The sequence below is a fragment of the Heloderma suspectum genome, chromosome 3, assembly GCF_057233095.1.
Source record: "Heloderma suspectum isolate Gila_16-S chromosome 3, 16-S_ref, whole genome shotgun sequence".
In the NCBI taxonomy this organism is placed as follows: Eukaryota; Metazoa; Chordata; class Lepidosauria; order Squamata; family Helodermatidae; genus Heloderma; species Heloderma suspectum.
In genome coordinates, this window is record NC_139460.1 from 320,243,083 (window position 1) to 320,361,194 (window position 118,112).

Sequence of the window (118,112 nt, forward strand, 5' to 3'; positions counted from 1 at the left end):
CAATGCTTGCTATTCCAACTGCTATACACTCCTTACGAATGTGTTTGCATAACAGCATCGAAACTGGCTCCTAAGGACTCCTCCAGCAAATGTCAGTGGAGAGCAGACCATCATAGTTAAGCCAATGTTGAAATACTTTTATGTTTGCAGCAGCCTTACCCCCTGCCTTTCACCTTCCGTTTGTTTGGAAGGAGGTCCAAACAAAGGTCCACTGACCTCTGTGGGAAAAGCCTCTATGCAGGTTTGCTCAGGCTTGCAGCTTTTCCTGTCTGATCTTGCCTGGGTGCAGCAGCCACTGTCTCGCGTGTACAAGCTATTCCCAACTTGTGCTCAGGCTGAAGAGAGTTTGTATCTGATGAATCAGATTAGCAGGATTTATTAGATCAAATAATCAAACAACGTTAGCATAATGCGTTTCTGCCACTTGGCTTTCATGGGGGCAGCCACTTAGACCAGGACTCGAGAGAAGTACAGTCCTTGACCTTGGAGCATCCTACAGTGGTCCCCCCATTCTTCCCTCCCTCCCCCCCACCTGGCGGTACTCCTCAGCCCTTCCATCCCCTTCAGATGTTTCTGTAGATGGCAGTGACGAGAAGGAAGATAAACAATAGTCTGCTTGTGGAAGGGTGATATGGGGGGGGGTCATTAATATTGCCAACTTCTTTTTGTTGCCTCTTTCCCCATGCCTTTAGTTGCCTGGCATGCAGCACTTTTACAGGTGAAGCTTTCCCTGGCATCTTCCGGATCCCTTACAACAAACCTGTGAGGTAGGTCAGTATTATCTTCCCTGTCTTGCAGATTGGGGAAATAATGTTGTTGTTGTTGTTGTTCAGTCGTTCAGTCGTGTCCGACTCTTCGTGACTCCATGGACCATAGCACGCCAGGCCTTCCTGTCCTGCGCTCTCTCCCGGAGCGTGCTCAAGTTCATATTCATTGCATCCATGATGCTATCTAGCCATCTCATCCTCTGCCGTCCCCTTCTCCTTTTGCCTTCAGTCTTTCCCAGCATCAGGGTCTTTTCCAGGGAGTTTTCTCTTCGCATTAGGTGGCCAAAATATTGGAGCTTCAGCTTCATTATCTGTCCTTCCAATGAGCACTCAGGGTTGATTTCCTTTAGGATGGACTGATTTGACCTCCTTGCAGTCCAGGGCACTCATAAGAGTCTTCTCCAGCACCACAGTTCGAAAGCATCAATTCTTCGGCACTCAGCCTTCCTTATAGTCCAGCTCTCACAGCCATACATTACTACTGGGAAAACCATAGCTTTGATTAGACGGACCTTTGTCGGCAAGGTGATGTCTCTGCTTCTTACTATGCTGTCTAGGTTGGCCATAGCTTTCCTCCCAAGGAGCAAGCGTCTTTTAATTTCATGGCTACAGTCACCGTCTGCGGTGATCTTGGAGCCCAAGAAAGTAAAATCTGTCACTGCTTCCATTTCTTCCCTTTCTATATGCCAGGAAGTGATGGGGCCAGATGCCATGATCTTCGTTTTTTTAATGTTGAGTTTCAAACCAGCTTTTGCACTCTCCTCTTTCACCCTCAACAAGAGGCTCTTGAGATCCTCTTTGCTTTCTGCCATTAGGGTGGTATCATCTGCATATCGGAGGTTGTTGATAATTCTCCCAGCAATCTTAATTCCGACCTCTGATTCATCCAACCCGGCATTTCTCATGATGTACTCTGCATATAAGTTAAATAAGCAGGGTGACAATATGCAGCCTTGTCGTACTCCTTTCCCAATTTGGAACCACTCGGTTGTTCCATGTCTGGTTCTTACTGTTGCTTCTTGACCCTCGTACAGGTTTCTCAGGAGACAGGTAAGGTGGTCTGGTACTCCCATCACTTTAAGAATTTGCCACAGTTTGTTGTGATCCACACAATCAAAGGCTTTAGCATAGTCAATGAAGCAGAAATAGACGTTTTTCTGGAATTCTCTTGCTTTCTCCATGATGCAGCGAATGTTGGTGATTTGATCTCTAGTTCCTCTGCCTCTTCAAAACCCAGCTCGTACTTCCGGTACTTCTTGGTTTGCATACTGCTGAAGCCTAGCTTGTAGGATTTTGAGCATCACCTTGCTGGCATGTGAAATGAGCGCAATGGTGCGGTAGTTTGAACACTCTTTGGCATTGCCCTTCTTTGGAATTGGAATGTAAACTGACCTTTTCCAGTCTTGTGGCCACTGTTGAGTGTTCCAGATTTGTTGGCATATTGAGTGCAGCACTTTAACAGCATCATCATTTAGGATCTTAAATAGCTCAGCTGGAATACTGTCATCTCCACTAGCTTTGTTGTTAATAATGCTTCCTAAGGCCCACTTGACTTCACTCTCTAGGATGTCCGGCTCAAGTTCAGTGACCGCACTATCATGGCTATCAGGGACATTCAGATCTTTCCTGTATAGTTCTTCTGTGTATTCTTGCCACCTCTTCTTAATCTCATCTGCTTGTTAGGTCCCTGCCTTCTTTGTCCTTTATCATGCCCGTCTTTGCACAAAGAGGCTGAGAAATGCTGGCTTGCCTAAAGCCATCCAGTGCATTGGTGGCTAAACTGGAGAGTCGAACGGATTGCTCTATCCGCGCCATTCCCAGTTCATCCTTCATTCTTTCAGCTGCTAGACTAATTCTGCCTCGCAGCGCTGTGTAACTGGAAAGCTTAACGGGAGAATACGAAAGTGGGCTCATTATCTTGTGCCATTGGCCCTAATAAAGTCATTGCCCAATTGTGGATTGTGGATTTTTTTCTTATCCATCAGCACAGGTTCCTTTGTTGTTGTTGTCATGCCTTAAATGTTCTGTATCTTACAGAGACGAAGCTCTGCAAAAGCAGCTTATAAGGAGAAAGAGACCCACATCTTAGCAGAGCTTCCTATGAGAGTAAGATGCCTCCTTGCAAGATACAAGAATGAAAGATCGATGATGCAATCTTAGGCCTGGATACTCAGAAGTAAGTCTCATTATGTTCAATGGGGCTTATGCCCAGGGAACTGTGCACAGAATTGCATTGCAGTCCAGTTCTCCAGTTAGGCTGAAGGGAAGAACACAGCTGCTCACGGCCACAGAGTGGTCAACAGGCAGTCATCTAAAAGAGGGAAATAAAGAGCAGCCTTCCACAGACCGGCGACTCCAGATGGGTTGGACCACAACCCCCATCACCCACACCCAGCCTGTTTTGCTGGCCAGGGATGATGGGATCTGTAATATAACACCTCTGGAGGGCACCAAGTTGGGGAAGGCTGCTTTACAGCTGGGATGGGCAGAAAGTAGATCTCCAGATGTTTTGGACATCAACTTCCAGCATTCCTGACCATTGGCCATGCTGGCAGGGGCTTCTGGGAGCTGAAGCCCAAAACATCTGGAGCTCTCCCTTCTGCCCATCCCTGATTTAGAGGGTTTGGTCATTGTTCTTAGGATCTCACCACTTGCTGAACAAGATGCCTAGCCCGGCGCTTGTCAAACACAAAACACTGGCTTTCATAGAATCATAGTATAGTAGGGTTGGAAGGGGCCTATAACACCATCAAGTCCAAACTCTTGCTCAGTGCAGGAATCCACGTCTGCGCATCCTTGACAGATGGCTGTCCAGCCTCATCTTGAAGGTCTCCAGTGTGGGAGAGCACACCACCTCCCTAGGGAATTGGTTCCATTGTCGTATTGCTCTAACAGTCAGGAAGTTTTTCCTGATGTTCAGCTGAAATCTGGCTTCCTGTAACTTGAGACCATTATTCCGTGTCCTGCGCTCTGGGATGATCAAGAAGAGATCCTGGCCTTCCTCTCTGTGACAACCTTTCAAGTACTTGAAAAGCGCTACCATATCTCCCCTCAGTCTTCTCTTCTCAAGGCTAAACATGCCCAGTTCTTTCAGTCTCTCTTCATAGGGCTTTGTTTCCAGTCCCTTGATCATCTTTGTTGCCCTCCTCTGAACCCTCTCCAGTTTGTCTGCATCCTTCTTAAAGTGTGGTGCCCAGAACTGGACACAGTACTCCAGATGAGGCCTAACCAGTGCTGAGTAGAGGGGAACTAGTACTTCCTGGGATTTGGAAGCTATGCTACGATTAAAGCAGGCCAAAATTGCATTTGCCATTTTTGCAGCCACATCACATTGTTGGCTCATATTCAGCTTGTGATCGACAACAATTCCAAGATCCTTCTCACTTGTAGTGTGGTTGAGCCACATATCCCCCATCTTGTAACTGTGCATTTGGTTTCTTTTTCCTAGCTGCAGAAGAACTTGGCATTTATCCTTATTAAAATTCATTCTGTTGTTTTCTGCCCAGCACTCCAGCCTATCAAGATCACTTTGAATTGTGTTTCTGTCTTCCAAGGTATTAGCTATCCCGCCCAATTTTGGGTCATTTGCAGATTTGATCAGCATTCCCTGCACCTCTTCCTCTGAGTCATTAATAAAAATGTGGAAGAGCACTGGGCCCAGGACTGAGCCCTGCGGTACCCCGCTCGTTACCTCTCCCCAGTTTGAGAAGATCCCATTGAGAAGCACTCTTTGAGTCCGATTCTGTAGCCAGCTGTGGATCCACCGGATCGTTGTTTCCTCTAGCCCACTTTGAGCTAGTTTGCTCATCAGGATATCATGGGGCACTTTGTGGAAAGCTTTGCTGAAGTCGAGGTATATGATGTTTACAGCATTCCCACAGTCCACAAGGGAGGTGACCTGATCCAAAAATGAGATCAGATTGGTCTAGCAGGATTTGTTTTTGACAAATCCATGTTGGCTTCGAGTAATCACTGCATTGTTTTCAAGGTGCTTACCCATGGATTGCTTTATAATCTGGTCCAGAATTTTCCCAGGTTCAGATATCAGACTGCCTGGTCTGTAGTTCGGAGGTTCCTCCTTTTTACCCTTTTTACCCTTTTTGAAGATAGGGACAACATTAGCCCTCCAACACTCCTTTGAATAACTGGATTGCTGCTGCTGCTGCTGAAAACAACCAAAAATTTAATTTCTAGAAAAGAGTTGTCAGGGGTCAAATCTGTCTGGAAATATCCCCCCCCCCCAAATCTGTGTCAAAAACATCAGGGGGTTGTTACTGAGTTTTGGCAGCAATTGCTACAGAAGGCAAAAATGTCCAAATTTAGCTTCTTTTCAAGCTAAATTTGGCCATTTTTAGCCTCCTCTGGCAGTTTGCCAAATCGGTCACGAATCCCTGTGGGGGTTTCCCTGCCACTGCCGATTTTGGTGGCATGGCAGCAGCAGCAGGAGTGCAGCCCACAGGGGGTCCAGGGTGCAAAAATGTCCCCCAGAAAACCCTGAAGGTGCTCAGCCCTGCTCTAGGACATGGGTGGACAACCTTTTCTCTTCCAAGGCCTGCGTTCCCTCCGCAGTACTCTGTTGGGAGCTGCAGGCTGGGGCTGGCCAGACCTGGAGCCAAACATAGGTGAGCCAGCCCTTCTGCTCTCTTGTTCTGACACCCCCTTCTCTCCCCCCACCCCCGCAATTGAGTGTGCTGCTGGGGACAGAACAGATCACTCTTGCCAGAGGTCTGAACTGATCGCTTGCAGAGGGCTTTTGAAATCAGAGCGAGGGCTGCATAGAATTCAGCAGAGGCCATCCTGCAGCTCTCGGGCTGCCGGTTGCCCATGCCTGCTCTGGGGCTCACACCTGAGCAGCAGGGGCAGGTACTATCTTGCTTCCGGCAGTCTTCCCTCCCGGGCTGGCCGTCATTGACTGCTGCTTCCCTCGTTTTTTCAGAGGCGATTGTGTGGATGGTTCTGGAGGAGAGCAAGTGGTAGCTGTCAGCCTGGGCAGTTCTGGGCAATGATCCTGCTTACAATTAAGTTGCTGAAATCTCATTAATGCTGATGGGATTTAGGACGCTGAACAGGGCACAGGCTCACAGCCACACTTGGATGGATGCGGTGATATTTTCATCGACAGCGGTCTCCAAATGAACCCGTGGAGCTGCCTTAGAGCGAGTCCAGCTGCCAGTCGCCCCGGCTGTCCATTCTTGGAGTGGTTCTCCAGGGTCTCTGACAAAGATCTTTCACCCTTCTGCTATCCAAGATCTGGGACATTCTGGTGTGCAAATATGCCATGTCACAAGCTGTCACTCAATGGCATTTAGTTTTTGATAGTGGGCAGGTAGAAAGCACTGTCAAAGGTGAAATGCCATTGCATGTCAGATTGCAAATACTGTCAGCTGTCAAAGACTGAAAGCAAATATTCAGCAAATATTGAGTGTCTGGCAAATATTTAAGGGAAAGAACCACAGCCCAGGGACAGAACACGTGCTTCGTAGGCTCAGTCCTGCTGCCATGCCCAGGGACGGGTCTCAGGTACACAGCTGGGCAAGACCCTTGCTCAACACCATAAAAAGTAGAGCTGGGATGGGCAGAAAGTAGATCTGGTAGATCTCAGGGTGATTTTCAGGAGATTTATAATTACATTATTTATTATTATTACATTTGTAGCCCACCTTTTTTCCTCTTGCAAGGAACTGAAGGCGGTTCATATGGTCCTCCTCCTCTCCATTTTATCCTCACAACAACCTTGTGAGGTAGGTTAGGCTGAGAGTCAGTGACTGGCCCAAAGTCACCCAGTGGGTTTCATGGCCAAGTGGGGACTACAGCCCAGATCCTCTGAGTCCCACCCAGCACTCTATCTACTACACCGCACTGGCTCTCAAGATTGGCACGGCTTTCTGAATCCCCAACATCAAACAACAACAGCAAAAGCTCCCCCTACACCACAATTAAGTTGCTGGACAAGAATGTTTATTTATTTATTTATTGCATTTATACCCCGCCTTTCTCCCTCTCGCAAGGAACTCAAGGCGGCTTACATTATCCTCCTCCTCACCGTTGTATCCTCACAACAACAACCCTGTGAGGTGGGTTGGGCTGAGAGTCTGTGACTGGCCCAAAGTCACCCAGTGAGCTTCCATGGCCAAGTGGGGACTAGAACCCGGATCTCCCGGCTCCCAGTCCGTCACTCTCACCACTACACTACACTGGCTCTCTGGTTTGTGGGGAAACCAGGAATAGATTTTTGTGTTAAAGGACTTGTGAGTTTTTTGTGTGACAGGGATTGTGAGCTCTGGTACTGATCACAAATCCCCAGACTGAGCATGCATCAGAGGCACCTGTTCCTTAATTCCCACCACACGCCCATTGCCTGAGCCGCTATTTTGCACCTGGCTCTGTTTGGTGGACCTCAGGTGAGGATCTAATAAAATGCAAAGTGGTTCTCACAACAAGCCTAAATCCTGCCCACCCTTGAAGTGGCGAGCACCAGTGTTCTGACTAAGAGTAAGGCAGTTTCCTTGGAGAATATTTGGCATAAATCTTTGCAAAGTTATTCAGTGCAGGACAGCAGATGTGGATTTAGTACACATGTACTATGTGGATTATGTGGATTTAGTACACATGTGGGATAGTGAAAGCGGAGGCTGTGGCTCAGTGGCAGAGCCCTTGCTTTGCATACAGAAGGCCCCAGGAACAATCCCCAGCGTCTCCAGGTAGGGCTGGGGAAGAATCCTGCCTGAAACCCTGTATGGCCACTACAAGTGAATGCCGACAATACTGGGGGTGGGATTCCCCACAAATGTTTTACTCTGAGCTGGCTGCCTCTGGAGGTCATTAGTGATACATGAGGTTGTGGCCATCCAGCAGCCATCCTGGAGCTTATCAGAGAAAAATTGGACTTTCTGAGACTGCTTAAAGTCCGATTATTTTCCTCAAGTCAGGTTCTCAGCAGGCTAGATGGTCTGACTTAGTGTAAGGCAACTTCCTATGTTCATAGAATCATAGAAGAGTGGGGTTCGAAGGGGCCTATAAGTCCACCAAGGCCAACCCCCTGCTCAATGCTGGAATCATGTTCCTTGCTCGCTCGCTCGCTCGCTCTCTCTCTCTCTCTCTCTCACACACACACACACACACACACACACAGAGTTACACCGCATCCATATTCAGCAGTGCACACAAGGGAGAGAGCGTGTTTGCTGATGCCACTGCACAACATGATGCCAGGGTTCTCCTGCACTTTGCTTCCTGCCAAGTTCATTGCAGGTGGCAGACAGAAGCATCCCGAGAAGAGGTAGACCAGTCCTTCTGCCCTGGAGATATTTGCACGAGTCGGGCGCTCAGGAGATGCTCTGTGTGTGGTTGTTGCTGGTGGACAGGTCATCAGGGGCTGCAAGGAGCAGCCCCCCAGCCTCTCTCATAGAGAGAGCCTCTTCCCATGAGCTTTGGCAAAAACGACCGTGTTTATTGTGGCTCCTGTAGACCAGGGTTCACTTCTGCACAAGCTTTGGTGCCACCATAGAGATGGGACTGGGCAACTGTATGGCAGCCCTCAACAGCCAGATGCCCTCCAGATGTGGTGGACAACAATTCCCAGAATCCCCCAGCCAGCTGGGAGTTGTAGGCCAACACATCTGGAGGGTACCAGGTTGAGGAAAGCTGCCTTATTGAATCTATGGTGCTCAGCATGCAAACGTCTTGATTGGGGTCATGGATTTTTATTGCGCCGAGAGGCACTAAGCCAGCCTCCTCCAGCCTAGTGCCCTCCAAATGCATGGGACTGCAGCTCCCATCACCCAAGCCTTCAGTCTCCAACAGCCTGGCCACTGTCAAGTTCCCAGTTTTCCTCGGGGCTTGCCCACTTTTGGAGACTCAAATTTCTGCTTTACACCGCAGCTCTGGCTCCTGGTATTATACTGTGTATGCAGAAGAAGGGTGGCCGAGGCACTGAATCAGGGCAGAACCAGGAAGGAAGTGGCGTTTCAGAGGGAGAGCAGTAGGGGGCAGCTTCAACGGGAATTTTCAGGTGCTCCCAGGCCCAGTTTGATTTCAGCATTCAACAGCAGCTGCACATGAAAACAACAACAGCCCCTTAATAGCATCATCTGCGTTGCCCTGAACAACAGAATTGAGCTTTTTTGCAGGTTTTGGGAACCATGGCACACAAGAAAAGGGTTGACTTTTTTTTAAAGCATCCATGTGCAAACATGGGGGTGAGGTGGGGGTGGGAAGAAAAGGCTAAGCTGTTTTCCTTTATGGTGTTGGGGGGGGGGAGAATTGCCTTGAAGCTGCCAGATGCTTTCTCAAGCTGGAAAATCAATGCAAAAACTCAATTCCTTAAGGAGGACTCATAACACTCCATGCTTAATGCTCATGTCCGAGAGAAATTCACCACCTGGGTACACATCAATATCTCTGCTTGAATTATCCTGCCTTGGCCTTTCATAGAAATCATAGAATTACAGGGTTGGAAGACGCCTACAAGACCATCGAGTCCAACCCCCTGCTCAATGCAGGAAGCCTGATTCCCAGGCAGTCGCCCATCCAAGTACTAACCAGGGCTGACCCTGCTTAGCTTCAGAGATCAGACAAGATCAAATGTCTCAGTGTGTAGGGCTTATTTTCTTTCCCCACTGTAGAAATGTAAGCAGCAGTCTATGCCTACTCAGCTGGGGGTAAGCCCCACTGAGATTTACTTCCGAGTAGACCTGGCTAGGATTGCACCGTAAGCTCCTTAGAAGAGGGAAATGTCTCTGGGGGCCCTGCTGTGGAGCCAGGGTGTGCAGAAGGTAGATCTCCAGATGTTTTGGATTTCAACACCCAGCATTCCTGACTGGCTTCTGGGAGCTGAAGTCCAAAACATCTGGAGAGCTACCTGCTGCCCGCCCCAGCCATAGAGCAATTGGTTCATGGATGGTGCCATCAACATTATCCTTGGTTAGGGATACGTAATTGGCACCACAAGGCCTTCAGGGGCTTCCAGTTTGTCCTGCATTGTCACGACCTTTGTTCCCCAAGAATCCCCTTACTATCCACCTCAACCCCTCTCTCCCATCTGAGCCTAGACCAGCAAAGCTGGCTGGAGTTGTAGTCCAACACATCTGGGGGACACCAGGTTGGGAAACGCTGGCCTAGACCCAAGCAGAGGGCTTTTGATTTTAACTCTTTCCACCTCAGTGGAAACTATCAAAGAGGCTTTGAGGGACATTCCCCTTGCCATCAGATGTAGTTGAGCTACTCATTAAGCTGGTTCTCATGATCAAAACAAGCCACCGTGGCTTAAGCATGCACCATGGCTCATGACGGCTTAAGCCACCATGGCTTGTTGTGAGCTGTGGCTTGCGCTGGGGATGATTTGCATAATCACTGCCCAGACACGCCTTGTCGTGTTGTGTGAACTCGGGGAAGCATGGCTTTCTGGAGGGGGAAACAACCCTGAAATAACCCATGGGCTGTTTGGGGGCTGTTTGAGGGTTGCTTAACCCTCCAGCAAAGTATGCCCACCCGGGTTCACATGACACAACAAGCCACAAGTGGGTGGTGATGATCACGCCCAGCACATGCTGTGGCTTGTTTAAGCTATGGTGGCTTGTTTTGATTGTGCAAACCAGTTTGTTCTGAGACACAGGAATCCCCTTCACCTGACTGAACAGCACCAGAGTCTTTGCAAGGATTTTCCATCACCTTCCCCAACCTGGTGCCCCCAGATATATTGGACTACAACTCCCAGAATCCCTGACCAATAGCCATGCTGGCTGGGGCTGTTGGGAGTTGAAATCCAAAACATCTGGAGGACACCAGGTTGGGGAAGGCTTCAAGTGCACTCGTTACATTTTTGGAGGAATGGGGGCCATGTGCCCACCAGAAGCTGTTGGACTGCAATTACCATCCACCCTAGTTAGAATAGTCCTAGTGAGGGATGATCGGAGCTGCAGTCCAAAAACATCTGGAGAGACATATTTCCCCCTCCGAGATATACATCACCTATGTATGTATGTATGTATCTCTCTCTCTATCTCTCTATCTATCATCACTCTTATATCCCACCTTCCTTCCATCATGGAACTCAAGGTGGCTGCATGTGGTCCCCAGGTGGTCTCCCCTCCAAGCACTGGCCAGACCCAGACCTGCTTAGCTTCAGCACAGTGGCTGCCTCATGTGCCTTCAGACCATGCCCTGGGAACCAGAGCGAGTGTCTTGAGAGGTGAAGGAGGAAAGGGGATCTCCAGCAGAGCCCATGGTGCTGTTCACACTGCAGGGGTGATGGAGGCTTAAGCGCTCTTGGTCTGTTTCTCTGGTTCAAGCAGGCAAAACAGCTCAGCCCTTGCTCAGTTCAAACTCTGGTCCCTGTTAAAATTAATTGCCAGCTAGAGTCCTAGGATAACAATCCCATTTCTGGCTTATTTCACCCAGGAATAGAGGGGCTTGAGTTGAAAAATGGATGACTGCCCCAGGCTAGTCTTTCCTCACCTACTGATCACTCAAGCAGCAGTTTGCTCTTTCTTCTTTTTTTAAACCCTTCTTCATCAACCCATCAACCCACCCAAGGAGGAACTCGTCCGTGGTGCAGACAATTCTGGGGCATGTTCCAGAGTTCAGAGCCAGCTCACACAGACTGTTGGCTGGCTCCACTGGACCATGACCTTGGCCTACATCAGGGGTTTTAAACCTCTTTGAGCCCAAGGTCCAAATTTTGCAGACTCTCTCAGCAGGGCCAATTCGGGGGGGGGGGGGCTCATGGGGCAACTACCTTGTCTTGCAGTGGTGGCTCCGATGTCAGTGGGGTGGTGAATCCACTCTGGATTTCAGCCAGAACAAAGCTCCGCACCTTGGAGAGCTCCTTTAGAGTTCTGACTGGTTCTGACTGAACCCGGGAGCGCATTCACTGCCCCACTGACATCGGACCCACCAGCCTCCACTGCCACCTGGGGCACCAAATTCTAGGAGACGCAAATCACCCCCTGAAGGTGGCAGTGCCAGGGGCAGCTGTGTGCTGGAAGTGGGGGCAGTGGCAGGGTGGGCTGTGCTGGGAGCAGCGGGCCAAGGCCTGGCTCCAAGGGCTTCTCAGAGTGCAGCATTGGCCTGCCTGACACTCTATGGCACAGGCAGACTCCAGGGCCACCTCACCCAGAATGCTTTGCTAGGAAGGACCCCTCACATCGAGCAAGACAGTCAGGCAGTGGCAGCTACGGGGAAGACAAGGTGGAAGATGGTGGTGGCCGCTGGAGAGGAGGACGAGGGGGCAGTCGGGGTGGGGGGATGCATGGGAAAGAGAGGAGGAGGAGGAGGTGATGGCGGTGGCCAGGGTGGATGGGGAAGGGAAAGAGAAGAGGAGGAGGAGGCGGCACAGCTCGAAGGTAGGTGGGAAGCAGAGAGATGGGTGGTGATGGTGGTGGCAGCTGGGAGAGGAAGTGAAGAGCCGTTCGATATCTTGCTCTGAAATGCACGAATGTTCTTACTTTGGGATACTTGCAAACACTATAGCTGAAGTCTATTGCTCTTGACGTCTATTGGTGAGAGCAATAGACTTCAACTATGGTGTTTGCAAGTATCCCAAAGTAAGAACATTTGTGCATTTCAGGGCAACAGACCAAACAGCTTGAAGAAGCTCCTGAGGAAGGAAGCCTCCTGAAACGCGTCAAGCGCAATACGTTCTGTTTTCTTGAGCACCAGAGCTCGTCTCCCCCTTCTTCACCGGTGGCAGCTGGGAGGCAGAAGGCAAGGAGGGGGAAACTGGTGGCGGCAGGCAAGAGAGAAGAGAGGGTGGCGGCGCATCTACCTGTGGGGCACCAAAATAGGTCCAGACGATCCTGGCTCTCGGGGGTGGGGGGCACCTTCCAGTGATGGACAGGGCCGAAGGCTAAAGGGGCCAAAACACCGGGGCCAATAATGCGGTTTCTTGTGCAGGCTGCCATGCAAAAGCAGTTCTATTCTTTGTATTCACCTCTTTAATTGGCTGCGTGCACCACATGACAGGAGGAGCAAATCCGAATGGATGAAAAACATGGTTTTAAACTGAATCGCACTGGAAAGCATCTCTGTGTAGATTTCCCCTAGTCTTTAGAGTGCAGACTAACACTCTAGCCCTCTGTGGCTTTGCTAGGTAATTTTAGACTCTGGATTTACTTCACTTGTGAAGCATACAGGGAACATTTCTCTCTCCCCCACCATCCCAGGCTTTACAACTGCTGCTACATCCTTGATCTTTAAAAAATATATTTTTAAAAACACTTGCGCCTCCCCATCCCCACCCCCCGGCAGTACATTTTCTAGTCCCTCCCTAACCTAGAATTGTTAGTATCATCATCTCCTGAGGAACAGCTTGTAATCGTCAAGCCCAAAGATCTGCAGATTGAGGCAAAGGGATATTACAGATTCTGGAAGCTTAGCCAACCATCTATTTACAGAAATTATGTTCCATGATGAATTTTGGGTTGCAGCTGCTCAGCGAACAATATATCCAAACAAGGCTGAACAAATACTGCTGAGCATTGTATGGCTTGTTTTTACAAAAACACCCAACTACCAATAATCTGGGCAGAGTTTCCAGGACATGGGGGAGAAGGGAGCATTTTAATGCTCTTCTTAGCACAGGTGAGATGGATATATAGCAGTCACAAGCCCCCCACCCCACCCAGCCAAGACCCCACAAGCTGACCTGGGGGCAGGGAGAAGGATCCCTCAGCCCCCCATGACCTCATCTCTCTTACACATGAGTGAACTGTACAGGGACAGGTTGCAAGATCTCAAACTTGCACAGCCTGGCCATGAAGCCTTGGTGATGGCTGCTATAGGTAATGGATTTTGTGAACCATTAAAAGCAGCAGAGCATGAGATGCTCAGAGCTGAACTACGAGGTGCCACTCACTGGGCAGCCCTCTTCTACAAGCCACTATTCAAACAATCAGGATCAGTGTAAGGCCCTAGAGATAGCTTTGCAACAGTTGCTCACCACTCTGGTACCCTCCTTTTTGGAATATTCCAATGCGTTGTATGTGAGGCTGACTTGGAAAAAGGTCCGGAAACATCAGTAAGCTCAAAGTAGGGCAGGAAGACTGTGAACTAGGACTGGCCAATGTGATCATATCATGTCAGTACTTCTCCATCTGCGCTGGCTGCCAGTCTGTCTCAGGGCCCAATTCAAAGTGCTGGTTTTCAGCTTTAAAACACTAAGCAGCTTGGGGCCAAATTACCCAAAGGAATGCCTCCTCTGCTATTGATTTACCCAGACACTATGATCACCAACTGAGACCCTCCTCTAACTGTCCCCACCAATGAGATGAGGCAGGTGGCTATGAAAGAGAGGTCCTATTCAGTGGTGGCCCCTGTTTGTGGAATGAGCTCCCCAGAGAGGCTTGCCTGGCGCCTATGTTATAGTCTTTTTGGCACCAGGTGAAGACCTTTTTATTCTCCCAGGCATTTGAAGAACTGCTTTTAGTGCTTTCAGTACTCTATTCTGCTGCTGGTTTTATGGTGTTGCAATGGTTTTGTTTGTTGCTGCTGGTTTTATCTTGGTTTTATTCTGTGCTGTTTTTAATTTTTGTTTTAATACTTGTACGGTATGTTTTTAATGTATTCTACACCACCCAGAGAACTTCAGTTATTAGGCACTTTAAAAGTACAATCAATCATCAATCGATGGCATAGCATATACATCCATATGCCTGCAGGACCATGCGCTCTTACATGAACCAATGTGGCTTCACAAAAAGCCTAGAGATGACCTGAAAACAAAAAAGTACACATATAGGAAGTGGAGAGAAGGCCAAGCAACAAAGGAAGAGTACAGGCAGGTAGCACAGAATTGCAGGGATGGCGTCAGGAAGGCTAAAGCTGAGAACAAGCTGAGGTTAGCGAGGGAGGCTAAAAGCAACAAAAAAGCTTTCTTCAGCTACGTGCATAGTAAAAGACAGAGGAAAGAAATGGTTGTTCAGCTATTAAATAAGGATGGCAAAATGATAAGAGAGGACAAAGAAAAGGCAGAAGTGCTCAATTCCTACTTTGGCTCAGTCTTCTCCCAAAAGAGGGTCTATGACCCCCCTGGCAAAGGCGAAGTACAGGCTGAAGGGGCAGGATTGCAGCTTGAGATCAATAGGCATATGGTCAAGGAACACCTCATTACTTTGAATGAGTTCAAATCTCCAGGGCCAGATCAACTGCACCCTAGAGTAATAAAGGAACTGGCAGAAGAACTCTCAGAACCACTGTCTATTCTCTTTGAGCAATCATGGAGGACGGGTGAAGTGCCAGATGACTGGAGGAGGGCAAATGTTGTCCCTATCTTCATAAAGGGTAAAAAGGAGGAACCTGGGAACTACAGACCGGTCAGTCTGACATCAAGCCCTGGGAAAATTCTGGAGCAGATGATAAAGCAATCCATCTGGAAGCACCTTGACAACAATGCAGTGATTACTCGAAGCCAACATGGATTTGTCAAGAACAAATCCTGCCAGACGAATCTGATCTCATGTTTTGATCAAGTAACCTCCCTTGCGGACTGTGAGAATGCTGTAGACATCATATACCTCGACTTCAGCAAAGCTTTCGACAAAGTGCCCCATGATATTCTGATGAGCAAACTAGCTCAAAGTGGGCTAGATGAAACAACGATCCGGTGGATCCACCGTTGGCTACAGAATCGGACTCAAAGAGTGCTTATCAACGGGATCTTCTCAAACTGGGGAGAGGAAACGAGTGGGGTACCGCAGGGCTCAGTCCTGGGCCCAGTGCTCTTCCACATTTTTATTAATGACTCAGAGGAAGAGGTGCAGGGAATGCTGATCAAATTTGCAGATGACACAAAATTAGGCAGGATAGCTAATACCCTGGAAGACAGAAACACAATTCAAAGTGATCTTGATAGGCTGGAGTGCTGGGCAGAAAACAACAGAATGACTTTTAATAGGGATAAATGCCAAGTTCTGCACCTAGGAAAAAGAAACCAAATGCACAGTTACAAGATGGGGGATACTTGGCTCAACAATACTATGAGCGAGAAGGATCTTGGAATTGTTGTAGATCACAATCTGAATATGAGCCAACAATGTGATATGGCTGCAAAAAAGCCAAATGCTATTTTGGCCTGCATTAATGGAAGCATAGCTTCCAAATCCTGGGAAGTACTAGTTCTCCTCTACTCAGCACTGGTTAGGCCTCATCTGGAGTACTGTGTCCAGTTTGGGGCGCCACACTTTAAGAAGGATGCAGACAAGCTGGAGAGGGTTCAGAGGAGGGCAACAAAGATGATCAGGGGCCTGGAAACAAAGCCCTATGAGGAGAGATGGAAAGAACTGGCATGTTTAGCCTTGAGAAGAGAAGACTGAGGGGAGATAGGATAGCGCTCTTCAAGTACTTGAAAGGTTGTCACAGAGAGGAAGGCCAGGATCTCTTCTTGATCATCCCAGAGTGCAGGACACAGAATAATGGGCTCAAGTTCCAGGAAGCCAGAATCTGGCTGAACATCAGGAAAAACTTCCTTACTATTAGAGCAATATGACACTGGAACCAATTACCTTGGGAGGGGGTGAGCTCTCCCACACTGGAGGCATTCAAGATGAGGCTGGACAGCCATCTGTCAGGGATGCTTTGACTTAGATTCCTGCATTGAGCAGGGGGTTGGACCCGATGGTCTCATAGGCCCCTTCCAACCCTACTCTTCTGTGATTCTATGAACTGTACTGGATGTTGAGATTCTCTTCTGAGGTCCTTCTTTGGGTCCTCTTGCTGTTGGAGGTGAGGTGGGTGGTGCCACCCCATCCCTGGAACGCCCTCCCCACAGGAGGCATGTCCGGTGCCACCTCTCATTGTCCTTCCAGCTCTGGTGAAAATCTTGTTGTTCACCCAGCCCCCGGCATGTAAGTGCTTGTTCTAATAGAGGTTTTATTTCTACATGGCTCTGGCTTTCAATAGTGAAGGTAGGTAAATTGCTAACTTTGAATTTCATGGTCTTGCAGGGGCTTCCCTCTTTAGATGGTGATGTGTATTACTTCACTTGCTCCACCATGTGGTCAAAATGTACATTTTATTTATTTAGATCCCACCCAATCTCTGGGCTCTCTGGGCGGTTCACAAAAACTAAAACCACACAGTACAACATGAAACAATATAAAATATGAAAGCTTATTGTGAACAGCTCTGGGAACCCTTTGTGGTTGAAGAGTGGGGACAAAATGTACAAATATGTTCTTATACCCAACATGGTCTCTTAACAAGGTCCTTGGAGGAGGTTCCCTGCTGCATCCCACGGTGATCCTCTGCCCAGAGCTCACCTCTTTGTGATTCAGTAGGTGAACTCTGAAGAGAGGCTTAACAAGTGAACGAGGAGGAGTGGACTGCCATCAGAAGAGCCCTTTCTCACACATTTCTGTGTGAACCTCTCTTCTGAGCTCGCCTCCTGAATCACAAAGAAGTTAACTCTGGGCAGATCATCATCATGAGATGCAGCAGGGAACCTCTTGCAAGGACAGGTAATTCTGTGGTGTCTCTGCAACCAGAATGACTGATCCAGCTGGAGCAGAGGCAAAAAGAAATGGCAAATTTCCCCAATGGAGTCTGATCAGAAGGAGGGAAGGCCAGAGTAGAAAAGCAATTCCATCTTTCCTTCAGGCAGATAGTGTGGCCTCACCAAAGCCTTTAAATGCTCCATTTTCCCCATCACATTGATGTGCCCTGACAAATAGTTTGGGAATTACTGGTGTAGATGTTTGGAATAAAATGACAGAGCGATCCAGCCTTCCCCAACACGGCAGCCTCCAGATGCATTGGACTCCTACTCCCTACAGCCCCTAGCTAGCTAACTTCCACCTGAGGGGGCAGCCTAATGGTAGGGCTGGTCCTGCAGACAGATAATCATCTTAGAGTTCTGGAACTTCCCTCCCTGGCCAGAGTTAGAGGAAAAGGGGAAATGGTGCCAGAACCTTACTGGTCAGAAGCAAACGTGCACAGCTGCCCTGCCTCACAAAACAGCAGGGCCGGCCAAGGACACATTGCTGCCTGAGGCAGACAACAAGAAGGTGCTTCCCTCCCACCTCTCATTTTATGTACAAACTTGCCAACTGGATGGGTAGTTGAATCTCTCTTCTGCTCTGGCAACAGCACAGCATTCTCCACCACACCTGAAGGCAACAGGATTGCTTGGGGTGAGACAGGAGACCCATTCCTGCTCCATCCAACTAGCTGTTGTTCTTCTCTGAACAGGTGTGTCTGTGACTCACCTGACCAAGAGAAAAAGCAGCGGCTGTATGGACAGACAGCACTCAGCAACAGATGTGTAAATCCTAGTGGAGTGTTCTGGGCTTCAAGAGGTAATTTATATGGGTTGGGGTCCCCCAAACACCCCTCAAGCTAAATAACACAATGTGGTACCACAAAAAAATATATTTCTTACTCAAACAGTATTAAAGAATAGCAAACCTTTGCAATGATAAAACGAGCAAAACACATTACTATATGCAAGGCAGTTAGGGTGATTAGAAGCACAAAAAAAATAGTGGCTTGCATATTTCTTAGTAAAATTAAAGTTCTATTCCTCTCAACTAACGAAGCAGTCATCATTAAGATTGTCTACCTCTTTGGCAGAAAAGTTACCAGAGCTTAGGTAATCATGTCTGGTAGGCTTCTCTGTCTCTCAGGATCTCTCTGCCAACCAGATCAAACTCTTTGTTTTTTAACTTCTGTGCTGATGACCTCAACCAAAGTTTCAGACCTAGTCATACTCTTGTACTTAGCTTTAGCTCCAGTTCATTTATGCACCTTGATCCAGTTCAAGGTGGATCCAGTCCACCTTGAACTGGATCAAGGTGCATAAATGCATCACATTTATGCACCTTGACTTTTTGGACTCAGCCATAGCCAAGGGCAGCCCTAGACTGGCTGCCAGCAACTGGGGCCCCAAGCGAGCCATGCAGTCGGTGCCCCCAAACCCCAAGGGCAGGTCTAGGCTGAGGTTTCCGGTAAAATGGGAAACATTTTGCCCCTATTTTCCATTTAATGAAGAGGCAACCCCTCCCCCTGCATCATTTATAATGAAATGCACCCCAAAATGGTTTTATTTTGTTTTGTTTACTAAGCACTGTATCTGCACAGTGCTTAGTAAAGACCTCAGAGGGTCTGATAAAAACAACAAAGGAGACAAGCACTGCCATCCATTCTGCGAAGGAACTGAAGTCATCCACAACGCCCAAGGGAGGTCCCTGGAAGAAGGGTCCCGGTGGCATCCTTGGGGTGACACGGCCAACACAGCACTGCCATCCCCTAGGCTCACCCTCCAAGGGGAAAGGGAGCAGCTGCTCTCTGGGCAGCCTCTCACTCCCTGCCTCCAAGAGGGAGCAGCAGCGGAGCAGGAGGATATCCCATGTCACCAGATGGAGGATCGGGTCCCAAAGGAGGGTGGGAGGCCTGACGTAGCCCCACCATCCCCAGCCGGTCCCTCACTCACCTCCACAGCCTCGGCCATAGTCCCTCTGTACATGCACCGGAATTCAAATAATGACATCTTTGTTATTTTATTTGGTTTTGGTTTTCAACTTGTATTTCCCCCCTTAAATATGGTGCCCCTCTCAACCTGGCATCCTAGGCAACCACCTAGTTTGCCTATGTGGACAGGCCACCCCTGGTGATAGCTCTTGCTTGTGACTTCAGAAAGGCGTCTCCTTGATGCAGCCAGGTTTACTGGTGACTGCAGAAGCACCATATTTAATGGTGCTCCTCATGAGGTAACGAGCTTTTAGCTTTCAAGAATTAACTAACCCACTTGCGGCCCTTCTTCAGCCCTTGGGCTAAATCCATAAATGGCTCATTAAACAGGAGTTCCCTGCCAGGGCTGGCCCTACCATTAGGAAGAATGAGGTGGTCAGCTTAGGCGGCAGATGCTGGGAGGTAGCAGCAAGGTGTTGGAGGGCAGAACTGCAGGCCAAGGCGCCTGCCCTGTGCCCTCTAAGTCCTTCAGGTGCAGTGGAGGGCACTGTCCCGTTGTCCTTGTTGAAGAAAGATTCAACGGCCTGTCCAGTTGCTTTTTGGACATGGTGTAGGAGAGGGCGCCATTTTTTCCTTTGCCTCAGGCAGCAAAGGGTCTTGGGCCAGCTCTGTTGCCCACCCAAGGGCCAAGCCAGCCTTCCTCAAACTGGCAATTCCAGGTGGATTGGACTACAACTCCCAGGTGCTGGGATTTGTAGTCCAGCCAGCTGGAGGCTGCCAGCTTGGCGAAGGCTGGGCTACACTCTTCCTAGAATGTGGCACCCTGAACCCAACAGAAAACTAGCCGTAACGGTGCTGCCCAGGGAAGTACTGTTTGTTCCCGAGCTGTGGGCACAAGCCTTCTGTTAATACAATCGAAAATAGCACTGGCCTTTCCCAATACGGCATCACTTTGTTGACTCACGTTCAGCTCGCTCACCAGTCTTAACCCCTGAATGTTTCTTCTCCGCAATGTAGCTGCCCCAATCCCACTTTGCTACATAGTGTGGAAAACCAAACCATAGGACCGGACAGAGGGCCAGTTCGAACATATACTGAATGGGAGGCCTATATATGGTCAGGAATGGGCTGCAGAGATGAAGGGCTCCGAGGTGCCCAGACTTTGCGGGGAGCAATGTAGCTAATGTGTTGCTGGAGCCAATAAAACTTCTGAAAAGATTGAAAAGCCTGGCAACATCTTAAGAAAAAGCAGAGAAACAGAGTTCCAGCTCGTTAATTATCCATCTGGGGAGACAGTTAGTAGAAGAGGTATACCTTTCCTTGCAGTCTGCACAGCAGTGGTCATTTTAGAGCAGCTAGGTAATTTTAGAGCCTGCATCTAATGGGCACAACTTTAGACAGCCACCTGTATTACTTCAGTTGTGACTCACACAAGTAATATTTTCTCCCCCTACCCCTGGTCCACACCACTGCCAAGTGCTTCTTCATTCCTGGTAAGTTGTAGGGGGAACCCTGGTTTGCCAACCCGGAATGAAAGAAAGAAAGAAAGAAAGAAAGAAAGAAAGAAAGAAAGAAAGAAAGAAAGAGCCTCTGAGTACTCTGTGCAGTTTTGCATTTTAAACTCACTGAAATCATAGCACTATTGTGACTACTGGAATAAAGCAGGGTTTGCTTCTGCTGCCCTGATGCTAAACATATTTACGTGGGAATAAGCATCATTTGGTTGTTGCAAAGGCTAATATATTTTTAAAGTGCAAATAATAAAACAAGCATCTGTTCATGTTATGTATGTACATGCCCAGTTGGCCACCCCCAACTATAACATGTTTCCCAAAGGAAGAAGGAAGGGTCCTGTGGCAAGTAGTGTCAGCTGAGCTGGCATCCAGAGTAGGCATGTTTGGGCAGCTGCTGAGGACCCATGCCCAGCAGGGCCCACTGCCAAGAGCCCCCAGAACTTGCCCCTCCTCTGCACCATCACACCTGCTCGTTCACCTGCTTCTTGCTCTGGCCCAGACAATCGTGGTGGCAAGAAGGAGGAGCGGCAGATGTCCCGGCTGACTTGGGCTCTGCCCGTCAAGCAAGCAAAGGGCAGCAACAATGGGAAGAGGTTGAGGAGCAACAGCAGCTGGTGACAGTGGTGGTGAGAAGGACACTCACCGAGGGAGGGGTCCCATGGAGGGCATCTGGCCCTAGGGCCCTCCAAACCTGGAGCCTTAGGTGTGCCACTGCTGCAAAGCTAAGGTGCCATGTGTGGGAGCCAACAGGGCTCTTGAGGAATGGGAAACAGAGAGAGACTACAAAGTTCCCCTTGCAGCGTGCAATAAGCTTTATTTCTGGAGTACAAGACTTCCAACACTTTGTGCTTTTGACGCCACATTTTATCCCTGGTGCTGAGCTTAATGGATTACAACCGGGCTGGGGAATGTGGCAGCCTCCAGTTGTTGCTAGAATCCCAGTTCCCATAGGCCCCAGCCAGCCTGACCAATGGGGAGAGATAATGGGAGTTGTAATTCAATTGCATCTGGATTTGCAATTCCCCACAGCCCTGAAGTTAATAGGCAATGAAGATGCCAGAGCTGGGCGAAGTCATTTTGCTGCTTGAAGCGAAGGACCAGACAGTACCCCCTCCCCTAAATTCCACATACAACAGCCAACTGGACTCGGAGTTGAATCTTACTTCAACACTGGTGATAGGTGCCCCTCCTCCACTATAGCTGATGGCAGGAGGATAGCTTAGGGGGCGCAGGGCAGTCCATGCAGCACACATAGCTCGAACTTGCAACATTTCACCACTTCTACCTGCCCCTGAGCATCTGTTGCCTGAGGCAGCTGCTTCACTCTGCTTCCTGATAGGGGTGGCCCTGGAAGATGCCACCTCTCCGGGTGTCCCATGATTAAAATGCGCTTGTCAGGGATAACACTGACTGTGACTTATGACAATTACATTTTCAGTGAGAGGGGCAAAAGAGGGGTCCTGCTTACAGCTGAATGTATCTCCAGTCAAACATATCCATGGCAAGAGCCTCGGGCATATTACAATTTTTTAACAGGCGATGCAGAAGAAGACTAAGGGTGGATGGAACGGACTAATCCAGTTTGTGTCAATTTTGTACGCATTCAGCACTCAGTGTATTCTGTTCTGTTACTGTGGAGATTTTTTTAAGGAAAAAATACTTTAGAATCTGCACCGTTTGATCATATTTTAACCCTTTCAAGCACCTATGAGGTTGTCCAAAGGTGGTGCTTTCTTTTTCTTTCTTTCACCATTTCTAGCTGCTCCAAGCAGCTAGAAAGTGATACACCTTCCAGGTGAGTTGAAAATGCTTCTGAGGAAGTCCTGGAAGCAGGCGGCCCGTCTCTGGGGGTAAGAGTACAGCAGGGAAATATGACATATCCCAGAATTTATCTGGGGTAGATTGGGATGGCTTCATGTTCTAATAATCAGTGATGTCTAGCCTATAAATATAGACCAGAGCAATGACTACTCGGTTGCTCTTAACCCTGGACAAGAATAACTATTCTAGGAGAAAGAGAAAACAGCTATTTTGGTAATGCTGGATAATTTCAGCCAGATGAATAAAAACCTTCTCTATTCTCTTCATTCAGTTAGAAACCTCATTTGATGCAACCGTTTTATCTGAATTGCTGTTTTGCCGATCGCTAGTTTAACATTGATAGAAATATTTCACCCAGAGAATATTTAATGTAGACTATTAATCATTTAAGTGTTAAGTTCATTTCCTCACATAATCTCATTTTGATCTCCTTTCTTATTGCATGTTAGGTTAATAGTGACACATCGGGATGCTTATTTTGTCATAACAATTGATTTCTTATACCTGGACCTGCTGCTGTTATAACCAATTACGTTCCTTTGGATGTAATTTCACCTTTATTTCTAGCTCGTATGCTTGGAAACCCCCAGGAAATTGTTAGAATTCTAGATTAGCCTGATTTATGACTCAGAACATGTCAGTGGTGCTGGTGTGCAGACAGCTAACCTAGAGCAGAAGACCGTAAGTGGCCTGTTGTGCCCACCCAGCACTAGATGAGCCACAGGCAGTGGTCAGCCTTTGGCAGGATTTGGCCCACGGGCTGCTGAACTAGAAACTAAAGTATCTCTTTTAAGAGGAAATGGCACTGTTTGGGTCACCTCAACAAAATACAAACTTGAAAGTCCCCAATATTAAAAGGATAAGGGAGGAATTGCTGGATAAGGCTTCAAAGTGGGAAGAAAGTACATGGGCGCTAAGGGTGGCCGTCGGAACATCAATGGAAGAGAACTGGCAGGCTTCCATTCCAGTTGCCCCATACCCCAAAGAGAACCGGCTGACCTGAAACAGAACTTCTAGGTACGCGGATGGAGTCCGTTGTGTTAGCCAGTCCTTCGCTGCCCTCTGGCGACACTGGATGCCAGCTGCACCCTTGCACAGAATAATACACCATCTAGGCTCGCGATCATCAGTCATCCCAACGTCCTCACACTGCCTTGACCATTTTTTGCTGCACTCGCCTGCAGCAGCCATAAAAACATACACAGAGGGAGGCAGGAACTGGAAAGACTCTTCTGAGAGAATTCAAGTATCTGTATGTTATAATATTTAAGACAGGAATGCGCGCGCGCGCACGCTCTCTCCTGGGCAGGGTTTTGTACACAAATGTAGCTATGTGGGGCTGTGCAGACATCACAGTTCCAAAGGACTGCAGGAAAGGGGGGAGAGATAGATGCCGGCTTTCGCGTACAGTGAAAACAAGTTACTAGTCATTACTAGGGCTGTGAAGATATGCTTGAAAGTATCTGTACCTAGCAAATTCAGAGAGGTGTCAGGATAAGATTCTTGATGGATGGCTCCTCCCTCCAAGGCAAACAAGTCAGAATTATGCAAACTTGCCTAATCTGTGTTGTGTAGACATGTCAAGGATCTAGCCTGTCTTCGTATACAATTTTCAGTGTTTTGACACGAAGTACATGCATTTTATTATTTATTACATTTATATCCTGCCTTTCTTCCATCATGGAACTCAAAGTGGCTCTATGTGGTTCCCAGGTAGCCCCCCTTCCAACCACTGACCAGACCCAAACCTGCTTAGCTTCAGCAAGGTGGCTAACTCATATGCCTTCAGACTATGCCCCAGGACCACTTTAATATTTTTGTGTTTTATTATCTTAATCCCTGCAGTGTTGTTTATTATCCCACTCCCTGCAATGTGATATTGTACTTTCTGCTGTTTCGGCAAGTTTATTAGTTTTATATTGTTTATCTGCATTTTTTCATTATTGTAAAATGCAATAAAATGCAGAAATTTATTTCCTGAGGTGTTTAATAACTTTAATTAATAAACAGTTCCATCCCAAGGCCTGACAGAAGAAAGGATCTTGTTCCAGGGTGGGCTGTCAATCCCGGATTACGGGCTTGAGAGGTTTGGCTGAGTGATGTCAGTGACAAGGGACTTCCTGTGACATTCTTGGCTGGAACAAGATGAGATCTTGCACAAAAAAACCACCCATCTTTGGCCTCTTTGGGGAGACCTAGTTCTGCTTTAAGGCCAGGTTATAAACCCACAGATACAAGCCTGAGGGGAAAGTAAATCAATAAGAGACCCTCCTCAAGACTACAGGTGAAGCCCCAAACCCCTTCCTGAGCACAGCTTCTATACAGGAAGATGACCACTGCCCAACTGGATGTCAGATGTGGAACTGAGGACCACCAGTGGCGAGCGAGTCATCCAGCATCATCATTTGAGCTTCTCCAGGGCTGTAGGTGGTAGTAAGCTATATAAAACTCTGAAGCCAGGGTGGATGTCAGGATGCAGCATGCATGGAAAGATGTTGCCCATGTCGCTTTTACAACCTTATGAAAGAATTTGGAGAATGGGGGTATAAAAGCAGTTTGTTTAGCAACGCCTTAAAACAAGCAGCCTTCCTCAACCTGGTGCCCTCCAGGTGGGTTGCACTGCAACTCCAGCACAGAATGGGAATGATGGGAGTTGCAGTCCAGCCCATCTGGAGGGCATGTTGAGGAAGGTTGCCATATCAGAAGGCAGACTTGAAGCCTGGTGTCAGCTACGAGCGCTCCTGCGACTGGACCTGGCTTTGGAATTAGTGGGGGTTCAGAAGCCCCTCCCCCTTTTTTGCAAGAGCAGGCTTGCTTGCAGCGCTGTTTGGGTCATGCAGGTCTCCCTTGCTCCCTTCTTCAGCCGCTTAACAGTCTGGCATTAAATGGGTCATGGATCCTTTCCGGGGCTTTGTGAAGATCAGAGCCACTGGCATAGAGGTGGCCAGATGGGAAGAGACACTGTCTCCCACACCCGACTGTGCTTTGAGACACCACTCCTTGCAGACTCAGCAAGCCCAGACTGATTGGCACACCTGCCCAGCCACCAACACCATAGGGAAGGAGGAGGTATGAATGGGCCTGAAGTGCTCGGATGTGGATATTGGAAGGCCTCCTGGTTTAGGCACAAGAGCTGTACAGCGCAGATTGTGGCCAAACTGGTTTCCTGCCACAGTGAGGGGAGCAGCTTGACCTGCAGGATAAAGCCCTAGAATCCTTCACCAAACCTGCCCAGATGGGATGGAGAAACCCTACAGCATAATGGTGCAAAGCTTCGCTTCCTCGTTCAGATGGAGCCAATGCTCCACAGACCCATCATCCGGGATGTTGACCTTCCCCAGAAGCCTCCCAGGCAACTCAGTTCTGACATCACATAGCCTGTAGCTGCCAGGGCTGGTCTGCATTCTTGTGGAGGCATGGGAGGACTTCAGTGGAGGGCCATGACTGCAGGCAGCGGGACGACACCGGTGAACAGGCTCCAGTGTGGCCACCAAATCTGGCAGTGGAAGGTGGTGTTCTTGGGGATCCGAGAACCTCCCTTATACCAGGTCAGACTCCTTGTTCCTCTAAGCCAGGCACATCTCCAAGGGCAGAGATATAAAATGGATTTGGCAAGGAAAATGAGGTGGGGTGACGAATCATTCTTGCTGCTCCCCCAAGAACATAAGGCAAGCTCTGCCAGATCACAGCAAAGCTCTATCTAGTCTAGCAGTTTCTTTCTCAGTGGCCAACCAGATGTCCCAGATGTCTCTGGGAAGACCCAAGTAGGGAAGGAGGGAAATAGCCCTGCTGTAGTTCCTCGGCTACTGGTATTCAAAGGCACGCTGGTTCCAATAGCGTATGGCCATTGTGACTAGTGGGGCCACGGTGGCTTAGTGGTTAAGACGCTGAACTGCTGACTGGAAGGTCGGCAGGACAGCAGTTCGAGACCCGAGTGCTGTGTGACGGAGTGAGCTCCCGTCTTCAGTCCCAGCTTCTGCCAACCTAGCAGTTCGAAAGCAAGAAATTGCAAGTAGAGAAATAGATACCGCCTCGGCAGGAAAGGTAACAGCGTTCCGTGCACCTTGGTGTTCAGTCATGCCGGCCACATGACCACGGAAGTGTCTTCAGACAGCGCTGGCTCTTCGGCTTAGAAACGGGGATGAGCACCACACCCTAGAGTTGGACACGACTGGTTGGGGACACCTTTACCTTTTACCTTTATTGTGACTAGTAGCCACCAAGAGCCTTATTCTTCATGAATCCCCTTTTAAGGACTTCTAAGTTGGTGCCCATCACTACATCTCCTGGTAGTGGACTCCAATTCAACTATGTGCTGCGCACAGGCGCTACCTTTTATTTGTCCTGAATCTCACACCATCCAGCTTCATGGGATGATCCTGGTTCTAGTGTTATGAGAGAGGAAGATCTCTCTCCACTTTCTCCGCCTTAAGCAGTGTTTTATAAATCTCTATCAAATCCTTCTCACTTGCCTTCTAAACTAAAAAGCCCCAAATGTTGTCACCTTTCCGCATAGCAAAGATGCACTTTCTGCACCTTTCCCAGCTCTACAATATCCTTTTTCTGACAGAGCAACAAGCATACAGCATTCCAAGTGTGGTTGCACCATAGATTTATATGGATATTGCAGGTTTATTTCCAATTCCTTTCCTAATGATCTCCAGCGTAGAATTCACTTTTTAGAACTTTTCACAATCATTTTATTTTCACCCACCCAGAGGCACCTGGTGGATCAGGCCTCTTCTGTTTCTTGTTTTGCCTCCTGGATTTCTAGTCACAAAGAAACTTCCTTCAGACAGTTCAAAGAGCTGTTGAAGAGACATAGCCTTACAGCCCTTAAGCCAGGGGTGGGCAACCTTTGGCCCTCCAGATGTTGGGATTGCAACTCCCATCATCTTACCACTGGCTACGCTGGCCCGGGCTGATGGGAGCTGCAGTCACACGTTGCCCACCCCTGCCTTAAGCAAGTGAATTCTGGGCTCTGCCAGGGGGACTCAGAATACTCGCTGTACATGTCCCGGTTCTCTCCACTCCCCCACTGAAATGGCACAATCCAGAATTCCAGCCCATCTGTCATCGCCTACTGCAGGGATAGGAAACTTGGTCCCCTCCAGATGTTCTGGACTACAGCTCCCATAATCCCTGACCATTGGCCACACTGGCTGTGGCTTATGAGAATTGTAGTCCAAAATGTCTGGAGGACACCCAGTTGCCAGCCTCATCCTGTTGTCATGTGTAGTTCAGTTCAAAGGTTTGACAGTATAAGGAGTGCCAGGTATTTAATTCTACATTTAAGACAGCAATCCCACCAGGTGCAAACTTTGTACCAAGGTAGCAAAAGCCATGTGGTTGGACAAAACTTAAGTCCCTGCCAAGGGAGGCACTTACTAAAGCCTCTGATTTTGGCAGACATACTACTATGCATGTTAACATTTGATCTACCAGCAGCAAGACTAGAAATTTGCCTTTTAATGCGAAATCAAGAACTGAAGCCGGAACAAGGTGCTGAAACCTCTGGAGCAACCCACTCTGGATTCACCCTCCTCCACTGATCGCAAAAGGCAAACAGCCTCGTCTTGGATACCCGGAGACTATACATTTGCAAAACAAGCAAAGGACCTTAACCCCGCTCCCGATCAGGCAGTGCCAACAGAGGAGATGGGCGCTGATCCCCGAGGCCTCCATTTGCCTCATTCCGGCACCACAGCAGAGGGAGCCCAGGAAGACAATGCAGCGTAGAATTCCACTGAGTTTAATGTGGCAGCGTTTGGCTTCTTGGAAGTCTGAGTGTAAATATAAAGTCCCTAGACATCAGTGTTGAAACTGAAGGCTCAGTTCGGAGGGCACCATGGGGAAGACCACCCCTTGGTGCTCTGCGCCCCCCTAATTCATTTCCTCCACATCTCAAGGATTCCATACATTCTACTTACTTCTCACCTTTCATTCCATCCGCCTCAGCCCCAACATGCTCCTTTGCCTGCTAACAGTCCTCCTTAAAAAAGTACCTTGCAAAATGCCAAACACTGTGATTCGAAGTTATCAGACCGTCGTCTGCCAGCGTACAAACATAGGACAACTCTCCCTTTTATGGGAAGGCCACAGTGGTTGGGGAGGAAAGCCAGCTCAACCCCACATTCCATTACTAGGATCAAACCAGCTGCTGCACTGCTTGTCCATCGAGCCCAGCACAGTCACATCTGAGCAGTGGCTCTCCAGGGCGTCAGGCTAAGGCCTTGCAGTGAACCTGGGCCCTCCACGTGCAAAGCACGGGCCCTACCACTGAGCTAGGGGCCCTCCCGGAGGGTCACATTTCCTGCATTTTTTAAAAGTTTGCAAGGAACTTCTCAGAAGCCTTGGTTTTCACGCCTCACGCAAGTCAGACACACCTGTGGAATTCATCCCACAGTACCGGCCCATTTGCAACACCCTCTCTCTCTCCCAGCAGAACTTCATCTGTCCCCCCATGATTTCTTCAGACTTGCTCAAAGACCCCGAGTTTTGACAAAAAAAAGCATTCCGCCTTTTTTAAAAAGGTCTGGCAGGGCATCCCCAGTGGCACTGAATGAGTAAGCTCATGGAAACCTCCTTGTCCACAGTTTAGGTAGTAGAAGCCGGGCATAGAACCCTATTCTCTCCTGCCAGGCCTGCCACCATGAGGCGGGGATGCAACAGTAGCAACACATCACCTTTATTTAGCAATGTTCTCTTTTTTATTTCCAGTTTACGGTGAAAAGATGCTTTTGAATCTTCAATTAAATACTCCATAAAGAAAAAAAATATTTACAAATTCATGTGACCGGTAATTGAATTCTTGTTTCATTTTTGTTTGTGTTTCCCCCTCCTCTTTTTAACTACAAGCGCAGCTCCTTGAACCATCCAGCACAGACGAAGCAGATCACACAACCGTGGCCTCAGTGTGGGCATGGAGGGAAGGGAGTGTGTGGCAAGGTTAAGCCAGGAAGCTCAAGGAGCCAACACAGCACTGGCTGGAGGGGCTGGAGGGGACCCCAGAACTGCACGCACCCCCCCACCCATCCCTCCACCAGCACCACTCCAGCAGCTCCCAGCAAGGTGGATGTTTGAAGTGATTTTCTCTCTCTCTCTTTCTCTCTTGAAAAATAAAAAAACATCCATCAAGAGGTTTTGCGTAATTCCAGGCGGTGATCCAAGGGGTATGGGGTGGAGGTGTGGGGAACAGGGGGGCAAGTTTGTGGACAGCAAAGTCCTATCCTCTCAAAAGATTTAATAAGTCTATATTTATATTTTATATATATATTTATATAATCTCTCTATATTTCAGCAATAACTGGGAGGGGGAGATGGGGGGAGCAGAGGCATCAGGCTCCCCACCCCCCTTCCACAGACATGTGTTTCGGGTGCTTTGCACCTGCCAGAGTTGGGCCCCCGCTCATTAAAATCATCCAGGTGCCCGGGGCATTGGCCTGGGGGCTGAGCGGAGTGCCCACAGCAACACCTACCTCCTTCAGCATCAATTTATTATCGTCAGACACAAACCAATACAGGCTGTTAAAACAAAAAACAAAAAATCCCAACCAAAAAAAAAGGAAAAAGAAAAGAAAGGAAAAAGAAGTCCTGGGGGGGAGGTGTGGATGGCGGTACTCAAAGTCCTGCATATCCTTCCCCACACACCGCCCCCCAAAGGAGTCCAAGGCTCCGGAGAGGGGGCAGAGCGGCCAGGCAGGCTCAGCCCGCCCCCTCCCCACGCGGGCGCTCAGTTGTTGTCCGATTCGTCCTCAGCTTCGCGCAACCAAGTGTAAAAGGCTGTGACCGACTTGAGGGCAACGCCCTTGCCTTGCTGCTCAGCTGTGTCTTTGCTCGACTCCCACTTGTAGAAGGCCTCCTCCTTGACCACGTCCTCATCGTACAAGGCATCGAAGAACATCCGGAGAAGATCTGGAAGTGGGGAAAGGGTGTCATGCGGCAGGAAAACACACCCCTCCGTCTTCAGCATCAGCCTCCATCTGGTGCTCTCCATACCTGTGGGACTACAACTCCCAGCATGCCTGGCTGGGGGATGCTGGGAGTTGTCGTCCAACACATATGGAGGCCGTGCTGGCTTCCAGGTTTCTGAGGGCCCTTGGGCAAGACACCCTCCATGGGCCCCCTCCCTCGGGAAGTCCGCCTTCTCGCCACCATCATCACCAGCCGCTCTCGCTCCTCCTCCTCTTTCTCATCCTTGCCGCCACTTGCTTGCCCGACAGGCAGAGAGCCAGCGCGCAGGAAGGCAGTGGCATCTCCTGCTCCTCCTTCTCACCACCGTTGTTTGGGACAGAGTTAAGAGGATGGTGAACAAGCAGGTTTCTGTGGCGAAGAGGAGGCGCAGCTCCAGGGGAACATGGGCCCCTACTAGAGTGTGGGCCCTTGGTGGGTGCCCAACCATACCTACCCTTGACGCCAGCCATGTCTGGAGGCCACCAGGTTGGGAAAGGCTGCTCTATACTCTTGCCTTTCTCATCATTCTTGCCCTTCGACATCTAAAGGTCTCATTATACCCACTGAAATTATACCCATTGTTCTCCCTACCCCAAAGCTACTTACTCCTATCCAGAGCAGCTTTCTGAGGCACGAGGAAAGAAGCAAGTCTCTCTGAGACTTCCGAGAATCCATAGTGTGAAACTGATGCTCCATGCATCATTTCCTTTTCCCCAGTGGAAATGACATGTGGACCGATTTCCCACTGGGGATTCTGACATTTGTAATCCCAGCCCCTGGCGGGAACACATGCTCCACCAGGGACTGGGGGTACCTGTCGGCAAGATAAGGTTTGGGGCCTTCGGGGCAGGGGGAGATAATGGGGCAGGAGCTACAGGGGCTTTTTTGAGTGTTTGTTCAGAACATCTGAAACACCCTCACAAGGGAGTTCTTTAATGTCTTTAGAGGAAAAATCTATTACTATAACCATATCAAATGTGTCCATCGAATTAAATTATCTAGATTAATTAGAATTACCTAATTAAATTACCTAGATTATTCAGTATCAGATACTGAATAATCAGTTGACAAAGTTTTTAGAAGTCCATTCTTGTGGGAAACCAGTCTCTGAAATATAGGTTTTAAGCCTTGATCATTTCAGGCAGATTCCAGGCACATGGAACCAGCAGGTATGGGAATGATGGGAGTTGTAGTCCAACACATCTGGAGAGCACCAGGCTGGGGAAGACTGCTGTAGTTTACCAATGCGGCCACACACCATAAAGGCATTACAATACTGGCAGCTTCATTTTCTCAGGGGAAAATCTTCTATGATTCAGAGTGTGGTATGCACAAGAGCGGAGGCAAGTATCCTGACCACAGCCCAGTATGCACGAGCTCTCACAGACTCTTGCAGACACTCTCTGGACTGCTATTCACGACTGGCTCACCTCCTCTGCCCTCAACATCTCTGGGATTACAGGCAGCCCAACCACACCCATCTGTGTGTAGGAATCGAACTCAGACTTGCTCAACTGGGCTTCCCCAGCACAACCCCCTGACACTCGCCCTTCATCAAAACTCTGCAATGCACAAGACGGTAACAAGGCTCCTCCACCTGGTAGGGCTGTGGGTCACTTTCTTGGACCAAGCACTTACTTGCCGGCTGGTCTAGCTTCACCACGAGGGCCTGTAAAGCGTAGAGCGCCTGCAGCTCCTTGTCTTCATCGCTCAGGTATTTCTGCAGCAGCTTGGCTCGGCTCTTTATCACGAAGCTGTCCATCCGGTATGGATTCTCAACTGCAGCGGCGGGGGAAAGGCGGAGGCAGAATGCTGCTCAACAGACTGCACGCATCACGGCTCCAGAGAGCCTGTAAGCAACCTGCGGGTCCCCTCCCTGTCTGTTGCCTTGCCCAAATCCGGGAGAAGAGAAGGCTCCAAGGGGATCCTGCTACTGCCGCTGGTCCCATCCCTCAACTGCTGGCCCAAAGCTTCCCCAGATGCCCCACTGAGCCGCCACTGCTGTCACCAGTAGCTGACAGCACCCTGCCTCATGTGGTCTCCACTGGCGCGTGACGGCCATTTCCTTTGCATAGGGACAGGGAACGTGCAGCCCTCCAGACCCTGTTCGACTGCAACTGCCATCCGCCCTCACCACTGGCTATGCTGGCTAGGGCTGATGGGAGTTGCAGTCCAACACCACTGAGGGCCACATGCTCCTCACTCCTGCATGCATGGAGAGCCAATATGGTATAATGGACAGAAAGATGGTCTTCAACAGTGAAGCCCTGGGTTCAAATGCCTATTCTACCTTGAGACACACTGGGCTTCAAGGTAGAACAGGGAGTTGGACACGGTGGTCTTGTAAGCCCCTTCCAACCCTACTATTCTATGATTCTACGGATGACCCTGGGCCAGTTCGGTCAATATAGAATAGTTTCTCTAAGCCTAACCTACTTTACAAGGTTGTTGAGAGGATAAATTGGGGGCCAGAGAAAAACAGTATGCCACACTGAGCTCCTTTGAGGAAGGGTGGTATTCCAAATAAAAACAAAGCAACCTGGCAGCTAGATTTGGAGTGCCAGCATGGGAAAGATGACAGGAGGCCGGGATGGCTTGGGCCCATCCAACCCTCTGGCAAGCTTGTTTGTAACTCTTGTGAGCATCTGGAGGGAACTGAGATTCCCAGCACTGCTGGCATTTACGTTTCCAGTAGATATGACTGTAGTGGGCTGGAATAGCAGTATATACCACACACATTAAGTCCAGACAGATATTTGATTAGGCATTCAGACTCAGCTCTCAGCAGACAAACCAGTAACCCAACCCAGCTCAGTGGCACAAGACACCCCCCCTCAGACCCACACCCACAAACACACGTGCATATATACCCCCAGCATGTGCAAATGAAACTTACAGACAACAGCTGAATGGCACACCGATGTCATCAGGGCCCTGACAAACATATTGGATGAGATCTGCTGATCACTCAGGTTGGCCTAGTGGAAGAGAAGATGCTAAGAACCAGAAATGCTCCCCTTCCTGGCCTAAGTAAGAGTTTGGGAATCTATTCAAAAAAACAGCCAGGACTCCACCTTCACAGGAAATTGCTACACCACCACCACCTTCACCTGATGCCCTGTGTTGGGGTGCTGTCTCTTTGTCCTGAAGGCCTTCAGGATGGGAGATGTACCTGGATTTTTGCCAGCTGTGCCTCACCCTTCATCTAAGCAGCAGAGGGAGATGGGGAGGCAATGACTCCTTTCCCTGAGCAAAATGCTAGAGGTGTAGGGCAGAGCTTCCTCAGAATATTACAGGATGGGGCAGGCCATTCAGCATCAGGCCAGCAGTGAAGCGTCACATCCAGGGAGTGTGTTGCCAAGTTGGACTGGAACTCTTCCCCACCAGCCTACCATGGCTGATGGAAGCATCTCTCCACTCAGTTTCAGGAAGCTACAGTGTCTAGCTAACCCTCCCTGGAGCTCCTGGTACCACCTACTCCCACACCCCCAGGAAACAGCAACCCTGTCCAGCTACCCCCGAGCTGACACTGGGACCAGTACTTGGAGCTAGAGAACATACCCCTCAGCTCCAGGGATCCTTCAACAAGGGGTCTTAGCGTGGCTAGTAAATTGCACATTAATCTGAAAGGCTGATTACACTGTGCAGAAGGTCAGATTCCAGCCATTTCCCCATGACGACCAGCTCTCCTGCTTGGCTCTGAGGTGGAGGAGAGGGAGACAGGCTGAAGCCGCAAGAACTTGCCCTTCCAACTGATGTCTTCAGCACCTCTTGGTGCTTTCTGCACTATCTCACACAGCCTGATCTGCCTAATTTGCCTGGGCGAAAAAAAACCCCTCACCTCGATCCAGTCGTATATTCTTTGGTTATCTGCATTCTCTTTCAATAGCTTGTCTAGCTGCTTGCACAGCTCTTCGGAGGTGAGCTCCTTGCGGCTGGGTGCATCTGAACTGTCACCCATTGTGTACTCCACTTTCTGAAAAGGGGGATGGAAGGGGAAAGAGAGCTCATCAGGGCAAAAGGCAATGACAGGACCTAGCCCCGCTTAAACAGGCACCACAGGGTCAGTCAAGGATGCACTGGGGCCAAACTGCAAGCCTTTGAGACACTGCCCCCAACCGCCCCGTTGTGCTCATCCAGCTTACCTGCTCTGTGATGAACTTGTTGATGTCTTGGTCCTCAGGCAGGAACTCCTTCCAGCTCAGGCCCCCTTCTCTCCACAGTGTCCCTGCCTTCTTGTGGCTCTACAGAGAACAGGGACCAGCTTAGGGCCATTTCACAAAAGACAACTGCAAACTGGTTTCACCACCAAGCTTACACTCAAGGAACTGCAGCCCCTCTGGCACAGACATGGCAAACTCGTGCTTGCCATGTTCATACCTTGCATTTTTTAGGCATACATTTCAAACACAGCAAGTATACACCCCCCAAAATGTGGTGTAGATTCACTTGCCGCCGCCTACAGAACTAGGGGATCGTCACCCACTAAAAGCACAAGTTTCTTCATTCCTGGAGACCAAGACTACTTTCTGCCTAGCTACAAGGCAGAATGCCTCCATCACCCCATCTAGGGAAGAGTCCCCACCAAGAACAGACCACCACCGCATCTTCCCCCTTTGAGACAGACAATCAGAGCCAACTGCTCCAAGCCCCCTTTCTCTAATGGGGGTAGGTGGGATGGAGGGTGGCATGAGCTCATATTTTTTGAGAAAGTGCCAAACATGGTAAGGCCAACCTCAACATGCCTCCCCTAGAACCAAGAGATGAGGTGAGCCAGAATAGGAAACACTGCAGAGTCAACGTGCGACTGTATGGTCACCCCCTGCCCCCAACACTTCAGGGCTGCCCACTTAGACCGATCCCCAGAGGACAGCGACTTACCATCCCTTTGCAAAGCAGGCCCAGGATCTCCAGCAGCAGAGTCGTGGCCTTGCCAATCGGCACCAAGGGCTTGGCAATCTCCCTGAAAAAAGTACAGGGGGAAGGTCACGCACTGGAATAGAGGCACACAAACGGAAAGGGGATGGGATGCCGTCTCACCTGAACAGCTCCTCCATGAGGATACCGTCTTCTTTCAGAATGGGAGTTATGATCTCTGCCAGGTACAGCCATATGTGTGGAATATCAATCTCCATATCCTCACCAATCTCCAGGATCTCATGCAGCCTGTGGGTGAAAGGCAGGGCACTTTAGGATCTCCCAAGCAGTTAGCTCAGGGGGTCCTGGGCATCCCAGGGCAGGACAGTGCCACCAAGGCTGCCCTTCCCAAGCCCTCCTGGTGTCACCCGGCAAGGCTCTGTTACCCTTTGTAGTACTGCTCCCTGGAAAGGTTGCCTCCCTTGACCAGCTGGTAGAGCAGCAGCCCCATGTGCTCGCGGGCAATGGTGCTCCGCTCCAGCGTGGACTCAATGCCGTTCCGTACGAAGATGTAGAGCTGAGAGGGGCAGTCCAGCTCCTGCACGCACTGCAGAGCTTCCTGTGAAAAGCGGGCAGAAGGGGAGAGCGCTCAGCACAAAAAGGACGCCCCTCGGCCTGTCCCATGACTTTAGGAAACAAGCTGACCAAAAGCTGCAAGTCCAGAGGACCCCAAAACGGAGGCTGTCCTCCTTAAAGCAGGGGTGGGAAACCCTTTTCAGCCCAAGGGCCGGGTTCAGTTTCAAAGAAGCTCTTAAGGGCCACATTCCATTGAGGGGCGGGGCTGAAGTCAGAGGGGGCAGGACCAAAGACATAAGGGGTGGACCCAGAAATAACAGCACGTTGAAGCTTGAGCTCCTACTACCGGTAGCTAAGGCATTTCAGAATGGGGGAAAAACTGCATAAAAGCAGTTGGGGAACCACCAATCGGTGGCTGAAGGAAATCGGAACTCCAGAGGGCAGGACTGCAACCCCAGGAGGGCTGAACTGGCCCCAGGGCCTGAGGCTCTCCGCCCCTGCCTTAAAGGCTGCCATACAGAATGCAACACCTTTAGCGGAAGTATTTATTTATTATTGCAATGGCACTCCCAAATTACTGAAACCATCTTATAAAGGGGCAACCCATTTTACATATGGGCATACCACAACAGTTCTCCAATTAACAGTCAATAGCCTTCATCCATCTAGCTGGCAAATCCATCAACTAACACACTGGCCCAGTTTCCATGATCACAGAGTGGTTAATAAGCCACAATGGCTTGTTAGCCACCCTGCACGTGCCAGCTGATTTGCATGATTACCCTCACCAGGCACAGCTTCTTATGTCATCCGAACGCAGCGAGGGTGGCTTGTTGGGGTGGTCAACAAACCACCCAGAACCCATGGCCTGTTGTAGGGTGGTTTGTCAGCCACCCCAACAAACCACCCTTGCCGGGTTTGGACAACACGAGTAGCCGCAGTGGTGGGGGCTTGAATTGGGAACTCGGCGCCACAGCCCACTGCAGCTAATAAGCCACAGTGGGCTGTGGTGATTGTATGAACCAGGTCACTCATTAAATCAATTGAAGGGGTGAGGGCAAGTTTTAAACCTGTGGGGTTGAGTCATGGGCAGCTCATGCCCACCTCCAGCCCCAGTTCTATTATTGTAATCTCATGTAAGAATATGGTAGTGTGAGGCTTATTACTCGAGATCTACCAAACCGATAAACCGAAGCTTGTGCAGTGCAGATGTGCAGAAAATTTCGAATGCTCGAATAAGTTCAAAGCTCAACAGCCCTGCTCAGCCAGTCTGTGTGGCCATGGCTGCTAGCAGGGAGGGATTAGGGGACAGAGGCGGCCAGTCAGGGTACGCGAGGGAAGGCCTGGGGCCATGCCACATGCAAATTTTGGAGGAGGGAATCATTATGCATGAGCCACATTTCCATTATTCATTAGCCCTTCTGTGGTGAGGGGACTGAGTAGCAAAAAAGCAGGAAAGGAGCAGGACTACTAGTGCCCATGGTGACATGGGCTTTACACTAGTAGGGAATGAAGAGAGAACATACAAAAGGTATCAAGAACTTGGTAATTTGCACCACGGTGTTGGCTGAAGATCTTTTAAATGTCTGGCTGTAGAATCACTGCCCATTGCAGATGGTTCTGGGGCATGCTCAAGGGCATACTCTCCGTTCACAGGGTACCAGTGGACCCTGTTATGCTGGGCAGCGAGTCTTATATGCCCAGCAACCCCCTCTCCCAGCCCCAAAGGCAGGGCATCACAGGAGATGAACAGTAACAAGCGACATGGCAGCGTCTTGAAGACAGTTTGTCCACCCCGAGCTACTTTCTCATCAAGGAGCCATTGCTAAGCTTCCAGGAATCCTATGTTTTTCCTAGGAACACTGTTTGAAAACTATTGAGCTAAACCGATTCAAAAGGCAAATGATGTGTCAACTACGGCTCTTTAATCTGCTGACAGCCTTACCATGTTTCCATATAAGAAGGTCCGTCAGTATCCATGGTCTCCCAGTGAGCTGGGCAGGAATTCTAACCTGCTCTTCTGTACCCCCACAAACTGAACAAGATCCCAGTGTGCCATACAGATCCTGTTCAGCTGACACCAACCCTGTGGTCTCTGCAGCAGCAGCAAATGAATAATCCTGAACACAATGAAAAGCCTTTCCATCCCCACATGGTCTGCTCAGCTTCTGCCACTTCTCCCTGGCACAAACCTTCATGTCGTTGATGTGCAGGTACTCCTCAATGATAGCCTTGGCTTTCTTCTCCAGCTCTTCCTCAGACAAGGCAGGTTTGGCAGGAGCCTCAGGGGCCACTGGCTCACGCTTTGCTGCAGAGAGGGAGAGGGGGAGAAGGGGAGGGGGAGGGGGAGAGAGAGAGAGAGAGATCAGTGCTGCTCCTGGCCCAGTATGGGAGGGGGTCAATCGCATGCTATCTGTCCCACAACTCACCAGGCTCCCTGCTTCGGTCCCGCTCCTCTGTCATGCTGGCCACTTTGCGCACAGTTTCCAGAACTTCTTGCCTTTCCCGCTCCCGACTCCTGTCATCCATCTCTTTGCTGAAGCTGCGCTTGGTGATGGGGGTCCTGTTTCGGTCAGACCGCTCTGGCCTCTCCAGGCGCTCCCCTCTCTCTGGCCGCTCACGCTCCAAGCGGTCTCCTCGCTCGTTGCCCTTCTCAGAGCGGTCGCGGCTGCTGCTGTTTCTGTTAGGGAGATCACGCAAGCCAGCACCCAACCATAAGCCAGACTCTGGAGAAGTGACACATCACCACCAGGGCTCCCAACAGGCAAGGGTGTGAGTCCTCACAAGAAAAGCCCGAAGGGCACATTTGCTACCAGCTTGCTACGATCTTACTCAAAACTAACACAGAGGAAAAGCAGAAACACAGAGGAAGACCCTCTCTGCGGGAACCAAGTGGTAGCCTCATACTGAGCACTGGTATAGTATACTAGCTTAGTATACTAGGTCTTTTTTCAGAGCAGGAGTGGTGACATCAACTGCCCGAGTGCCTGGGTAACTGATGGACCCTCTTCTGGTATCCCTGCCCAACACCTGCATCCCTTCCAATTGAGGCAGCCACACACGGCAAAAAGCCCCCCTCAAGCCCACCAGCTCCCGTTTGCTCCAGAGGAGTGAGGGCAATGCCAGAGCATGCTTGGAACAGCAGGAGGGGCCTAGCAGCACTTCTCCCAACAGGTCTGAGAAGCAAGAGTATCTTTTTGTTCCCCGCAGGCTGGGAAGGAGGACTGACCTTTGCACCACCCGCCGAGCATCCTGGCTGTCTGCAGGCTGTTGTAAGGCTGAGAAGCGATTCAAGGTACTCGTGGCCGGTCGGCTGGACTCAGACGCTGGGCAAAGGAAGGAGAGCAGGTTAGAGGACCAGGCGATCTGCAGAAAGACCACCACCCGCTTCCCAAACCCTGTATTACACCGGCCGCCTTACCTGGTTCAGCAGGCTTGGCGCCTGAACCACCGCTGCTGCCCTTCCCCCAGCTCAGCCGCCCACCAGGCGCAAAGAGCTGGTTGTTGGTGTCGATTGAACCAGGCTTGGGGGGGCAGAGAGAGGACAGAAAGGGAGACTCAGGTCATTTGCTAGTTAGAAGAAACATGCTGTGAAAGAAGCACTCCATTCTTCTACTTAACCATCGCAGAATGTCATATTGAGAATGTGAACAATGATCACCATGTTTCTAGTCCTCACAATACAGATAACAGCCTTGAAGTATGGTGACAAGGTGTTATGATGCACATAGGTCTGTAGAAAAGCAGAGGGCTCCCAACCATCAGGATGTGGGGATTAATGCTCTACATATCTGCACCTCCTCCTCTCAAAGTTCCCCACCCTACCTTCTCTCTCAGCTCCAGCCCCTGCTTTATCTCCAGTGTATTCCTCCCTCATCCCTTCCCTTCCCTGTTTATGTTAAAAACTACTCAAACTTTCTTTTAAAAACTGGATTTTGGAAGCAGAATTATGCCAAGTCGATTCCTGTCCCCAGCATAGAAATGAGCTTCCTTGGCACAGTATTAGTTAACATCCAACAGCATTCAAGGACACAGAGATAAATGTGTGTGAATCCAGCTTTCTGCTGACTCAGGCAACCTTATGCCAAGCTGACAGTCTATCCTCCACTGCAACTGAAGAGGGGGGGGGGGGTCACCAAAAGCAGAGACTACGAAACCCCTAATCTCCCCCCACCTCCAGTAGCTCACCTTGGTGATCTTGGTGATCCTGCTGGTGTCAATTGGTCTGTTGCCCTTGCTGATGGGAACGGTGTTCCAGCCGTCATCTGAAACGAGGCTCCCTCGCCCACCTGTGGAGGCAGCCAGGTCAAGGCCTCTCCTTTGGAACAACCCAAGAGTACAAGCCACCCATGTGCATAGCTAGGCAAATGTGCTGCTGCCACTCCAGCTGGAGCCAGCCAGCCTGCAGTGACCATCTCACTGCTTGGTGCTTCCTCCAGAACAGAAGAGATCACTCCCATGGTCTATCTCAGCCAATGGCCCCGCAAGTTGCAATCCAACACATCTGGAGGGCACCAGGTTGCGGACAGTTGGTCTACCTAGTCCAGCACCCTGTTTCCCCAAGTGGCCAACCAGATGCCTCTGGGAAGCCCCCAAGGCAACAACCTTCCCCGCCCACAACTGGTATTCTGTAGTATTCGGCCTCTGAAGATGGGAGGTCCCACTGAGTCATCAAGGCTAATGGCCATTTATAGACCCATCCTTTGTGAATTTGTCTAATCCCCTTTGAAAGGCAGCTAGGACAGTGGTCACCACCACATCCTGTGGAATAGAGTTCCATAGGTTAATGGTGCATTGTAGCTTCTCGCTCTCACACAACCAGCCACAACTCAAGAACTTCACAAGCGGCCCTCCCTCTAGCAGGTGTGTGATGCAGGTATTTATTGGTGTTGTTTTTTAAAATAGTGTAATTTTAATCTGGTATTTTACTCTTTTTATCCTGCTACTGTTTTATCTCTTGCATTCACCACTCCAAAATCCGTTCTAGATATGGAGAAGTATATAAATATCATAAATAAATAAAAATAAATAAACACAAGGCGACGGCGGGTCTGGAAACGGGGATGGCGACCGGTTCCTCTGACCTCCCGCTCACCTGCGGATGACGGGCCCGGAGGCCCTCTCCTCTTATCCTGCTTGGACATCAGCTGCTGCACTTTAATGTGCTCGCGGTGCTCCTCCATCTCCGCTTCCTTGTGGATCTGGTCAATGGTCTTGGGGCCCTGGTCCCCTCTCCTTGGCACCCAGGTGTTCTGTGGAAGGCACAGGGGAAGGCGGGCAGAGAGGTTACAGCACCCAGAGCGCTCAGCCGCATGACGGCGAAAGGGGAAGAGAGACAGACAGACTCTTCGCTGGCCGGGCTGCAAGCAGCTCCCTCTGGGCTCCTCCCTTCCCAAACCGACCTCCGCAGTGGCTGTTTGGCCTGGCCTCGGAACACACCTTCCCCCCACATCCGTCTGCTATCCCTTATTCCTGGTGTGCTGTGGCTATTAGACAACAGGCTGTTCTGACAGTGACACTATTTTTAATCCCTGAACATGGCCTAGTAAAAATGGTTGAGTGGAGAAATAGCAAAAAGTCACAGCAGAGAGTGGGATAGAAGCGGGTCCCGAGTTATCCAGGCACCACAGCACTGCTTGGTAAGAGCCTATGCCAGCTGTCTGCCCCACAACCTAGCGCTTTTCAGATGTCCAACGGCCTGGCTCTCTGCATTTTGCCATTCACATGCCATCTCCAAAGCAGCCGGGTCCTCCAAAGGCCACGACATTTCTAGGGCGCTGCCCTTGGGCACAATCATGAGCAGGGAAAGGTTGCGCATGCTCCTGGCCAGCACCATCTCCCAGGTTGTGACCAAGCTTGTAGCAGCTTGGCACAGAAAGGGTCAGCACTGGGAACCTTCCTGCATTAAATCTAGCTGCACGTGGTGCTATCAGCCCACTGCCGAAGCTGCACAAGCCAAGGGCTACAGGCTAGCACAGTGCCTAAGGGGCTAACAGGATGGGAAAGGAATCGTTGGCTTGCGCTGCCATCGGTCCCACTCAGCTAGCCCTGGGAGGGAAAGGCAGGTCTTGCACCTTACCCGGAGTCAGGCTGGCCTATCCCAGGATGGGGGCGGGGCTCTCATCTAGCCCAGGGGCCAATAGGAGGCTACAGTCTGCACCTTACCCGTCTGAGGTCAATCACATCCTGCAGCATGAAGCGGATACGTGAGGATGTTTTCTTCTCCTTAATTATCTTCTCCATCTGGTTGAAGTACTGGTCCATTCGAGGCTGGGTGGGGGAAGAAAAGGAAAATAAGTGAGAATGGCCAGAGGCAGCACTGCAGTCCCAAGCAGAGCAGCTGCCATGTGCAGTGGGTGTGAGGAGGGCTGGGAACAACCAAGGCAAGTTCCTTAAGGACTTCCATGAGGACTAAGCTCATGGGAAAGAAGGTGGGATTCAAGGGGATAAGCAGGCACTGCGCATCTTCCCTGTAGCAGCTTTCTTTTTATTATAATTGTTTGTTTTTTAAAAAAAGAAAGAAAAACAAAACACAACAACAGAAACACACAACTAAAATATCTCTTAAGATTGTAAGACATCTACCTTTGGCTCCCCTTACACAACAAATGCTTATTATTATTCTCTAGTTCTCCTGTAGCAGCTTTCTCTAGAGCAGGGATGGTCCATTTCATTCTCTCTCTCTCTCTCTCACACACACACACACGTGTGTGAGCAAGTGTGTGTGTGTGTGTGTGTGTGTGAGTGAGAGAGAGAGAGAGAGAGAGAGAGAGAGATTGATTTTCCTTGGCCCAGCTGTTCAAGGAGTGGCAGGATCTAGCCCAGTGCCCAATTCTCCTCCTTCCCACTGAAGCTCAGCTGGGGAGCAGAGTAAAAGCAGGAATAGCTGGACAATGTTTCTTGCCTTGCAGACACCCCTCCTGATCAGGAAGCGAGAGGCAATCTGATCTCAGGAGGAGCACCCAACAGGAAGAAGCGGCATGCAGCTATTGCCCAGCTCTGTTCCTCTGATTACCGAAGCCTCTCTGCCAGCTCCTGCCACCCTGGGCAGAAGGCACAGCACCACAACTTACCTTGCAGGTGCCTCTTCTGTGAAATGGAAGGGAATCCAGCAAGTTATGAAGTGGTGCAATAGATACGTTTGCATTCCCAATCTAACATGGGGTGGGCTAGATGGGAGAAAGCTGAGAAAACTGACGCAGCTCAGGGGCCACCAACTCTACTCTAAAGAAGCTACAGGGGACAGGCCCTGATGCAAGGGCCCCAAGGACAGTATCTTGGCAGATATGGGGGCGGGAAGACCGAACCCAGCTCCATTATTTCTGTAGGCTGCGTTCCAAGCTAAACACCAAGCTACAAAAGCTGCACTTCCACATGCAGTCTTTTCTACAAGGACATCTGATGCCTCTCAACCTCAGGGGTGGTTTCTCCTTTAAGAATACCTTGGCTTTTTCAAAGTCCAGGTCTTTGCCGATGGTGGTGAGAAGCCGGCATAAGCACTCGAGCGATTCCTCATCGTGGTTCTTGAGCAGCTTCACCACACAGTCGTGCATGATGGCTTCTGTCAACATCTTCAGCTTAAAGAGCTCCCCAATGAACTTGATGTTGCCCAGGGAGCGCCGCCGGGCCTTGTCCCGGGCCTCATCCAACTCTTCTTTCAGACGAGCTCTCTCCTCAGGCTGCAGAGAGAAGAGGGGTAGAAGGGAACAGGTATCTGAGCTGGAATCACTTTTTTAAAAAAAATCTTGCTTCAAGTTCACCATTGTTAATTCCAGAATTTTTTTTTTTATGATGATGATGATTAACAACAACCAATCATATCCCAGCTTTCATATAATGTTCTCTCCCTCCCCTATTGTTTAGCTTCACAACGACCCTGTGGGGTTGGTTAGGATGAGAGCTGGTGACTGGTTCAGGGTCACCTAATGAACTTTGTGGCTGACTGGGGTTTTTGAACCTGCATTCCAGTTCATGTGTAGGTTCAGGAAGTGCAGATTTCGGAAGTTTGCATTAAAATGTAAATCCAATCCATTTCTCACTAATCCCTAGTCATTCACGTGTATGAAAAGCAACTTTCGGCTGAGGTAAACATAAGGACCCACAACAGTCTCCGCTGTTTCCAAGAACAGGGGCCAAGGCCACGATTTATCTACTGGGCATCCACACTTAAAAGGTTCCCAACAATGAAGACACCTCCATAAGAACATAAGAAGAGCCATGCTGGATCAGACCAAGGGCCCATCCAGTCCAGCATTCTGTTCACACAGTGGCCAGCCAGCTGTTGACCAGGAACCCACAAGCAGGACATAAGTGCAAGAGCACCCTCCTGCCCATGTTCCCCAGTAACTAGTGCACATAAGCTTACTGCCCCTGATACTGGAGGTAGCACATAGCCATCAGGATTAGTAGCCATTGATAGTCTTTTCCTCCAGGAATTTGTCTAACTCTCTTTTAAAGCCATCCAAATTGGTGGCCATCACTACATCCATGTCTACCCACATCCCATTCCTCCTCCAATGGGACAAGGGCTTTGAAGTAGGACAGGCTTTTACCCTACAGCCAGCCCCAAAGCCACTTATTTCTCTCACAAAGGCTAGAACAGTCTTAACTTTCCCTCCCACCCAGTAGTGGGAGAATTATAAAATACTTGGATCCTTCCAGAATACTGAGCTCAAGCTCCAAAGCCCCCTGGGGGGTTCAAACACAACTCACACCAGCTGTGTCATCCATCTCCTTCTGCTTCTTCTCAAAAATCTCATCATCATCCTTGTCTTTCTCAAACTCTTTCTGGCACCGGTTCAGGAGTACCTTGCGAAAGTTGACCATCACAGTTGGTTTGTCAGTAGTGGGGACTTTCAGCTAGAGAAGGAACAGACATAAATCACAGTGAGAAGAGGCTTCAGATTACTTCACCTTTACCCCCTGCCCCCCAGCACTGTGGGCTAGAATTCCCAATTATGCTTCCAATACACCAATACCAGCCTGAGTGTCTGTCTATCTAGAATCCACAAAGCATAGAATGAGCCCTCTAACATAGAATAGTGTTACTCAGCCAGGTTCCTGAGAATCAGTGTTCTATTTATTTTTTAAAAAAAACATTCTAGACTTCATGGTTGCAGAGGAATTTCTGAAAACAGGCTGGCAGTTTCAGCTAAAACAGGGGTAGAAAAAAGTCTGGATGGTGAGTCAGTGCTCTGCAGTCCTTTAAACAGAGTTGCTAGTAGATATTGCAAGGAAACATGGATGAAGGGATCCAAGGTCCTTTGCTCCCTAGAGAACTGGAAAAAAATTGGACCCGGAGCACTTACCCCCATAAGGCAACGGCACATGTTGGCATAGGCAACGGAGAAGTTTGGCTCGGAGATGGCCTTCTCGAAGATGAGGTCAATGACCCCCTTGAGGCGCTCCTCTGTGTCGATGGACAGCTCTGTGACCTGCTTCATCAGCTGCTGGAACATCTGCGGTGTCAGCTTGTTCAGAATGCTGCGCACACGCCGGAATAGTTCCTGTGGGAAGGGTACACCAAGACACAATGGGCAAGAAGAGTCTGCTGTACAAATCCCCTACTTGCTCGTTCCATTTCTACCCTCTGAAGGTGTGGACACAGCATGTACAAGGGCTCAGAAACCTGCCTAGGAGACAAGCAGCTCCAAACAGCCCCTGCCCACATGAGAATGGCAGCAATGGAGAGCTCCAGCCAGGAGTGGCGTTATCAGACCAGTCTTCGTCGGTTCAGGATGGGCGTATTCAAGCCTCTGCAACCCACAGGGGTCTGTGTGACGTGGGCTGGAAAGTGCCTACCTCTTCCCCTTCTCTAGGGGTATCTCTCGGTGCCGAGGGAAAGAATACATCATTCACTACTAGGTCTTCTGTGGCTCCCACATTTTTATCTCAGGATAAGCTTTTTCAATCTCACTTCTGAAAGTACCATTTTACACCTCAAAAGAGGTGATGGAGGTTGGAACACTGTGGGGTCTCAGCAGGAATGTCGACCTCCACACATAAAATACATTCTGTCCTGATAGCTCAGGGGAACGGTAGAGAGGGAAGGATGGAAGGAAAGGCTTTTCTGCCTCCAGAGAATAAGGGCAAACATTAGTCTCTTTCTTTGAGGCAGCTACAGCCTGGAGCAGGCGTGTCCCAAAAATATCAATAACCAACATGAAGATGTTGATGAGCCAAAATATAATGTGACTGAATAACACCCACCCCCCAGCAGCTGTCTTTCAGCAACAAGGCAATTGTGGGCAAAACATTCCTTCAGAAATTAAAAAAAAAACACCCAAATGTGAGGTACTTAGAAAGAAAGCTAAAGATTCTCTCCGCACCCTTCCCCTTTTCATACACTACTTAGAAGAAAAGTGGTCTGGTTCTGACGTAAAATCCCATCTCCAAACCTCGGCATGAATCACACACACACACAATGCCCACAGTTTGCTGCAACCATGGTTTAGTGCAGGGGGGCAGAACCTCTTTCAACCTGAGGGCCAAATTCCATTTCGGAAGAGCGCTCGGGGGCCATGTGCCAGTGGTGTGGCATCAAAGGCAAAAGGTTCAGGGCCAAAATACAAAAAACACCGAGACATAAAGCTCTTCCTGCCAGTAACGACACCTTAAGAGAGGCACTTCAACCTTTTAGAACGGCGAAAACCTGCACAAAAGCTGGGAAAGCACCAAAAGATTAGTCGGTGGGGGACCCTGGAGAGCCAGATTTGGCCCCTGGGCCTGAGGCTCTGCACCCCTGGTTACATTTGGATTGGGGCCAACTATGGTTAGAGCTAACAAGGTTTGCCTCCAAGTCAGGGTTTAAAATCATGGTTCATACTGGGCATGTACAAACCATGGCTTCAAACAATCGGTCCTCTTTAGTTCTAGTTACGGTTGGCTCCAACACAGATGGAAACACTAAAGTCCAGTTACAGAAAACCATGGAAGGAAAGGAGGAAACACACACTCAAGAGGGGAGGGAGAATGTGAATCTGTAGCACGCTCCCAGTGTCCAAGCTATGGTTATGTCTGAACTGGACCACTGTAAGCCCTCTTCCAGAAGGATCAAGAGACAAGTGGGGCAGGGCTATGCGCAGCACCGGCGCAGGTGGCGAGGCTGGTTCTTCACATCCACCCCAAACTGGCTCTCCAGGCCTGCCTCCTCCTCTCCTCACATAAGCAGCACTGAGCCTGCCAACATGGGAAGAGGGGAGGGGAAGGGAGGTGCACAACAACGCCACGCTTGCTGCTGAGAATGGAGGAGGCATGGAGCAGGAGAGCTGCTGTCCATCTCTCAGCAATGAGGCATGGGCACAGCTGGACATCCTTGTTGGTTGAGCGGGCTAGAAGGAAATAAGACAGCCCGGCTTCTGCACCAGGGCTTTTGCATCCTGCGACAGAGGGGAGCACTCACATTTCTCTATACTACCTCCTCCACAGTGGCAAAAGTGGAGTTGCCCTCTCTTTATCTTTTCCCTTCATCTCCCTACGGTGATGGTGCAAGTGTCTGAGCTGACAAGGAACTGGCAGGGGCCTCAGGCCAATAACCTGAACCTTGTGCTGGTTTCCTTGTCACCCTCTGGCTCTGGTATTACCTACTGTTTGCCTGCATTTTCCTAGTCCTTAATACCATTTAGAAAGAGGATTTTTAAAATCCATTATTTGTATATAAGTCACTTGGTCTTTAAATTATAAACTGTTGGACAGGAGAAGGGCAAACACTATTGTACCTAAGGCCAGGCTGAATCCGGATGGCTCAAGCTGGCAGCATAACAGCCCCCCCCCCCCCCCTGACTCACAAAAGCTTTCTGCTCAGTCACATGAATCCCTACCTGAGTTTTTACATTTTCAGGATCCTCTGGTTCACTCGCTCGCTTGCTGCTGGGCTTCCAGGCTTTCTCAGCCTTGTTTAGCTTGACATCTTCGTTCAGAGACACGGTGGAGATAATCTTCCGGGTCTCCTTCCGCAGGCTTTGCTGAGAACGGCGTTGCCCTGGCCCTGCAGGCTGTAGAGGCGGGGGGAGGGGGGGGGGGAGAGAGACACAGAAGTGATGTCAGCACTTCCCAGATGCACTAAGACCAGCCCATCACCCCTAATCACGCGCTCAGGAATAGCTGTGAGTGCTATGCTAGCCTGTTTCATGGCATGCTTGGCTCCAACAGATGGGGAGCCAACTGAAAGCTTCTTCACCTGCCTGCTCAGATCCTCAGTTCCATCACAGAGCATCAGTGGCCCAGACACGATGGCACTAACTAGGAGTTCATCATGAAGCCAAAGAGAACAGGGAATAGAAGACAGACAAGGGTTGATGGTACGTACTGGTCCACGGTTGGGTGGGGCTGGGCGGCCCAGATTGGCGAAGGAGGGCGTGAAGTCTGGTCCACAATTCATGGTGTTCAGGCGCACAGGATCCAGGGGTCGCAGGGGCATTTTATTTACCTGTTACGTCAAGAGACAGGGAGAGAAAAACACAAAAGGCACAGGTTTTGAAGAGCCCAAGGCTGAGCAGGGGCAATCTTCACGGGGATCGCTTGCCTTTAAGCAGATCTAAAATTCTACCTCTCGGAAATAATCACAGGCCTAATGCCATGCAGACTGCCAGATCTCCCTCTGCCCTTTGGATCCTACGCTGCCATGCTTCCCCTCACCCCACTGGGCAATGCCAACCCTGTCCCAAGATCATGAGTAGGGCTACACTGGCTACACCACGGAAGAAATTCAACAGAGGCTTCTACCCGACGTCTGGTGAATCCAACTGGAAATGAGGACTGACCTTTTCTAGGACCACCTCAGTGATATGGGGCAGCCCTTCGGGCTTCTGCATGCTAGCAAAGATGAATTGGAAACCCAGCAGGAACTCCCGGTCGTATCTCTTCTTCTCTTCTGGGTTGAGTGGCTTCCACTGTTCTGTTAAGGGAAGGAAGATGGAGAGGACCAAATTGAAGGGCACTGCCTCTTTTGCCACAGTTTGCACTCAGGCCAGGACAGGAGAAGGTTAGACACTCCCCAGAGCAGCAAGAAAAGAAAACATCTTCCCTCATTCACAGGGCAGTAACTTGTGCACTGTAAGCACCACCAGGGGTCCATAATTTCTGGACAACCAAATGTTTGTGATTGTCAGGATGCCGCCTCTCCCTCAAGGGGTGGGAGGTCTTATTCCTGACCTCATACGGCATCATGGTGCGAGATCAGGAACAATTCCCTGCTCCACAAGTCAGCTCCATGCTTGGAGCTGGGAAGGAGGGTGGAAAGACTGGTTCTTGGCCCTCCTCTTCAAATTGGAGAAGGCAAGGGCGGGGGGAGGTCTGTCCTTGCACGTGCAATGGGCTTTAGAGGGTCTTGGAAGACAATGGTTATTGAGGAGGCAGTCCCTGCCAGAGAGCGACAGCACTCTTGCCCCGGCAAACAGAATTGCGGACCACTCAGTATCATCTTCCCACAGGTGCCTGGCAGATGCTGTTACCCACCTTCCTTACATCCTTGACTGTCTTTCTGACTCTTGTACTCACACATCCTGGTCTTCCAGCCCCATCCTGATGATCTAACACAGACTGCTAGATCTCTAGGCAGGGCTGCCTGGGGGCTGCCTGGCTTCTCTACTCTGTACAGCACCTGGCAGCCACAGCTGCTGTTGCATGGCAGTCATGGCTGCTCTTTTTATGTAGCAGCAACTACTGTTGTTGCCTATGGGGTCCCCATATCTTCCTCACAGCCAGTTTACTCCGAGTAACCGAGGTATTTCCGAGATTAATCTCTTGAAGATGCAACACATTTACAACACCCCCTGCATCTTTGTGCCCATGCTGGGCTCTGGTTCCAAGAGGCAGAACAGGTGTTGGGAGTGGCCACACATACCCTGCATTCTCGGCAAGCTGCGATCCTAAGTCCTCACAACCTTACTTTCAAAACAGCTTTTCCTTGCCAGAGAAAATGAGGAAGGCACTGCAAAGAGCTGTTGTAATTTCTCTCTCTGGTGATTATTTGCTATTCTGTTCTTCCTCTCCCAGCATCAAGGAAAAGCTGCTGTTGCTGAGGGAGGGGGGAATATGCACAGCCCAGGTTGCTACTTTCTTGTTCTTTCCAGCAAGGAAAAGCCAGAGTTGCTCTACAGGCAAGTGGCTGCCACCACCAGCACTGGTGGCGACAGCAACAGGGGTTCACAGCTTGCTGGAGTGAGGAGCAAGGCACGCACCGGAAGGGGGCTGTCGGGCCACATGGGCCTCTCTACCAGCTGTTGGGACCAGGAGCCGATACAGTCACAATACAGCTTCTGTAAAGATGATGCCCTACTAAAAAGGGTAATGCACGAACCGTCCTGTATTGGTACTCCACATTCAAGTGATAGGATTGGTGGAGGGGCATTTCTGTGAAGCTGCTGCAGTAGTCCAAGAAAACCCAACAATTCCCAGGATGAAAGAGTCTGCTCAGATCCTCAGTTCCATCATGGTGTGTCAGTGGCCCAGACACGATGGCTCAAAATGGAGGTCATCACAGGAGGCTCAACAGGAAGCCACGAGAAAAGGACAACGACCGCCACCCAACTCAGGCTCACCTTCCTTGTAGTCGTACTTCTGGTCTGCCTGCTTGACCTTCTCAGGGTCTAGTTTGTCCTCCTTCTCTTCCCAGGTCTCCTCAGCCTCCTCCTGGGAACGCACTGGGGCAGGCTCCTCAGGCTCTGGGGCTGGCACAGGGGGGTTGTTCTCTGTCTCAGAGCCACCCTCACTGACCTAACAAGGCAGGCAGAGAAGAACAAATCAAGAATAGGCCAAGGTAGGACCCAACACAGACCCACGGCAGCTGGGGCTCAACAGCCAAACAAGACACAGTTGAGCCCCCAAGTAGACATCCCCAGTGAGAACTGCAGCTCAGAGAACAAAACACTTTCCTCTTCAGTGGGTCATGGGATTCCATCTGCCTTATCCTGTCTACCCCACACCTTCCCCAGGACTCCCAACTCAACAGAGGCTCACATGCAGCAGCACGAACACAGGATACATCTGTGCTACTGAATGCAAGCAGGTCCCAACTGGCTGAGTCATCATGGCTTCCCCCAAAGGAATCCTGGGAACTGCAGTTTTGCATGGCTGCTAAACGTTCTGCGTGCTCTTAAGCCAAGCCCTCCCACAGGGCATTCTTGGTGGCTGCTCTCCAGCTTTGGAAATCCCACCATCCTGAGGCCCTGTGAAAGCTTCAGGCCTTCCACTGACAACCCCTCTTTATTCAACCAAGCATTTGGGGTCAGAGGAGGAGACTGTCCTTAATGATGCTTTCTGCCACCAGTTTTAATGCATTTATACACACCTGTCTTGACAATAAGCACTACGTGGTGGCTTTCAATACCTTACTGTGAAGTTTTCCAACTTGGTGCCCTCCAGCTGTTTTGGACTACAGCTCACAGCATTCTTGACCATTGGCCAAGCTGGTAGGGGCCAGTGGGAATTAGGCTTCAACTCCCATCTGCCCCAGCCAGCAAGGCCAATGGTTGGGAATGCTGGGAATTGTAGTCCAAAACATCTGGGAGACACCAGGTTGGGGAAGGCTGCCCTCCTGTTTTAACCTGTTTAATTTGCAAGAAATTAGAGGTCTGATACCTTATTTTCATGCTGGATAGGCTACTTAACCAACAATCAATTATTCTGTTCTATCCCAGTGTGAATAATCTATTTTGAGCATTTGGTAAGGTTGCATTTCACTGTTAATGGCTTTACTGTAGAGAAACAGGAGTTTACCACAGCAAACTGGGTATTGGTTACGATAAAATGACAATATATGGTGATAACCAAGGATATGAATGTGAAGAGAGGTATGTAACAACCTGATTGAAAGAACAACAGCCACCCCAGTGTTCTGAAATAAAACTTCTAATGTTATCCAAATGATGTGGATGTTTTCAAAGTCTGTGATACACTATTAACTAGTTGCTGCTAGAGCTGATGGTGGAAATACATTTGCTGCCTTGTATAGATATTTTCAAAGACTGTATTAGTTTACAGTCTTTATACAATTATATCTATGCTTAACAAGGTGAGCATACCTTTATGAGCAGTTTTGATAAATACATTTCTTTTGAGGAGAAGAATATTTTTAGTGTTTTTTAAAGGGTATAATTTGGGACAGGGTGTTAATTTCCTACTATATTATTTTGTCATGACTCTCCTTGGTATTTGCACAATCTATGCTGGTCATGGGGATTGGGGGAGAATCAGAGATATATGTAGGGTGCTGACGTCCCAGTGGTTTCCCTGACCACTGTAAACTCTGCTCAGCAGCCCTCCCTTCTGGCTTCAGAGGTTTCATAATGAAAGCCAAGCTTTTCAAAATGTTGAAATCTGAAGCCAATGCCAATGCCTACGCTTGCTTGGTGTAGCTGTGGAATCCACACATCTCTTCTTACATTATCACCTGCCTCAACCCTTACTTTAAAAACAACCTTGTATTTAAAAGCGCTAGCCTGGTAGCCACAGGTGATGAGGAACTGCAAGCAAATGAGTGCATGGAATTCCATGAAGGCAAGTGAATAGCTCAGCAAAGCGGGGCTGGAGTGCTCTGTCCTTCTTTCAGCCTTCTGCTGGAGTGCTCCAACCCTCCTCTGCAGCCAGCAGAGAAATGCAGCTCTCTGTCCCTCCTCTGCCAGGCCCCAGCAGGCTAGTTAAAAATCTTGCAGACTAGCAACTTCTGTGGGATTATTTACAAGGCTGGTCTAAAAACCCAAATTAATGAGCATTATCTGTGAATGATTGATGATGCCCCTCACAGAATTACAATTCTCAAGGATTCCTTAGGCGATCATAGTGTAGTGTAGGCAATCATGGGAGGCAGCGGCACCGAGCCCAATGACCACGAACATCCTTCTACTTTGCCTGGCAAGGAATCCAGCTATGGTCCCCACCTTCTGACTGCAGAGGCCACCTACCTCTTTGAATGCATCCAGTAGGTCTCCAACAGCTTCCTTCTTGTTCAGGTCCTTCAACTTTCGCTTCTTCTTTGGCACCGATACAGCCACTAGACGGTTGTGAAGAGGGGTCGGGGAAGGTGAGCCACTAGCCACGGACTGACAGGAGAGTAGTCCCTGCCACTGAATGACAGCTGCCACTCATCAAGGGGGGTGGGGCGTTGTACCAGCAGCTTAACATAGGAATCGTGCAAATTAACCCCATGCAGTCAATTCATGAGGGTAACGTCACGTGGAATGCGGAATGTTATGTTTCCGATACACACATTTGTTATTACCTCCCTGAGAAAAGTTGTGGCTTACTTGCCATGAACACATGCTATACTGTTGGATAGGAATCTTAGGAATCCTAGAATAGTAAGGCTGGCAAGAACCATCAAGTGTAGAAGACCATAAATACGTGTGGGATGATAGATTCCTGGTGTACAGGAGACTGCCTCCAGCTCCTCCAGCATGGCTGGCTAGGGAATGCTGGGAGTTGTAGGACTTTTCTGTGTCTAAACATGCATAGGATAGCTACTTTAGTGTACTGGAACTACAACCCATACACCTTTGCTGTTTCTGACCAATGTATGGCACCCAACTGGAGGAGGACATTCTGGGACCGACTGTGGTACCCTTTCACAGCTCCTGAAAGGCGCATACATGTATTTACAGAGAAGTGCATGAGCAAAGCTCCACCACCCACCAGGCTAATAACAGCCTAAGGCTCTCTCTTCCTCGTGTCTCTTTAGTCTTATCTAAATGCATTTTTTAAAAATCCCCCCCCCCCCAATCCTCAGTGCACCAACCCCATGCGTTTTAATACCTCTTGCCATGGACCGAAAGCCTCCTCCAGCGTTTGTGTCGCAATACTGCTGCAAACACTGAAGAGGAAAGGCCTCAGGGAGCTGGATTGTAACTCAGCCCTCAGAACAACTGATTCTGTGAATTGTTCAATAACAACAATGCACAAATGGTCTACACAGGAGTGGGCTACTTGTGGCCCTCCAGATGTTTTGGCTTACAACTCCCAGCATCCCTCAGCATTAGCTATGCTGGCTAGGGCTGATGGGAGTTGTAGGCCAAAACACCTGGAGGGCCACAAGATGCTACCCCGGGCTACCATAAGTAATCGGGGATTGCCGCACACTGTAGCCTTCTTAAAGCTTGACAGTCCCTTGCCCTTTCACTGGCTGCTGCTGGTTTGGCCTCGGGGTATACAGCACTCACCTTGCGCAGTCACCTCCATGGCCTCCAAGGGTGCAGCTGCTGGCTGGGCACTCTGCTCTGGCATCTCAACCGGCTCCTCACATTCCTCCTCCTCTTCCTCTGGCTCCGGCTCCTCCTCATCGGCAGGCGGCGTGGCTAGCGGGGCCACCAACTCCTCGGCCTTCACCTCCTCGGGCTCAGAGATGGGGCTGACGTCCGACTCAGGCTGCTCCTCGAGCTCTTCGGCCTCCGGCTTGCCCAAGGCCCCCAGCCCATAAGGCACGGCCAGCTCCTCAGGCTGAGCAATGGGTGACTCCATGACTGAATCTGGCTGGGGCGGGAGGGCCTCTGGCGCGGGCTCTGGAATTCCCTCCTCCAACATGCCATTGGACTCCACTGGCCCCTCGGAGACTTCCTCCAGCGACGGTGGCGGGGTTGAGGGGGCCGCAGGCAGTGTGACAGGAAGCTCCACAGACTGAGGAGCCTCCTGCTGGGTAGTCACTGTCTCTGCTGGCACCAGCTCTTCCTCCATCGGCATTTCTGTCTGGGGAGGAAGCTCCAAAACTGGGCTAGCAGCTGCCTCCTCCCGAGACTCTGTGTCCAAGGTGGGAACATCCTCAGGGAGCACGGGGGGCCCTGGCACTGTAGTGGTGGCGCTAATGGGCTCGAGGATGTCTGCGGGGACCTCCGGCGGCTCGTCTGTAGTGTCCACTGCAACGGGGCTGTCTGGGTGCACCAGCGTCACCAGCTCTGCCTCCGGTATGAGGGGCGGTGGAGGAGACGGGGACGCCGATTTACTAGTCTCCAAGGGAACCGGTTTACTTACTGCTTGGCTGGTCTTGGGACGATCATCTGTAAAAGGAAGGAGATGAGGTGTTGAGTGGTGAGGTGCACGAAAGACACAGATTGGTTTTGCTGTCCAATCTCAAGGGACAAGAGCAACAGGGACCTCCAACCTGTAAAGAAGGGGTGCAGAACCTCAGGCCAGTAGAGCAAATCCGGCCCTCTGGGATTCCCCAAATGGCTTCACCCCCTTCCCCGGGCCCCACCCTCAACCGCCAATTGTTTGGTGGTTTCCCGTCTTTTGCACAGTTTTCCCCCCATTCTAAAAGGCTGAAATGCCTCCCCTATGGCTCAGTTACTGGCAAGAAGAGCTTCCCGCTAAAATAAGCTGGTATTTGGGGTCTTGGGCCCTGCCACTTTTACCTTGGGTCCCACCCAGCAGTGGAATGTGGCCCCCGAGAGCTTTTCGAAAATTGAATCCGTTCCCTGCGCTGAAAGAGGTTCAACTGCTTCCAAGTCAGGCCATGTAGCTGGTCACTCATAGTGAGAAGGAACTTTCAGGTCACAAAGGATGAAACCAGCCAAATGTGGGTAGGATGGTAACCTTTCTGGACTTATTTTTGCAAAGTCACTTTGCAAATAGGAGCAGACAAGCGAGTTCTGCAGGGAAAAAGTTATGAAACGGTGTTCCAAGAAAACCTAAGACATGGCATGGCTCTAGCCGATTCATATTTACTTATCTATTTAGGCTACTTCAACTGAAAGGTGACAGCAGCACCCAGAAGAGGGCAATGCCCAGAAACAAGGTGGGTTGCACAAACAACCACATATCTTCCTTCTCCTTGTGTAGGGTTTGTTTTTAAAAGAAGGAGAAAAACAGAGGGAGGGGAGAATAAAGATGAACATATATGATTTTAAAAAGGAAGAAGTTGGCCCCATGGGGCAGAGGCTAGGATTAAAGATTACTCCAAGATGAAAAGGTTGAAGGCTTCCAATGCCACCTCTCTTACTTCCTTCACATCTCTCCCTGCTTAGTCCCCATAGCACACTCTAATGACACCTAAGCCTCCTTCAGCATATTTTATGGAACGGTGGGGTCCTAATATATTAAATAAAAAATAAATGTAACAAATAAAAAAGCATGTTCTTCCTTGGTTTACCTATGCTTCCATCTACTTCTCCTTCCTCAGTTATCTCCCCTGTGTCGAAATGTCTACTGCAAGCTCACTGGGGCAGGGTCCTGTCTTCTTGCATTTTGTACAGTGCCATGCACATAAATAAATACCACCACTTGGAAGCTCAGGCCAGACAACACCGCCATTTAATAGGTTTCGTGAGTGTTTTATGACAAGAGCTACTCTACTCCCATGCTTGCCAAATGAAGAGGTTTTGTATTGTTTCTAGGCAGCCTTCCCCAACATGCCTTCCAGATGTTTTGGGCCAAACGTCCCAGAATTCCTGATCACTGGCCCTGCTGACCGGGGATGATGGGAGTTGAAGTCCCGAAGATCTGAAGAGCACCCCGTTGGGAAGATTGTTTCTCGGGGATTCTAAGGCAGGGGTAGGCAAGTTGAAAACCTCCAGATGGTTTAGACTATAACTCCCATCGGCCCCAGCCAGCATCATCATCCATCCATCCAAGGTGGGCTTTGTGTTGTTTGCCCCTGCTCTAAGGCTTCCGAATGCCACTGCAGTGGTAGCAGGCCAAGTGGACATGGGTGAGGGTTTTATTGCTAAAGGCCATGTATGAAGCAGAGGCAGGGGGCTGGGGAGAAGTGCAGCAGGTCCTAGGCCTGAGAAGTGCCATGGAGAGCCGTAACAGGAACCCCAGGAGTAATTTGCCCTCATCGGTGACTGTTGTAGGAGCTCATGCTTGAGAACAAAAGGATACAGCCTGGCTTGGCACATTGCCCGAGCCTCTCCATGAAACTGCTGGAGGACCCAGTCCGGCCACAATGCACCACTGAAAGAAAACACGCTGAAAAGTGCAATACATTTGGACTGCACAGCAGATGCATGTTTTAGGAAGGAATTTAAGGCAAAAGGGGGCGGGGTGTCTGTGAGCAAGAATTCTTTATTTATGTCAGGGATGGGGAATGCGTGGCCCTCTAGATATTGTTGGACCACCTTCCATTAGCACCAGCCAGCACAGCGGTCAGGGATTATGGGAGTTGTAGTCCAGCAACATCTGGAGGGCTACACGTTCCTCACCCAAGTTATGTTATCCTGAGGGCTCAGGGCAGCTAACAGCAGTTTAAGCAAATATTTGCAGGCCTATCCATGAAGATGGACGGCATAAAGGCACCCAAGAAGGGCACGGTGAAAACTGTAAGAGAAAAGACGGGGACGGGCAGAAGAGAGGCAAAGGAAATCTGGAAATTTTAAAAAACATGAACTCAACAAAAAACTCAAATCTGTATCCTGAATTAGCAGACACTACACTGATTTCACACGATGAGTTTATCCTGATTGCAAACAGACAGTGTCTTGCAGAGTGCCAATGTATACTAAGGAGGAGTTGAGCGAGGGACGTTCACAAGAGTAGGGTTGTCCAGCCACTGAAGTTTTTTTTTAAGTTGACTGGCCTTTTAAACTAATTAATCAAACAACCCAAAGCCACACTATAGAGAACGTGTTTGAAATATTGTAGTCCAGACACAGCATGTAGCTAAAAGGTCTGAACTTCTCCTAGAACAGCAGGACTCAATTTCATGCTCCAGCTCTGGCCTACTGTTTCTTTGAAAGACCCTGCCTCCTAGTGGCCAGAGCAGAGAACACTTGGAATCAGGGGCCATTACCTGGCAACAAGAACTTGTGTATTACTGAAAGCATCACATGAGCTGCTTTGGGGGACAGGATACTGAGGGGAGTGGTAAGAGGAACCTGCACCTTAATGAGTTACTCCGGATGAGAGGATCCACTGTCAAGAGATTCTCTTATTTAATGCCCCATTATGACACACCAGAACGAAATAGCCTCCACACACAAAAGAACCGTGCCGTCAGCTCTCAGCCCCACTGATAAATCAGCTATTAATCCACCAATCAAGTACAAAAAGCTTGCAACGCTGATGAAGAATGCACAAGAAGGTACAGGCAGCTGCAAAACTGGCAGCTCTAAAGGTGGGCACCTTCATCAGAATTATCAACCAGCACAATCCCGAACGAGGACTGCTTTTCTGCAAGGCAAGATTCTGAATGAACTAAAATTCAATGAAAAAACACAGACGTGAAACAAGTTGTTAGGGACGAGTATGGTATTCATTACTGAAATTGTTCTGCAATTGTTTTGAGTTGTTCATTTTTGTGATGAGGTCAATAGTTATGTCGTATCTACTGTGAATCCCACTCTGTGAGTGCAGTAACCGGGTATACAAATAAACATGATAAAAGTTCTGCAATATGGCAATGCAAATAGCAGTTGCAGAGAACCTCAGGCATGAGGGAGAAATCGGGGGCCCCTCTGGAGTTCCCCAGAGGGCCACACCCCCTTCACCTGGCCCCATCCCCTTTTCCCCATTCATCAATTGTTGGGTGGTTTCCTGGCTTTTGTGTGCCCCCCCCCACATTCTAAAAGGTTGCAATGCCTCTAAGGCAGCGGTCCCCAACCTTTTTGGCACCAGGGACTAGTCTCATGGAAGACAATTTTTCCATGGACCAGGGGCGGGGGTTTCTGCTGGCGGACTTCCGGACGCCATTTGCGTCCCTATTCTTTGCAGTAATCGGCTACGTAAAGATTTGCGTAGCCTATTACTTGAAGAACAGGGACGCAAATGGCGTCCGCTATGCGGACACCATTTGCATCCCAGCGGCCGGAGGTCCGCCAACAGCCAGAGCTGGCCAGCAGCTCCACAGACTCGCCACGGAGCAGAGCCAGCCAGGGAGGATTTCGGGGGGGGGGGGGGGGACACGGATCACCTCCCCCCACCCCATGGACCGCAGGTGAGGGGGTTTCGCACACCCCTGCGGCCCAGTTGCTAGCAGGCCACAGACCGGTACCGGTCCGCGGCCCGGGGGTTGGGGACCCCTGCTCTAAGGTGTATTTGTTGGCAGTACAAGATTTAAGTCACTATAACTTGCTACTGTTGGCAAGCCCCTTTTGCCCTCAGCCTCACCCACCCCTGAAATGTGGCCCTCAAGAGCTTCTCTGGAACTGAATTTACACATCAAACCAAAAAAGATTCTCCATCATACAGAGCCATAGGCTTAATTTGCTAATAATGAAATGGGACCACATGAATAGTGTTTTACTCAGTTTTATGGGGGCTCCTGTGTTTGCACAACTCTCTGGAGGGAAAGAAGTGATGCTGCATGGATTTTCAATATTCTAAATAATTCCATCACAGAGGCAGAACAAAACTGGCAGAACCAGATGTCAGCCCAATTGCACAGTTGTCATTTCTCAGGCTGTTCGCCAAGAATCAAAGACATACATTTTTTAAGCTAAGCTGATGTCAATTTGAAATCTGAATGCCTTTTGGCTTCAGTCCAACATGGCGACAAAACTGTATGCCATGTGAAAAGCTGGATTCAGATGCCCGTAAAGAAATATATGAATGGAGCATATTTCATCTATTTGCTTAGTTTGCATAATCAGTTGTTGAAGCCACTCGCCCACTGACAAATCAAGTTCGAGCTCAGACTTGGTGCCTCCCCATCTCTGGCTGCAATGTTCCCCACCAGGCAATACAGACAGATGGAGATAAATATCTTAGAATCAGGATGCTGAATTGTGCATGGGGTCAGCTTTCCAGTATGTCTGCTCCCATAGAGAAGAAAACCTAGTTGCACTAGAAATACTGTCCCAGCCCCTCAGTGGTCACTTCCTGGAATTCTGTCCACCTCACATTAGCTGGACAGAGGAAGGGATAGGAAGACGCTATCCCTCCCTCCATCAGATTTAGCCAAACACATGTGTCTGTCAAACTTCATACCTGGCCGGACAATAACAGCTACGTGGGGTGTCTCTCCATTGGCCTGTGGCTCTGGACCGCTTCCGGCCTGTGAAAACAGAGGGGGAAAGAAGGGTTAAGGAAGGGCAGGACAAATGAAGACAGATCTCCACTCCACCCTATACAGTATTTCTTGCTACTGTTTCAGTTACATCATTGAGGTCTGCAAGTACGCTCACCCCCGGTGAGTGCATTTTCAAATCTGACGAGCGCTCCCACGCCTATGTGGCACACAGGAAGAGGCCATGCCTCTTCCTGTCATTGTGCTGGAGAGGCTCAGAAAGCATCTGGCAGCTGAAGGCTTGCCTCCACTGCTGTGCTGGGCCTTTCAGGTAGCCCGAGCACCTCCAAATCTCAATGTCACAACAAAGACACGACTCCCCCTCCCCCGCCCTTCAGTCTCAGGGGATGGGCTGGGGTAAGCCCAAGTTATGGCTAGCTAATGTAGTCAGCCAAAATTCGTGGGCCCCTGTACATCACCCACTGGAAAAAATACCTCCATAAATAAAAATGTGCATAGTGAAATCCTTTCACCTCTTCTGAATTTACTAAGGAATGCTCTGCCTCCAAGGAGGCTCCATCTGAGCTTAGTTTGCACTGCCAGCTTAATAAAGCTGAGGATTAAAAAAAACTGAATTTTTTTAATGTGCCTTTCCCCATTAGATCCTTCATAGTGTTTTATCATATTGGCTTATGTATCTGTTTTACTGTGGTTGAATGTTGCTTTCCCTACTTCAACAAATAGCCAAGAGACTTTTATGCACTTATGAAAATAAATGAACTGCATCGCCATCAACACCTCCCTCCCATCACCCTACAGCTCTAAAAAAATATTTCACTGAAGTCAGCTCCCATCCAGTCCAGGGCAACTTTCAAAAAAACCTGTAGCCATTGCTTCCATCTCTCCAAGGAAAGGATCCCCAGAAGACTAAGGCCCAGTTCAAGCATTTCATGTTTTCTTCAGGGGATGCAGTCCAACCGCTGCCAGGGATACATCCATGGTGAGAACTTAATGCAGCCTTCTCCAACCTGGTGCCCTCCAGATGTTTTGTACTATAACCCCCAGCAATCCTGACCATTGCCCATGCTGGCTGGAGTTGAAGTCCAAACCATCAGGAGGGAACCGGGATGGGAAAGCCTGATCCAATGCAGGACTTGGAACTTCCACATAAAGCCGCAGCCTTATGGAATCCATTTTCGCAACTGCAGAGGCTCAAAATAATAATTAAAAAAATCAATTTGTCCCAGGAAATATTCTCAAAGCAACACAGATATATCTGTAGAGGAGACAGGTCACATTTTCGATCTGAACACAGCTGGGCTGTGTTGCACAGAGACATTTTAAATGTTTGAACCAACCACAAGATGCTGCAGAGAGAAAGAACTAGAAAAGCTCTCCATTGCGGAAAAATAACTGACCAGCACCCAAAGACTGACTAACTACAAAACACTTGGAGATATATTAGATGCAGAATGGTATAGGAACTAGGGCAAGCTCACAAAGCTAAAGCCTCGTCACCACAAAGGTAGCTGTAGCCTGACCTTGGCACAAACACACCTTTGATCACTTGGGGAAATGCTAACGTGAGCCTACATATACCAGTTTTCATGTTCACAGCACCAAAGTCACAGGAATTGCAAAAGCTGTGGGTGGATCAGTCCACATTATCTTCCTGCATGAACTTCACTACATGGGCCATAATCATTCACATGCAAGGGAAGCTGGCTGTGTGAACTGGTCCCAGAGTCCTTATCTCTGAAATGTCAGAAAAATTGGAACATGATGGGAGTTTGAGGGACCCCTTAACTGTAGAGGATGAAGAACAAAGCAGAGGAGGCAAAACATGTCTTACCTGTGGAGGAGTGGGGGTAGAGGAAGTTCTAGCACCAGACATTATTTCCTCTGTGATATCCTTGCCACCCTGATTTGGATCTCGTATTCGGATCTGTGAAGCCATGGAAGAAGAGAAAAACTTGCTTTAAGCAGGGTAAACAAAAGCAGGGCTGCTTTAAGAGAAGGTGTATCGGTAAGAATGCACTGTCACTTTCCTTAGGTACTACTGAACACTGAAGCATGACCTGTTTGCCACCCTCACAGTAAGCACAGAGATGTCTGCAGCAAATGTTGGGATTGGATGAGTGGGCTGGCCCAGTGCACTCAAGCAGTGTGCACAATTAGGAAAAAGGCATAAAAAGAGATCAGCCCTGCAGGATCAAAGCTAAAGTTCTGCCTAGTACAACATTCTGTTTCCAACAGTGGCCAGCTAGATACCACAGGGAAACTCACAAAACAGAAGCAGTTCTTTCCAGTTTGTTCCCAGCACCTACTACTCAAAGATATATTATCTCGGAACATGGAAGTTCTGCTTAGCTATTAATAGCTATTCCATTAAGAAGAGTCGTGCTGGATCAGACCAAAGGCCTATGTAGTCCAGAATTTTGCTCCCACAGTGGCCACGGGAAGCCCACAAGCAGGACATGAATTAGCTAGCACCCTCTGGCTCATGTTCCCCAGTCACTGGTCCTGAGAGGAATACTGCCTCTGATATTGGAGGCAATCTATAACCATCATGGCTAGTAGCCATAGATAGCTTTATCGTCCATGAATTTGTCTACTGACAGAGCTAACCTCCATAGATATGTCTAATCCCACTTTATAGGGAACTCTGCTCCTTATGGGCCCATGGCCCACCAAAAATCTTACTGGTGCAGGAAACCTCGGAGGCAGCCTGTCCAGCTTCTGGTGGTCCACGCGGAGGCCTGAAGTCAACCTACAACAACTCGTGCTTGGCAAGGACCTCACACCACCCATGACAGGGGGGCAACCTTGCTCAAGCCAGCTGCCATGTCATTTAAAGCTTGCCGCACTTCCCGAGCTCCCCCTCCCGCCCTACCACAGGGCTGAGGCCAGGAGGAAGCAGACTCCTCCTCCTGGCCCTGAGCGCCCAGGGTGGGTGGCTGCAGGAGGGAGCAACGGGAAGACAGATCCTTAGCAGCAACTGATGAGGTCACAAGTAAGCTCTGTTTGGCAGGTCTGGACACAGCAGCTGAGTGAGCAAATACAAGGCTCAGGCGGCCAGCCTCCTCCCACAGCACCCAGAGCTCGCACCTGAGGCAGAGGCACACTGCACCTTGGGAAAATGGAACACGGCACTGGAGGAGAATAAAATGTGAAGGCTTCTCCCTGCGCTCTCTCCCTAATGGGTCAGCCCTCCCCCTATCTTTCCCAATAGGACAGTCCATGCATTCTGACGTATCCTGAGCCATGTCACAATGCTCTGGGAAATGCACTCACTCATTGGCTAGCTCTGCTCTTAAGTGGAGTAGTTGCATCATACTCTTAGGGTGCGATAATATTTTGCCCTCCCCCTGCTATGAGATGGGTTCCATCATTACCACATGACAGTAGACATGGTCAGTGTTTGTGTGTGAAAGCTCCTGGGAAAGTGCTATTGTTCAGAGGGAAAGCACATGCTTTACATGCAACAGTTCCCCGATTCAGTCCCTGACCTCTTGGAAACTGAGGCTGGGAGATCTCTGGCTGAGACACTATACAACCACTACCAGGCAGAATGCACAATACGGGGTATGCTTGACCATTGGTCTGATTCCGTGGCAGACAGCTTCATATAGATTCATCTTTGATTGATTGACTGGATTTATACCCACCCTTTCTCATAAAGAGCCCAGGGCAACTAACAACCTAACAACAGTCCACGACATAAACAACAGTTATGCACTATATACTAACATTCAGCTGAGGCTCAGGGATGTTAAAAAACCCCAACTGTATACATCAATCTAAAATACATTTACACTAGGTTACAAAATTCACTACCATATGATAAGGCAATAGTCACTAGTTTAGACGGATTTTTAAGGGTTAGACTAATTCATGGAGCAGAGGTCTACCTATTTCTATTAGTCACAACAGCTGAACATGTAGCATTTCTACTGAAATGCACAAAGTATCTCATCTATACTACCTAAATCGGGTGGAGAACCTTTTCCAGCCTTGGGGCTTGTGACTAACCTTCTGGGGCCAGCATACCAGGAGCAGACAGGGCCGAAGCAAAAAGTGGACAGAGCCACCTGACTCTCCCACAAACATGCCCATATGAGAAAAGTCTCCCAGTGGAGCCAACGAGAAGCTTCTTTCAAGTGTTGGGGCAAACTGGTGAAATTAAAAATTTTCCCTGCTCCCAGTTCAGGCTGGGAAGGTGGGAGAGGGAGAAACTGGCTGCCCCTGGACCTCCCAGTTGCTCACCCCTGACCTAAATGGAACCTCCATGTCTAGGGTCAAGTGTATCTCAGAGTACTAGATTCTGGGGACAAAAAGCAGGAGGTAACTGTCATCTTCCTGTCCTGCATTGTGAGCGTGTATTTGTCATCTGGCTGGCCAATATTGGAAGCAGGACTAGGTGGACTTGAGTCTGATCTAGCAAGACAATTTGAAACGAAGTCCCACTGATGTCAATGTAACTGTTGCACACATTATAGCAGAAGTGTTGAACCACTTTCAACCCAAAGGCCTCGTTCCATTTCAGAGAAACTCTCAGGGGCTGCATTCCAGTGGTGAGTGGGGGCCTGAAGGAAAAAGGTTTACGGTTAAAACACCAGCATATTTTAGTTGAAAGCTCTTACTTCCATTAACTACACCTTAGGAGAGGCATTTCAACCTTTTAGAGTGGGGAAAAAACTGCACAAAAGCAGTTGGGAAACCACCAACTGGTGGTCAGCGGGAAAGTAGTGGGGCAGGGGAAAAGGATGTGGCCATATGGGGAACCATGGGAGTCCGGATTGGGGCCCTAGGCGGGCCAGGTTTGGTCCCTGTGCCTGAAGTTCTGCAACCCCTGCATTATAGGTACCATGTAGAAATAACTTTAAGTTAATTCACATAGCTGTCTCCACATGATTTGTGTGTAATGGCTCACCAGATGTATGAACCAAATCCCCCCCACCCCCAAAAAACCTTTTCTTGGAAGGACTGTACTTTAGTGGTAGAGCCCATGCTTTGCATGCAGAAGGGGCCAGGTTCAATCCCTGGCATCTCCAGTTAAAAAAGGATCAGGTGAGGGGAAACACCTGAGATCCTAGACAGCTACTGCCAGCCAATGTAGGCCAGGGGTGGGCGACTTGTTGCCATCCAGATGTTTTGGCTTCCAGCTTCCATCATCCCTCACCACTGGCTATGGTGGCTAGGGCTGATGGGAGCTGAAGGCCAAAACATCTGGAGGGACACAAGCCCTGATGTAGACAATACTGATATAGATGGACTAATAGCCTAATATGGTATAAGACAGCTTTCTGTGTATGTGGCAGTGGAGAGAAAAAACTTCCCAGTCTGCCTGGTTGGCTGCTTCACATGATCAGCTCCTGTGGAAAGGACAGTCTCTATGAGTGGCCAGAGTTCCTGCACCAACCCTTACTCCTATCTTAAGTTTACAAAAGACTGCAGTCCTGGACCACACTGGAGACATCTCTAGCCATGGAAGTAGTCCCACGTCTTTCTCCTCCTTCCGCTTCCCTTCAAACCCTTCCCCTTCCGTGAAGTATCTTCTCCAACCGAAATGTACAGACATGTACCTGCAGTTGCCGATTTTCATCCTTGCCTCTCCCTTCCCTTCTGTCTGCCCCTTCCACTGTTAAAATGACAACTGTCATCTTCTTGGGGCAGGGACCTGTTTGTTTATTCAGCTCTGTGAAGTGCCACGTACGTTGAAGGTGATGTATAAATACCCACCAAACCTCTACACACCCTAAAAAGCAGATCCCCACCAAACAAGAGGTAAGTGCAGTGACTTGGTGAATATCCCCTCCTCAGAGAATGGAACGTTCTAAGGCAGGACAGGGACGTCAGCATACTGAGCACAGACTGTCCATTTGCCCTATGCAACACAGGATTTGGTTTCAGCCCACACTCCCACCCACGCTGTGGACATGCTCATCTCCGCAACACAGCCACATGCTATACCACAGGGATATTTTTCCAACTGGTAGCACCCTATGTCCAGAGGGCTCCAGGAAGCTAACACATAAGACAGCAATAAAAACAAGCAAGCCAAAATCTGAATGAGCGCACACGCTTGGCTGTATCATCCATATGCCAAACTCTACACGAGGGTAAGCACTCAAGATGACTCAACACAAATGGGACACTTCAACCATCCTTTCAGCCTCTTCACATCAAACTGGCTGGCAAAAGGTTAAGAGAGCTGATTTTTCCTACTCCTTCAAGAGAATGCTACAATCCAGACAACAGTCATGACCAGACACTAATGCATAACTTTTATGATAGCTGAATTGAGGTGGGTGACAGCCAGAGAGAAGGCCAGCAGCTTTCTCAGTGGTGTTCCCAGCCTGTGAAATGCTCTCCCCAGGGAGACTTGCCTAGCGGCTACATTATCTTTTCAGCACCAGATTAAGACTTTAACTGATTGGTCTTATGGTGCTTTTACCTGTGGTTAACAGTTTTTTAAAAATATTGTATTTCTAGTGCAGCCTTCCTCAACCTGGCGGCCTCCAGATGTTGAACTACAACTCCCATCACCCCCAGCAAGCAATCACTGGTCAGGATGGCCAGGTTGGCTGGGGTGATGGGAATTGGAATCCAGCACACCTGGAGGGTGCCACACTGGGGAAGGCTGTTCTAGCCACTAAAATGCTAACGTGAGGTTCCTTTCACAGCCCTACGTGGCAGTCTGGAGCCACTAGTGTGCATGACTAACTACGGAATGAATTCACCCCCACTAGATGTAGTGATGGCTGCCAACTTGGACAGCTTTAAAAGGGACTGGAGAAGCCTATCAATGGCTACTAGTCATGATGGCTATATATTACCTCCAGTATGCCTCTAAATACCAGTTGCTGGAGAACATGAGCAGAGGAAAGCTACTGTGCTCGTGTTCTATTTATGAGCTTCCCAAAGGCATCTAGTTGTCCACTGTGGGAAATAGGCTGCTGGACTAGGCAGGCCTTTGGTATGATCCAGCACACTTGTGCATATTTTCTTATGATGAGGAGCCATTCTTCCCTAAGGACACAGGAATCGCCTTGCTCGATCACACCAAAGTTCATCTACTCAAGAAGACCAACACAAGCCTATGGAATCTCGACAAGCAGGCCATGAGTAAGACAGCCTTCCTGTTTTTTATCCCTTGCACCAGGTACTCAAAATTAGATCACCTCTATACAAGGAGCAACCTTCCCCAACATGATGGGAACTGTAGTCCAACCCATCTTCAGGGTTCCAGGTTGGGGAAGGCTGGCATGGAGATTCTGTTTAACTATAGCGGCTACCAGTCTTGAACCCAATTGTTTTCATGAACCCAGGTATCTAACTACCTGACTATCACTGCTTCTTGTGTCGGTAATTCCACAAGTTAAATTGTGTGTCGAAAGCATACCTGTTTGCATGTCCACCAACTTCACTGGACTGAAAGTTACCAGCCAGTCATAACTCTCTCAGATTGGGATTATGCTTCTGCCCAGCCTTCCCCCAACCTGGCGCCCTCCAGAAGTTGCAAACTGGCTGGCAATGACACCTGGAGGGCACCAGTTTGGGGAAAGCCACTTCTGCCCATCACACTTTTGCCATTTACAGCAGGAAACAATGGCACTCAGTAAACTGTGAAGTGACTCTAAATTAAAAGGCTTCTTAGCAACTCAGGATGATGTTCCAGTGTTGAGGAAACTCCAGTGTGGGAGTTTCGTAACTATGGAGCAGCAATTCAGAACACCTGTGTAGACTAGAGCAGAGTCAGGAGTTCCTCGTTGAGAACTTTTAGCTCAGGATCTGGGAGGAGCCAGGGTGAAACCAAGGGCCATTCAGCTATTTTCAGGACTGAGAGCAGGATCAGCAGCAGTCTTCCAAGTAGTCGAACCATTAATTTTCCCAGACGGCGGGTTTTTTATGTAGTTGTTGCCCAAAATGGCCATGGAACAATGCTACATCACAGCATAGAATTTTTTCAAGAGGTGGGTGAAAATATAGTGGCTCTTAGTGTGTAAACACAATTTTCTCCCCCCAAAGCCTCCTTGGAATGGCTCTACTTTATGTACCACTCTAGAAGCATTCAGGAGACTGGGGTTTCCAGCCAGCAGCCACCAGGAAAAGTGCCGTTATCATCACAAATGACATGGCAACAAAACAAAACCCAAACAGGCACTGTCAACTGGGCCACTGCCACCATCAGTAAACATACACACCAGCAAATCACCAAAATGGCCTATTTTTGCCACCTGCTAATGGTTTTCCCAGTAGTAATGTATGGCTGTGAGAGCTGGACTATAAGGAAGGCTGAGCGCCGAAGAATTGATGCTTTCGAACTGTGGTGCTGGAGAAGACTCTTACGAGTCCCCTGGACTGCAAGGAGGTCAAATCAGTCCATCCTAAAGGAAATCAACCATGACTGCTCATTGGAAGGACAGATCCTGAAGCTGAAGCTCCAATATTTTGGCCACCTAATGCGAAGAGAAAACTCCCTGGAAAAGACCCTGATGCTGGGAAAGACTGAAGGCAAAAGGAGAAGGGGACGGCAGAGGATGAGATGGCTAGATAGCATCACGGATGCAATGAATATGAACTTGAGCACGCTCCGGGAGAGAGCGCAGGACAGGAAGGCCTGGCGTGCTATGGTCCATGGGGTCACGAAGAGTCGGACACGACTGAACAACAAACAAATAGGACAGCAAAAATGGTGATGGGGAGCATTTTGGTTCAGCCTTAGCCTAGGCACCTCTGCCACTTGAATGTGGTGCACTGTGTAGGCCCATCTCAATGGTTGTGCAAACTGGCTCTCAGCACCATAGGAAACTGAGGCTGAGTGGAACTTGCCTAAGGCTATACAATGAAATCTGTGGCAGAGACATGACTCAAGCGCCATGGCCAACTCCGCTGCACCATGGGTGGTTTTGCAATGTCCTGGACTAGAGCACATTAGGAGCTGGAAACAGGCACAGGGGAAGCAGCAGCCCACCCATGTCCCCCTCTGTTCTCATTAAGTCTGCAGTATACCCACTCAATGTGAGGGCGCTTGCTCTAAGTTACCTATTCCCCCAAAACATCCTTCCTTCAGGTAACCTTTTCCTACATATTGTCAGCTAAGGAGCCCCTTAGTGCAGAAGATTCTAGGAAGCACAGAAAAGCTCACCCAGTGTCTGGCCAGGCCTGCAGGTCCTCCGTGTCACCTCAAGAACTGTGTGCGTGCGTGTATGTGTGTGTGTACACGCGCGCGCGTGTACGCGCAAACTCACACCCACCACTCCCTCACCTCTGCACTCTGCAGGCAAAGACTGGCTGCGATGGGTGAGCAGTCTTTCAGCAAAGTTTATCTGCCATAACCCATCTTCCCATTGAAGGTCACACTAACTGTCCAAGGAACACCAAGGTGACCTAGAGCACATTTTGAAATAAGCTGCTCCAAAAAGTGGATTATTGCACAAGGTAGCAGAGACATTATGCATCACAAAGGAAACTAGTTCTGCAATTAGCATTACTCACAGGACACACAGCAGCAGCGCCTCCACAGCCAGGAACTTCCATGCCTCCAGCGTGTCCCTCATATGTGTGCACTTCTCTGATGCTATACTGCTCATGGAAGGAGAGGCCCTTTTCATAAGCTGTTATTTGCACTCAGAGCAGATTCATAACCTCCAAATTGGCTACCGAACAGAGTTATGGCAGCACGCTGAGCTTCCCTCAACACTGGGACAGCACATTTTTCCTGCCAGCCAACAAGGGGATGAGCTGCAGCCTAGCCCCTGCTGTAACACCAACAGAGCATAGCAGAGCCACAATTACCTCTGGCTAGCACATGACCATAGCCTCACAGCTGTCAAAATCAACCTTATTCCAGAGTAATCTCTCCGAAATAAATACTGCTTCCAATGTCTGTGTTTCTCAACAGTTAACCAAGATCATCACTGCACTCTACACATAATCATACATTGGCGGGAGGGGGAGAGGAAATGGGGAGAGACCCACCCTTTTACCATGTTCACTTGTATAGAATGGTGGTCAAAGCCTGCAAAGAGGATTCTTATCTATAGTCCTAGTGGCTATAAACAGTTCAGTCTAGTAAAACACAGCCAGACCTGTCCCCGCCCCCGCGCCAGTTGCAATGACTAGTAGTATACATAGAATGTCTCTTTTAGACGATCCCAAACATGCACACACCCCTGTTCCAAAGAACCCCAAAAAGGGACAAGATCCAGAGCAGAACTTAGGCATGTGTGCTTCCTTCTCCCCCTGCACATAGAATGCAACTTCTGAACCAGGAGAAGCCGTATTAATTTAAATGCACAGTGTCTGTAGGGAAGGTAGTGGCCAAGCCCAGGCCCCATTCTCCATCTTACTGACGGGGGAATGTTGACATCTGAGCACGCAATACAGCCACAGAGGGACGTGCTGCAATATCATCACTGGTCTATTACTGCTAGCAACACGGGTGTGGCTCTGGCATGATCCCAGCCCCATCAGTAATGCCTTACTTGATTCATTATTGTTCCAGTTTCTATACCACTATTTGGCTCCACAGAGCCCTGAGGGCAGCTCACAACAAATCCAACTTGAAAAACAGAACAAAAAAATGCATCTTCCCAACACCACCAAATTACAAAACTACCATTGGTAATGTTAAAGACAACCTAAAAGCAACACTAGAATATGCTCAATTTTCAACAGTTCAGAGGTAAATAAAAAAAACCCAAAACTGGGGAGTGAGTTCCATGTTGAGGGCACCACTACTGAGAGGTTCCTGACCTCCTAGCTTAAGATAAAAAGAGGTCCCAGAAAGGCTCACAGGGGAGGAGGCTCTTCCAAAAGCTACCCTGGAGCAGTCCGTTCCCTTGTAAAGAGAAACCCCTGCATGTTGACTGGTCTCACCTGGTTCTTCTACACAGGTATTACCAGCACAGAACTGGATCATGCAGAAGCCGCTGTCATACCACAACTGCAGAAATCGGTGCCCAGAAGGCATACAGGCACACATTCACAAAGCCTCTGTCTGAACAGAACTCCAGCCTGTTTCTGCAGGCAATTCCCGAAGCTGTGCTGAGCCACATTCCGGACTCTTGCACTTGCTGAACTCTGACCCATATTGCTACATTCTCCTCTGCCGGCAATTACACAAACACATGCAGAGGCGGGCCCCGTTCCCCTGTCCTGCCAAATCTACACAGAAAGCCTTCCAAGGGAAGATGAGCAGCTATGCTCTTCTATCAGGCTATCGATACTTAGAAGTTCCCTATACAGCTGGGAGCACAGCAACAGCTCCCTCCTTCTGCCATGGGCCCAGGCACCATGTTAGAGTTAAAACAGGCACAGAGTCCAACACAATTGACAGAAGCAGCAAGCTTTGCACATAAAGGCACAAACAGATATTACAGAGAAGAGAGGGGACAGGTTAGCTAGGCCTCTAAAGCACAATGGGATTCAAAATGGCAGCTGAGTCTCTCCCTATGGAGAGAGAGAGTTGCCAAGAGAAGGGGCAGAAATTTTCCTGCCCTTGTCTGTGTCCATCTTGGTTAGGTGACAGGGCACCAACCAGGAATTAATCTGTGCCAGAGCCGAGCCTTGGAAACTATTGCCAATACAAGGGACTAAAGCCCCAGAATCCTTGAAGAAATGAAGTGGCTCTGAGCTTGTGCAGAGTGACTTCCCCTTGCCACTAAATAACCACAGCCAATCACCACATACACAGGATTAAGGAGCAGGATTTTCATGGCAGATGGAACAGCTTCCTGGCAGACTCACCTATGACACTGTCTGATACCAAGTCAGTCCACGCGCATATGTAACCTGGTACAGCTTATTGTGACTGGCAGTGGCTCTCCCAAGTTCTCAGGCTGAAGTCTTTTCCGGTGTTCCTGGCTGGAATCTTTTTTAAACTGGAGATTCCAGGACCTTATAACACCCAAAGCATGTGCTCTACTGCTCAGCTATGGTCCTTCCGTGGCACTTGGAACTCCTGCACTGTCTTTTTAGAAAACCCAACTCACCCTCAATCTGAACAATATCAAAGGCTCAATGTACTTCCTGTAGCATTGATCCTAGCCCTGGGGCAATCAATCTATTTTTCACAAGCTGCTTAACTGTCTGGGGACCCCTCTTCCTTGATGCTGAAGGCCACAACCCCCAGAACACTTACTTGAGAGCAAGTCTCATTGACCACAGTGGGACTTACTTCTGAGCACATAGAATCCCAGGGCACTGCATACCCTGAACCCATGCATATATGCTTTTAAGAACACCCCTTTTAAACTTGTGAGTCACTTTCCCTAGGGCAGGGGCAGGCAACCTGGTGTTCCCAGATAGTTTGGACTACAATTCCCATAAGCCCCTGCCAGCATGGCCAATTGTCAGGGATTATGGGAGCTGTAGACCAGGCCATCTGGGGGGCACCAGGTTGCCCTAAAACCCGAACCTACAATTGGAGTGGAAAAATATATCTGAATTTTAGATGACAGCATCAAATTCCCAAGTTTCTGGAAAACCACAGTGTGTGGGATTTTCCCCCAGCTTCACACACAGACAAGTGCAGTCACTACCAGGTGTATTTAGAGAGGGGATATGAGAGGCATAAAACCAACTGAGGAGGAGGTGGAGGAGGAGAAAGGAGGTTCTGCACAATAGAAACTTTTAAATCCCACCCAGCAACCAACCCGCAGCTTCTGCCTTACCGTCTTGCGCTCTCGCTTTGGCGGAATTGGTGGCTGCTGATTCATCATGACTTGGGCAGTTGGGAACTGCTGCACACTCTGGGCAGGATAATAAGCACCAGCTGGGGAAGAAGAAGGGAAGTTAAGATGCTGCAGTCCCAGAATTCCAAGGGGCAGAAGACTATTCTTGCACAAGTCTAGGCCTTGAGGAACTCTAGGATCTCACAAGCTTGAAGAATAAACCACAGAACAGAGCCATCAAAAAGCATAGCTAGGTACCTCTTTCAGTGGGTGAAATGTTCCCTTGGTTAACATGAGGCAAACCACTGCTGACCCCCGCCCCCTACACCATAAACACACACACAATCCCAGCTGGACTAACAGCAACTCCCAACAGAGGCAGGAGGCCCAAGGGTGCCACATTTGCTCTAACCCTGGTCTGGAATCTCAAAAACCTGACCCAACAGGTTCCAACAAACAACACCTTGGCATTCTTCCCCCATGTTACTGAGCATCCCTAAGCCACCCCACTGGAGGCAACCTTATTTTGAGGCTGCGACACCCTGCCCCAATTCAGATCAAGGCAAGCCAAACAGCCTTAGCTGTGGCTAGTTAAATCTGCAGCCTCATTTCCTTAGAGGCATGGCAGAAGGACAAACCATACCCTTGTCTCCCCACCCTGACATACACGGCCCCAGTCCCAGTGCTCCTATGGAGCAGACAAGCAAAACTGTTTCAAGTCTAAAGCTCTGCGAGCCAAAGCCCATTGGGGTGGGGGAGTATAGTCTAGAAATGTGCACAGGGGCAATCATGCTAAGAATCACAACCCCTAGAGCAGCCTTCCCCAACCTGGGTCCCTCCAGATGTTTTGCACTACAACTCCCATCATCACTGGCCCTTCTGGCTGGGGTGGATGGGAGTTGTAATCCGCACCATCTGGAGGGATTGAGGAAGGCTGCTCTAGAGGAGAAAGCTTGCCAAGTTTGTAGCCACAAGAATTCTATAGCACCTTAAAAGGCTAATTGGCCCAAGACTTATTCTAGCCCGAAACTGGCTTATTGTAGCAAGAGCTTTCCCAGCAAACAGCCTGGTTAATAAGGCATAAGAAGACTCCTGCTGGATCAGACCAAAGGTCCACCTAGCCAGCATCCAACTTCCCATAACGGCCAACAAGGTACCCCTAGGAAGCCCACGAGGGCAATCGCAGTCTCCGACTCTTGTTCCCCAGCAAATGGCGTTCAGGGGCATACTCCCTTTACCGATGCTCCTAAGCTCCAACCCCACAGCCTAAGGATCACCTGCCTGTGTCAGACCTTAGACCCTGGAAAAGAAAAGAAAAAACAACTGCTGCACTGACTGGTCTGGCCTGTTTGGAGCACATGGAGGCAGCATACTGACGGTGCCAAGTCATCCAGCCTAATAAACTTTATGGGTGGGGAGCGCAGTGCGGCACCTTCACACGCTGACAGCCACCCCCACCCCCTGACTCAAGCCAGCCATGACGCAGGCTGCCTGAACAGGCTGCAAGCGTGTTCTGGAGCACCTGTCGGACAGCAGGCGGAAGACAGTCAGGCTCGCCTTCTCCTACAGTCACAGCCCCCTTGAGGGGAGAAAGTGAGGATTACTGAACGGCATCCTGCCACTCCAGTCTTAAGGCACAGGAACCATTTTGAGGTCCCAAACAGGCAAGCCTCTCTCCCAGAGGCCCCAGTTCTACAAACCCCTGCACAGAGGGGACAGGCCCAGCTAGAGTACCAGGCTGAGCCTGCCCACTGCACCTCAGGCTGCTAATGACCAGGCCAAATGCACCTACCTTTCTGAAAGGGGTGTGGGCAGATGCTTTTGGCCACCACGGCAGTAAAGGAACTGTGACATACAGGACTGGGATGGAGGCCGCAGCTCACATTTCTGAGTCTGCAGGCACCGCCTGGGACAGGTCCAGGCTAAATATAGCAAAAGCCCTCAGTGAGCATGTGAGCACTGTGTGAGGAGGGGAAAGGATGGGATGAGGAGGACCAAAGCCCCAGGCAACTCAGACCCCAAAGAACTTTGGGAAAATATTAAATCCAGGGCAGGTGAGGAGCAAGTGGCATGGAAACCCCTAGTAAAAGCTACTTAAGGGGCAACTGGACCAGGGGCTGTCAACAAACCACCCTTTACATCCATGCTACCAACGCAATCCAAAAACAGGCCAGGGCTAAAGTCTGCCCAGGCTCTGGTAGGTGTGTTAAACATTAAACTGGACCCGCCAGAAACTGGAAGAAGAGAGGAGAGCATGGTACAGTCCTCAGTCTGCCTAAACACAGAGTCACAATCCAGAGTTCTCTTACTGCGAGTCACTCTGGGAACACTTTTCTTGGGTTGAAGAGTGAGCCAGAACCATTCAAAACAAGCATCGAGAGTGAATGCAAGTTATGCAGGAATCGTGCACCGTTACCATTGATTTTAATGGAATTCCATGCAGGAAGACGCTCCTGCTAGATTGTTTCCCATGCCTCCTGCCAGGACACACCTGCCTCCATCTTCCAGCAAATCTATTGTTTGCAACTTGGGACCAATTCCGACAATATTTCAAGAGGAGTCACATCTCAAAAATGTCAAAGAATCCACACTATGGATGCCATTGGCATTTGGCTAGCCACTGTGCAAACAGAATGCTGGACTAGACAGGCCTTTGCTCTGATCTCTTATGTTCTTACGTTTGTAACATGAGGAATGACAAGACATGTGCATGAGACACACATACTTCCAGGACTCTCCATGCCTTATATATATATCCTGACAATAATTTTTTTAAAAATGGGTCGACTCCACAGAAGAGCTGTGGGACAACGTATGGGCTTTGGGGGGAGGGTGGATGCACTAAGGAATTAACAGAAAACCCCACAGCAATGGTGACACTGGAAAGAAAAGCTGAACCAATAAAGCCAGCAGGAGAAACTAAGATGGAAGCTCAGTCCAGGGCTATTGACCAGGTTCGCATGTAATGACAACCCACCCGTTGTTTAACCTAGAGTTTTAACCCAAGGGTTATTGTTGGGTTAAAACTCTGGGTTGCTTCCCCCTCAAAAACCCGGAGTTCCAAGTTTGCATGTTACACTAAACAGCCCAGGAATGAAGGCATGCCTGGGTTATTTTCTAAACTGGAGGCAAAGCAAAAGTGGTAAGCAGGCTGGAGGCAGTGTGCTCGCTCCTGTGCAGCCCGATCCAAGCATGGGTTAATTAATTAATTGATTGATTGATTGATTGATTGATTGATTAACACATGGTTGGTGATTATGTAAGAACAGTTCCATACCATCTGGCATAATGTATTTCTTTATTTAAATGTATCCTCTCTGTCTTATCCTGCAGGCTCAGGGCTGCTCACCTTTTCTCCCCACTGGCTTCTCTCTTCCTCCCTGCTCCAAATCTACACGTTACCCATTATTACTTTCCCAATAATCTCTGCTTCCAGAACAACTGAACACTTCCCTCCCAAGTTTCCAGATTTTACCACTGTGAAGGCACATCAAAGCAACCAAGGGTGTCCAGGGTTTGGGGTTTCTTAGGTGCACATTTCTACCTCTCTCCAGCCTAGTTCCCACTGAGATAGTTAACCTGAGTAGGGGCTATACAATCTCAGGCAACAGGTGAGGGGTTGGTATGACTGAACAGGCCTCCATACAAGAAGCCAAAACAACTGAAAACCTACCTATCAAAACCAAAGAAAACCTACCCATAGAAAGCTAGCATGGCAGGCAGAAGGGCTAGGCCACCCTTCCCCAACCTGGCACCCTCCAGATGGCTGGCTGGAGGATGCTGGCAGTTGTAGTCCAACACATCTGGAAGGTACCAGGTTGGAGAAGGCTGGGATAGGCTATAGCTCCTCTCCTTGGCATGCCAGTTTTCTATTATGGAGGGAATTTCTCATATGAAGGAGCATTCAGACCTGTCTGAAATGGTACAGCACAGACGCAGGTTTGCTAAGCCTCCCATCATGACCTCTACTTAACATTCCCCTTTCCTGCTCGCTTGCAAGCCCTCTCCTTTCTGCCACTATCCCCTTCCTTCCTTGACAACCCCCCCCCCCCAATTTACTAAAAAGGGCACAGGTGAGATTAGCTGAAAACTGATCAAGTTTATATTAGATCCTATTAACACTCCTCCAGCCCACACAAATCCCCATACACTACTAGATTAGAAATATACATTGTGCAGCCAGTTCTACACTTCACACAGAGTAAGGTGGTAGATTCTGAATACTGTGGAAGACCACAGGTGAAGTGTTATATTTTTTCATGCTCCCTGCTTGCAGTAAACTCGCAAGTTAGAAAGAGGACTGCATTAAAACATCTCACCCTAATGTCACAGAATCATAGAGTGGGAAGGCCACCTAGACAAAGCCACTGCTTGAGGCAGGAAATCCAAAGCTAGGCCACCTCCAACAGATGGCTGTCCAGCCTCCAGCGAGGGACATCTCAACATATGTAAATGTGCTAGCTTTCTGTATGAAATTCATTTTTCACACAAGGAAGCACTCAAAAACACACACAGAGCCTGCTCTCATCAGTGGTACAGTCCAAGAACACCACCAACTCACTTTTCCTACAAGAGCAGAATGAGACAGGAAAGTGCTGCAGAGCCTTCTGAGGATTTAAGGCATTTCACATGTTATCCCAGAAACCCTAACAATTGGCCTTGTAATGTAGGCCAGTATTCTCATCCCCACAGTACAACTGACAAGCGGACACTAAAAGACAGCAGGCTTGTCTTAGCTCACCTAGTGAGTTCATGAGATGAGATTTGAACTGGGCAACTTCCTGGCTCACAGACCAGTCTCTCTATAACTACACCGTACTAGGTCTTTGCTGCTCTCTTGCAATCATCCAGGAACATGCCCGACCCACCATCCTGCCCCAAATCACGGGATCAAGCTTCTGGTACAAAATCATTTGAAGCCATCAGAATGTCACTTTTTGTGATGAACAGGCAAGTTTCCAGTCCTCAGGGGAATGAAAGTCCTAAATTCAACAACAGGAATTGCTCCTGGAGGTCCAGAGGCAAGATTAAGATAGGATTTCCTCAGTCTCTATTGATCAACAACATCCCATGTGACTATGTACTCCCATTCCTCAAATATTCTAATCTAAAGGGGCAGCATGGGAGAGGAGAAACAACTTTGGGAGCAGCGGGGGGGGGGGGGGGGAGTACACACGCACACACAAAGCAAATCTGCAGCCTGGACTGAGGCTGCTTTGAATCAGGCTTCAACTGAACCTTGTATCAATTTTCAATATATCACAATATTGAGTTTCTGCACACAGAATTTGATAGGAAATCTAGAATTCCCCAGTTACAGGCTCTTTAACCTTCCCCAACAAGGTGCCCTCCAAATATTTTGGAGGACTCCCAGCATTCCTGACCATTGGCCATGCTGTCTGGGGCTGATGGGAGTTGAAGTCCAAAACATCTGGAGGGCACTAGGTTGCCAGAGGCTGTTCTTCACAACTCAGTCCCACTTGTCACTTTGCCCTTTAAGGGTTCAGTCAAACTAACCTTCTTCCTGCAATGACCCCTCTCCTCCCCTCCAAATTTTCTTGACTGAGGTCACTGTATATCTGCTGGATGCAATTCTTAGTTATTCGGGTGACGACGATTGAAGTTCATACTTTAGCTAAAAACCACTGAACGAGGAAAAATTGCAAAGGTGACTGAGCCTAAGACACCCCATAATGCAAATGGAGTTGCAGAATGGGACCAAGAGTAAGAGCAGATGAGAAGCCATCAAGGCTCAGCAAGGCAGAGAAAAAGCCACTCCCAAGATGCCCAGTTCTATGTACCACCAAAAGAGCTCTCTGTGATCTCAGCCATATATTTCCATCCACACTACACATGCATCCATCCCCTTACCATAGGTGCTGAATTCTGTGGGGCTGGCTCCAGGGTAAAAGCTGGGGGCACCTGGCTGAACAGGATACTGCTGAGGTGGAACAACATACGTGGAGCGGCCCTAGGTCAGAAAGAAAAGGATGAAAAGTAGAGGGTAAGCACCCACATTTATGCTTGGAGGATGAAGAGTCAGCATAAGTGGGGTCGGTCCAGCGGATCAAGCGGAGCAGAACTGGCAGGCTACAGGCAGGGCTGGATAGACAGAGAACAACGGACCACCCCTTGATAACAAGGGCCACTCAGGTAAGGCCTTGCCAATCCCACCAAGGGCTCATGAAGCTTAGGAGACCTCCATGCAGCTGCTCTCAAATGATTACATCAAGCCTTCCTAGGGATGGTGCAGGCACTTACTAGCTAAGAGAGGCTTTCCCAATCCTGACTTTTTTGTATCCATCTCAACTGAGCCATGCAGCAATTCATCCAATTCACGCCTGCTCCAGTGCTCCATCCTCTGGGTTCATGGAAAAGGGCAGGCACAGAAGCCACCCAGGACCATTTGTTCATAGGCTTTTTGCTTCCTTGCGGCTCCTCTGCAGCAGCTTAAAATCAGTCATAGGCTCATGGGTGCTACGTGCCTTTAATCGGTCTGCCTGGACAGTGAGCTCCACCAGCCATGCTTGCGTGCCATCAAAGAGCTTGGATATTCCACTCCACCCTTATATCCTTACTTGGGAGTCAGGGGGTAGAGTCACAGTGACAAAAGTCCACAAAGCTGTGATCTAGCAGCATTGTGGAATACCTTTCCTTCCAAGGTAAAGCTCGGAAGGCATGTGTTTGGGATACCCTGTCTTAGGCATTAGATGAGAGAATTCACACGATGCCTTCAAAACCTAATGAAAGATACTGGCAGGCAGCAAGGCTGAAGGGTCCAGGAGCTGGACATCCATCACCTGAGAGACTTGAGGGGAAGCCCACTCACAGGTATATGACAACGTAGCCCTCAGATATATGGCCTACCCCACCCTTGCTACATTATGAGTGGAAAGTGCTAAAGAGAAGGAATATAGGTGTCCCAGAGGCATACGGAAGTTCCCACTGCTGATCAAAACACAAATGGGACACTTTTGGGGGAATGGGAGGAGCAACTGCAGGACTCTTGACAATTACTTAAGGAAGACGAACAGAAGGGAGTAGCCACACAGCACAGCAGGGCTGCAACCAGATGTGAAGAAATCTTAAATTAACTGTACAAGTACTTAATTAAATATGTATACATTTTCACATAAGAGCACACAATGGTTACAATGTATTTTAGGTGATGCACCCATGTCTTGCAGCACTGTGATGCATTCCCCTTTCACAGACAGGAAAAAATGCCTTTTTATGGTGCTTGCTATCTATAGTACTTGAAAGGACTAAAAATATACATTTTTATACAATTAAAATATACAATTAAAATACATTTTAAATCTGCTCCCTGATAAATTGGGGTGACCTTCTTAGCTGATCAAAATGTTTTGACGTTATTGAGTAAACCTCGCAGCCCTAGCAGAGCTGCCCGACAACAAAGTGGCCTGGGCCAGCATACCCAAGAACACCCCATGTCCCACCATGATGCTGAAGACCGACCAGGAACGCTCTCTTAAATATACCAATACATGCATGGAATCAAGTCTGCAAGAGCACACACACAAAGGCATTCTTGGAGGTCACCCCTCCAATGTGGGTGATTCACCTGAAGTTATTTTCTGAAATGCTGCAAAATGTTAGGATGGACAAGGAGGCAGGGGGTAAAATAATTTGCATGCTGTTACCCACCCGATGCCCTGGGGATAGAGTGGCCTGCAAGTCCCATGAAATAGTCAGTCCACAAGCAGGGTTGTTAAAGCACTGGGGATGTATGGATGCTGTTAAATCTCTTCTGTCTGTGTTTTGCAAATTGCCAGGGGTCTTTCCTTCAGTCATCTGCTCACTGACAGAATTGGATTTTTTTACCAGAATTTCATTCTACTTGTGCTAGTGTGCATTGGCACCAATGCAAATTAGTGCAAATCCACCCCACCCCCCACCGGGAAAAAAGATCCACAAGTCTGCATGACTTGGAAAAAGCCAGTGTGCTGTGGAATCCACAGCTTGGATTCACAGAAATCCAAACTCATTTAATTCATTGCGGATTTCTCCGACAGCCCAGGTCCATTGCCTCTCAAGTTCCTTGTGCTCAATAAGCAGGACATGGATCACATTAGACATGCCAAACCTCAACTGTTACCCCTCACCAGTGGTTGCCAGAGCCCCATTTCTGACCAAAACATCTGCTAGTGTCTCTATTCCATCTGACCTGAGTACTATCACAAGTTAATAAGATAGCCCCCTGCTACGCCAGGCTTACATCTAAATTCGAATCCAAGTGCTACCTGAAGCTTATCTCCAATGTCCTAACCCAGCCAAGGATGCAACAGATGATAAAATGCCCTTCTAAAACGGCAGTTAACAAAATACCTTATGATTCTAGATTCTGCCCATGGGTCAGTGGAGGACCACCCCCATTATTTGTTTCACTGCCCTATTTTCTCCACCATTAGAATAAAGTTTTTACAACATGCCCTTTATGGGGAAAACTCACTGGTCCGAATTGGAGAAAATTAATTTTCTGTTTACATCTCATAAAAAGATGATCTTACTGGCTGTGGTAAACTTCACCTTTCAGTTTCTACACTTTGAGCTAACTTCCCATCTCCTACGCAGAATGATAAATAAGTTTTATTGATTATGAACTGTGGTCCTCAAGGTATTTTAATGTATTTTTTGTTTTCTGCTTGCAGTGATTGTTGGTTGGAACAATAAAAAAATTAGGCATTTATTCATTCATTCATTCACCAACACAATTGCCGGGAGCATTTGCGTGCACATGCAGAAGCAGCGTTACACAAATAAAAGTGTGTATTTATTTTACAAAAGGTGGCCACCCTTTGACAAAGGCAGCAGTGTCCACAGAACCACTGGAGCCAAGACTTGGGTGCTATCAGTTAATAGATACGCAGTTATGGTGAGGGCACCAGGAGAGAGGGTCGGAAGCCTGCCCCAAAATGCAACTGGAGCACCATCAGAAAACAAGCTAGCAGCAGGTTCCAGGAGACATAGATCGCTTGGGAAAGTGTAACAAGCTCTCCATGTCGGCCCTCCACAGAGAAGACCTCAGGCCCCAATCTAGCCCTCACCTGTCCGGGGATGTAGTAGGCGCCTTGCGAAGCAGGGTAGGAGATCTGTGAGGGGATCATCATCACCTGGGAAGCAGCTGGATAAACATGAGTGGGTGGGCCAGGCCGAGCCGACGTGTTACTCTGCACCCGGGAAGCACTTGTCGGAGGCTGGGCCCTGCTCTGGTAGAAATGCTTCAAGAGAGAAAGAAGAGAGGGGCATGCTTGGTTAGCAAGGCCTGGCCTGAGAAATCCCAGAGATACAGCTGCTTCCCCTTCGCCAGCCCCACTGCCACCCCCCACCAAGACTTTGACTGTGGCTCTGTAAATGTCACTGTGTGCAGGAATCTGCCTGGGCTGGAAGCACAGAACACAGCTGCTAGCTAATGCAAAGCCTAGAAGCTCCAGTGGACCTCCTGCAAACCAAGCAATGGTTTTGTTTTTAGAAGAAAGCAGGTTTCGAGCCCAGAAGAGGCTGCAGAGAAAAACCTGACACGTGGGCAATTTTTGCACGAGTTATATCCTGCTCCAGTTTTCCAAGAGTGAAGACATGGTGTCTCTGTGCTAAGATGACAACGGTCCTGAAGATAGGCTCCAATCCTCCAATAGCCCTGATCAGCAACTAGTTTACCTGGGGGGGAACCCTGAGAGAAGCAAGATAATGGTGGTAGTCTGGCACCTCAACCTCCACTTCCTAAGAGTAGCTAGCCAGCAAATTCTGTTGCTGCAACCATGTTGGATGTGCTCAAATCCTTCTTCCCCAAATTAGTGATACGGCTCTAATTCTACAGAACAAACCCAAACACAGAGGTGTAGTGAGGTACAAATGCCAAGTTACCTAGCCTGCAAATGGGGCCAACTGCCATTTTCTTCAAAGCCCATGATTAGAGCGCTGCAGAATGCATCCAATGGGAACCAACGATGCTAGCCATATCCAGGCTCAGGCTACCTTTCCTAACATTTAACATAACTAGCACATGAAGCTGACTTTCAACCAAATCAGAGATTCTAGAGAGGTGCTATAGCATACAAACATTACAAGTCCCAGGATGCAATGCAACATTATGTGGAGACAGCGGAGAAAACAAGACAGAGCAATGAATTCTGGAACCTAGAGACCAAATGCCTTGCAAGGATTTTTTTTTTTAAAAAGAGGATGATCCAGAGGCAGCCAGAGCTGGACAGAATTCTCTTGCCCCTTTCCAGAATGCAGAGGAAGACCATAGTGATTCGTGCGACTCCAGTTCCCAGACATCTACACAAAAAGGTGGAGAGGATACTCTAGCCAAGGTCTTGTGCATCCTCGAGGCCTAAATAGCAATTGTTTTAGTTGCACAGCAAGCTACAAACTGGAGCAGAATGGACACTAAGCGACTTGCACTCACGCTCAGACCCCCCCGCTCCCAACCGGAGGAGTGTTATAGAAAAGGCATTACCTGAAGAGACCTGAATCCTCCCTGTTAGCAAGCCCACACGCACACGCACACACAAGGAGAAAAGGGAGAAAGAGAGAGAGAGACAGGAGTTACCTATGGCCAGACAAGTTACCAGGCCTGGAGGAAAAGCCCAACACTGAGAAGGACAGCAACTGTAGCCAAGTGAGAAAGAAGCTGGGGTGGGGTGGGGGGACAGAGAGGATACAAGGTGATAAATGGGCTGGGTCTTGAGCCAAAAGGTTATCATGTAAAATAACACATCACCAGAGGACAATGTCAGAGAGGACAACCAGCGGAGTCTCGAGACAATGCTGCTCGCCAAGTGCTTACACCAACCCCACCAAGGGTTCAATTAAGCTAGCACTGCTTTTGCCTGACTGCAAAAACAACGGGGCTGTTGAGCAGCTGGGCAGGCCGGAATGTGCAACAGCACTGGTGCGCTGTGCTCAGGTTCGTGGGCCACGATTTGTGTCAGCCTGCCTACTGGCATATTCTGCATTAGCTTCCACCTGTCCACTCCTCACTTTTAAAACTCTGATTCTGTGTTTCGACTCTATTCTCTCCCTCGCCTCCTCTTCTCTTCTCTCCATTGGCTATACTCTCTTCTGTGATCTGACTCCTTCTCCCACAATATTTTCCCACTTTGGGCAGGGCAGGAAATATATTTTAGTGTTTCCAGCTCTGCCCAAATGGCAAACATCATCACACATGTGTTCTGCACAGCACCTAGTCATCAGAATTCATCCAGAGCACCTCCCATAGTAGGAGGTGGCAACCAACAGCAACAAATCCCATAATCAAGAAAAGCCTTGAGAAGCACAGATATCATAATAATGGCCATCTTATAATAAATACTTCATTGGAGACATGGATTACACCTAAGAAAAACAAAGCACTCGATATATCACCTCTGGCATCAATGCTGAATGAATTATTTAATTTGGATCACAACGTTGTGGGCACTCTGATAAATGGAAAATACATGAAAATGATCACTCTAAAGATATATTAAAGGACAGTTCTATCATATGTACCAAGACAGATAGCCCTTTCTCCCAAGTCCTTCAAATTAGGCTTGGTGTGCACCCAAAAATATATATTTAAAGACTGCTTACTATTTTTTTAAAAAACAACAATTAGCAGACTATTAAAAATGCTATCTAAAATTTATTGTAACCTTTCGAATCTTATTTGGACTGGCATAAATCATACATAATGAAATGGGGGGGGGAGCTACAGATAGAAATACCAGATGTTGTTTTATTCTCCAAAGCAGTCTTTCCCAGTCTGGTGCCATCCAGTTGGTTTGGACTACCACTGCCATCATTCACAACCAGATTTCCTATTTTCCATTGGTTTGGATATCAGAGTACTATTCTAAGATGGCCATGCACTGGCACTAAACACCATGGAAATAGCTTGATATGTAAAAATAGTAATTAACTGTGTTAGTTCTGTGATATCTCCCATGATGGATTTCATCCATATGTGGTGATTCTAGTGTAGAGCATAGTCTTCTTCAAGAACAGTAGCGAAATCACTGAAACGTTCACTTAATTTTTGAAGATTTTTGTTTTGGTTTTTGCTGAATGATCTAAAAATGGTTTTCTTTGCATGTGACCCAATATTACAAGTTCTCATTGCCACAAGACTAGTATTTGCAAAACACTGAAAAGTGAACTTTGCACCCAGAAAAACTGATTAAAGAAATGATGGGATTTGTTTATTTTGGTTAAGCTTACAGCTTATCAAAGATCACTAATACAATATGAAAACGTAAGAGATTGTTTGCAGTTCAACTGCATGTTATATAATTGCAGAATTACACACTGTAAATAGCTACATGCAATATTTGAATATGAGATTGTTTTTATTTGTATGTTATAGAGGGTTGTTTATGAATACTCATTCAAGGGAGCAATCCTATGGCCACTAGACACTGTCTAGAGGGCCATAGGATATGCTCATTTCCAGGAACCAACCTTGGAGCCCACACTCTGTTGGTTCCCGGAAAACCGACCTCCCCCCTTGTCCACGCTGCCTCGGAGGCAGCGTGGAGAAGCCCCATCCTCCGTGCTCAGAAAAGCAGCGCAGAGCGACTGAAAAGGGGCACTCTGGGGCGGGGAGAGTGGAGCTGCGCATCCAATGTGTCATACGGCAGCTTCCTCTCCCGGTCAGCCCCCCGCCATTAGACAGCTGAAAATGGCTCTCTAGTGAAAAACAGCAAGGCAAGAGATGCACAGAGGGAACGATGCCTTGCTTTGGATAGGCGGTCGCCTCAGAGTTCAGAGGCAGCTGCCTATCTTGATAGGATTGGCCCGTAATGTCTTAATAAATACACTGGGGTGGGGCTGAAGGGGTCAAGAAAAGCCTTAACTGCTTTCAGCTAAGTGATCCTATGGCTAAATTGATCTCCATTGCTGGAACCACACGCCATTACTGCAAAAAAGAAACACCTCCCAGCTGTCCCCACACCCCATAATGAATACCATCCCAGCCTCCTGAGCCACTCACCCTTGGGCAGGGCCTCAAAGATGGGAAGGAGAAGCATTCATCTGCAAGGAGCGGGACAGTCAGCCTCAGGGTCCCAAAGGAACATGTGTGGGGCTACCAAGAGCAATGCCACCCTCAGTCACTTCCAAGCATAGGCCAACTGAGCCAGAATTGGGAATTCGAGAAAGCGTTTGCACATACAGCCCGGATCTGGCCCAAAGCAGCTCATGTCTTTCAGGGGTTGGCCAAGCGGAAACGCTAAGTAGCCCTGAAGAGGCAGAGAGATGGGGAATCCAAACTGCAAGGGAAAGGAGGCACAGCCACAGAAGAGGGGATTACCAACATGATGGTGGACTACCCAGTGCCCAACGACCACTACTCACTGTAGCAAGGAGCAACCAAGCTACTTGCCACGGGTGTCATTAGCAACACCCAGAGCTGTAACTACGTCCCCGAAGGACCAGGTATTTAAAAGATATGGCTCAGGTTCTTGCTAGGCCAGTGACACACAGCTGTGGAGTGGAGCCGCTCCACCCCTCAACCTGCCACCTGGAGCAGTATCCTGCCAGACACTCTGCTCCACAGTTCTGTTCAAATGTCACGGAAAATTACCACCATGTGTAAATAAACACAGCGGTGTGATAGCGCAAGGAACCATAGTAACCAAGACTGGTGTGATTGTAATGAATTATAATAGATTGTCTTCAAAAATTGAAAGGTGGGACAGACATATTTCATGCTTAGCATATACACCAGCCTTCCCCAACCTGGTGCTCTCCAGATGTGCAGTGCACCACATTTGGAGGGCACCAGGCTGGGAAAGGCTGATATATACAAACTTTTCAAGTGTTCAACACACTTTGTTATCTTGGTTATCTTGGTAATAATTAAAACGGTTCTGTGATTTAGGCCAGTATCATCTGCCAAGAGAAGGTGATGCTGAGAGATTGTGGCTTGCTATGGTCACATACTGAGATTATGGCAGAAGTGAGTTTTGAATCACAACTTCCTCATTCACAGCTCAGTCTCTTATGCAGAGATTCAATGGACTAGCAGGAGAGGCATCGGGGGGAGGGTGTCTGATGTGGCTCACAGACTTCCTGCTGAAGACCCAGGCCTCTTGCACACTCACAAGAAAGATCTGCCTCAAGGATCAGCATCTTGATCTAGTCATGAGCCACCAAACTTGGAAAGATGGACATACAATTCCGGGCCCACCAAGATTAGCACCACGGCAGCCAGAGTACAATTCTCCTTGGTCACCATGTTTGCTGGTATTCAATAATAGGACACATGGATTTTGTCCTCTTATTGAACCAACAGGGGATAAGTACTGAACTAACAGGCGGTACATGAATTCACTCAGAATCCCAGCCAATGCCTAAGCATATAGGTAGGGAAGTGAATTAAGGGTTCTAAAAAGAAGCTTCTGAGCAGGGTTATGTGGGGAGAGCAAGTAGCTGTATTGCATTGGAACATGCAACCCCTCTGGTCAGATCTCCTCAAAGGTCACACTAACTGAAGCTCGCAAGACTCAGCCTAAGACAAACACTCAGAAACCTTGTCTCTTTCCCCTTGCCTCCTGCCAGACCAGTGGCTTAGCCCCTGCCCCCCTCGGTGAGCACTATGGTACAACAGAGACATAGGGGCCACCATAACCAAATGGGTGTGGGGAGAGATGGACATTTTGAGGCAACAGAGTGGACAAATCCTTCCTGTAAGCACCAGGTAGCTTGCTGGCAATGTGCAGATCACAGTGGAGCAGACCAAGAAAAAAGTCCATGGCCCCGACAAAGGGAAACACACAGGAAGGCTACGGGGTTGGGGGAGAGCAAGCCAACAGCTCCGAAATGGTTCCAAGAACAGCCCTGGGTAGGGACAGGCAGATTGTTTCATGGGACGGGTGGAGGAGGCACCGAATGGAGAAGCAACATGGGCAGAAGAAGTGCCTTCCAAGCAAGAAACGCAGTAGCAGAGAAGTAGCCATCATGAGTCAGACATCATGCAAGTCACATGGGAAGGGGAGAAGGTGCTGTGCTACGGACACCACAGTCAAACTGCCCCTAATCACACCCAGTCATCCATTGTTCCAGCAGACACGGTGGCTCCTGCCTTACTGCTAAGCATCTGAAAAGGATTCTCTTCGCCATGTTTGATTTTACTCTTTGACGAGATTCATTTCCTCCCCCTAGCCGGGCAATCAGCGGCAGGATCCCCTTTAAAATGTAATTCTTAGCATTTCTGCAGCACTTCACATATCTCACTGCAATCCTTACAACTCCCCTGTCAGTTGTAATGTTATTATTATCCTCATATTAAGGATGGGAAGCTGAGGGAAAGAGAGGGAAGCTTGTCTAAGGCCACCTGGCAAGTTCGTAGCAGATACAAAATTTGAACTGGGGACTTTTTAGCAATCACGCCATATCAGCTCCCCTCCTTGTAGGCCAGGACAAGTGATCAATAGCCTCTACCTCTTCAGCCAGTTTCCCTGCAGGGTCCGAGCAAAGCCCCCAATGTGGTTGCATTCCCCCAGGATTGCATACAGCATGCAGTGAGGGGAATGGGAAAGGGTTAGTACCTGCTGATGTAAAGCACGAGGCCCTGCTGGAAACTAAGACAGGAAAGAGCGAGGGGAGAGGAGACAAGAGCAGAACATCACTGACAGTTACAGGCATCTCCCCCCACCACACACTTCACTCTTCAACGTGGCCTAGCTGTCCTACCTGACCCTCTCTTAAGCCACACCCACCAGGAAATAAAGAAAGGACAGGGCAATTTCCACCACACCTTTGCCTTCATGGCTGGCTCCACAGTACTCATCCAAACCAACATCCCCACCCGGCACACGCTACAGAGGCATTCCTGAGTCAGCGGTGCCTGCAGACCGAGTCAGCCTGCAGGGCTCCTTGTGCCTGGCAACCCCTGAGCCACGAGCAACATGGAAGAACCTGTTCGGCAGCACATCAGAGAATGTGATTCTGCCACCAGAGAGAGTCTTGCAGCCCAAGAGCAGCACTCACTACCACCCCCTTACCTGTCGAGGCTGGGAAGGCGTATTCATTTGGGTAGTTTGCGCTGGGTTAAAAACCACAGGTGCTGTCTGGCCAGGAGGAAATGCTGACTGCTAAGAGAGGGGAGAAGGGAGGAAGAAGAGGAGCAGGTTAGCAGCTTCAGGAGTTGCCCCAAACCCCCAACCACAACTTAGACAACACACTAGCAGTAAGAAGCATTTGTGTGAACATGACACATACTGCGATCCTAAGCTGAAGTTCACAAAAGGGATCAAAATGGCTGCCCAGTCAAATCCCCACTTGCAAGATTATTTGGACAGACACCACTACAAGATCAAGCCACACGTGGAAGGCAAGTGAGCTGCACAAGGTGCATTAGGAGCAACTCATGCAGAAAAGGAGCTACCTCCCAAACCACCAGAGAACAGAAGAACAGCAGAAGGAGCTAGCGGGTGGGAAAGAACATTTTTTTCTTAAATATTGCAGGAGAGAGGGACAAGATGGCCTGGGAGGGAGAATCCTTACCTGTGGAAGTCCAGGAGAAGGGGAAGGGTGTGGGGCTGATGGGGTTCCTCCTGAGGGCTGTGGAGTTTTGTTCATTTCACGTGGTGCTGCATAAGGATCCCCTCGCTATCTGTTGGAATGGAGAAGGAAGAGACATCATAAAACTGAACACAGGAGGAAGCAGACATGACTAAATGCTCAGGAACAAGATTTCACTGGGACAAGGCTGAAATTAAAACTGGACACCACAGTAGATGGAAAGGGTGTGCGGTAGCAGCCCAAACAAGAATGGACAGTCATCTGGGTCTCATTTCAAGTAGCATGGAATGGCCTGGGCACAGATGGATCCCCAACACCACACATGAGACTAGCATGCAAAACAGAACAGCGGCACCTGCAGGCGAAATTCGGGTGAGCTGTGTAAGTAGTGCTGCCAATTAAGAATACCAGAGGACACCCAGGCAACTACCTTTTTTGGTACCAAGATACAATGCCCACCATACTTCCTTGGCTTTTATTTCACCTGAAGATGCTCTGTATTTTTACAGCACTACCCACACAAGAGCATCCTGCCCTCCAGTAGCCCCACAAATCTTGGTAGGTTGATTTTGGAACAGGCGTCGTATGTAGAGATGGTACTCAAAAAATTCTGAAAGTTAATGCCAGGACAACCTGCATTCCACATGTCTATCCTGTATGGAATGAAACACAGAATTTGGCCTCCTAGGAGCCTGCTTGCATTTCATAAAAAAAGAAAAAGAAAAAAAGACCAAGTTTCTAGCCACCATGCTTGCAATAACTAAGAAGGAAGGAAGGAGAGACTTCTAAACTCTGGTTAATACCAATCATTCCCAGAGGTATCTAGACTGCTTTCATTTGATGGTACTGCTCCTCCTTTTTCTTTGTGTCTCCTGCTTCTAAGGACTCAGGCGCAACGTCTTGTAAGCTTGCAACCAACCCTTGTTAATATTTCCTCAAAAAAGCACAAATGAAAAGTTGCTGAGGCATTGGCTGAAAGAAGATGTCCAGCAGCGACTCCTGATCCCACTCAGGCAGCCGTGGCAAAGCAGCACCAGAAATGAAAGGATTCACTCCCACATCAAAACCTACCAGACACCGAGCGGGGAGACACTCTCACAGACAGGCAGTATATGCAGAATGCCTTTGGGCAAGACAAAAAGCGGACATCATCTTCTAAGGCCCTGGGTTTCTCAAATGTGACCCACCAAGGCACCCAGTTTGTTTTATTGATCAGCACGGGATGGGACTGCTTGTGGCCACAACAGCCCCCAACTACTCATGTCCTGTGGCCCCAGTAATAAACCATTTTGAGAACCACCAATCCAGGCCGCTATTTCTAAACAGACCCCTGACTCTGCTGCTCCCTATCGACACACACTGGACATCAGACCATATACCACTGGGAAGATCATCCCCTCTCATAGTATTCTCCAGCACATTTCAGTGTAAGCAGCATGCACGGTGTCTCATTCAGACCCTTGATTAATTTAAGCTGCTAGCAAAGATAGGAGGTGACAGGATGACTTGCTCAAGCGCACTTAACGGCCGACCAAAGGCTTTGACAGCAACTGGCTCCACCTGCAAACACATGAACCTACTGCACCACCGTGACCCCCATTACACCCCATAGCACATCCTCCCTGCACTCTTAGGACACTGTATGAGGATGCGACTAGAACAAACAGTAGCCCTCGCATCCTACAGAGGAAGGATTCCATGTCTTCTCCCCACTGTGTTCCCTGGTCCAATAGGCCAGGTCAACAAGCAGAAAGGGGCTCTGACCCAAACACACCCACCCCATATACAAACCCAGCCCCATATTCTAAGGCAAAGGAACCAAATTCTCCTAGGTGGGATTAAGGAGGAAACAAAAGCAACTAACTCTTGCAGAATACAAGGCAACCCCACCCCACCCCACAGCAAGTTTTGTTCTACCAACTGCCCTCTTAGGGAAGGGGGAATTAGAAGCCTCCTAACTACCTGCAGGCTGAAGGGCAAGTGCGAACGGGTGCATGCATGCACGCACATGAAGTTAAGGTGCAAAGGCCAGACTGACAGGCCAGGGAGATCTCCCATCAGGACTTCAGACAGTAAACAGCAATACAGCCATCCATCCTACAGAATCTTCTGGGAATAGAGTGGGTCGGCACAGGGCCTAGTGCCCTCTGACGCACAAAGCAAGGCAGAGCTGGGGGGGCAGGGGGCAAGGCAGTGCAGCCAGGAAAGAGGTCCCTCCTCAGTCCCTCTACCCAAACAGACCCAGGGCCCTGCTGTAACCTGACCCTTGGGCTGCTGCAGGCAGCATTTCAGGCTACGAAGACTTGTGGGGAGAGAAGCATACGCAATGCAAAACACCAGGACAGCTTCTGCAGGATTCCAGTTCAGCACACAGCACAGCCAAGCAAGTTCTTTGCCCTGCTAAGGACACCCGAACTCCTACTCAGCCAGAATTTAAATCCTGCAGATTTCACTGAGCGTTGGCAATAAAACTGAAGTGTACGTGGATTGAAGGTGGAGAATGGATGAGGGTGAGCAATTTATTCACCACTACTGGGGTTAGAGCTACCAGCCCTCAGAGAAGGGCTTCCCTTTCTCCCCAGTCTTCCCAGCTATTACTTGCCCGGAATGCCATTATTTTAACAGGACCTGCCTTTGGGGGTGTGCTCATTTGGGGGCAGGGGAGATGTGGCTGTCCAGGCCACAACTGCTCAGTATGCAACAAGACTCTCTCCCTCCCCCATTCCCAACATCCAGCCACACTGTGGTGCAGCATCATGCAAAGGGAGGGGGCACACTGCAGACCTTCCTACAGGAAGCAACTCCACACAGTGCTATGAGGCCAGGCCTATGAAGGGACACCACCCCCAAAGGCCCTCAATTTCCAGACATAGGAAAAGAAGTCAGCCCACCCCTGCCCTGCCCTCCCCGAGTGTAAACCCACAAACTGCAGGATAGCCCTTCAAGTGGAGAAGAAAAGTACCGCCCCAGAAAACAGATGCCAAACAGGTGGAAGGATCCAGGTCATTGCCTCAGGGATGCCCATGAAAACCTGAATTAGCCTGACACCCCTAAAGAGTCCGTGTGAAGTTGTGACGACAGCCAGTGCTGCCCCAAGGTCCAGGGAGAGGTAACTCTAGGTGAAAGTCATCCTCCCCCCAGCCCCCCACTCCAAGTATGCTTGGTGAATTCTTTTTGCAGGCCAGCTCTCTGCCAAGGACTCCTCCCTCCCCAGGCCAGGGCCAAGATATTCTCTGAGTGCAGGCCCAACCCCAACAACATATGACTATGAAGAAAAAGACTGTGCTTTGGACTCTCTCTCTCTCTCTCTCACAAACACACACACACACCCACACACCCAAATCCTTGACAATGCTAAACCAGGACTGGGACAAACAGACAGTCGAGGTCTATATGTGGAACAGCCCCACATGCTCAAAACATGCACAGAAAAGACATAGACTGGGGAGATGTAAAATACTCACGCCTAAGTAGGAAAACCCCAGGCCGGGTTCGTAAGCAGCTGAGACTTTTCATCTGCCAGACTTTGAGAAAATGATGGGGGGTAGGGTGGGGGAGAGAATATCAGCCTGCAAACCTGCTGGTGCGCGGCGGGGAGGATCGAGCTCGCCAAACATGGGCAAAGCAGGGGACAGCCCCCCACCCCCACCCTGGGAAGGCCAGGAACATGAGTGCCGGGAGCTGTCGGTGGTGTCAGATCGCAGAGCCTGCTGCACTGCAGAGACACAGAGAGGAGAGCGAGGGAGAGAGAGAGACACAGACTGTGGAGAACCAGGGAGCACCCAAAACCCCACCCACAGCCACAGCCATTCGGCCCCAGCACTGCCCAAACCAGTCAAGAGAAAATCCCACGCCTACACGCCTGAGTCACTTGCACTGCACAGGCAGGAGGAGGAAGGCAGGCAGGCATGCTCCTGGCCCAACCCAGCAAAGCCGCTCCCTCCTGGCAGGGCCCAGCAACCAGACACCCATCTGCACTACCACAGCAGGCACTAGACAGATGGCAGAAGGGGGCCTGGATGCTGCGCCATTTCATGGCACCCACACCCACGGGAGGACTTCCTGCACTGGGGAGCATGCCCTGCCTTACCCCATCCCCAGGTACAGAAGGTGCAGACTGAGAAGAAGGCGCTGCACCCCCTCCAGCACTGCTTTCAAAAGCAGGAAGAACCACCATGACCGGGGGCGGGGGCAGAAGAGGTGTAAGCACTGGACTCAAGAGGGAGAGGAGTCAACACAGTTAAGCAAGTTGGAAAACAGACATCCAAGTGTTGTTGTTGTGTGCGTGTGTGTGTGTGAGACAGGAAGCAAGGGGGCAGAGTTCAAGAAGAGACAGCTGCAGTGCCGCAGGATCCTGTCTCAGCGCTTCAAGTGGACAGACTTGGACCTGGGCCTGGGGTACCTGAGATCAAATCCCACTGCAACCAGAAACACAGTGGCCATACGCAAAGATCATTCTCGGCCTCAGTTTTCCTTTCTGCAAATTGGGGATAATAGTGATTCACACACTCTTTGCACAACAGAAGATTATAATGCACTCTGCAATTTAAACATGCAACATAAGCAATAACCAGCAGCAGTAGTCTCTCAATGCTTCTCTCAAAAAGCTTCATCCCACCAATAACTGGCTCCTCACAGCCCAGCAGGCTTCATGGACCAAGCATATGCAGAACAAAGGCCTCCACTCCCTGCTTACAGTTCAAGAGAGGACAGGCTCCTGCCATGCCTCCTTAGGATGATTTTATAAAAGGGGTGGGGTTCAGAGACAGCATAAAGGGGGGCAGGGAAATAGTTAAACCAGCACAACTTAGGGGCACTACAAATAGCGGAAGGGGGCAAGTAGAAGCGAAAGGCATTTAGTGACCGCAACCTAACATATGCAGCCTCCCCCTCCCAAAAGAGAATCCCACAAACAAAGGAATGCTAGTGTCTCATCACCGGAAAACAGCCGTGCAGTTAGGAGACCCTCAGCATTTAAATGTACTCAGGGCACATCGAAAGCACATGTAGGCCTGAAGCCTCCCAGGGCAGAAATGAGGAGAGGCAATTCCCAGAGGTCACAGGAGTGGGTTGCCATGGTGTTGGGCAATCAGCGTTTGGAGCAATCAGGCAAATGAGTGCCGGGAAGGAACTGCAAAGTTCTTTGGGTCATGACCAGACCAACAGTGCGATTACACTGGGTTTAAGAGAGAAGCATGCAACTAGGAAGGACTACAAGCTACATTTCCATGCTGAGATTGCTACAGAAAACCGGAAAATACATCCCTGCCCAGGGACAGAGCCCACACAGAGGAAGCGGAGCAAGGAACTCATTTGCTAGGCTACTTCCAAACTCTCTTAGCCTGGGTACGGAAGACCCACACCCCAATGAGGGAGAACCAGTAAGAGAGTCATCACTCTTCATGCAAATGAAGATGCTTTTTTTCCAGCCAGAAGAGGGTGAGTCTACAACACAATGACCTGCTTTAGGCCCTAACCCCACCCAGAATGTACGACACAACGGCACGACACATTGATGTGGGCAGAAATAAACCCCAAGCCACAATTTTGCATTTGTGAGAGCAAAGCTATTTTTTTCCAGTGACCACTCATCACAATCAGAAGGTGCTTCTTTCTTCAGCTCCATTGTTTAGGACTGTTTCTCTCAAACTGGGAAGAACAGTGAGGGTAGAAAGATCACAACTTTTCACAGGCACATGAAAAGCTAGTGTGCAGGGTATTCCAAAGTAGAGGTTGCAAGGCCATTTGGTCTCTGGCTAGGACATCTCAGCCCCCTAGATGGCTCATGGCTGCAAATAGAGGGACACAAAGCGAGCATCTCAGGATGGGGAGGGGAAGAGGTGAAACATCAAGTAAGTTTTGATTAGTAAAGCCACCATTTCATCAAGTTTGAGAAACATATTGGGGGCAGGAGATCCACTATCATCACTAAATATAAACACTGAAATATTAGCACTGATCCACAAAGGGCACTGCAATCAAGGGGATACACACAACTTATTTTTAAGGTTCCTGCTGAACCACAACCCCTCTACAAAAGGGTCCTCACTCTGCCATCTCTGGAGGGAAGAGGTACTACTTCCCAACAATGGCTTCCCACAACAGTGACACAACAGCCACCTGACTGCTGTCAGATTCACACAGACCCAAGACTTCAGCCATTCAAGGTCTGCCAGGGTTATATTGATTAGCCCAGCCAGCACTTTTAAACAAACACCTTGAAGGTTAAGATTACAAAAGCAGAGAAGTAGAGACTTAAAGCTTCAGCCACAAGGCAGGTACTGAGGCTTGATCAGAATGTTCATTCCAAGGTCCCACCCTGGCACTTTAGGGTTCATATATATCAAGCAAGGAATGATGGGAGCAAAGAGATTGGGGTGTGGAGGGAGAGACGGTGATCTGCTGGTGTAAATCTAATCTTCAACTAGTTCTTATTCACTAAACTCTTCCCCACCTCACATGCTGTTTCCCTAGGAAATTAATATGGGGGGGGGGGGACACACCAGACAGAAGGTGTCTAGTTGTAGGGGTCCGTAGAAGTTTAATGCTACCCCAACACATCTGAAGTGTTTGCTCAATTCCTTTCAGAGCCAGTTTCTAGAAATTTGGTGCTGGAGTGGAAGGATTTTATCGTTTTTTTCTTCAAGCCCTAGAAACTGTTAAAGGGGGGCTCAAAGCCTTGCTCATAGGTTTAGGATTTGATTGTCAAGAACTGCTCCGTAGTCACTCAACCAATCTGGCTACTTGCTGCATCTCCTCTGTTTATTCCTTGTCTGAACCCTGGTCAGCCCACCCAGTCAAGACCAGAATCCCGCTCTCTCATCTTGATACGCTGACCCCTCCTGTAAGAGCTGGTGCAAGCACAGTTGCCAGAAGATTGTGAATCTGGAGGCCCCCAAGTTCAGATCTCACCTCTGCCATGAACTCATTTGGTTTAGGCAAGGCTCTTTCTCTCCACCTCCTCCCTCCAATGTGCAACACAGGGATAAATGATCTTGTCCTACTTACAGATTCAGTTTGCAGGACACAGCCAGCTCATGATGGGCTACTTAACCGACAATGAGCCATGCTGCAGCCATTTTGATTGCACAACCCCCAACTAAGGTGGCGCCATGTCATCTAAACCCAATCTTCATGGGTCATTTGAGGGTTAAACAACTCTCGCTTAAGCCATGATTTGCTGTAGGGGTTAAGCAAGGGTCACTAAACCATGATGACCCGGTTCAGATGACACGGCACAAACCCCAATTGGGGTGTTTCACCATCAAAATGGCGGCTGCATACACCCAGCACACATCACAGCTCATCCTGGATTAAATAATACATGATGAGCTGGCCGGTGTTATATGAAGTGGCCCTTACGGTCGTTGTGAGGACTGAGATACTGCATGCAAAACACTTTCAACACTCTAATACATTAAAAATGCCTATTAATTATTATTATTAGATCCTCTTCTCTCACAGGAGCTACTTTCCTGAAAATCTCAGCAAGATTCAGTTGCCACCCCAACAGAAATGGCAAGCAAGCCAACACCCACATGTGGGGACAGGACTTCCCTACCCCAGGGATGCCAACCTGTTTGTCAGAGCGAGGGTTTTATTATGATGCAAGCTATTCTGGGCAGCAGTGGCTTGCTCTTCACAGGCAAACAAAGCCAACGGCCACCCTGGCCTGAGGCTGGCTGAAAGCTCCCAACCTTGCCAGACCATAATCAGGTCACCCTTTTCGCAGTCTTAAGGACTGCTGGGCTGGACTACAGAACAGCACAGATGAGCATGTCAGTCAGGCCCATTAAATTAATCTTTAGCCAGATGTGTTGAGGGGCTCCAAAACATCCTTATATGCAGTCAGGGCCAGAAATATTGGAACAGGGATAACTGTTTTGGCAGTGGGCCTCTGTACACCACCACATTGAAGTTGAAAGGAAACACACCCAGATGGGAGCGAAGTCAGGACTTTCAGCTGTAATTCAAGGAGTTGGACAAAAGTGCGGCGCTAACCACTCAGGAAGTACAGCCAGTGGCATACACACACACCCATCCTTGATGGCTCACAAGTAATGGAACAAACCAACATCATTTCAAACTTAAGGATCGCCTTTAATAGCTGGATGAAAATCCTTTGCAGTCAAGGGCTGCCTGAAGTCTGGAACCCATGGACATGACCAAATGCTGAGTTTCCTCCCTCGAGATGCTTTGCCAGGCCTTCACTGCAGCTGCCTTCAGCTGCTGCTTGTTTGTGGGTCTTTCTGCCTTCAGTCTTGTCTTCAGTTAAGTGAAAAGCATGCTCTATTGGGTTGAGATCAGGTGACTGACTTGGCCATTGAAGAACATCCCACTTCTTTGCCTTCAGAAACTCTTGGGTAGCTTTGGCTGTATGTTTTGGGTCATTATCCAGCTGCAGTATGAAGCGGCGTCCTATCAGTTTGGCAGCATTCAGCTGAATCTGAGCAGAAAGAATAGCCCTATACACTTCAGAATTCGTCCTGCTGCTTTTATCAGCAGTCAGGTCATCAATAAACACCAGTGACCCGGTTCCATTGGCAGCCATACATGCCCATGCCATAACACTGCCTCCGCCATGTTTGACAAATGATGTGGCATACTTTGGATCATGAGCTGTTCCTTTCCTTCTCCATACTTTTCTCTTCCCATCATTCTGGTACAAGGTAATCTTGGTTTCATCAGTCCAAAGAATCTTATTCCAGAACTGGGCAGGCTTTTTTAGGTGTTTGCTAGCAAAGGCTAATCTGGCGCCTCTGTTCTTGAGCGTTACCAGTGGTTTGCACCTTGTTGTGAGGCCTCTATTTACATTCATAAAGCTGTCTCTTGACTGTAGATGCTGACAATGACATGCCTACCTCCTCAAGAGCATTCTTGACCTGGCTAGATGTTGTGAAAGGGTTCCTCTTCACCATGAGCAGAATTCTGCTGTCATCCACTTTAGTTGTCTTCCATGGTCTTCCAGGCCTTTTGCTGTTGCTGAGCTTGCCAGTTAATTCCTTCTTTTTCAGGATGTTCCAAACTGTTGTGTTGGCCACTCCCAATGTTTCTGCTATCTCTCTGATGGGTTTATTTTGTTTCCTCAGCCTAACGATGGCCTCCTTCACTCTCATGGACACTTCTTTGGACCTCATGTTGGGAGTTCCAGTGAACAGTTACCAAATGCAAATGTAACACTCAGAACCACCTCCAGGCCTTTTATCTGCTTGATTGGTCATGGGGTACCCAGGAAACAGGCCACACCTGGCCATGCAGCTGCTTGTCAGCCATTCTTTCCATTACTTATGAGCCACCAATGATGGGGGGGGGGGGTGTATGCCACTGGCTGTACTTCCTGAATGGTTAGTGCCCCACATTTGTCAAACCCCTTGAATTACAGCTGAAAGTCCTGACTTCGCTCCCATCTGGGTGTGTTTCCTTTCAACTTCAATGTGGTGGTGTACAGAGGCCAACTGCCGAAACAGTTATCCTTGTTCCAATATTTCTGGCCCTGACTGTAATCATTGGTTGCCTGACCACACATTCAGGCTGTGTTTACATGGATGGAAAATAGTGCAAGGTACTTCTATAGAAGTCTGGACAGCTTGTCTTATAGCTGTACTGGACAGGATGACCTCCCCATGAGAAAGACCATATTCAGTAAAGCCATGTTAGAATTTCCCAGAGCTGTCTTCTCAGAAACCAAGAGCGCTGCCCCAGGAAGAGATGGAGCAGAGCCTGTACTGGTCAATAGTCAAAACAGCTAAGGAATAGGGATACAGGCTCCTCTTTCAAGAGGGGCACATTTTCCTGCTCCTTCCTCACTTTTCAGTTCCTCTCTTGGTGTCACTTCACATTACACAGAGGCAAACCAGTGTGCTCCTTAGCCATTCCCAGTGCCAATCAGCTGGGCAGCAGGAAGGGGAAGGCATGATGGGACCTCAGCATGCAGGTTTAAACCTCCCCATCCCCACACACTGAGATTTGGGATGTGGTGCACACTTTGTGGGGGTCAGGTGTAGGAACAGGGTGTATCTGTCTGTGAGAGGGAGGCTGTGTTGTCTGTCTAGGTGTGTGGAAAAGGTGCATTTGTGGTGTGAGAGTGGTAGCGGTGAAGCTGTGTGTTGGGGGAGGCGAAGTGTGCATGTATGCATGAGAGAGTTAGATGGGGAGAGAGGGGGATGCAACCCCCAACTCAGTGCAGCCATTGGGGGCAAAGAAGGTCCTTGCCCATCTTGGCTCATTATGAGCTGCTGAGAGAGACTGGGTGAGGGGATCAAGGCGGTGGTGAACGCCTCCCTTGAGGAGGGAGTGATGCCATCAGCCCTCAAGGAGGCAGTGATAAGACCGCTCTTAAAGAAGCCCTCCTTGAATCCTCAAGTTCTGAACAACTTTCGCCCAGTCTCAAATCTGCCATTTTTGGGCAAGGTGATTGAGCGGGTGGTGGCGGTGCAGTTGAAGGCACACTTGGAAGAAACTGATTATCTAGACCCATTTCAGTCGGGCTTCAGGCCTGGGCATGGGACAGAAACGGCCTTGGTCGCCTTGGTGGATGATATGAGGAGGGCTCTGGATAGGGGTGAATGCTCCTTCCTTGTTCTCCTCGACCTCTCAGCAGCTTTTGATACCGTTGACCACGGTATCCTCCTGGACCGCCTGGAGGGGTTGGGCATTGGAAACACTGTATTGCGGTGGTTCCAGTCCTTCCTCTCTGGCAGGTACCAGAGGGTAGCACTGGGAGAGGAGGTTTCGGACCCGTGGCCACTTACTTGTGGGGTGCCACAGGGTTCCATCCTCTCCCCGATGCTATTTAACATCTATGTGAAGCCACTGGGGGCTATCATCAGGAGGTTTGGGGTGCAGTGTCATCAATATGCGGATGACACTCAGCTCTACCTCTCATTCAAATCTTCACCAAGGTTGGCCGTAGAATCCCTGTCCAAATGTCTGGAGACGGTGAGTGGCTGGATGGGGAGGAATAAGCTGAAGCTCAACCCTGACAAGACCGAGGTACTTTTGGTGGGAGACAAGAGGAGGCTGGGGGATGTTGACCTGGTGTTGAATGGGGTACAGCTACCCTTGAAAGACCAGGTCCGCAGCCTGGGGGTCATTTTGGACTCCCAGCTGTCCATGGAGGCTCAGGTGTCAGCTGTGAGCCGGACAGCGCTGTATCAACTCCATCTGATACGGCGGCTGCGCCCCTACCTTCCCGACCATCTGCTCCCATCGGTAGTACATGCCCTGGTCTCCTCTCGTTTAGACTACTGTAATGCGCTCTACGTGGGGTTACCCTTGAAGACGGTTCGGAAACTGCAGCTGGTACAGAACGCGGCGGCTCGCCTGATTAAAGGCAGCCGCCGGCGAGATCACATCACTCCAGTGCTGAAGGAGTTGCACTGGTTACCAGTTGTTTTCCGGACCAAATTCAAGGTGTTGGTTTTGACCTTTAAAACCCTATATGGTTCCGGCCCAGCCTATCTTAAGGAGCGCCTCCAGCAACACCAGACAGGCCGCTTAACAAGATCAGCCTCGGATGGCCTTCTCTCTGTCCCATCAGCCAGGACAGCTAGACTGGTGGGGACGAGGGAGAGGGCCTTCTCTGTGGTGGCCCCCACTCTGTGGAACTCCCTCCCTAGGGAACTCCGTCATGCCCCCTCTTTAATGAGCTTCCGTCGTGCATTAAAAACATGGTTGTTCAGGCAGGCATTTGGGGTGAGTTAGGATATTTTTTTTAAAAAAAATTTATGGTAAAATTTTATTGTTTTAAATTGTTTATGGTGGGTTGTACATCGCCCAGAGTGGCTGGGTGACCAGTCAGATGGGCGATTAATAAATTTAATAAATAAATAAATAAATAAATAAATAAGGTAGCCCACCCCTGGTTTATGTGAACATGGCTTCAGACAGGTTTGGAGTGTTACAAAAATGTCAGCCAGTTGCAATTTTCATCCCCAAACTTGCCAATGTTTCTGTGTTAGAGCTGAGGGAAACACAACAATGCACTTCCAAAGCCTTGCCGAAAAGGCACTTAGGATATGGGCCTGCCCCCTACCAAGGTGTTTTGTGGTTTCAAAAGCTTCATTATCAGATCAGTACCTTCATCTTCAACAGGACAGTATACAGAAGCCAACCTTATGCTCCCTCAAGAGTCAATTTAGGAACTGGAATAAAAATTGTGCCTCATATTCATGGTGAGAGGAAAAGGGAAAGAGAAGGAAAAGAGGTTTCATCAGTGCCAGTGGGATTGAATAGGCAGTAACATGAAGGCGAGATAAAAAACCAAGCATATCATCTATCACAGATTGGAGAAAGTATGTTAGATGTACTTAGGAGGCAGTTTCCCCCAGTGAAATAGTTTCCAGAACAGTTTGTACAGGCTTGGGGGGGGAGGGCTGTGGGCCCACTCCTAGGTGACAGGGACCCTCCCCCTTGGCAGGCTTACCTGGGGGCAGTGCTGCTGCCTTCTTAATTTTTCACAAAGCCCCAGATGTGTCACTCCTGGGCATTGTCACAAATTTAAATCATGGCCCCAAGCAGTGAACTCGAGGAAAAAAATAAGCGGCTCAGGACAGGAATTGGTGGTAGACCTTGTCTTCTCTACCGGAGAACACGACTTGCTCAAGCTCTCTCAAGTTGTATCTAGCAAAGCAGGAACTGTACTTTGTTTTGTGTGTGCTTATGGCTGCTTGCTAATCATTGGTCCAGTCAACTCCTTCCACAGGTGCCAAGACAGACATCTGCAACTGCCTATTCTATCTTCCTCCAAATAATCTCTCAAAAACTTTCCTTTTCCATGAAACCTACTGTTTAACCTCATAGTTCTCATCCCAACTGAAAGACAAAATGCATGTAACCTTATTTGCTCATATTTGTGCCCTTTTGACCCTTACATATTTCCTGCCTCCCTTCTCTTTGGTATCTTCCTCCACAAAAGAAACTTAGATTGTAAGCTCTTTGGGGCAGAAAACTATCATTTTTCTCTTATGTTACCCTGTATAACACCTTGTAAACGAACGGAACTGTAAAACAAAGACAGTAATAGTAATGATGATTTTTCCCCAAGTCACAGCAGCATCAATATGTATCCTCTTTTCCCCACCTTATTTAAATTAGCTCCTACTCCATTGATTTTCACCCTACTTAAGATGGGAAATGGTCAGTACAAGACCTGTAATTCAATCTCCTGCAGGACAGGAAACAGAAGGCAACAAATGATAAAGCTGTGACTTTCACACTGAAGACGTACATATATAAAGGTCCTACTTATTCGACAAGAGCACACCTGACCATCTCTCAAAATCTTCTTCCTAGCCACGTGCTAGAATAAAGTTGTGCAACCACTTTGCTCTTCAGTTCACAGCTCCAGTAATACAAAGTGTTCAAGAGATAAGCAAAAATCAATAAAGCACATTATAAGATAAAGGGCAAGAGTTTAACCCTGCGATTGCACCAAAATTCTGGACACTGGGCCTGATGCTGGGTTGGAATATTGGGATGACATGCCCCATTGCTTGGAGCAGAGGCTTGGAGCTCTAATTTTCAACCAAAACCAGCAAAGAGGAAGACACAAATTCAGGATGTTAATACGTTATTCTTAAGTATTTCACATCTTCCATCTATCCTACAGAGCCATAACTCCCTTACAGAAGATCATATCCTTTTACTTTGCATTATGGCAGAATTACTACTATTCCTGGTTCTGTGTTTGCAATATGCAACACCAATTACAATCCTTGCTCTGTTCAAATATACACTGAAGGACTGCGGGGTGGGGGAGAGAATCACCCCTTCTGCCACTTTTTAACCAGAATGACTCCAAGTATGACAGGATGGTAAGAGGTAACTAGTCTGCACTACGCAATGTTAAGTATTACCAACAGAGGTGTCCAGAGCACCCCTCTGTCCCTTCCCCGCTGGTATATAAAAAAAGATAACCAAGGAGCCTTAGTTCAGTGGTAAATGGAAATGTAAAATTTCTTAAAATTTTGTAGCAATGGGCAAAAATACAGAAATGTTGAGCAAAACTGAACTACATGCAATACATACTTCCTTACGAAACCTAAACGTATTATATTGCTTTAACAGCACAAAATGCATAATTTATAACCTAGTTAGCATATAGAATTGTTGAAAATTCTACAGAATTTTTCTATTTTTATATAGAAAAAATACTATTTGATGTATTTATGACATTTTCAGAGCAATGTTTTATTTAAATATTTTTCTGGACTACTTTTTAGTGTAAAAACCTGTCCAAGGCTATTTACATAAAAGATTCCTACACACATTTAATCAGGAGTAAGTGGAGCTTACCCCCAGGTAAGGTCACATAGGACTGCAACCTCAAAAGTATAAATGTCTTGCAGTATAACCCTATACCCCTTCATGGATCACTGCCTTGTTGTGGCGAAGGGGCTTGCGTAACTCAGTGAAGCCATAAGCTATGTTGTGCAGGGCCACCCAAGACAGACAAGTCATGGCGGAGAGTTCTGACAAAATGTGGTCCACTGGAGAAGGAAATGGCAACCCACTCCAGTATTCTTGCCAAGAAAACCCCATGGAACGTATCACAAGGCTAAAAGAGATGACGCCGGAAGATGAGCCCCTCAGGTCGGAAGGTGTCCAATATACTACTGGGGAAGAGCAGAGGGTATTTCCAGGTAGCGCCAGAAAGAGTGAAGCGGCTGGGCTAAAGCTGAAAGGACACTCAGCTGTGGATGTGTCTGGTGGTGAAAAGAAAATCCGATGCTGTAAAGAACAATATTGTTTAGGAACCTGGAATGTCAGATCAATGAATCAAGGTAAGCTGGAGGTGGTCAAACATGAAATGGCAAGATTGAACATCGACATCTTGGGAATCAGCGAACTAAAATGGACAAGCATGGACAGATGCTGAAGCTGAATCTCAAATATTTTGGCCACCTAATGCGAAGAGAAAACTCACTGGAAAAGACCCTGATGCTGGGAAAGATTGAAGGCAAAAGGAGAAGGGGACGGCAGAGGATGAGATGGCTAGATCGCATCACCGATGCAATGAATATGAACTTGAGCACACTCCAGGAGAGAGCAGAGGACAGGAAGGCCTGGCATGCTATGGTTAGGGATGTCAGAGAATTCCGCCACGGATCTCGGTGAGGCCGAATGCCAGTGCATTCGGCCCCCCGAAATCTGTGGCGGAACGAAGCACCCCGCCCCCCCACCCCACGAAAGGCGCGCGAAACGGAGCACGTACTTCCTGCCGTCCGCGCTGACTTTCGCTTCCTTATTATAGCCATGATAGGCTATGTAAATAATTGCGTAGCCTATCATGGCTAACGCAGGGACATCATTTGCGTCCCTGAGGAGGCCGTGATAGACTACGTAAGTATTTATGTAACCTATCATGGAAAAAAAAAAAAACAGTGGACGCAAATGGCGGCGGCTCCGGCAGCTGCCATTTGCATCCCTGCAGGCTGCCCAGCAGCCGGATATCCGGCTGTGGGCGGCCCTGGCCGGCAGCTCTGCGGAATGTCCGCGGAGCGAAGCCGGCCAGACAGAATTTCGAGGGGAGGGACGGAGCGCCTCCCCCCCCCCCCCCGGCAAATGTCACCCTTCGAAAAGGTAAGTGACTTTCGTACATCCCTAGCTATGGTCCATAGGGTCATGAAGAATCAGACATGACTTAACGACTGCACAACAACAACAACATAACCCTATACATGTCTACTCAGATGTAAGCTCCACTGAGTTCAATAGGGCTTATTCCCGGGTAAGCAGGTATGGGGCTGCAGCCTTAGTTTTGTATAAGCAGAACTGTGAACATACTCAACACGGGGACGGGGGGGAGGATGTTGCACCTTATGCTACCTATGCACCTGTATCTTAGAGATTGTTATCGGTGAAGTAGGAAAAAATAAACGTTGAAAACAAAACCCACAAATGATGTAGAAAACAAAAGTGTATTATTTAGACAGAAACACAGCCTCATACAGTCACAATATTAATGACAAGCAGCATAAATGAAGATGAAGTTAACTTTACAGCAACACTGAAAACACCGGGATGGATCCCGACTTAGTCATGCTTAGAACAGACCCACTAAAATCAATGGGCTAAGATAGCCATGATTAACTTAAGTCCCACTGATTTCCATGGGCCTACTCTAGTCTGGATCCAACCCACTCCACAGTGTACAGAGAAATCATCAATCTCTAATGTTGTAGAATCGCTTTGCATAAAAATCTTCATTTTATGTATTTTGAGTGAGTAAAAATTTATCTTAAAAAGCATTTTACACATTCCCAAAGAGGAAGTATTTCATAGGAAGTTTTTTTCTCCCAGTGTTCCTCAAAAGTTCCAACTTTTCTAAGAGAAAATAAAGTCCTCAGGATGACAAAAACCTCGCCACTCCTCGGTCATTTTCCCCCCAGGCCTTCACATCTCTACGGGTAGAGAACGTATAATGTATGCATGAGGTCTTTGGTTTGTGCTTGTTAAGGGACCTCCAGCACAGGCCATTCTCCTGCATTCTCCACTGATTCAGTTGGATGCGACTCTTACAAGCCCCACCAGATGCCTGACTGGCCTTTTCTTGAGAACTACAAAGAAAAGACAGACTTGCAAGACCCACAGGTAGCTTGCTCTATGTCTCAACTGACATTAGACTTGCATTATTAACGTTGAAGCCTGTTGTACAGTGTGCTTATTTCAAAAAGGAACATTGGCATGCGATTCCAAAGGCAAACTTCTTCCCCAAGAATATACGCAGGTTCATCAAATGCAGGCTAGTTACTCTTTAATATCCTGTAATCACCTTTTTGCATTCACGGCTAGAGTAGATATTCTCCTACTTTTTCAATGCATGTTTATGGGTGAAATGAGGATTCCAGGAGCATAATTCTATTTTAGCAGTTGCAGGTATTAAATCTGAGAGTGGGGATGTTTAACAACACTGATGTAGCACTTCAAGGTATTTCACATTTGTTATCTTAGTAACCCTTACAACCGGCTGGTCAGTTATTATTACATCCCATATTGCAGCTGTAACAACAAAGGGGATTAGACAAATTCATGGAGGATGGGTCTAGTCATGATGGCAATATGGAGCCACCACGTTCAAAGGCAGCATGCCTCTAAATCCCAGGTGAAGGGCAGCACAAGCAGGAAAGGACCACTGATTGTGGTCTTCTCATGGGCATCCGGTTGGCCACTATGAGAAGCAGGACTCCACAGAACTTTGGTCTGAACCAGCAGGGCTCACATTTAAGATTTTAGGGGCTTGCATGGGGAGGCTAATAGTGGCTTGCCTAAGACCATACAGTGAATTCACTGCTGAGTTGAGATTTGAATCTGGGACTTCCTGGCTCACACTCTCCACCACAAGGAAGTTGATAGTTATTCTAATTACAAGGGAGAGCTCTTGTGTCTTTTGCCTGTGGCAGTATCATCATTTTCAGAAATGCCCTCTCCAAGAAGGCATGCGCAAGAAGGCATGCGGACAAATATACAAGTAACCCTGGACTGGCAGGATTTTCTCCAGCTAATGAAGTGGAGAAAGGGAAAGAGGAAGCACTTTGCTCCCCCACCCTATCATTTATCTCTTCCTTGTGCTGCTCCTGAAAGTAGCACTTTGCTCCTTCTCCTGTGTGACAGGAAGTGAACAATGAACAAATAGCAACAGGCTCCACCTCTGAGAGAAGGTGATTGGGAAAGGACTTTTATGGGTGAGACAGCAAGTCTCAAGACTATAAAATGCTGTCTTGAACAAGTCAAGAAGCACAAACACACAAAGCAGACAGAGGGCAGTGTTAAAAACACTGCCCATTTTTACTCCACAATGACTGGTCAAAACAGCAATCCTAGGGCCATTACTTAGGGATGCTTCACAGCTTCTGCATAAGAACTGCACATACCTTACTGCATATGACGAGCACTTTTATATTCTTCACACCCACCAATTCAGGCTTTTTGAGGCATGCACACTCGATAAAATACAAACATGTGCACTCAACACCTGACACTACATGCCAGGGTGCAGACAATTTCCTACACATGTTATTATCTATGACCATGCTTTATCTTGGGTGAAGGGTAACTACTATGGTTAGATGAACAGAGTTAAATCCCTGGACTTTAGAAAACCTGGGCTAAAAAATCCAGCATGGCCACAAACTCACCAGATGGCCTTGGGGAAGTCACACTCTCACAGCCTCAGCTCCTGAACTGTGTAATGAAAACAGTAATATTTAGTATTTGTACAGTACTTTTTCATATTTTATCTCGAAAATCTTTACAACAGCAATGTAAGGAAAGACTGCGTTATTATCCTTGTGTTTCAGAAGACAAGCTGATAGCGGTTTGCAACTGTGAGTTAATATATTTCTATTTTGCCATTCTTCCATCATGGAATTCAAGATGGCGCATAAGTGAATTTCCAGGTGGTCACCTATCCCCACGGCACGGCTTCAACAAAGTTGCTACATCATGAGCCTTCAAGACCATCACCCAGGAGAGGTGAGATTATTTGAACCAGAATCTTCATAGGTTACAGCAGAATCTTATAACCCAGCTTTCCCCAACTTGGTGCCTTCCACATGTGTGGTACTACAGCTCCCATCATCCCCAGCCAGGGCATCAGGTTGGGAAAGGCTGTTGGAACCACTCCACTTGCAAATGGCAGTGGCATAACCACCTCAGAGGATGCTGGGACAACAGACAGTAAGGAGTAAAGGACAGGGGCCACATAAACCGCTATACAACAGTAGTTAGAGATCATACCACTTTGCATAGAGGGGAACAGCTTCCTAGAGGACAGGGCCAATGACTCACCCCATAGCACAGCCCCATAAGTACAATGGAGGCATCATACAGATCTGAACTATTCTGAGTTAAATATATCCCAAAGTAGCTAAGATGACCCTCAGTTTGACTTATGACTTTCACAAGGCACTTACAGAGTTAGGGTTGCTGAATGGGGATTTTAAAAAAAACTGATGCTAGTTGCTATGCACTGTGATGCTTCCTATCCCTGTTCCTATTTTTTTAATTATTATTCTGGAGCTTAGGAATTTGAAATATTTTCCCAGCCCTTCTTTTGAGGAACACACCCATGTTCTCTGTAATTATAAAGAAGAGCCACAGTATTCCTCTATTACAGAAGGTCCCTCACTCAACTATGCAGGTAAGTCTTAGGATGTGAAGAACTGAGCTCCCTCACTTCCCCCTCCCTTGTCCTCTTAGCACAAGCACTCCCAGTCAAAATGGAAGAGAATTCCACCCACCCCCATTGCCAGAAGCCGCCCAGTAAGGAGCTGTTTAGCATGAAATGTGAACTTCAAGTTAGCTACTTTCCTTATAATCTGTCCTCCCCTGCAGGGGCAGGGCAAACACAGAAACCAGGAAATGTGCAATCTAGGTTCAAGATGTCCTCCTCCCCCCACCCATTCTTTCGAAGACAGCTGATGTTGCTCCACACTGTAAATCCCCTTTAATTGCCACACAACCCCACCTTGACAGCAAGCAGACATCCCATAAGGAAAACATGCCATGAACCCTTTCATCTGAACAAATAAATTACATTTATATATATTTTTTAAAAAATTGGCAGAACAAAAACTGAAATTTCAGATGAGCAGAAAAAGTCCAAGTGAAACCCTATAGAAATCAGGTTTTAAGAAATTGCTGAGTAATTTTCTGTTCTGGGTCATAATAGGACAAACATATGTTTGGGGAGGAACAAGGAGCAACCAATGCAAAGCAAAACAATTAAAAAACACAAATAAACCCTAAAACCCAGTGCTGCCCCCCTCCCCCCTCCCAATCAGAGATCCAACAGAGGGGCAATACAAGGAGATGGACAATTCGGGGAGATGCAAAGGTTTATTTACCCTCCACCTCTTTACAAAGGACCGGAAGATAAGCCTGAAGAGCCATCCATTGGAATAGGGAAGGTGGGAAGACAGCAAGGCAAACAAGGGCGAGCCAGAAATATTTTGGGGAGGGGGCCGCCTCAAATACAGAATAATCAAGACCCTAATCCATACGCCTCCCTCCTATTCATGAAAAAACCCCAAACCCAGACACACCAGGATAAGATGGGGGGAGGGAAGGACCCAAACCCACCTCCTCCACCGGTAGCACATGGGAGCACACACACAAAAAAACCTCTAACCCAAGGCTTTCTCCCTCCTCGGGGCTTTCTGTTCCCGCTGTACCCAGGCCCAGGCTAGGATGGCAGGCCGGCAGGCAGGCCCCGGTCCGCCTGCTCCAAGGACACGTGTCCCAGCCGGGCGGCCCCACAGGGGAGGGAGCGAGAGAAAGAGGCAGCCAGGCCCATGCGGTGGCGGCTGCCGGACGCTCTGCGCGGTGGCGGGCAGGGCGAGCCAAGCCCGGCCAGAACCCCCAGCGCCACTGCGGGTCGTACCCGATTTGAGCCGCGAGCACGTGGGGCTGGCCCGGATCGCACAGGCGGACGCCGATCCCGAGGACCGGCGCGGCGGCAGCAACCAGCGAAGGAGGGAGGGAGCGTGGAGGAGGAGCCGCGCCAGGGCCAACCCAAAAGCGGCTTAGGGCAGGGCCAGGCGAAGAGCGAAGGAAGCGAACACGTGGGGCCAGCGGCTGGAAAGACCGGCGGGCTTCGGGCCTAGGGGAAAAGAAAGGCCGGCCCAGCTCTAGCGAGGTTGTGAATGAGCCGCCTACCTCCTAAAAGTATGCATGCCCAAGAGGGTTCCTCGCCTTATGGCCCGGTTTATGCGCGGGGGCCAGGAGGCTGCCTGTCCCCACGTGCACACAGCCCGGGAAGACGAATCTGCCCGCACGGCTGCTGGAAAGTTTCGGAGCCCCACTTTTTCCAGGCAAGTCCGCCAAAGGTCGGGGCTCCTAAACTTCCCAGCTGCCGTGCCGAGAGATTTTTCTCCCCAGATTGCTAAGCAGCCTCCCAGCTCCTTACAAAAACCGGGCAGGAAGGAACGCACACATTTCGGACAGGAAGTGGGGGTGCGCGCGCTCGCTCTCTCTCTGTATCCACGGCGGTGTGGAGACCTACATTTCCCAGTATGTATGTATGTATGTATGTTCCTGCCATATGGGTTGAGAACAGACTTCGGATAGGAAGATTCAGAGAACCCCCTATATTCCAAATAGGTGAGGGGATGGAGGGTTGGTTGGGAAAACCCGGGGAAACACTGTCTCTGTACCACAGTGTCCTGATACTACAAGTTATGTGGGCTGGGTAGAGCCTAGAGCTTTCAAACATGAGGAGAGCTTTATGAACCCACATACTGTAATCTGGAAATGCCAGATGTGTGCAGCAGTAAAACCAGGCAGATCTGAGCTCACTCCTTCAGCACATGCAGGGGGGGGGGGTTGCTCCAGGAATCTACAGATATGCACACTAACGCCCTACAGATCCTTCAGCATTGCATTCGTATGCAGTAGAAAGAAGTGTCCAATCCCTATGAGAATTACAGAACAATCCTAAGCATATTCACTCAGCAGTGAACTATTGAGTCCAATGGGGTATGTTCCCAGGCAAATGCACAGAGGATCACTATTATAGGGCTTGGACAACAGTGGCACATCTGGGCCTTATATGGGGGAGAAGCATTTCAGAGGAGTGGCTCTATTGTTGCATAAGATGATTGGTCCTCTCAGTAAAAGATCTTGTTTGTTGACCTTCAGTCCTATGCACACACAATAGGAGACTGGGAGGGCACACATGGAACAAAATAAAGGATTCCTTTATAAACATACTAGAGAGAACAAAGGTATCTTCATACACTCCCTCAGGATCATGTAGAATAGATCACCCTCTAACACATTTTCATGATCCTTTAATTCATGTTTATCAGTGGGATGGATATTTTAATCCACATTATTTTACAGAGCACAAAAAGAGGGCTAGATTCTGGATTAAAATGTCAGAATGTGGAGTAGGGAATCAAGGACACATCCCAACTTGTAACTATGAATAGTGTTTTCAAGGAAATGGGCTCCTACCCCATTGCTATAGGAGCCAATTGTGCCCTCTTTGTATGTTGGGGCTAATTTTCAGAATGATCTTCCAGAGTTCAATGGGAAAGGAATGAATTACAACTGGAGGGCAAAAGCCTTGCAGACACTGTGGATGTTTTACACCTGGGTGAAAAACAGGCTCAAACTCTCCAGAAACAGTTTGAAAGACTTACATGTAAAGCAACACATACAAGTTTGCCTATAAGTTTTGGGATCTTTTTAGACTTGCTTATGAAATGAAGTTTGTTTATGGACACTGGCTGAGAAATGAACCTAGTTATAGGACTTCAGGCTGCTTATTCTCAGTTACACAGGATAAAGTCCAAGCCCTATAAATATTAGATCAAATGCCACCAATACAGCAAATATGACTGATAAGGCTGGCTGCAGTGTTCAGACTGTCCACATTTTGTGCAAGAATGTGGTGAAGGCGTTTAAATAATGTGTGTGTTAGATTCTGGGCACTCTAGATAAGCTGGGAGGGGACATGAGCAAGTTCCCACAGAAATTATGAATTACTGAATAGCTTAACCTGCTGAGAATATGATATGGGTCAGTAGCTGATCTTAAGTTTCAAACACCTTTAAACATCAGAGTACTAAGCTCTTATTCCACGTTAATTTGCTAAGGTTATCAGTAGGGCTCAAACTCCCTCAATGCTTGCTTGGCCCCAGATATTTGGAGGTACAAGACTTCAAGCTCCTCAGACAAGATGTAGGAGCTGGAGCTGGTTGTATGGATGACAATTATACCACATCAAAGAGAGTTGGGTGTAAGATTCAAACCCCAAATCATCCCACAACCTGTGAGCGCCAACAGTAAGGGGTACTGTTTCAGGGAACAGGCCTTAATGCCTTAAATACTCCATGATTCAAGGGAGGAAGGGGGTTCAACTCCTATGGATGCTTATGGAGGAAAGGTAGAAATTCTGTATATGGATTTGTTAATCACTTTTATAGCACTTCTGGGATGCAAAATTATTTACAATTCTTGCTTCATTCATTTGTACACAAGACTGGGACTTTGCACTTCTCACAGTGCAGTAAGAGAGCCAATTGGATAACAGAGACTCTCTAGAACCTGGTGCAGGATGGGCTTTGATCCCTTTAATATTATACTGTGATTACAGGTAGGAAGGGGTGTGGAAGGCTATTTATACTGCTTGCCCTTTGGAAATAGTGTGGATTTGGATTTTGGGACCTACAGATGTTATTGCAAGAGTGATTATGTTTGTAAACCTTAAGCCTCTTCAATGCTCGTATATAGAGCTTGAGAGGCCTAATAACTGAACAAAGGACCTATGGCTGCCACACAAATACAACATTAGGATTTCAAGACCAAGACTCCATTAGTACCTGCAAAAACTAGGGAAGGTTCCCATAATGTCCTGGCCTTTCTCCAAAAGAAGATTAGACCTTGACCTCAGTACTGCCCCACGTCAAGGGCATATTGGGTTGTAAAGTCAGGTCCTAATGATCCCTGAACAGAAAGGAGAAAGTACAGAAAATGATTGTACTGTGTATTAAGTATCACCATCATGGATATGACCCAAACCAGGCTTGGTTCTGGGCTTCAAGCCCTGTGATCCCTGGATTTGGGACCGAGCAGGAGACAGTGTGCCCCACTGTATGGCCCCAACCCAAAATCCATCGCGGGGGGGGGAGATAAACAACAGTAGAATACTTTCTTTGAAAGAAAAAAGGGCCTCAGGACTCATCAGCCTCGAACCTTTTGAGCCCTGGAAAGCCTGTCGATTTATTTATTTTTTAAGTGGGGACGGATGAGCGGATTAATCGGTGGCGGTGACCGAAATGCTTTCTGCATATCCTCAGGAGCACTCTGGGGGTCAAGAGGGCCCAGGAGACCCAGGGGAATGCAACTCCCATCCAGGGGCCCCGGGAGGCTGAAGGGCAAGAGAAGGCAGAGCGCCCACAACACGCTTCGTGGGCCAAGCCAGGCCGCCCGCCCGCCCCTGGGTGGCCTTGAATGTGGGTGGGGGAGAAGGGGGGGCAAAATGGCGAGGGGCGAGGGCAGGCCGGCTCCGTCCCTCTCCGCCTGGGAGGGCCGGGAGGGGCCCACGCGGCCTGGCCCGGCCGGTGTCGCCGGCCTCCCTCCCTCCCTCCCGTGGCTCCCACGTGGTGCTGAGGCGAGGCCTTGCGAGGCGGGGGGGCCGGAGCGAGCAATGGCGGCCGAAGCCAGGCGCGTCGAGGTGAGGGGAGAGCAGGGAGGGGAGAGCGGCGGCGCCGGCGGCGGGGGACGAGACCGGCGAGGCGCCGCCCCTCCCTCCGCCGCGGCCTACTCGCGCCCCCCCCCGCGGTTACCTTCAGTCTCCTTCAGTCCGGGGAGCGGGGCCCGACGCAGCCGCAGCGCAGCCCAGCACGACCATTTCCGGAGCCGCTCCGAAGGGAGGGGAGGGGCGAAGGCGGGGAGGGAGGGGGAGGAGAAAAGGGAGGGCCGGTCACGGGGCGAGGGAGGCGCGGGCGGGGCTCGCCTGAAGTCGCTCCGGAGGACGGGGCGGGGTGCCCCGTCACGTGACGCTCGGCGTGCCTCGGCATGGGGCAGGAGGGAGGCGGGGGTCCGGCGGCCGCGCCTCGGCCCCGGCCTCGGGGATTCCTCCGCCATGTGATCTCCCACGAGGCAGCCCACGCCTGCGTCACGTGCGCCGAGGAACTTCCGTTTCCTGCGCCCCCCTTTCTTTGAGCCATGCTGGAGCACTGCCGGTGGCGCGTTATGGCTGGAGTGACACGTGTTGACCGGGGGGGGGGGAGAGTAAAGGACAGCGGATTGGGCCCCCAGGCGTTTCCCTTCCGCACGAAAACTGCGCTCCTACACGTGACTCCGAACTGAGCCCTACTGAGTTCGGTAGGACTTCGCAGAGCATGTGTGTATCGCAGCCTTCCCGAGCCTGGTGCCCTCCAGATGTGTTGGGGTGCAACTCCCATCATCCCCAGGCAGCAGGCTGGGGTGATGGGAGCTGCATTCCAACACATCTGTAGGGCACCAGGTGGGTGTAGGGTTGCAGCCGAAGAGGCAAATTCCATAATTCAGTCGGTCAGCACGCACGGAGGATGGCAGGCTTCCAGCTGAGGTTTTAGGAACCTAAGAAGAGCCGTGCTGGATCAGACCAAGCGTCCATCTAGTCCAGCATTCTGTTCACAGTGGCAAACCAGCTGTTGACCAGGGGCCCACAAGCAGATGAGTGCAACAGCACCCTCCCACCCATGTTCCCCAGCAACTGGTGTACGTAGGCATATTGCATCTTATGTTGGAGGTAGCCTATGGTGATCAGGACTAATCGCCACTGATAGCCTTCTCCATGAATTTGTTCTACCCTCCTTTTAAAGCCATTCAAATTGGTGGCCATCACTACATCTTGTGGAAGTGAATACCGTACTTTAATTATGCACTGTGTGAAGAAGTCCTTTTATCTGCCCTGAATCTCCCACCAATCAGCTTCTTTGGATGAACCTGGGTTCTAGTATTATGAGGGAGAAAAATGCCTCCCTATCCACATTCTCCACACCATGCATAATTTTGTACACCTCCAGCATGTCTCCCCTTACTCCTTTTCCAAGTTTTGCCTGCTCCTTCATAGTACAGAAGGCAAACTTGCTCTCCCGACACCCCTTGCCTTCCTTATGGGACCTGCATGTGCATCTGTTTTGTGTGTGTGGCATGGTGATCCCCTCTTCCCACCACCCCATTTTCATCTCATGGCATTTTGCGTCAGTTTAGGCAGGAGGGATAGTTAAATGAAACCTCCACGCTCAGAGGTGGTATGGCAACTGAACAGTGGCGCTTGAAGGATAAACCACAGAAAAAAGTTACTTCCAGACTGGATTATTGCCATTACAGAGTTCCTATGTAGGACTACCTCTGCAGTGTCCCTGGAAGCATTGGTTGATCCAGAATGCGGCAGCCAGGAGGCTTATCCATGGGAGCGTATTGTACCTACCTTGCAATAGCTGCACTGGCTGCAAATTCATTTCTGGACATAATTTGGGTGATTAACTTTAAAGCTGTAAATGGCTTTAGCATCTCCTCTCCTACCAACCTGCCCATTCACTAAGATCTGCTGGGAAGGCCCTCCTTTATGTCCTGACATTGACTGAGGCATGGCTGGCTGAGACCAAGGAGAGGGTCGTCTCTCACACACGCTACCTCAGGAGGTCCATTTATTTCATCTTTTTGCTGCCTAGGTGAGACTTCTGAATTCCAGTAGGCACTTGTCCTGCTGGGCTGAAGATTTCTTTGTGGTGCTTTACCCGTAGGACACAGGGTCAGAATACATCAAGGCCACAAATAGAAATATTAACCAAAATAAATGAGTGTGTTCATTATGAAAGATCATCCTGTCAGCAACCAAAATAAAAGCCTTCCCCAACATTGTGCCCTCTAAATGTTCTAAACTACAACTTCCATCAGCCATATAGCCAATGGTCAGGGATACTGAAAGTTGTCCTCCAGGTATTTTGAACTACATCAGGTTGGGGAAGTGACCATCATGAAGGACTTCCCTGTGGATAAAGTAACATTCAGGGGGAATTTGTTTCTTTTAATTGTACATCGAGTTTATAATACTGGCTGCTGGAGTGGGGTGTTAAGTGTGTATCTTTGGTTGAAATATGGGTTGTATTTTATTATCTCCATTAATTTATGAATTTTGTATTTATCGACTTGATATTTTAAGTTTTGAATTGAAAGTTTGCCTATAAGTTAAAGGTGCATTCCTATGCATGTTTATACAGAAAAAAGTTCTACAACTCTCAGCATTCCCCAGCCAGCCATGCTTGGAATTGTAGTTCTCTGTCTAAACATGCATAGGATTGCACCCTTATTGTGGTATTTGTTAGATAATTCTTCATATAGTTTTTTATATTTGATACAATGGTATTTTGTATGATGTTAGATGCTTTGGTCTTCCCTTTGGAGGGAAAACAGGATATAAACACAGAGGATATAAGTAAACCATAGACTCATAGAATCATAGGGTTGGAAGGGACCTACAAGACCATCAAGTCCAACCCCCTGCTCAATGCAGGAAGCCCGATTCCCAGGCAGTCTCCCATCCAAGTACTAACCAGGGCTGATCCTGCTTAGCTTCCGAGATCAGACAAGATCAGGCACATCCAGCCCTTTGCTCGTATGATGGACTTTCACTTGCAGATGTTGAAAAGTGTCTTTGTAAAACCAATGTGGGCATAGTTTGGATTTCAGAGAGTAATAAAGACCTTCCTTAAGCTGTTAAAGCCCAGATCCATTAAACATTATTCCAGGCTCTTGGGGAAAAAATTAACAAACTTCAGGCCAGGGTGGAAATTTGCACTATTGCCAAATCACACTGCACACCCATATCTTGCACTCTGGTTTTGATCAGATGTAGCAGCAGATAAATCCAGTTGTCTTTCAAGAGATGCCTCAGAAACATGTACTAATCAACGATTAGTCAACACACAAGATAATTGCTTGCTGTTACATTGACACACATGATACAAATTCTCTGTAGTTGTCACTTCACACCAACACGCTTCCCCAAAAGAAGCACGAGTATGTGAATCGACTAAAATGTTTGTTTCTTTCCTATCAGATAGTGCTTGTTCACCAGCATCTAACACCCGAGCCGGGAGGGAGCATTGCTTTTCCATGGTGTTGACTCAGCATTTAAGTCAGTTAAGTATGGCCCTGTTCTCCCCTGAAACCAGCATCGCTCCACACTACCTCCACAAAGCCTGGCCTAGAACTAGAGAAGATATTCTCAGATGCCTAAAAAAACTTTTCATTATGCCCAACACATTTCGGAAAGGACTTCCCTTCCTCAGGGACCGCTTATCTTTCTCCAAATAAATCGCAAAGAATCTTTCCAATGCTTCCTGTTTCAAAATGCTCCGTCCTGCCTTTCCATTCCCTTTTACAAGACTTATACCTTTGCTCCCAACCCTTCAAGCCTGGTGTCCTTTATTGTTGTTTCCCACATGCATGGTTCATTTCAGTTGCAGCTACATTAACAAGTGTCTGATAGAGGTCGGGGGTGGGGAGGATATTCAATTCTCCCAGATGTTAGAGGCTTTTGTTTGTTGGAACTTTGGCTGCCAACATGTTGCTCATACTTTCTTTAAGCTTGGCACGGCATCTGGCCTTGCTCAATGTCAGCAGTTTCCTCAGCTCTGCTGTTATAGGTATCTGATGCTGTGCAACTGCAGACGGTAGAACTGGGAGCAGCATCCACCAGTCCCGATCATTTTCACTTGCTTTATTTTTAATGTTTCTAACCTTTAAAGATAACTATTTAAGAGCTCCAATTTAAAGGATGCATTATATTTCCTTATATATTATAATAAAATATATATTAAAAAAGAGCTCTGGTCTTTACTAGACTCTGGTTGTACAATCCTATATATATCTACTCAGAAGAAAGTCCCATTGAGTCCTGGGGGGCTTAGTCCCAGGTAAAGGGATATAAGATTACAGCCTGAAACCCTCAGGGGCTGAATGTTCATTTAATCCCACCCACCTCCACTTCTTGCATGCCTTAATGCCTTTTTTTTCTAAACTGGAATATGCTGAGACCAGAACACCCCCTCTTCCCCCAAATAAAAGTCTGGGAGAGCCCAATTAAAGAGAACATTACATCTATTGTAACTGTTTTCTGAATTTAAAGAAGGGGCTGGTGGACTCTCATAAGCAGAAGAGGGAGATTTCTAGTGGTTAGCAATCAGTACCCTACATAACTTATTACCTTCTCTTCTTCCTCTCCCAGACCTCCACAATCAAATGTCAATTTGCATAAATTTACTCAGGCTCCACTTGTCCTTTTTTTGGACTGCAGCACAAACATGGTCCTTACTGCTGCTTTTTCTTTCATGTTGTACTTCTAGCTATTGCGCGGCTGTATAGCACTTGGTTCTAAAAAAGGATTTCTGAGCCCTGGCATATGTTGCCTCTCTTTGTTGACTTGAGAGAAGTTCAAACATCTCAAGCCATATGGCAGATGACCATATATTGTCTCAGGTCTGAGACTTTGAGGATCAGAAGCAGAGAATAAAGTCATCCAGCCCCACAGCAACAAGGGGAAGATCTTAACTGCCTGCTTCCCAATCAGCGCAATGCAAGTGTCTGCATGGCTAGATTTGGATGACTATCTTACCAACTCCAACTGTTCACAGTATCTTTTTGTTTT

The 118,112-nt window shown here is 48.7% G+C and overlaps 1 protein-coding gene and 2 non-coding genes across 8 annotated transcripts; all 3 read right to left on the reverse strand.

Moving 5' to 3' along the window:
• Positions 1-29,180: 29,180 nt before the first annotated feature.
• Positions 29,181-113,345, reverse strand: EIF4G1 (eukaryotic translation initiation factor 4 gamma 1). Of its 6 annotated transcripts, none has more exons than XM_084847643.1 (33): positions 113,257-113,345; positions 107,101-107,146; positions 88,946-89,054; positions 88,444-88,533; positions 81,502-81,675; positions 78,305-78,404; positions 72,434-72,534; positions 61,606-61,698; positions 59,735-59,801; positions 54,040-54,870; positions 52,789-52,877; positions 50,428-50,602; positions 48,649-48,782; positions 48,195-48,314; positions 47,707-47,880; positions 45,196-45,393; positions 44,600-44,746; positions 43,330-43,566; positions 42,053-42,157; positions 40,983-41,139; positions 40,076-40,176; positions 39,309-39,411; positions 39,117-39,213; positions 38,317-38,567; positions 38,080-38,195; positions 35,758-35,930; positions 35,495-35,620; positions 35,336-35,417; positions 34,600-34,698; positions 34,296-34,430; positions 33,351-33,432; positions 32,093-32,233; positions 29,181-30,415 (listed from the first exon to the last, which is right to left on the reverse strand). In XM_084847643.1, the coding sequence occupies exons 3-33, from the start codon at positions 89,018-89,020 to the stop codon at positions 30,234-30,236; spliced, it is 4,755 nt and encodes a 1,584-aa protein (XP_084703769.1). In that variant the 5' UTR covers positions 89,021-89,054; positions 107,101-107,146; positions 113,257-113,345; the 3' UTR covers positions 29,181-30,233. The 6 variants fall into 6 exon arrangements, with proteins under 6 accessions (XP_084703769.1, XP_084703767.1, XP_084703770.1 ...); XM_084847641.1 differs by lacking the exon at positions 107,101-107,146 and adding an exon at positions 112,291-112,414 and having other exon boundaries at positions 113,257-113,344; XM_084847644.1 differs by lacking the exon at positions 113,257-113,345 and adding an exon at positions 112,291-112,378.
• Positions 48,070-48,146, reverse strand: LOC146351620 (small nucleolar RNA SNORD66). The gene has a single exon (XR_014789744.1). It is a non-coding gene; the product is annotated as a small nucleolar RNA SNORD66 (small nucleolar RNA).
• Positions 50,296-50,372, reverse strand: LOC146351621 (small nucleolar RNA SNORD66). Its single transcript, XR_014789743.1, has one exon. It is a non-coding gene; the product is annotated as a small nucleolar RNA SNORD66 (small nucleolar RNA).
• Positions 113,346-118,112: the final 4,767 nt, after the last annotated feature.

Coding starts and splice junctions, on each gene's coding strand:
- EIF4G1 (XM_084847642.1), bottom strand. CDS start 89,020: ATGAACAAAACTCCACAGCCCTCAGGAGGAACCCCATCAGCCCCACAC. Junction 59,802..61,605: donor CTACCCCCACTCCTCCACAG/GTAAGACATGTT, acceptor CTGTTTTCACAG/GCCGGAAGCGGTCCAGAGCC. Junction 38,568..39,116: donor GCTCGGCGGGTGGTGCAAAG/GTCAGTCCTCCT, acceptor TCTCCCTAACAG/AAACAGCAGCAGCCGCGACC.